General features: G+C 41.2%; 1 protein-coding gene across 5 annotated transcripts; it reads right to left on the reverse strand.

Annotated features, from left to right (window-relative positions):
* Window positions 1–12,334: 12,334 nt before the first annotated feature.
* Window positions 12,335–79,814, reverse strand: plecb (plectin b). Of its 5 annotated transcripts, none has more exons than XM_080040247.1 (35): window positions 79,488–79,814; window positions 76,155–79,340; window positions 52,723–52,784; window positions 49,079–49,168; window positions 47,486–47,563; window positions 47,267–47,371; window positions 45,931–46,097; window positions 42,919–43,034; window positions 42,713–42,807; window positions 41,619–41,738; window positions 40,553–40,648; window positions 40,323–40,450; window positions 39,417–39,510; window positions 38,637–38,791; window positions 38,226–38,484; window positions 38,034–38,111; window positions 37,738–37,899; window positions 37,489–37,593; window positions 37,290–37,385; window positions 37,044–37,169; window positions 36,609–36,761; window positions 36,336–36,490; window positions 35,854–35,980; window positions 35,300–35,483; window positions 34,424–34,581; window positions 33,725–33,903; window positions 33,488–33,626; window positions 32,906–33,262; window positions 32,732–32,815; window positions 32,507–32,611; window positions 32,268–32,366; window positions 27,109–30,462; window positions 13,592–20,624; window positions 13,238–13,354; window positions 12,335–13,068 (listed from the first exon to the last, which is right to left on the reverse strand). In XM_080040247.1, exons 2-33 carry the CDS (start codon window positions 79,303–79,305, stop codon window positions 14,487–14,489), a joined length of 16,515 nt encoding a protein of 5,504 aa, XP_079896373.1. In that variant the 5' UTR covers window positions 79,306–79,340; window positions 79,488–79,814; the 3' UTR covers window positions 12,335–13,068; window positions 13,238–13,354; window positions 13,592–14,486. The 5 variants fall into 5 exon arrangements, with proteins under 5 accessions (XP_079896373.1, XP_079896374.1, XP_079896377.1 ...); XM_080040248.1 differs by having other exon boundaries at window positions 47,279–47,371; window positions 79,488–79,813; XM_080040251.1 differs by lacking the exon at window positions 27,109–30,462 and having other exon boundaries at window positions 79,488–79,813.
* Window positions 79,815–144,179: the final 64,365 nt, after the last annotated feature.

Consider the following 144,179-nt stretch of genomic DNA (forward strand, 5'->3'; position numbering starts at 1 on the left):
TCATTCACACATACTCACATACAAACACACTTTCTAAACACACTCACACATGTTCCTGATAACTCATGCTTTTTCCCGTTGCCCACAGTCACAGGCAAACAATGTCCTCCTCTTCCCCTCACGGTGCACCCCTCCCCTCCCCTCCCCTCACTTCACTTCTCCTCCCACCAGCTCTGCTCCTCTCCCTTTCTTCTTTGTTGTGGGAGCTTGCGATAGAGGAATTCCTTTCCTTGTTAGCGCCGCCGATGGGACAGGACACCCAGATGGAGACAATGTATTCCAACGGCTCAGTTGAACTCCCACAGTTCCCCTAGCCAAGAGCGGTTTTCACATGGAGGTCAGATGGTGCCAGATCCAGTGTAACGACAAGGCGGTGGCATTCTCACCAGTGCACTGCTGCTGCTGGCTGCTCAGGTTGCTTCCCGTACCAGGCAGCTATAGGCGGCAAAGTGCCCCCTTTTTTTTACCTTCCCCAGGCTTTTTTCTCTCTCACTCTCTCCCCCTTCTCATCCAACAAAAGCCCCTCCTCTGGGTCTGGCTGTGGCACAGAAACTCCATGCTGCTTCTGCTTGAGAAATGGGGATGGGTGGGGGGCAAAATAAAGGAAAAAAAGGGACAGTTTTCTAAAGACCCCTGGGCCGCCCTCCGAACATTCACATGTTAAGTGTCAGCTGCTTCAGCCCATTCCCCTCTCTCGATGGCGAGGCAGAGAAGTGCAGGCTACAAAAGAAGGGACCCACACCCACCCTGCTACCCAACCCACTCACACATTCACCCCCAACTCCCCTTGCAGTCCCCCCATTCCCCATTCAGAGTCAGTGCAGCAGTCTCCACAGCAGCAAAGACGACTAATTGCTGTAAAACATCTCAGATTACTTTTCAACTCACTTCCAGCCATTGCAACAAACAGCCCATAGACAAAGGGGCTGGAAGCAAACACACAACCAGGAAGAAATAGAGAGCAATAGGAAGATAATACAGCGTCTTTTCTCTGATTTTGGCATGGGAAAGCAAAGGAAGGACCCCTATGGTGAAATTCAATGATTCACTAGTTCAATAAGTCACAATATTTGGCTTCGAAATGCAGAGCGCCAAGGATACTGTATGCAAACACCATTACGCTCCAGATCGTGTCCTCTTTATTCTGTTCCTTCTGTCTTTGTCTAGTCAACCAAACAAGCAACCAATGGACCGACCTACCAAAGGCATGCATGCGTGTACAGGTGTACAGTTTGCGCACAATCTCTCCTTCAATCTTAACAGTAAACACACATTGAACACGCACACACACACACACACACACACACACACACGCAATCTCACCAGTAAACACATACACACACATATGCATATAACCGCAGTTCAGGCTCCACCTTTATCCACAAGGTTACTTTAAGTGAAATGATTAATTTAGGAGGGAATGCATCTGAAGGAAGACAAGCCTTGTTATTGACCTTTTTTAATAAACACATTTAAGCTTTTTTTTTTTTCTCTCTTTTACCAAAATGATCAAATTAATTTAAAACGTATGATCTCAGAATCCCGAAATGATGATACACTATATCAATACCAAACATGTCATGTGCCTTATTGCTCACATTCCACTGTGCAAGTACATACTATCACCTCATAAAATATCATTTAATCAATACCACTTGTGTCTAGAGTGCCTTCTGTGTAACATGTGAGTGGACATGTCTTGGAACCTGCCAATGCAAACTCAGTTTATTCAGCGTGAGATGTGATTTATTCAGTTTTGGCCGCCACAAGATCATAACGTAACTTAATTTACAAAGATTTGAGTCCAGTCAATTGTATAGGAGCTTCATGTATGTTCATGCCTTGTATATATAGCCACAGAGAAAATGTTTGAGTTTCTACTGTAATATTAGCTAAAACAATAATGTTCACCTTCTTAATGTATGTCTTAGTAGGCATGCTAACGTTGATAATTAGAACAATGTGCTATTGTTTCCAGACAAATCCCATAGGACATTTGTCAGAGTGTCATAAAGGTGGATATGATGAGCCTCAGTTGTGATTAGACAAAGTCAAGTTTTGACAGTTAGTGTACAGAACATGTTCACTCAGTGGTCACACATAACAATGATGATTATTTAAATAAAATGATGCAATCTGTATGAAAACTGGGAGGGGACACCATTTTAGTTGCAGCCTATCTTTGCAACTGATAACATGACTGTATGTAGCAATGTAGCACTGCGCTGTTTTTGTAAAACAGTTTATTATGTTGTCATCCTTGTAACAATAGGCATTCACAATAGCAAAATGTAAAGTATGAGCACTTAAGATGTAGGTGGCAATACAAATAGGCTATTCATTATGCCTGCTGCCCCAAGACTTGATTTATGCAAATGGTGATTAAAAAACCAAGGCGGAGAAAAACTGAAGATGCCTGTTATTGTGGCCAATGAGAGCGAGAGAGTGAATTGAATAGAATGACCCCTGTGGGTTCAAGTTATTTAACCCTTACTACTTACTGCAGTGCAGATGCAAGAGCTCCCAGTCTCTCATTGATTATACCACAAACTATATCCTGTACCTTTCTATTTTTGAAATGTACAGTAATACAAAAATGGGATCAAACATTAGGGATAGCACATATCAAACAAGTATAGCTGTTTTGTTTGGGTCGTCCAGGGAGTCATTGTCTTTAGTTGTTTAATGAGCAAGTACGGCCCTCATTCACTGTCCCCCCTTACTTGATCTGAAAGGAGCTGGCTGTGATGAGTCACCAATTTGCCAGGAAGACATTGTTGTAAAACGGTGACACCTGATCCCAGCTTTCAACATCCTTACAGCCCTCTCTGTACTAATTAAAGGATTTTGCCAAAAATCTCTCCTCTCCATTTCACAGTGGGGTGCACACAGACCTTGCACATAGTTCTTGAAAGGACGGGAGCTGATGTGGTTGAAGAGCAACTGGCACCCTGAGCTATGCAGTGATGCAATAAGCTTGTACTGTTGGCAAGGAAAAAAGCAGGTTTTTCCATAAGCAGTCCTTCATTATCCCTCCCAAATACATGTGATAATGGGGTAGACGGAAGTCGGGAGATAGAATGAAGTGAATTTCCAAATTAATGCGATTTCAAATTAGTGGCCAATGAGAGCTTAAATTTGATCACAGATCCCATGTGCCGAAGGACCCGAGAAGAAAAAAGATTAATTTTACGGGCCTGCTCTCCCCCTCCCCTCGCTATCTCAACCTCTCTGCCGCCTTCAAATTAAATAAGACCTCAATGGCTGCACTACAGAGCATGGTAATTAGGCCTCTTAATGGGACACGGAAAAAAGGAAGGGGTCCCTTTTAAGGGTCAAACCAGAAGCACCATTCAGCATGCACACTGTCATTTATCACCAAAAGAGGTTGCTTCCAAAAAAAGTGGATGAAAGGACGATGGGCTTCCCTACTGGGTTGCCAGGGCGCTGTTGGGCTGCCTGGAAGAGGATTTAGCCACTTGGGGATAGAGGAGTTCAACTCATCAACAGCCCTGCGTTTGATTCAACTGCTCTCAAAATTAGAGAATTTACAGCCACTTTTTCCATTGAACACGGGACAACACTGGAAAGTTGCCCTGATTTGCTGTTAACCCTGATAAAGTATGTGAATTAAAAAGCTCTTATGGGAAATATATCCACAGTGAATAAGATAAAAAATCTAATTGACATGGCAAGTAGGATTAGGAGAAATATAGTCAGATGTAATATTTAAAAGGTAGATTAAGCAATTCTGGAGAACGCTTATTGTCAGAATGACATTTTGTCAAATCAGTGAATATCTCCTCACGCTACGCTGCCTGTACGTGGGTTGGTACGAACTGTGCGTGTGCTGACAACATATCCAGTGTTAATACACAGCCTTGGCTCTGTGAATGGCCATGTTGTAGTTATCTGGTGGGCCTCCTTTGTTTACGTACCATTTGACCGAGACTTTGTGATAACAGCAGATTTTTATTCAACACATAGTAGCGGATCATGAGGAGAAATTCACAGATTTTGACAACAAACATGCTCCAGAATAATCTCTGACTCCACCCTTAATCTCAATTTCGGTCTGTCGAATAAACAAGTGTTACTTCTCCGACATCCGGGCATGCGTCATTACTCATTTGTCTTGAAGTTGATCCACGGTAATGAAAACAAGCCCCCCCTTTTTTTCTTAAAGGTTATAACAGCGCTAGAGAGCAGGGATGCTGTTTGCTTCCTGTCAGAAACAGAGGGGAGAGGATAATAGGCTGTGATCTCTCACCCCTCTTCTGCGGCCTGTTTGTAAGTTGTGTGTACAAGGCTGTGTTATTTGGGATGCAGCATCTGCCACAGGCCCATGGAAACCAGAGACCTTCAAGACACAGAGGGTCTTTATCCAGAAGAGGCTCATCACCAGTCCGAGGGGGGGAAGCAGAGACAATAACTTTTGACCTTAACCTGACTGTCAAAGTGAAGAGATGTCATTTTGATTTTTACATGACATAATGTTTAGAAACGGTGTAAACAGAAAGTTAAAATTACTACTAAAAGTCATTCGTAAATTTCACTTTTTCACGTCTATTGTCTCTCATGACTTGGAAAGGACTGAATGATGTTAGGACTGCCTTTATCTTGGATAAGTGGTGCACAATTTTTGTCTGAACCCGGTAGCCCTGTCAGATAAGTGCTCCTTCATCCATGCCAACCACAATGTTGCAAATGTATTGACTTCACATTAATTTGTAACTTAAAGTAATTTAATAAAATGAATTGTATAAAGAGTATGATCATTTGAATGTATATATGTATAAGCATAAGTTCTATGTTTTCAAATAAACTGCTTGTTAACTTCTGTTGCCCCCATGAGGAACTTTGAGTAATTACAACAACACTGTCGACGTAACCACATGAGGTAAGCCTTCATTGATTGTGCATGGAACCTTCTGGTTGAAGAAGGCAACTGTTGCCAGTTCTCCAGAATAATTTATTTATTCTGCAACAATATTGACCCTGAAATTGGCAATAGTTTCACAATATGTGAATCAATATGAGGCACAGTGATTGATCAGATATTCAACTCACTGGGTTAGCTCTTCCGTCTGAAAGTCCTTTGTCATGCAAGTCTTGCATTCACAACCATAATACAATTGCATGACATCTGCTAAGGAAGACAATATGATACCATTGAAAGCTTCAAAGCAGCTACTTAAGGGACCTTGTGGAAACACTCCTGTGATATCCCATTAAACAAACATCCTTCTAGACATCCATCCATTAGCTGTATCCGCTTATCCTCTGGAGGGTTATGGGGGGCTGGCGCTAATCCCAGCAGACTTCTGGTAAGATGTAGGTTATAATCTTTTTTTTGTACTTGACCTGTACTTATTTATTTCTTAACTATTATCTGGTTTTGAAGTTGTATTCCAAATTAGGCAGGAACTTGTGCCAAACCTACACATTTAATGAACTGATCATTTGCTCTTTGAGTTCTTGGTCTATTATTTATCTTTTTTCATCATCAGGTTTTCCTGATCCTAAGGTACAAATTCACAAATAAGTGGTATTTCCTTTTGAAATATTCATGATTGAAAACCACCAATTTGAGGCCCCTGTGTGTTGCAGTGTTCATGGGAAAAACAGCTTAAGATGCGCCCGTATATGCCTTGTGTTTAGGAGCAGGTGTGTGACTCTCTGCTGTGTATTGAAGATCTGGTCTGTAATATGGGGGGCTGCTGAGGGATGTCCTCATTTATGCTGCTAACTAACAAGTCCCTTAGGCCCAGACCCAAAGCAGCAGTGCGGCAGACTAACAGCATTACCATGACAAAGGTCTGTGGTCGGATGGAGTATGATAAAGGCATGGTAGGGATAAAAAAGAAACCCCCTTTATTTCACAGTCTCTCGTTGGGGGTCAGACTAAGGCTCTCAAAGGCGTTCAAGCTTTCATGACGTGTGAAGACATGCCTTTGCATCTTACACGTCAGTCCCCAGGGAAACGGGGACCAAATAACATGTACATCTATTTTTCTTTATAACAAGAAGAGTATCATTTCTTGAACTTGTTTCTGTAAAAACTCTTCCTAAGAAGGTAATCAGTAATTTCCGTCAAAGGTCACACAGGTTCATACACTGATCATTGTGTTTGTCTCTTGGACCTTTTTAACCATACAATTAATTAGTGGGTCAAACATTCAGGCAGAACAATAGAACAGAGTTACTTCAATGGGACCATATAACTAAATCAACCAAAACCGATTTTAACTATAACCATAAAAACATCAACCACATCCTTTAGTGTTATGGATTCACAGCCCATTGAAGAAGGAGCATTCACCCTTCACTAAGGACATTCCAATAAATTATGACCTCACCACCGTGCTGAACTATGGAGCTGTGTCATGCTATGGTTTGTGCTAGAGTGGCTTTCAGTTCAGTGTTACCGTTTCATTGTATGGTTATACAGTATATACATGTATATCACAACAATCTTGAGTTAGTAACGCAAACAGTTTTCACAGTCAGAGCTACTTTGTAGGTACATGTGATTAGTTGAGATAGACCTGATGGGAGGATCCTAAGCACAACAGGTGTTGTGGCCCATTACACTGACAAAGAAAAAGATATAATGGGAGAAAAGGTATCTGACATTACCAAAGATAGTTGTAAGGTTAGCGTGTTAGCAAACCTGTTCATCTGAGGTGACCACAAATAAATGTAGGCTACATACAGTTTATGTTACTATTTAAATCAAAGGTCTTTCTTTTTCAAAGTTGCCTGCAAATTTCATACCCAAAACAAAACATATGGCTGGTGCTTTAGCCCACACATTGCTGTACAACTATTGGTATGAACGGTTGTGAGACTAAATCTACAGTTGGTGTTCAATCAATGCCTCAATAGTCAGATCAGAGCGCTCTTACCATAAAGATCCTGTTTGTCTTTTTTTCTGCCCCCTTGCCTCTTCCTCCCATCTGATTATAATGTCTTTTCAGTGTGTGCGCTCATGTGTGCAGGGGGCCACCAATGCCAGGCACTTCCCCAGCCTGGCTGTCCAGACCAGGCACAATGGAGTCTGATTCCCCAGCCCCTGTGGCCTAAAGAAGTGTCCCTGCAGGAGTGGAAGAGGACCACCTCAGTATCCGTCTGAGTATGTTGTTCTTTGAAAAATCTCCACAATCCCTTTCCTCTTTTTGGTAATGCTCAATTAACTGAAGTTTCAATATACTGACTAACATGTCTCATTGGTTCATTTGACTCATCATCCTTGTTTTCTTCTTTGCTCTCTTACAAACAGCTTCTCAGATAACCTTTACAGGTGTCAGTGGTACTAATGTTAAAATAAGATCAAATAAATATGCATCGACCATTAAGGGAAAGCAGAATGTTGCATTAGCCAATGCAATAGAATTGTATAAACACAGGATAATTCAAATGGAGTCACCTCATAAGGGGCCAGTGTAATCCTTCTGGGTTTTTGAGCCATGCTAGAGCTGTGGCGCTATGGCAAAAGGACTGTCTGTGTTTTGGTTCACCACTTGGTCCTGACAGGAATAAGGGTGTATTCACACATGCTGTGTTTAGTTCGGTTGAAACGAACTCAGGTGCACTTCCACCTTCGGTGCGCATCTTTCAGACAGGTGTGAATACAGCAATCGCACTCGGGGGCGGACCAAACAAACGCTCCGAGACCCAGCTGAAGAGGTGGTCTCGATGCGCTTCGAAACGCACTCTGCTGCAGTTCGTTTGTGGTGTGAATTTGGCCGGACTCGATCCGACCCAATTGCAGGAAGCACTGCGCCTTTTCTTTCTTTTCTTTTTTAATAAATCGCCATCAGCTTCACATTATGGGAAAGTGTTGTTGTCGCCATTGTTAGGAAGATTAGTTGTGGTTTGACCGGGCGAAAATATTACATTTGATAATGACGCGTGCGGCGTACACATGCTGATATGTTCAGCGATCAGATGGAGAGGAGCGTCTCCCGTAGCCTGCAGTGCCAACAGGTTCACGCTGCGCTTTGCATGAAGTGTGTGTTTTTATTGTTCTTCCCAACGGGACCGTCAATACTGTCCCCGTGTCAGTTTGGTGCTGAACTGCGCCGAACTGACACCCAGCTGATACACAGCTTCATCAGCTGTGTTTCAGTTTGAGCCTATTCTTCACGCGAGCCGCGCGTCCAGCAGCAAAAATACAGTAAAAATTATGTTTCACATCGTAGGCTAGAAGCCACATAACGTGGCATTGTCATAGGGCTACATATTATAACCATATGAAACAACAATAATTTGATGTTTTTCTTCTTTATTTATAGGCTAGATGTAGGCATTTTTATTATTTTTAACCCCATATTATATCAATGATAAATTCGCAGTTTTTACTTCGTTCTTCCTGCTTCTCTCCACCCCAGAATGTCTGTCCAATGAATGAATGACCTCAGATCACGTGTGGTTTTGCTTCGTAATGCTGGTTCACTTGCAAAAGGGGCAATATGAAAGTGGACCACACCAAAAAAAAAAATCCAAATTCTATTTGGTCTGGACCAAAGCAAGTGAACTAACGGACTTTCCATGTGTGAATACACCCTAAGACAACAACTATCAAATAATTTGCCGTTATCCACAGTCCCCAGATAATGACGCCAACTGGTTGTGGTCATCCCCTGACTTTTCGAATAGCACCGCCACCGTGAGGTTGACATTTTCAGTTTTGATTGCCACTTCTCAACAACTATATTGCCAAATCCTTTCAAACACAATAATCAGCCAGTACTGTAATTTGTGTTTGAAAGCTAATAATCAAACGCTAAACTAAGATGGTGAAGATTGTAAACATAACACCCTCTTAGCATCTTCATAGTGGCACCGTCATTTTGAACATTTCACTATCTGCTGCTATTGCTGGTTATAATGGAAATGTTATTGCATTGTTCCCCAGCATGATGAGAACAAGTGAACACATGGAGTTGACCATTTCACAGATAGAGAGAGACTAAAGAACTGAAAGATTGATTTATTTCCATGTTGACTGTTGTCACCCAATGTAGAGAATTGGCTCAAACAAATGTAATGGTGACCTTCTGACAACTTTAACATGATATACTGTACGATGAAACAGAAAACGAGGGACAACTGAAGGCGGATATACAGGACAGCCAACTAACCCTGGGGTCCAGAGGAGGCAGCCTCATCTCCATGCTCTTCAGCCACTCTCTCAGTGCTCGGATCTGAGCCCTAAACTCACACTGCCATTGACTCAAGTCCTCCTCATCCCCCCTAGAATGAAGAGGAGCAACACAAAGAGTAAGTTATATTGACCATATTTTACAACGATTAAAATGTTCAGTCAGGGAGATGGAGCAAATGCACTGGAAACAATTATCTAAATCAAGCTAAACAAATGTTAATAATCACCTCATTATTGTTTTGTCTGTATAGCGATAGCTGCAATTTTTTTTGTTCTGTCTCTCATCTTGGTTTGTTGTGTCATATCATGAGCAGCTTAAAGCTTTGAGTTACTACTCTCATTGCATTCCTAGTGATTGTGGAATAACTGCGTTTTGTATTTTAAATACACCACTCACAAAAAGTTAAGGATTTCAGATGAAATGTATGCTAAATGTTCATGTTACAGTGATATTATATCATGTAAGTAGGGCATATAAATAGAAGCATCAAATAGTGATTTCGTAATCTCAAACTATTTATTGAAACAAAAAGAAAGTTAACAGTGGTGGATATACAGTAGCACAACAAAAAATATCGATGTCTCAATAACTTGTCATGTGTCCTTGAGCATCAACATTCAAGCCTGTCTGTGACTCTTCCAGTCTCTCTGTGTCTCTATTACAACCTGCTGATGACACTCTGTAACACTCTAAGCTCAGTGGCAACTTCCCTCGGAGAACATCCCGTTTGAAGCCTTGCAATGGCTAGGGGTCTTCTTGGTCTCAGTCATGCTGTCAAAATGTGAACAGCATGATGAAGAGGACTGTTTAAAAACATATACTGTCGTTACCCAGAATATTTAGTGGATGATTCATGGGTCAGACACTTGTTGGTTAATCAGCTTGTTAGAGAACAGCTTGTTATACAATAAGTACTGAAACATTGAACAGTTGGACATGTGAATACAAAAGTTAAGAGAAGGTCAAATTGAGTTCACCTGTTCAGGTTGTAGTACATTGTAGGTGCATTCTGAAATTTCATCCAAAAGCTGAATATCCATAACTGTTTGTAAGTAGTGTATATCGAAATTCAGATGATCTCTTACTGTGATGGCAGGAAGCATGACAATTAGGCGAACAGACACAGTAGCAAAGTCATGACCTGAACTACAGCCAGAAGGGCTAAAACAAGACTTTCAAGAATGATCATTCTTATCAAAGGATATAAAGTGGTGCTTAGGAAAATATCTCATTAGGAAGGCAGCTGCTCTGCCTCTCTGCCTGCTGGATTTGAACCTTAGTATTCTTGTCTCAGTAGGTTTCAATATGGATATTTAACATTTTGTGCTCACTTCACAATAACTAGTGTCTTTATGTTGATGGCAAATGCAGACGCATCGGTCTATAAAGTTCATACAATTGACCAACTGTATTCACAGGCATGCTTTTTTTCTTATCTGACTTAAGGTTTTAAATTCAAGATGATTTACATTTGGGGTTAACAATTGGTGCACACATTGGACACAATCCAGAATTCATAATTTTATATTTATTTAGGTTTGAATATTTAAGGTGAGACCCATGTGTTCTTTATAGAAGTATAAATAAAAGGGCTAATATGTACATTTAGGATAGGTGTTTATTTGACTAATCGTTGTGTGTTTGCATCTGTATATTCCTCCTAACCATCTTTAACCAACCATCTCAAAATTAGTTTTCTTTTCCAAACCAAATATCTCAACTTCTAAATAACCTAAATCATTTGGACTTACTCTGAAGGTTATCACAGAAGGACTTTTTCATATAATGATAATTGTCTGACTAATGATACATGTTGTCCCTAAAAACATGCGGACAATGTATTTTCAAGACCTGTACATAGCATTTATGGATTTATACAATGAAAAAAGCTGTATCAAAAATCTTTTCCGTAAAAAACTCACACTAATATGTTCTAAAATACTTTAAACATATTTTAATTCTGTATTTTTCCAAGATCTAGATTTTTGTTTTTTAAAGATATGCGAGTTTAACAGCGTACCCTATTCGCCTTATAGTCAATCAGAAATACACTAGCATACCCATATCTCTGATCCTTTGATGAAGGTGTTGGTAATCCAAACACAGCACTTCCTTTATCCTGCAAAAGACCATTGGGGAAAAAAAGACAAAATACTTGACCCACTCGTTTTGTTTTGCTTTCGTAGCATTTCCTGAGCTCACACTGCTGGTTCAGCCCTTCATTACTGTACACAATACGATGTTTTTTTTTACACTCTCTTTATTGTATTCTTACCTCCCTGCCTTCAGCCTCTGATGTAGGGAGAGCTGGGAGGGAAAGGGTCAGATCAGAGTAGTCAAGGGAGCTGAGAGAGGAATTCTGGGAGGAGAATGCCCTGTTGTTTCTGTCGGCTGTCTCCCCCATCGAACCCAGTGGCTAATGTTGGCACATAGAGCAAAATACATTTACATCTGGTATGAAGTGATATGGTGTAAATCCCGATGCCTCCCAGCAATGTCCAATGGAATGGGGCTTTATAGGGATGACCTAAATGATGTCTGAGGATCTTTCACACCCCGTTTAAAACACATTTTGTTAAGAAAATGGAGTTTGTGCAAGCTAAAACATTGTTGTATATTCATCAGCCACCAGAAACCTTGTCGTACACACATTTATCTGTTAATAACCTCATCATTACAGCATTCAAAGACCTCAGTTGGTTCGTAATAGGACGGAAGGTCTAGGACTAAAAGTTTCAACTGATCCACTGGCTTCCTTGGAGATGAGTGTACGTCTCTCAAACACTGCCCTCATGTGGTCAACTACTGCGTTTCAGAGGAAAGATTAGGAGCACTGAACAGCGACTACATTGACACAGCACTATTATATCAACATCGACCACACAGACAATGTTAAATCAGCTATTTATCCAATTATAATCACTGGTTTTCACTTTCATATGATACCATCTACTTTATTTGCAATTATTGGAAATATAAGTTATTTCTGATCCACTGACTTAACATGAAGGGATGGAAAATAGAAATAATTGGAATATACTGTATGTGCCTTTTTCTATTTTCTAGTGCATATTTGGTTCTCCAATGTAACTTAAGACAGCAGCACTGAAAACCCTATTCCACAAAACTTCAGATGCATTGGTATTGATATGAATGACAAGAAGGCCTCTTCAGAGCATATTTATTTACAACTTAGTGTTATCTTCAAAACATACATCAGAACCCACTCAACATATAAAGAAAAATCTGCCCCATCAGTAAAAACAAACCAGTTAGTTTGTAATTGTCTTGCTGAAATTAAAGCAGTTATTTCTGCAGTTGTCTTAACTTTATACCAACATTTTTCCCAAATATCCTTTGTAGAACATGCAAGGCAAATTCATAATATATCAAAAACTTGATGAAAACAAAATAAAAAGATTTACACTTGAGAGATACATAAGAGAAACACATGCTGTGTAAAAATAACTTTCAGCAAAATAAAATAAAGCAACAACACTCAGTTTGCAAATAAATGTATGGCAAAATGTCAATTGGAATTAGTTAATTTGATATAATACATACAATAATGCAATGTGGTGCTGTATCAAATATGTCAACCCTATTAGCATTTTGGTTGGATTAAATTGAGAGAGAGAATTCCACTACAGTTAATCCCAATTAAAATAGATGAAAGACTAAACACACCGATGTGTGTATGCTTCAGGAGTGTTCTCTAAGAAAAATCTGGATATGATAACATTATATCAATATTAGCATTCAAGTAATACATATGTAAAAGGGTCATTAATGAAAAGTGTTCCTAGAAAGGCATCCCAAGATAACGTCAGGTTGACTCAGCCTCATCTTTCCTCAAATGTGATGAGCAATGGATGAAAGGACATAATCAACAGCGGATCTAGAAAAACCAACAAAAAAAGAAAGAAAATAAGAAGCGAATGAATGGAAAATAAACCAACCATGCAGTGAAAAAAAGTATTAAAATAAATATTGCAAAACATATCTTAGCTTTATTCTTTAAATATGAAATTAAAATTATTCATTTAAAAAACGTGTATATACTTTACCTGTAAGACTGTGGGATGATGGCATTGACTCACAAATCCTGTCAAGTTGAGGGGGTTGTATGCAGAGGCCAAATGAGTATCTGTGCTCTTATTTTGGATTCTCGGGGACTGAGGCAGCTAATGAAAAAAAGAGGATACAGAACTGTCAATAAACAGTAATTAGAATATTTAATATACATAGTTAATTAAATAATTATAAAATATATAACCAAGGATGTACTGTATGTGGGATAATGGTGAAAAAGAGCATACTCTACATACATGGCAGAATTTCGGCTCTGAAATGTTACCGAATTTAACTGAGAAAATGAAATAATAAGAAAAACAGAAACATAAAAAATGATTTCAACTTACAATAACTAAAATAACAGGAGGAAGGTCTGTATGGGAGAGCAGGGTCAAGTCTGACATCATCTTGGGATTTAACAGGAACACTTGATTGATAGTTAATATAAAGAATCCACAACTTGGTGTGTAAAACAATGGTGTAATGAAGTCAAAGGATGCACATGTCCACTGACTAAAAATAGCCAAAAGTACAATTTAACGACAGATGTGAAACTGAGAAAAGATTGCATAGTTTGAATTGTGGCACTTCTTTCAGTGTTGCATTTGTGTAGTGTCTACTTATGCAGTGTCTATATGTATTCTCTCTCTGTATATTATTTAATTAGGAAACATTTAACATAACATGTATCCGCTTATACTCTTTACAAACTTTCAGAAAAGTGAAGGCCTCAATATATTTTTTTATCTGTTAAAAACATTAGAACGTAGATGATATACAATATCTCATTAAGTAGTACTCTGGAAAAAAATAATAAGTACTCTTAAATTTGAAAGGAAACAAGAAATACTGGAAAAAATTGCTGGCATACATACAGTATATATTAGTTTACAGGTGTAAAATGAAAAATATAAAGATTTTTACAAAACAGCGAAAAATTTCTTGCTTTGCTTTGAAAAATATAAAATGACTTGGTAATCATTCTAAAGATAATGACGATCTTATATATCTAGAAATGTTGTTTATGTCTCCATATACAAGACACAAGTTTAGACATCTGTTACATACGGAAAAAAAGAATCGATAGCCCTGGTAATTCTTGATGTTACAATATGCAAAGCAGAATAAATAAATAATATTTCCTAAGTTGATGTAACTATTTTTCCAATCAGGAATTTAAATTTGAAGTGCATTAGTATTGTTGTTTCTAAGTCACAAGGTGTTAGGAGCATAACTAGATAACTAGAATTTGCGGCTGTAGCCAGTTGAAGAGGATGTGAAGGAGGAGGATGAGAAGTTCATGCTGAAGCCAGAGCCAGCATCGATGCTGCCTCTCCTTGAGCCTGTTCGGGATCCAGTCCTTGAGCCAGTCCTAGATCCATAAGCAGATCCAGAGCCACTAGCGTTGTAGGGACTGTAGAGGCCTTTGCTGGACTCTGAGGAGGCCTCTAGAAGCCTTAGGCCAGTTACTTGCTCGACCATGCTTTTGTCCATGGCATCTTTGAAGGAGATTTTCAGTTTGGTTTTTGGACAAGTTAGATATTTAGAATAAGCACTGACATCTCTCAGTTTCTGGGCAGTACGGGCATCGATTGTGCCCTTCCTGATGGAATCATCTAGTGACACTCTGCTTTCAACATCAGGCTCAATAAGTCCACCAGTCAGATATTGGACCTCAAGGAAACGCTGCCCAGCCTCATAATACAACCAGCCCTTCTTTAGAGCCTGGGAGGCAGACATCTTTTCTTTAGTTCTTGGGTCTTCAAATCCATTGAATGCTTTATGAGCCAGGTTGAGGCGATCAACCATGATTTTATCCACAAGGCCTTTTTCTGTAGCATCAGAGACGGAACATCTCTCCCCAGATACGGGGTCGATTATTCCTCCCGTGCAGGCTTGGGCCTCCAACAATCTTTGGCCTGTGATGTTGTCTACCAGTTTTCTGTGGATGGCCTCAGTGACAGACACCTTCTCCAGTGTGTCTATGTCTAGGATTCCAGCAATGGGTCCAGTAACCTCATCTGGATCATTCCATATGACTGCAGGGGGTTTAATGGAAGGTATGGGGCTCATAGAAGAAGAGTAGGTGGAACCAGTGGTTGAACCAAATGAAGATGAGCGAGAGCGGACGCCCCCTATGTTTCCAGAAAGCATGTCAGCAAATTCTGTGATGGCGAGATTACCAGATCGGTATGTATCAAGAGCTTTCTGGTCAATGAGTCCACGTGAAAGAGCATCTTCAACATCATACTGTCTCCCTGACCTCTTGTCAATGATAATGGATTTGACACTACCATCAGAGGATGTCATTGTGATTTCTTCCCATTCACACTCCTGCTCAGAAAGCTCCAGATAGGTTTGGTGATCAATAAGCCCCTTCTTGAAGGCCTCATACACAGTCATTTCTCTTCCTGTCTCTGGGTCTACGATGACAACTCTGCGTTTACGAACTGAGGATTTGGAGGAGGTCTTTCTTTCCCGCTTCTTTTCTTTTAGTAGCAGGAGCACAAGGCCAGTGTCAGGGTCAGTGATGCATCTCTCCATGAGCTGGAGGTAGGTTAGGTTTTCTTCTGTGTTGGGATCAAAGAAACCTTTGGTGTCATCAGATGGATCTGTGAGTATCTCATTCATTTCCTCATCAAAGAAGCCACGTTTATAGGCCATTTCAACTGGCAGACGGTGACTTTCTTCTGGGTCAATGATTCCACCTGTGGCAATCTGGGCTTCAAGGAGACGGATACCATGATCTTGCAGGATGAGCCCCTTTTGCATTGCCTGGAATAGGGAGATAGTTTTGCCTGAATAAGGATCTCTATATCCTGTCACTGCCCGCTCAGCAGAGAGGAGCTTGTCTTTGAATTCGGGTCCTACAATTCCCATTCGCACAGCTTCATTGACAGTCAGTTTGAGATTTTTGATTGGATCAATGACGTACCCAGAGGATGCCTGGGCCTCTAGGAGTTCAAATGCAGTGCCTGGCCTAATCATGTTTTTCTTCATGGCCTGGTAAATTGATAGACGTTCCTTTGATGATTCTAACATTACACCAGCAATACAACTTGTGCCCTCAAGGTACCTTGATAGTCTTTTGCTAACCTCCTCCTTTGAAATAAGTCCTTCAGTCAGATCAGTGACTGTCTGCTGGTCAATAATCTGTGACCGAAGCAACTCCTCTATGGTGATATCCTTCCTCAGACCCTTGAACATTAGCCTTTTCTCTCCCAAGGATAGTAGGTGCAACCCACCTTCAAACTTGCATCTCTTGAGCAGCTGTGCATATGATAGGCTCTCTCCAGTGACAGGGTCAACAAATCCTTTGACATCGCTCAGCTTCTCGTTGGTTTCCTTGTTGATATAACCTCTTTGCGTTGCAATGTCTGCTGGTAGGTGGAACTGGAATTCAGGATCAATAATACCACCAGTGGAAGTCTGTGCCTCTAACATTTTCAGAGCATAGTCCTCTGGAACAAGATCCTTTTTCATGGCCTGGAAAAGAGAGATGATTTTCCCACTGTATGGATCTTTGTATCCTGTCACTGCTCTCTCAGCAGAAAGAAGTTTATCATGGATCTCAGGACCAACAACACCCTTACGGACAGCTTCGTCAACTGTGAGTGTTTCATTTCTTACTGGATCAACGATGAAACCAGTTGCAGCTTGTGCTTCAAGGAGGCTGTGGGCTATCTCTGGTGTAATAAAATCTCTCTTCATTGCTTGGTATATGCTTATCTTGGCACTTTTGTCAGTTGTTACCCCAGCAACACATCCTGTGCCATAGAGATACTGTTTCACACTGGTCATCTCCATTATGTCACGAATGTCCCTCTTTCCTTGTTTAAGGAGATTGTATGTCTCCAACTCAATAATGCGGGCATTGTATAGCTCCTCAATAGTTATCTGTCTCCTTATAGTCTTACATGACAATGGACTTTTATCTATTATGATCTCTCTCTGCTCCATTATCTCAATAATAATGATGATCATCCTCTCTTTGGTGAGGTTACCAGAGCGATATTCATTTATGAGCCTCTGCCTCTCCTGTTCTGGAAGCAAATTTGAATTCATGATATCCCAGAGGTTTTTCGGTTGATCAGCAAGACCCTCGATTGGAATGTCAATTTGGGTGTTGGTCAGATCACTCTGTGTCTGTTCCTCTGTGTAGAGGTATGTCTTCTCCACAACAGTTGGAGACTGAGGCTTAGAGAGTGGGAGGATGTAAAGGCCGGTCTCTGGATCTTTTTGGCACTTGTCTTTAAGCTGTCTGTAGGTTACATTTTCATCCGTTTCTGGATCTGAGAAAACCTTGTTATCATCAGTTGGTTCAGATAGGGCCTTTGCAATTTCTTTACTGAAAATGTTCTTCTGGTATGCAACCTCATTCTGGACATGGTGGCTGTTTACAGGGTCGATGATTCCTCCACTAACCATCTGTGCTTCTAAAAGTGGCATAGCATGCTTTTTCAGGATGAGATCTTTTTGCATTGCAGTAAAAAGGGAGATTGTGTTGCCCGTAAATGGATCTTTATAGCCAGTGACAGCCTTTTCTGCAGAGAGGAGTTTTTCATGTAGCTCTGGACCAACGAGGCCTGACTTTACTGCCTCATCTACTGACAAACACTGGTTCTTCACTGGATCTACAAGGAACCCAGTGGCAGCCTGGGCCTCAAGAAGTAATAGACCTGTGTTGTGTCTGAGGAGCTTTTTCTTCATAGCCTGATAAATGCTTATCTTCTCTTTTGTTGGCTCCAGGTAGATGCCAGCAATGCTATCAGAGCCTTGAAGGTATTTGTTGACATTGGGGTTCTCAGTGACTTGTTTAGGTGTAGTTTTGCCTTGTTGAAGGAGGTCAAAGGTTGGTTTGTCAATTATTTTGGAATCATACAGAGAGCTTGCAGGGACAAGAGCCCTGAGTCCCTTGAAGCTGGACTTATCTTGCTTCTTGATCTCTGTCTCATCTACATATGAGATGATAATCGTGGTTATCCTTTCAATTGTAATTTTTCCTGATCTAAACTGTCTGATCAGGTCAAGCCTTTGTTCTTCTGTGAAATATTCAGAGTTGATGAGTTCCCAAAGTGTCATCTTCTTGCCCTTAAATGGTCCAGAGTCAAGCACCACAGTTGCCTGAGTCATAGCTTGTTTTGACTGGGCATCAGTGTATGTTGGCTCCTCCTTTGCATTGATTGCGTCTTCAGAGAGGGGCAGAAGCTGGAGACCAGTTTTCTTGTCAGTGATGCATCTCTTGAAGAGCTGTGAGTATGTGACATTTTCTTTTGTGTTGGGGTCAGTGAAGCATTTGGTTTCATCAGTGGGACTGCTGAGAATCTGTTTAGTTTCTTCATCAAAATAGCTTCTTTTGCAAGCCACATCATGAGGAACGTGATGGCTCTTTACAGGATCAATAATGCCACCAGTTGTCAATTGGGCATCGAGCAGTCGGATTCCTTGTTCTTTAGGTATGAGATCTTTTTTCATTGCCTGGAACAGAGATACAGTCTTTCCAGTGTAAGGATCTCTGTAACCTGTAACTGCTCGCTCTGCAGACAGGAGTTTTTCATGCAGCTCTGGACCAACAACACCTGCTTTGACAGCTTCATCAACGGTGTACTTCTTATTATTAACAGGATCAACCACGTAGCCTGTTCCTGCTTGGGCTTCAATCATAGTCAAGGCTGGTCCTGCCCTCATCATGTCTTTCTTCATAGCTTGATAGAAGGACATTGTCTCCTTGGATGACTCAATCACTACACCTGCAATGCAGTTTGTACCCTTCAGTGCTTTGTGTACAGCATCCATTTCAGACACCTCTTTGACTGTCTTATTGCCCTTTTGCAATGCGTTGTACAGGTCTTTATCAATGATATTGGATTCCAGGAGCTCTGTGGCAGGTACAGGTGCTCTAAGCCCCTCAAAGGCATTTTCATTCTTCTTCTCTTTCTCCTCTATCACAGTAATCACAATCCTAATTACTTTTTCGATTGTTATTTTGCCTGTCCTATATTGACGGAGGAGGTCCTTTCTCTGGTCTTCTGTAAAGTGCTCAGAATTGATTACTTCCCAAAGGGTAAGAGTCTTTTTCTTTGTTCCAAATGGCACAGTAACATTTGTGCTTCTGAATGTATCTAGGGTCTCTTCCTCTGTGTATAAACTTGAGCACTGCGCAGCTTTGTCCGTGATCGGCAGAAGTAGCATACTGGTATCAGGGTCAGTGGTGCATTTTGCCATTAGCTCAGAATACGTCAAAGTTACCTGAGTGCTGGGGTCAAAGTATCCCTTTGTGTCATCCGAAGGGTTCTCCATAATCTTGTTCATTTCAACGTCATATTGTCCCTGTTTATAGGCTATATCTTTGGGTACACGGTGACTATTGATAGGGTCGACGATGCCACCAGTGGCAAGCTGGGCCTCAAGGACTCTGATGGCATGATCATGTTCTATCAGACCCTTCTTCATAGCTTCAAAGACAGAGATTTTCCCACCAGTGTATGGATCTTTGTAGCCAATAACAGCTCTCTCAGCTGATAGCATTTTGTTGTGCAGTTCCGGGCCAATTAAGCCTTCCTTGACAGCCTCATTAACAGAAAGTTTCTTGTTCTTAACAGGGTCTAACATGTAACCAGTGGCTGCCTGGGCTTCAAGAAGGATCATGGCTGTGCCTCGAGTAATCTTCTTTTCTTTTGATGCTTGATAGATGGATAATGTTTGATTAGATGGTGTTAAAACACCAGCAATGCAGTTCTTTCCTTTAAGAGTTGTTTTTAGATTGTCAATCTCCCCAAGCTTTTGTACAGTGGTTTTGCCCTTTTTCAGCTTGTCAAATTCCTTCTTGGGTAAAAGGCCAAGGTCAAGAAGCCTGCTTGCAGGAACCTTAGCACGGATGCCGTCAAAAGCCAAGAGATCTGGTACATTATCTACCACATCACCAGCATTTTGCCCATTATAAACACTCTTTATTGGTTCAACCGTTGTGGGATTGATGAGCCCTTTGCTTGGATCTTGCTCGAGCTGTTTCAGTTTTTCATGCAATTTCTGGTTCTCCTCAGCAAGAATTTGTTCCCGCTGTAGTCTCTCCCGCTCCAGATCCTGCATTTCTTTTTGCTTATCAAGCATCTCTTTCTCAGCAGCTTTTTGTTTGTTAAGGGCCTCATCCATGGTAGCCTGGAGTTTGCTCCTTTCTTCCTCCATCTGCCGTCTCTGGCGTTCCTGTTCATCTTTGAGAACTTTGGCCTTTTTAACTTCCTCTTCAAACTGGCTCTCCAGCCTCTTTTTCTCGTCTTCAATTTGCTTTTCCTTTTTCAAAAGCATCTCCTTTTCTGACATGAATGTCTGCTGGAGCAGTGTCTTCTCATGCTCGATTTGTTTCTGCTGGGCATCAGCCATCTGATAGAAAGAATGAATAAAAAACATAAGTTACAATGGGTATACAGGTCAGGCATACTGTATATAGTTTTTATATATTTGTTTATGTAAGAATGTTATGGTTTGAACAAAAATAGTTTATAACATTTTAATGGGCACAATATATACAATGCACTCTGCTTATGCAGTTAGATTTAAAAAAAAATCCTAAGTGAAATTCTATGCCTGTATATTTTTAACTGAAGTGTGTGTAAAATGGTTGATTCTTATTTTTTTCAAATAAATAAGGGTGTTGCTTGAAAATCATCAACATTTTAAATTAAGTGAATATCATCCTGCCTAAAATAATTATAACAGTACATTGTCTGCAGGGACACAGTTATTAGTATTTTTAAATTGATAACCATGTCTTTAAAGGTGAAGTAAGCAATTTATTTATGTTAATATAAGTGTTAAATCGCTCTTTATTCATACAGTAATCACATACATAATGTGCGCGTTTCATAAAGCCGATCTCTCAGTCAGCTAATTTGCATGTAATCGGAAAATAAACTTATTGGAGTATCCCGAAATTTTTATCCAATCAGAAGAGAGAGCGCTACAAACCGACACTCGTCTCACTCATACATCTCACTGCCGGTGCACGCCAGAGCAACAGATGGGTGAATGTGTATGCGCCTACAATGGCGGAGCAGGTAAAAATCCTTCCCAATGTCTGTTTTGATGGTTTTTATCATGTTTTATCACACTTGTGGATCTGAGATGATGCTAGATAACTCTCTGCTTGAAGACCGCAATGCATTAATGTGGTGACGTAGGGACGAGCGAGGGGACTGCTAACTGCAGTAACTGACAGGAAGTTAGCTAAAAGAACCATTCCGCTTACAGCACCTTTAATTGATGTGTACGGACACATACTATTTCACCCTTTCTTGAAAAAACATTGATAGAAAAGTAAGATTGATTTAATTATGCTTCAAATATTATACTACTACTATTTGAAGTGGAATGTGTAACCTCCTATACTTTATCAGAAAAAAACGAAGGAAATAGAGTTCAAAATAATACTATGGGTGGAAATGTTACACTCCAGTTGAGAACGATTACTGACATGGTCAATCTGGATTTTGTTTAATTATATTTTGAATCATTTACTTTTTATATAAATGTGAATATAAACTATTATATTGACTGACAATTAAATTATATTACTATATCTTTTGTCAAATTGTGATAACAATAATATAATCCTACTGTAGTGCCCATATAGTGAATGCTGTTATACAAACAGCATCTGTGCTGTCTGTAATTGAACAATTGGGGCTGTCCCAGTCCCTGTCCCAAACTGCATTACTTGAAGTAAGTAGAGCACACTCAGCACGCCTGAGTTAATGCCTTAAATCCTGCCTCCCAATACCGATACTTGGGTGAGGCATACCATGTGAAGGTAATGCATTCAACTTGGCCACATAACTTTCTATTTTAACATTTGGCAGTACAACAAGATCAAAAGATGATAAAGCGTGAATATAGGTAATCATCTGTTAGTAGAGCTTGCCCTCCATTTCATAAAGTGAGTTATTGTTAGGCTTTGGGATTATTAAACATATTTTCCATTGAGACTATCTGTTGTGCTATTTAAATGGTCAGACACCTGCAGTGTTCTGTACAGCAGCCACACTTGCAGTGTTCAGACAACAATATTTGCAAAAAAGAAATTGTGCAACAAATATTGCAGATCATGTTATTTACTGTTTCTCCAACTGTTTGGTATGTAGATTCATCTTATAATAATGTTTGTATTATGTTTATTATGCTTTTGGGTTGTCTGTCCATCCTTACATATTATGTACTGTACATTATGTTATTATCTCTGTCCGGGCTATTCTTGTGAATGCGATATCTCATGACCAATGAGGGAAACTCTTCACACTTTGCACACATGCCTATGCCTCTAGCATGAACTGAATAGATTTTGGAGGTCATAGGTCAAACGTCAATCTCACGTTGACTTCATGCCTCAAAAACGCAATATCGCAAGAAAGATTTCGAGGGACTTTTGTCAATTTTGGCACAATCTCACACTTCAGCAGCCTTTTCACAAAAATGACCAGGAACTTTTGGTTCCAGGAACACCTCTTCAAGGAACTAAAAGGTTATTGTTGCCAAATGCGGCCTCAAGTCCATGGAAGGTTATACAAATCAGGCCGATTACTTATGGAAAAGCAGTGAAATTAAGTGCACTGTATGTCATTTATGATACATTCAATATTTAGTTTCGACAGAAATCAGTGTGCCAAATGTTTATATAATTTATATATTTCTATACTCTCGTGGGAGTTTAACAAAATAAGACAAATGTGAATGTTTCTGGTATTATGTCAATATGATGGTCAACAGATTGTATGTCTGCTCTGATCTGTCAACATGTGTGCTGAAAAAAAGGATAACCCAAGCACAGCAGATGTAGGATGTGTGGCCTGGGTGTTAGCATGGAGGACGTTTAGGTTGTGTTATTACTGATCGCTCTTTATTACATCGCAAATTGATTGAATCTACAAAGAAATGGAGACTTTCCCTGAGTTTTAAACATGACGGGTGAAATAAAGCACTGCAAGTAGGCTACTCGACCAATCAGAATTCTTCCACATTGCAGCCCAACCCCAGAAGTTCCTGTCCCTTGTAAAGTACTACCCCCGAGAAGGGGGTAGTATTTTTTGAGGTTAAATAAATTACCTAGAAACTAGATTAAGATCCTGGTTCCTGCGGACCAAATCCCCCAAATGTTTCCAGTTCCTGGGGGCTTTTGACTCAATTGAACTGATTAGGTTTTGGAGGTCATAGCATAAGTCAAGGTCACTGTGACCTTGCGTATTGTGAGCGCAACATCTCAAGGGCGCTTTGAGGGATTTTCTTTAAAGTTTGCACAAATGTCGACTTTGACTCAAGGATGAACTGAGTAGATTTTGAAATTCATAGGTCATATGTCACTGTGAAAAAATCTTGATACCAATATATTTTATGAAAGCATTGAGGGATTTTGTCAAATTTAGCATAAAGCTAGCCTGGCATTCCCAGACCTGCCACTAGGCGCTGGAAAATTAAATTTGCTGCGCCTGTTGGTCTGGACACTCTCCATTGAAGCTTTTTCAGAACGTCCAGAAATCCAGACTCACGTTTCATTTGGTTCTATCTAATATGGGCGCGCCAGAGCCCTTTGTATGGTTCTCTGGGGCGGACGTAACCGGATGACGACAGTGACGTGCATGCGACGTCGAAGCCGTGATAGTAAACATCAAAGATGGCTGCGGATATGTTGTGTGAGTTTGAGACTGCTTTGGCCTCGACCCTTTACGATTTGGAAGACGGCACTCAAATCTTTCATTAGCAAGTAAGTGGAATGTTCTGTTTTGCCGACCGACCATGGCAAACGTTTAATTTAACAGTTTAACAGCTGTTCGCTAAACGAACGGGGCTTAATATGTCACCTTGTGCATCGCTCTTATTGGTTGTAGTGCTATCCAACTGTGTGCAGTGGCATTTGAAATGCACGAGTAGGAGCCGCTCCTTGAGTTGGAAATTACTATTGATTGTGGCCAGACCCTCTATCGTTCAAGATATCAGGGTCTGGATTTCCAGGCAAGCATAAAGCTACACTTGGACTCGAAGGTGAACTATAGGGCTGTCCGTGAGTAATTATATACCTTATTGAATCTGATTGGTTTACCTATAGTCGACTGATCATTGAATTATGTATTTTTTTTCATAAACTCAGACGGTGGAAGATGTTGACGGACGATGGAGCATGTCACACTACCATCGGACAGCTTAACTCACGAGACAGAGGAGTTCCAGTGATACAGCATTACGATCACCGCAATCACACAAGACGATACGATGTATGTTCCGGTATATACAACATACAGTAGGTTATAAACACCGTTATCTTTAGTGTGACACACAGCTTGGATCCCCCTCAAAGAGCATATAACCGCAAGGGAGTAGTTCTTGTTTTTACTTAACTTTTATTTGACTACTGTAATGCTAAAATATCAGATGTTCAGACATGTACTGCACAAAGTAATTTTTATCTTTTTGTACTGCTTTACGTATAAATAGCTAATTAAATGCTAAGATACATTAAATGCCTTACATTATCATTGTCTGCACCCCATTTGTACAGAAATGGAGAGCACTGCTCCAGCCCTAACTTGTGGAATCTGTGCTCTCCACACTTGAAGCGTTGCAGTTGGTGAACAGGTCCAGTGTAATCCCAGGAGGCATCAGGTTTATACAGTATCTCACAAAAGTGAGTACACCCCTCACATTTCTTCACATTTTTCTTTATATCTTTCCATGGGACAACACTGAATAAATGACACTTTGATACAATGTCAAGTAGTCAGTTTACAGCTTGTATAACAGTGTAAATTTACTGTCCCCTCAAAATAACTCGACACACAGCCATTAATGTCTAAACTGCTGGCAACAAAAGTGAGTACACCCCTTAGAAAAAAATTACAAATTGGGCCCAAAGTGTAAATATTTTGTGTGGCCACGATTATTTTCCAGCACTGCCTTAACCCTCTTGGGCATGTAGTTCACTAGAGCTTCACAGGTTGCAACTGGAACCCTCTTCCACCCATTTATGACAGCATCACAGAGCTGGTGGATATTAAAGACCTTGCGCTCCTCCACCTTCCGTTTGAGGATGCCCCAAAGATGCTCAATAGGGTTTAGGTCTGGAGACATGCTTGGCCAGGCCATAACCTTTACCCTCAGCTTTTTTAGCAAGCCACTGGTCGTCTTGGAGGTGTGTTTGGGGTCGTTGCAATACCACCCTGCGGCCCAGTTTATGAAGGTTGAGTGCACATGGTCAGCGTCGTACACAGAGGTTGGCTTTGGAAAATAGACGTATGAGTGCTGCCAGCATTGCTGAAGGGCTTGAAGGGGTGGGGGGTCAACCTGTCAGTGCTCAGACCATACGCCGCACTCTGCATCATACTGGTCTGCATGGCTGTCATACCAGAAGGAAGCCTATTCTAAAGATGATGCACAAGAAACCCCACAAAAAGTTTGCTGAAGACGAACAGACTACGGACATGGATTACTGCAACCATGTCCTGTGGTCTGATGAGACCAAAATACATTTATTTGGTTCAGATGGTGTTAAGAGTGTGGAGCGGCAACCAGGTGAGGAGTACAAAGACAAGTGTGTCTTGCCTAGAGTCAAGCATGGTGGTTGGAGTGTCATGGTCTGGGGCTGCATGAGTGCTGCCAGCACTGGGGATCTACAGTTCATTGAATTCTAACATGTACTGTGACATACTGAAGTAAGAGCATGATCCCCTCCCTTCGTAAACTGGGCCGCAGGGCAGTACAGCAACATGATAAAGACCCCAAACACACCTCCGAACGACCAGTGGCTTGCTAAAGAAGCTGAGGGTAAAGGTTATGGACTGGCCAAGCATGTCTCCAGTCTTAAACCCTATTGAGCATCTTTGGGGCATCCTAAAACGGGAGATGGAGGAGCGCAAGGACTCTAATATCCACCAGCTCCTTGATGTCGTCATGAATGGGTAGAAGAGGGTTCCAGTTGCAACCTGTGAAGCTCTAGTGAACTCCATGCCCAAGAGGGTTAAGGCAGTGCTAGAAAATAATGATGGCAAAACAAAATATTGACACTTTGGGTCCAATTTGGACATTTTTTCTTAGGGGTGTACTCACTTTTGTTGCCAGCAGTTTAGACATTAATGGCTGTGTGTCGAGTTATTTTGAGGGGACAGTAAATTTACACTGTTATGCAAGCTGTACACTGACTACTTGACATTGTATCAAAGTGTCATTTATTCAGTGTTGTCGCATGGAAAGATATAATGAAATATTTGAAGAAATGTTAGGGGTGTACTCACTTTTGTGAGATACTGTATATATAAGCCCATGTTTAATTATGTGACCACATTAAAACATACCCTCATGTCTATGCTTGTATGATTGGCTGAAATGAGAAGTCTCAGAAAAGACTGTTTTGATGAAGATGAGAAATACCTCTGAACACAATATGAGGCTTCCATCCATGATAAATGCAGTGGGACATATCTTAGGGGTTTTGGTAAATATCTCCAAACTGAAGTTTAACCTTTTTGAATAAATTTCTAATGAAATATAATTTGGACAATTTTAATCTGACTTCCAACAATGCAGTCTTTTGGAGCTAAATTGCAAATGATTTAGGAAATTAAAAGATATATGAAGCATGTATTAAAAATGAAAAAGACATTCCGAGATATGAGAGGGCATTCAGGATATGATCTGCATGAGCACAGTGCACTGTAAAGGATTTAAATTCATATTTAAAGTGTATATTTGTGTTAACATATATGGTTTCATGATTAGTATAATCAAATAAAGGAATAGAGGAAAGTTTAAGAAAGAAGTATGTTAGTTTGAGGACAGAGTTAACAATGACATAAGCTGCTCTGTTATGCCATTTTTGACACAATACCTCTTTAGATTTATTTTGAAGTTCTTCCGCCTCCTTTTTCAGTCTAGCCCTCTCCTTCTCTAGGTCTGCGATTGATTTGAGGTAACCGTCAGCCTCTTTGCTGGTATTTACTCTGGAGAGTTCCATTTTTTTCATTTCCTCCATTTTTTCTTTGGTGGCCTTTTCAGTTTCCTGAAGGCGGGAAGCAATCAAATCAGCTTGTTTCTTGAATTTTTTGGCCTCCTCTTGAGCTTTGGCCTGGTCCTCACTGAGCTGAGAAACCTGAAGTTTGAGTTTTTCAGCCTCAGCGATGATCTCAATTTGCCTTTTCTTTTCTGCTTCAAGTGATTTGTGGTATTCCTCTGTTTCCTCCTCCAGACGCTGCTGCATCAGTTTTTTATCCTCCAGCAGCTTTTGTGCCTGGTCCTGAGCTGCTTCCTTCTGCTTTTGGAGCATCACTGCCTCAGCTCTAAGCTGAGATGCCTCTTGTATGGCCTGCATTTTTTCTTTTAGCATTTTATCTGCAAGAGATCGTTGCTGATTGAGGTCTTCTTCTGCAATATGTCTCAAGCGTGCAGCCTCTTTGGCTTCTACACTTAGTCTAGCAGCATCCTCTGAAAGCTTTTTCATGTTGTCCGCCTCCTTAGCAAGGAACTTCTGGGTGTTATCTTTGTCTTTCTTTGTGAGACGTTGATTTTCCTCCTCCATTTTGAGTTTGAGTTTGAGCAGTTCCTCCATCTGAACCTTGACTTTGAACAGCTCCTCCTCCACCTGGGCCCTCTGTTTGACAGCATCATCAACCTCATCCTTCAAGCGCTGCAGCTCTTCATCCAGGAGAGATTTCTGTTTATCGGTGTCATCAAGCTTAAGTTTAACCTTTGTGAGCTCTTGCTCCACTTGGAATTTCTGTCTCAATGTTTGCTCTGCCAGTTTTTTGTGCTTTGCCATTTCAGCATCGGCTTGTTGCTTCTGCCTGAGTGCTGCAGCTTCTGCTTGAGCCCGTTTTGCAGCTTCAAATTCTGCCTCCTTCCTCAAGCCCTCGGCATCCTCCTGCGCTTTGGCTTGAATTGCAGCTTCTTGCTCAGCAGCAGCTCTTTGTCGTTCTGCCTCCTCTGCTTGTTGACGAAGGAGAGCCGCCTCCCTTTCTGCCTTCTGCTTTGCAGCCTCTGCCTCTTTGGCAAGCTTCTTGGCTTTCTCAAACTCTTCTTTAAGCTTCTTTTGCATGATTGTGTCTTCCTTCTGTTGAGCAAGGACACTTTGGACCTGCTGCTCAGCTGCACTGCATTTCAGGGCTGCTTGTTCGGCTGCAGCGATCTGTTTTTCAGCTTCTTGGTCGGCCTCATCTTTCTGCTTTCTTGCTTCCTCTGATTTCTTTTTCAGACGATCGAGCTCCTCTTGGGCTGCCTTGCGTTGTCTGGCTGCCTCTTCCTCCGCAGCAGTGATCCTTTTAACCTTGTCCTCGGCTTCCTTTCTCCTCCTCTCCTCCTCAAGAACAAGCTTTCTTAGTTTCTCTGCTTCTTCCTCTGCTCTTATTTTGCTCTGCTGAGTTTCGTCTGCAACGTTTTTCAGTTTGTTCAGTTCCAGCTCCAGATCAAGTTTTCCAGATGAAGCTTTTTCAAAGTTGAGTTTAAGAATGCGGATTTCTTCTTCGACGACTCGCCTCTGCTTGAGCGTCTCATCCACAATTGCCTTTTGTCTATCCATTTCAGCCTCAGATGATTGTTTGAGTTGGACTATCTTCTCATCGATCTCTTTCTTGTGCTGGTCAGCCTGGTCTTCAAGAGCTTTTCTCTGGTATGCCTCATCCTCAGCATGCCGCCGGAGTCTTTCATTTTCTGCCTCCTTCTCTTTCAGGGCAATTTCAGCCTCCGTTTTTAAACGAATGGCCTCGCTGATAGTAGCTAGCTTCTCTTTGAGAATCCTTTCAGCCTCTGCTCTCTGACGAGCTGCCTCTTGCTCAGCAACTTGCCTCTGATGCTTGGCCTCCTCTGAAATGGCTCTAAGCTTGCTGGCTTCCTCAGCCAGGTCCCTCATCTTGGCGGCTTCAGCCTCAAGAAGTTGTTTGCTCTTCTCTGTGTTAAACATGGTCTCCTTCTCTGCTTTGTCCTTTAGCTGACTGAGTACATCCATTTCACTCCTCACTTTGGCTAGCTCATCCTCCAGCTGTTTTCTTTCTTGTTGAGCAGCAACAACCTCATTCTTTAGGCGGTATAGTTCATCTTCGAGGAGGCTTCTTTGCTGTTCTGCATTGTCAAAGTCAGACCTAAGTCGAATCAGCTCCTGTTCTGCATTGAGCTTCTGCTGAGCTGTGCTCTCAGCGACCTTTCTCTGCCTCTCGAGTTCTTTCTCGGCCATATCTTTCTGCTTCAGGGCTGAGTCTTCAGCCTTGGCTCTCTTTTTAGCCTCACGCTCAGCTTCCTCCTTTTGTTTTTCGGCATCTTCCTGAGCGAGGCTCTTCTTGTGAGCCTCTTCTTCAGCCTGGAGTCTCAGACGGAGGGCCTCGTTGGCCTTTTGCCTCCATTTCTCAAGCTCTCTTTCTGCCTCTTCTCTGGCATTTTCTGCATCTTCTTGTTGTTTCTTGAGATTTTCGGCCTCGTGTTGCAGCTGAAGGACGGTACCATGCTCTTGTTTGAGTGATTCTTCCAACTTGGAGGTCTTTTCCTGGTAAGAGGCATGTTTGCTCTGGAGGTCAGCCGCAGCACTTTTCGTGGCTGCCACTTGAGCAACCTTGATTTGTCGTTCCTTTTCGATCTCTGCTTGCTTCACTTGCCTCTCAGCCTCCTCTGCCTGCCTCTTGAGGTTTTCGAGGTCTTCCAGAGCTTTTTGCTTTTGCCTAGCAGCTTCCTTCTCTGCCTCTGATTTGCGCTCTAGTTCCTCTTCTGCCATGCATTTTTTCTGTGCCTCCTCTTTGACTTGTTTACGGAGCTTCTCAGCTTCTTCTTGGGCAGCCTTCCTTAGTTTCTCAGTTTCAGCTGCTTTTTCACGAAGTTGCTTGACCTCAGATTCTGCTGTTGACTTTTGTCTTAATGTTGTCTCAAGTGTGACCCTGATGGTGTGGATTTCCTCCTCAATCTTGACCCTGCTTTGAAGAGCATCATCCACCAGTTGACCTTTGTCTTTGATCTGCTGCTCTGAGAGGGTTGTGAGCTCTTGCAGTTGCAGCTGAATGTTGTTCTTTTGCTTTTCTGCATCTATGGCAGCGTTTTCTCTCTTCTTTACTTCTTCCTGCATTCTGAGCTTCAGCTCTTGAGCCTCTTTCTCAGCTTTGGCAATGGCCTCTGCATGAGCTTGAGCTAACTGCTTTTGTTTGTCTAACTCAGCCTGCATCTGGGACATTTTTTTCTGCTCTTCTGCTTTGAGTTTCTTTGCAGCTTTCTGCATTAGTGGAAGCAAATGGTAAAGAAAGAATTATAATCAAGCATGGTATGTTAAAGGTAGCACTTTACATTAACTTGCTCCAAACAGTGTGGATTACATTTGTCATTAATGTAGGAATCAACGCCAAATCACACTGTATTACGAGCAAGGTAATGTACTGTATTACCAAGGCAATGTTAATGTTAAGTTAGCTCAAAGGTCAAGTGAAGGATCAATCAGTAGATGCAAATTAGATGCACATTCAGTGATGTTAAACACACGATGCAGTCAAAACAATTCATGACAAGACAATCCAGGGAAAATGATGATGGGAATGTATCAATTGATGTATGGAAACAAAATATCACTCCACAACACGGCAAGAAAACAATATGGCATGCAACTGTAGCTCTAGCACTGACATTCAAAACTTTTAATTGTGTTTCCAATATAAAATTATAGTCTATTAGACTTTGTCTAATTTAGCAAATGATTAATAGAAATGTTTAACTAAATATCTACTGCGTACGTGGCCAGATATTCCCATTTCCCTGTATGCAAGTATCCCCAAATGTTGATATGCTTAATGTAAATGTGTTTAATACAGTAGAAAGTAATTTACAGTGTGTTTCTGTTAAACTGTTTCGTAAAAAGGTTTTATATTCTGTCGCTACATAGTTTGCTTGTATTGAATCTGTGGGAACATTTATTTGTTTAAATAAAGACTCAATTATTGGTTTAAGAGCATGTCGAACCATTTACTTAGGGTTCTTTAAATCACTTTTTGCCAAAGAATGGAATGGAAAAGAAAGACAAACTCAAAGACTTCAATAAAAGGTAAGATGCACTGTAAAGAAGGTTAAAAATAATACAGTGCATAGTGTAAGTGAAGATGATAGAGATTCGAAAACAGTGTGGATAGTTACTGTAATTCTGTAAAAGGCTACAGTAAAAGCAAGAAAGAAAATATGCCATTGAAAGAAAAAATACAGTTTGAGGCATACACAGATGTTAGGACGACAGAGGGAAATGGGATTATGCAGTACAGTTGGTACCTGATATACTGTAAATAATTTACCTCTTTAATGCTCAAACAAGTTAAGCATTCATCATGGCAAAACACTGGCAAGCAGTTAAGAGAAGCAAACAAACAAACAAAACATTAGGGGGAGAAAAGAATGCAAGTCTTTAAATAGTTTTAATTTGGAAAAAAAGGAGAGCTGAAGACTATGATAACCTCAACCATAGAGTCTTAACTTTGGATTTTAACCTCAGACAAATGTGTCCAGGTAAGAAAGGAAAGGAAAGGAAAGGTAAGGAAAGGAAAATCGCAGTGAAAGAAAGAACCCCTGCTTTTAAATCTACAATGGCACAATAGGCACAATGAATGGAGATGGAGTAGCTAATATAAACAGTGTTCTGTATCCACTGACTCTTTAGACAAATATTGAGAATTTAACCCTCAAGTATCATATTTATTTGCAATTTATTGTTTTGATAAATGTTTTTTTCCACCATTTTACTAAGCTTCTGTCTTGATATGATCACCAATGAAAGCACCATATGCTCTAAACAACCTCCCCCCCCCCGTGATGTCATAGATCAGCTACAGCATGCCATTGTTTTATGCGTAATTGGTGCAAAGGAACTATTTGTCTTCCGCACATTAATGTAATGACGCTATTTGTTTGTGTGTGTGTATGGGACACACGGGGAAAAGTGGGGACATGCATATATCTGTTGGTTGGTTGATTATTTGGTTTGTTGGTTAGGTTAATGTTAGAATTTAGTTTGTTTGGGATCCTCAGCCAGTTGTCACGCACCTCGTCGTCCTCCAAGCGTCGCTGTGTGTCAATGATGAACTTGATGTACTGACTATTTAGTGTCATCAGTTCACTGTACCTGGTCCTCAGTGTTACATACTGATACAGGGAGAGAGAAAAAACAAATTTCACTTAGCAATGGGAAATTGTCAGTTTCATTTATATGTATTTCACATTGTTCTTTAAGTCAGCCTTTTATCGGAGGTTTTCCTGGAAACGGTCCGTTCTAAGAAACAAACCTCCTGAATGATGTCGTCAGAAGCAGAATCCAGTTTGGATTTTTTCATGGGTGAAGTCTGAGGCTCCACATGAGCTTTATAGGCGACCAATTGGAGTTCATAGTCCTATTCGGAAAAAAAAGACATTCTCCATACATCAGCTATGTCATAAATACTGCACTTCCAAGAAATGCTCCAATTCAAAATATTAACAATAGTCACTGTAAACTTGTTATTAATGCTCACCTTGATGGTATCAATGTATGCCTTAGCATATTGTTGACAGTCTTCAACCTTGTCTTTGTTCTGCTCAATCTCCAACAGAAGTTTCTATGGTGGAAAGGGGTTTGAAAAAGAGGTGACCTCACAAGTTTCATGTTAAAAGAGTGCGTTCAATATAAAGCATTACACTTTCTATACCTTCTCCTGGTCCAGTTGCTCTTTCAGAGTTTTGATGTCATCGATGACCACAGACTGGATTTTGTCCTGCCTCTGCTTGGCGTCTGCGATCCAACTGATCAGCAGATCGTAGTTCTCACGGTAGTAGCCCAGCTGGCGGCCGAGCTGCTCCAGCTCTCTCTGGCGAAGGTCCATCTGTTGGAACACGGCCTTCCAGCGATCCTGGAGGCTAGAGTGGAGCTGGAGGTAGTGGTCCAGCTCTGTGTCACGCTCGCTGTGCACGTGGGACATCTTGTCACTCACTTTAGAGGCCTTCTTCAGCTCTTCTTCCAGAGAATCAAACACAGGCTGTTCCCCCTCAGCCTCAGCTCGCATTTTCTGCACATTTCACACAGAGAAAGGGAAGGCCGGTCAGGAGTGAGCAAACAATGTCAATGTCATCATTGCATGTAGGTTGAGCTTATGAAACTACAACCGAGTTTTAGTTAGCTGAGAGAATGATTTTTTTTTTATTTTGTAGTCAAATATACTGTCCCTTGAGAAAGTTCTCCTCTGGAAAATGTCCCTTGCTGTACCAGACACGTAGTAAAATAAGCTGTTTACCTTAAGCTTTGCTCTGTTAGCCTCAACTGCTTTGACGTCACTAGGCACAGTGTTGACCTCGCACAGATAGTCCTCATACTGCTTGAGAACTCCCTCAGCACCCTTTGAGTTACGGATGACCATTTCTACAGTCTTCAGTCTGGGGCAAAATACATTAAGTAAGGATTAGGCAAAGTGGCATTATGAAAAAAGTTGCATTTTCTATTATTTCTCAAGAGAAGGTGGCTGGGGACTCACTTGTCCAGATAGACAGTGGAGAGGATGTTGGCATGATCAAACTTCTGCACAGTAATTTCAAGCTCTGAGCGCAGGACAGGAGCTGAGGCAGACTGCTGGGGAGATGCCAGAACCTCTTTTGTCTTCACAGAGACCTTGTCAAGGTCCTTCTTGAGGGACTCAAGCTGCACCTGGACTCCCTGCACAACACAAGAAGACAACAAGAGTCAACAACATGTAAAGACGCTAAATCTGACTGAGGTTTAAAAAAAAAATTAATTAAAAAAGAAATCTCAGATAAAATATGCTATAAGGCACCTTTAAAAATGTAAATTAACCTGTACTGCATGTCTCTGTGCAAATGCATTTATCTGCTGTATATTCAAACCAACACAGCTCTCACTTACATTTTACATTACACCCAGTGGATTACGAAAGGGAGCAGAGACAGCATGACATTTTAATTTGTTTTACTTCTTTCCACCAATTTAACTCGATCCTGCCAATGGCTTAGTTTATCTTAGTCTCCGTCACACCGCATGGATTCAGAAATAATATTGAGACTATACCAATATTGAGGCTGTTAGTATCAGTCGCCTAAAGGTCTGCTTTTATCTCATTAGTATATTGATGTAGTGTAATCAATACGGTAGTGTATTGTTTATATTGATGGTGGCACTGCGGATTCAACACATGACAGACATCATTTGAGTGCAGTACCTTCTGCTCCGTTGTCTTCTGAACACATTCTTTCAGAGGTTCCTTGTCCATAGGTTTGCGTATGCGAGCCACGGTCCCGTCTTCACATTTCTCGATACGCAGACGCAGGTCCTTGATCTCAGAGATGTAGTTCTTACACAGGGACTCATCCTGTTGACCTGTGTGGCAACATTTGACAGATTAGCATGGCAGTATCAAATAAAACTGTTTGTGTTAGTCAAAAGGTGAGTATCACACAGCTTAGGTGAGAGTGTCGTGTACATGGCAGAGTATGGCATGCCATGTTTAAGATGTGTATTGTTGCTGGTGTGTTACTACAACAGGATGTGTCCACATGTTTCTAAGCATTTTACAATCTCCCAAACCACTTTTCTTGCAATGTCTACCATATATTTGCAGTTGTATTTATAGTGTGACACATGCAGTGCTTCGTGACTCATTGACATACACAGATCCATACGCACTACAGTCACTATACAGTGCATAGAAAGTATAGTTGATACGTTTATGGCTGCATGACAAAAAAAACAATCAGGTAGTGTACAGCTTAATTTACAAATGGTTTCTACTTAGTGTGCAAACACTGGGGAACAACACACCATGCAGTCACTCTACTATTATAATTGTGCTGGTTATTTTGGAGCATCTCATTCAAGGCTTAAAAAGCTTGTACACACACTAGCTTGGTGAGCTGCAGCTTTGACTGGCTTAGCATGACTCACCTTTGAGCCTAACCATTTGTCCTGAAAGGTGAATGACAATCATATACTGAAAAGGTTGCTTTACACTTATTCTTGATTCCTTTTATATACAGTATATATATCGATGAATGACCGAGAGTTCATTTGTCATTTAGGAAAATAACTAACACATTACCTTTCTCCATGGAGCTAATCAGGATGTTGAAATGCTTGGTTGACTTGGTGTAGTCCTCCTCCACCTGCAAACGGTCATCTGGGCCAAACAGCTGAGACTCCTGGCTTTCACGCATGTAGTCCTGGTAGTGAAGCTCCAGGTTCCTCATGATCAGCCTATATTCCTCTGGTTTCATGGTCTTTAACTGTACAGGATGGGGGAGATGGATGCAGGATTAGGAGGCAGGACTTGCTTTTGTTATTTGATTAAATTAAATAGTTCTAGCTTGGAGTCTGATTGGTTTCATTGACTGAAATATAAACAATCATCAAAGCACAAGCAAACCAGTTGACCTGTTAATGTTTGCAAGGCTAGTGGAGAGTCTTTCCATTGCTTGAATATTATCCTGCCCTAACTACATTTCATTCAGAAACCTAAACACAATAAAACCCGTCTATCAGGTATTGTTCTTTCATCTTGTGTGTGCAGGCCGCTTCATGATGAAAACTTCCCTTTCACCTATCCCATAATATAGCCCCAACTTTTCATGTTTGCATCAAAGTGGTAATACTCACCATGGTGATGTTCCAGGAGCGTATCTGTGTGAAGTCTTTCATCAGGTACTGCCATGACAGCAAGCTCCTCATGTTTATATGGAGTATCTGCCACATAGTCACTATCTGCTGATGACTTCCATCCAGGCTAGATTACGAGAGGATACATACACATAGTGAAATCGTTAATTAACAAAAATGACTTCCGACTTGCCATTAAAACAGTGTTTTTTAACCCATTGTGTGTTTGGTGTAATGTGTAAGAGATGAGATTTGCTGAGAGAAAATAGTGTCGGAAACTTACTGTATCTATCAATCGGTTTCAAGTTAAACACTTTTTTTATTTACGAAACTGCAGGTTTATGAAAAATGGTGGATAGATGTACCACTGGAAATAGCAACTGTAAACTATTTGTCACATAGATCAAGGTTACTGTTGGCATCACAATGGTGTTTCTATACACAAAGGTGACCCACGGTGTTTAGTGTTACTGTCTTCTCACCTGGCCACGCTGTCCACGGCCTCCTTGTTGACTGGAGGCACCATGAAGCAAACAGAGGGCACCACCGCCTCGGCTCCGGAGTTGTTCAGGACCTGCCATTCGTATGGGTGAGAGTTGTTGAGGAGCGCACACTCATCTCCTTTGTGGACAGTGATCTAAAAAAAAAAAAGAACAGATATTTAGGGAGGCATTTTAAGATTCTGCAACAGGTAAGACCACTACGGCCTGTAAATGACTACACATTACTATGGGCTGGAAAGCAGGTGTTCTAACCTCCTGCTGCTTAAAGTCACAGACGGCCTGGATAGGCAGTTTGACTTTGTTGGAGGTGGTGGGGTTGCGTGGTTTCAGCTGGATGATGGTCTTGGCTCTCTTGTTCAGACCGGTCACAAGTGTCTTGTATTCATTGAGCTGTTCTTTCTCCTCCTGGTGAAAGAATAAACAAGATTAGAATTAAATAATTCAGTGATCCAATGGTTTATTTTAAATTGAAGTAGTGGACAGTATAAGAGGAAAAAACGTAGAAGCACATCAGTATATCATACTGTGGAACATTTTATGTAATGTAGTGTAATATATAAATCATAAATGTAGTTTTACATGTACTAAAATATATTAAATGAATCAGCCAAACAGATGGATCATTAAGCAGTGATCATGCTCATCATTTTCACTTAGATATTTCAATAGTAAGCCGACATCACTCACCACAGCATCCTGCAGCAGATCCTCAATGCGTGTGGCTGTGGTGGTGCGATCGCAGCTGTATTTCTTTTTCATGTTCTCCTGCATTTTCCTCATCTTGTCCTGAGCCTCTTTCACATCGGCAAAGAACTGCAAAGAAAGGACAGCACCGGGGGGTTGGACAGAGCATTTGACTTACATGGATGCTTATGGTAGGGTCATTGGAATTCCACAGATTCATTTCCAATCATTGATATCACTGTTCCATACCTGGTAGTAGGCTGTGTTTTCCTTTAGATGAGCCTCGGTGCAGCAGCACAGCTGTAGGATCCAGCTCCACTGGGTCTGCAGGGCGGCAGTGAAGTCCTGGTAGAGACAAAGGAGACATGATGGCAGGGCGTTAGTGGAGGCCTCACTCACTAGCTTTATATTGTGTGTGGCATAACGCTGGTTTTACTAGTGTAATTACCTCAACGGTTTTCTTGCCAGGATGTCCATCCTTGATAAGTTTGTCTCCCATGACCTGGATATCGCTGACCTTCTTCTCCCTCAGCTCCAGCTCTCGCATGAGACCCTGAACAAGAGTTAAGAAACGGTTAATAGGAATCTTTGGCAGAAGATTGCGTGCGTTAATTAAATTAAGTTGTCTTAACATCTCTTGCAAAATCTAAATGGATTGAATCCTTTACTAAGGCCTTGCTCTAGTTCTCAAACACACCGAGTAGTTGTCTTTCTTGGCTGTCATGTTGGTGTTCCTGTCACTCCAGTCAAAGTTGACCTCCTCCTCTTCCTTATCATTCAACCACATCATTTCCTTGGTGGCAGCGTTGATGAAGGCGTGCAGTGAATCCAGGTTCCTCAGGCGGAACTTGGAAGAGTTCTGAAAGGAAGAGATGCATACAAGAATCAGCACTCAAATATCTACGACCACAACTTAAAGCCTTTACATTCATAGCCTAGAGCCAAAAACAGCCGACGGTAAAACAAATAATAATTGAAATATGAAGCACATACCAGTAGTTTGCCATACTGAAGGTCCAGTTTACCCAGGTATTCTCTGTAGGTGCCCTTGCTGGCAGGAGACAACTGGTTCTGAAGAATAAGAAAAATGCAACAGAGGTTACTTTTAACAATCAACAACACAACATCAGACAATATGTAACCTTTCGGGGGGGGGGGGGGGGGGGTTCTGATAAGGTATGCTACCTCGTCCGCCTTGGCCCGTTCAATCTTGGATCGGAAGTCCTGCACGGTTTGGTGCAGGCCTCTGTGGCTGCCCAGCTGGGACTCCAGAGTGTGCAGGTCAGAGCCCCACTCAGCCTTATCAAGGCGGAGCTGGTTCTCCTCCACCCAGGCCAGGAGGTCTTTGACGTATTTAAGGGTCACATCAGTCTCTGGAGTAGGCTTCAGCTGAAGGTTGTAATCACTGCGCACGTTCACCAGACGCTCATGAATGAGGAACACCCTGAAAAGATTAGAAACACAGCTATATGTTAGTATATTCTATACTCTAAACAACTGTTTTATTATTAAGATATACGTATGTCCTTGAACAGTTTTACTTACAGGGTGTTTTAAGTTAAAAGTGCACTTGAATGCAGTGAATGTAGCACTCACCTGCGGTATATCTGTTCAGCCTGAGGGTGGCGCCCATCCTTGAGTATCTGCACATCATTGAAGAGCATGCGAATCTTCTCGTCAGCGAAGTCCAGCTCTCTTTTTATTTCAGCTGAGTGCTGAGCTGGTTTCCCTGCATTCAGCAGACGAATGTCCTGGATGGTTGAAAAGGTCATACAACATTTCAGTTCACAACTTATTTTCTAATCCCACCAACACCCAACTCAGAAATAAGAAAACAAAGGCTTTTGACATAAACATCAGCCTTTCTCTGCCTGAAGGGTACTTTTCTGTATCTTTGCACTACATATGTAATAAATTAAAGGGTGTAAACACATTAGTCTGTTCTTTGGACTGAATATACAACTGCTCCCTATGCTGATGCCAACAGCAATATCCTGCTCCAGACTGCTGCTTCTGTGCTTGAAATCTTAAAGATCAATTTAGTATTTAAAAAAAGGGTTTGAGGGGTGCCCTTAGCTCAGTTGGTAGGGCGTCCCCCCCCATGGGCCTCGGCCAGCAGCGTCCCGGGTTCGATTCCAGCCCGCGGTCATTCTCTGCATGTCACTCCCCTCTCTGCCCCATTTCAACTATGTCTCTACACTATCAATAAAGCATAGAAATGCCAAGAAAAAAGGGTTTGCGGGAAAAGCTTTGTGTCTTTGGTCATAATGAAATCAACAACAGTCACATTTTACCATCTTAAAATTGTATTTAGATTCTATATGGCGCTATATCTTTATAGTATTTCCAATGTTAGACCTGAATAGGAGGACTCACCGTCTGCATCAGGTTCTCCAGGTGTGTGACTTTCTCTGTAGACATCTTCGACTCCTGCTGGATCTTAGTGAAAATCCTCTGAAGTCTCTCGAGCCTAGATGAGATTAGCAAACAAAGATAAGTAAAACAAAATAAAAATGCGAAAATCCCTGTCCCACGACTTCAAAAGTATCAAATCAAATCCCCTCTTGACATTTATCTGAAAAGAACCTAGTGCGTTTTATACCCACATTGCATTTTGAGCACAAGAAGCTAAAGCTTGCGACTTACGGCCATCTGCGTTGCAGCAAAAACTCCAATTTATAAGGATCACTCACAAATGCCATTCCTCAACACTTGTTTAAAAATTACAGTTCCAGACACGATAACAACGGGTCTTCCCAGACTCCCATTATGTCCCAGGAAAAATAGTCTGCCCCGTAGCAGCGCAGAGTGAGACCCAAACTGCTCAGTTTTCTGACAATGACATCCAGTCTGCTCATTCAGTCATTCCACATCTCATAATGGTAAACAAGGCCGTCAGACTGCAAGATTACCGAACTATCTCGTGACACAAAATCATCCCATTTTCCAGGCATGACTAAACACTAAAGACTCCAAAAAAATGAGAAAAGGCACAATGTCTCACCCTATTTCATCCTACCTCATTTTGTGTCATTTTAAGAGGAACACATCTGTCCCATTTTGATATGGGCAAACCTACAACTTGAAAAACTATTATTTTTTTTACAAAAATGTTATAGCCACTTTCAACCAGAGCATGAAAACGATGCAATTAACAACCTGCTTATAATGCTCTATAAATGTAAAATAATCATAATGACAAATAATAATGAGTATTAGTTTGTGCTCCTAGGCTAGCGTGTGTTTGTCCTGCATTCATTTGAATAATGTAACTGTCCTAACCTCTCAAACTCTATCCTGAGCAGCCGCTCTCTTTCAAGGATGGCCACATGAAGACGGCCCCATTCTTTCTCCACATCAATGGGATGGTAGCCTGGAGGGACCTTCACCTGACCAGCTTGCACAGCACCCTGTTGGCAGACGGAGGTGGAAAGGGTTAGGCCATCACTCAATACAACAGAAGACAATAACATTAAAAAATTAAAAACAGTAGGAAATAAGTGTTTGCTTGCATCGAAAGACTGATAGACTTGGGAGGTCCGGATCTTGTCAGCCTCTTTCGCTGGCAGCTCTGTCTCTTTGAACCTCATGAACTGTCGCCAAAGAATCTATAGACAACACACAGAAAGAACATTTGTGTTTTCTTTATTTTATCCATTATTCCATTAGCTAATGGATACATACATTTGTATTGTTGCAAAAACAAAACAGTTGTGACTTTGATCATAGGTGATGATTGAACACACATGGACAATTGTACGCAGTATTTTTGTTTCAAGACATTTGAAAACCAAATGACTGAATACATTGTTAAACCTTATTTTTAATTGCGTGAGACTCTGTATTCAACATTTCAGGGAAACGTAATTTAATAGGATCAGTTAAATGAATTCAAACCCCTAATTTCCTAAATAAGATAAGTGCATAAGTTAAGCACATCACGCTACTGTTCCAACAGTCTGCATACAATGAGTTGCTAAGCTCTATAGTTTCACACGTTCATCTGGTGTAAATCAATGAATTCCATTGTCATTATACTACTGTTGAAAAATGTATATTCACCCTCTGACCAGTCTTAACCGATTTAAAGAAACACATCCACTCTGTTTGTTGATGATGTGCCACTGATAATTTGACTTCAAAGATATCTGAGGAAAATACTAAAGTCACGCTGCACTTTTGTCCTGCAGCACTGACAGGGAGTGGCACGGCGGCGATTCATCTGAGGATTTGGTTTAACATTTTCAATCAGTCCTTTGGATGTTTTTTATTCTCCTCAACACTGCCCCACCTACAGTGCAACAATACAGTTGCTTGTATTACATTATGTAAGCATGTTCTTTGATCATCCAATGGATGGCCGCCAAATAATAATTTTTAACAATGTTATTATAAAGACATCCACCTGTTCTATTTGGCCTTTTTAAACTAACATAATTATACTTTTTTTTGGTAGAGAGCATTACAGGAAAGTCTTTATTTTTATATATTGGTTTTCTGTGTTGCTATACTACAAACAAACAGATAACAAGGACACATCTCTAGCTTAGACACATAGTGTCAGCATAATCATCTCACCTCTATCTCCTCATAACTGCCAGGGAACTTCCTCTCCTCGAAGATCACGACATGGTGGCGGATCCACTGGAGAATAATAGTCACAAGCTCGTAGTACTCCTGCCAGCGCAGCTCCAGCTCCTACAGCCAACACAGCAGAAAAGATAGTTAGGATTGCTCAGTCACTCACACGCCCCAAACTAAACTCAATTAAGTACAGACATTCCAGGTCTTGTGTGAGTTGCACAGGGAGTCAGAGTGTGGGGTAAGGGTTGATGGAGGGGGCAGTGGTGGGAGGGGGAGAAGGAAAGTAATGGTTTGAGACACACAAGACACATACAGTATTTGTTTATCTGCTTACATATCCAATTTGTGGAGTTTTTAAGGTTGTTTATTTAAAAAAAAAATCAGGATATTAACTGCCCCAGCGTGGCATTAGTACGTTTAATCAGCGAGTTTGTGTAAACTAATATAGAGTTTGATTAATGTGAACAAATGATGGGTGAAAATAGCTATGAGACCATCCCTCTGTCTTTCGCTGTGTTCACACCACAAGTTGCTCATTTCTGGCGATACTTGGTTTCACAAGACCTTTAATTATTGTTTGGAGGCATTCGGAAAACACTTCTACAAAAAAAGCTCATTTACAGCAAAAAACAGTCATAGGCCTGTTAGGGTTTGATTTTAATTTGATCAAAAATGAATTCAGATCAAATTAGAGAGAACATTTGTGTATTTGTGCACATTTATTTATAGCATTGCTAAAATAGTTTAAAGTTATGCATCATCCGAAAGGTATGTTCGACAGCACAAATTAGGCAGATTGGAATCAGACCATGGTGTTACAAATAAAGGAGAAAGCTCAACTGTCACTACTTTGATCTATCGTATTGCCATTTGTTTTTAACTTATCATATTATTATCGTTTTATTTAATGATTTTGTTATTTTTACTATACAGTACATATCCATATATGTAAGGAATCATTATAATTATTATTTTACTACATGCTGGCTTTAATTAAAGCTTATCCTTATTGTTATTTTTTTTCTGTATGTGTTTTTTCTACAGCAATAGGAATTTAAGTGACAAAAAAAGAAAGATATTCTGCTCACGTTAGTCATGACAGTTTCAACCCGAGGCATGGCGTCGTACAGGGAGGACACGTAAGTGATGATGGATTTCTCATCAGGGTGCGGGACATCCACATCTGAAAGCATAAGGAAATAAATGTATCAGATGCCATTGAAAAACTTGACTATTATCAGTCTTAATGAAAAGGACGGTGTTTCAAATGTAGTGGATTTTGCGCCTGTCTTACCCTCAGCGTCCAGTAGGCGTGTCACTCCCAGATCTCTCTCTGCCACACCGAAGGCTTGTTCCAGGTTCTCCTGGTTGGTCTGTCTGTACACTTTTCCCATGTCGATAAGCCTGGGACTGGGGGAATACAAACATTTAAATTGTGTTAGTTAATTAAGCCAAAAGTGTCCAGGTTAGAGGTGTTCATCTTCAATGTAAGGACATAACTTTTGACTTTTCCATAAAATGTCCCCATTTCAACCCTGACATTATAAATATGATAGCGACGTATGAGTGGGAACTTGGCTCTTTGACAGGGCAATTGTAAAGCTACAAGTGTAGTGACGTGTGTTTTTATCCTCAAATCAAAATCATAACTTGAGGAATGAGATGGACTGGAGGGCTGAATGTCATTGACATCACTTGATATACATTAATTAATAATGCAGCCTGCATGTGCACATCTGCTCACATTAATGGTACATAAAACATGACAGCACCAGTGGCTGTGCTTCTTCAGACCTTTGCCAATGGCTATATGCTGAAACTCCACCTCTTGACTCTCTGTACTAGCACCTGCCTTTCTTGTCCCCTGGGTGTTTGAATCTCGCTGGCAGATGTCAGAGCATCTATAGGTGGAATGTAATCTATAAAGCAGTGAACATAAGTAATGCTGACTCATTTTAAATTGACACCTGCCCACAAACTGAAGACTAGAAACGACAACAAATCACCATCTATCTTTGTGTATCTATGTATATCTATGCATACACAATGTACTAGTACAACATATTTAATCATAAGATCATAAACTAACGAGCAGTTTTAACGCATTACCCAATCCAGAAATTAAACTGTGCAATGGGCAACTCTGCAGTACTGAGTCTGATATTTAGCAAGCACACATAGTTTTAGTTTGTGCACAAAGGCAAAAAAACGGAACAGATTCATACTCTCTCATGCGTGGAGTGGAACGGCCCACATTGTGTACGTAAACAGGAGACGACTGCATGTGGCGGACTTCACGAACAGAGTACTGCTTCGTAGGCGGGGAAGAGGAGCTTCTCATGCTCCGTCCCTCTCTCCCGTGAAAGCTGCGGGACTTCCATCCGTGGCCAAGCTCCTCGGTGCTGGAGCGGGCCCCTGAGCTATAGGAACCCCGCCCTGAGTCCACGGAGGATCCCTCTGAGGGGATATCCTCACACACCATGACCACCCGGTCCTTCTCATTGCTGACAGATCCTGACCGACGACTTGTGAAGCTCAGAAATCGTTTCCTCGGCTTCTTTTTTACACTGAGCATCTCAAAACCTGACAGAAGCGCCTCCTCCACGGCTTCATTCACTCATGCAAACAAATCTCTTTATCACGGCTGGAGGGTTGCGTGTAAATCCATCCTATGCAAACTCTCAGGTGTCCATCAGTATTTGCAGATCCTTCTGAATCCCTCTCCACGGTTGCTCAAATGAAAACAAAGCCTCCTGGTGGCACAGCCAAGTCACTGCTACACTGTCAAGCTTTTCCACACAAAACTTAAATCCATCTGTTGCTCTTTAAATTAAATGTGTACACTCTGGACATGCTGTGCTCTGGATGAACGCAATCCGCAATGGGATGCCCTGAATTATGCCTAGGCAAGAAGTAACACCACACTTTTCATGTGGCAGCCTCACATAGTGCTGTAGTAACGCCCATACACCACACCCCTGACCTTTATAAACGGCAACACTAAATCAGGTATTAAAAAAAGAGAAAAATGAAGGTAGACGCTCAAGTTTAAGGAAACTTGTCCCTGCAGGTATATCTTTCTTTGAATATGTAATGCTGTCTTGTTCTGCAAAGAACTCTCTCCGCTGTTACCTCTCTGGACGCATGAAATTCATCCCTTTGTGAAAATATCTAAAAGGAAACCGACCAGTGACAAAATTGTTTTGACAAATCTTCCTGAGAAACAAATGGGCATTCATTTCCCAGGAAGCTACCACACAAAGCAACCCTTAAGCACTAATTCCACCATAAAGACTCACAACAGCTTTAGGAGAATTAGCATATTTAGGGTAGAAACAGCAATTACTTCAGATCTTTACTTTTTATGACTAGGTTGTATAAGCTACTCATATCTAAATAGAGGGATCGTCATCTTAAAGATGGTACACTTTTCATGGCCAACACCTGCCAGTGGTATTACTAGCCTAAAGGCCTGAAATGTTCATGGAGAAGCTTTGATATATATCTTAATACATCAGCATCTAACCAGTAATGGCAGGTGCAGTAACTTGGAATTAGGTCAATAGAACAGTTATTATTGGTAAAGTAAAGCAGAACTATCTTATTTTAAACCTGAACCAAGTTCAAGAGTGTATCAATCCGAGCACTGCAAATGCCACTATATGGAGCACTCTATCAATTTCATATTACACTGCTAATTGCCTTTGCTTTCAAATAAATCAAATCATAATACCATAAATATACAAAATGGCGATCGAATCGTGTCTCTAATTATTTCAGGAATAGATACATCTTGTCATCTTGTCATATGGGGGCGGGACCTGATAAGCCTTTGGCTTCTTCCGTCTCCCTTCGGACAACACAAAGTATGATGTATGAATATTTGCAAGAGAAAATTGTGTATTGTGTGGAATTGTCCGAAAGAATAATAAATAAATAAATAAATACTGAGACCATGATCTAATTACAGAGCAGCTTTAAAGAGGCATTACGTAGTGCAATTAGACGTCACGGAGAGAAGAGAGCAAAGGTCCCACTGTCGCTCCAGTGCAGTCCATATTTAATCATATTGATGGATGGGGATGTGTCATCATGACAAGACCCAGCATCACTGGACTTATTGCAGAATTCAAAACTAAAACTGTTGATATTGGACATTGGATGGTAGATATTGAGTATGTATTACAGCACAATGTGTGTCTGTATGCACTATGCAGTATGACATAGTGTGGGGGCACTCTTAGAACTGTTTGATGTCCTGTTATAATTTTTTCAACAATCAATCAACAATGAATCCACCACTCACTAGTGTTTGTGTATGACAGCGTTGAAGAGTTTGCCGTCCCTCCAGCTGGTGGAGAAGTTATCACAGCGGAGGTTCTGGTAGCCGTCCGTCATCCTCTGGGACCAGAGCAGCAGCTTCTCCTTGGCCGACATGTCCTCCGACTGGCCTCCGATCTGAATATCTGAGATCTGAGACGGTATGTATATACAAAATAAAATGTGAGTAAGGCAGAAAAAAGTGCAGTATTTGTTAAGAGGCATTCACAGGAGATGTGGAGGAAATGAGTGAGTCCTTAGTGGAAACCAAAAGATGCAATCTTAAAGCACCGGACACCCATAATTATTTTTTTTAGGGAATGTTGATTTCACCGTGTCCCAGATTGATTAACACCTTCATGGTTACTTGATTTCATATCTTGATTCATTGAGCAACCCATTAGCACTTTATTTATTTGGATATCAGGAGATATTGCTTCTTAACTTTTAATTTGTTTCTTATAATGTGTGTTCCATTCGAATTTTAACTTTTATTCAAATGAGGAAAAATTCATCCCTTCCGCTCCAATAAAAAAAACATAGATTCAACATCTGGATGTTTTGATTATGTCGGCGCTAGAGTAGCTATTTTATGAAAATATTATTAATTCAGGATTATCACATTGGAGTGGGGTTCAACACCACATTACATCTTGCGAGAGGAATTTTGCTCTCCCTGATTTTAATCTCCATGACTCACCAGTAACCACCACCCAGCTACTCTCCACTCTATTCAATACAAGCACAAAGACCCTGTGAACGCTGCCTGCACAATGGCACCTTCACCAAATCACCTCACCAAATAACCCCTCCTCGTCACCACCAATGAATGTCTCCTATCAATTCCCATTCTGAGCTTCGGCTTCTTGCAACCCAAACCTCAATCATTTGATATTAAAAGGTGTGGCCGCGCCTACTGGGCTAATACCCAGGGATTTCTGCCTGACAGCTCTTGGCACACACAAGAAAAGCGGCAAAAGGCCTGGGTGCATGGGAGTGTAGCATGACATCAAGTTGTACACTTGGCCTGAGCTGACACACCCTACTCTTCAAGCAAGTGACTCATACTAACACACCCTGATGGTGTTTTTTCTTCCTTTAAACTGTCTCATAAATTAGCTACTGCAAACTTAATACTTGGTGTTTCTAGTACTATGGTAAGAAGTATCTGTTTTGATGTATTTATTTTTTGATTTTGGGAGGAAGAGTAGAATCCCATTTGATTGGTTCCCATGGGGAAACAGGAAACAGCAGCTGGATAGGTGCAGATCCCAGGGACAGATGTTTCCCAGAGCGATAATACAATAAAACACAACACTGACAGAGGAGGAGACCTGGAAGTGCAGGATGATGGTCCATATTAACCCCAGGGTCAGCTTGGGGTTCCCGTCTGAGATGTCATCGTTCCTGATGTTAACCAGCTTGACCTGAGAAAACAAAACATAGCGACAGTAATGTGTGTTACTTATATAAAACTAAAGGCAGAAGAAAGAGATAGTACAATAGAAAGGTTTTCAAAGTGTCAAAGTGTAATTTCATACCTGCCGGTGTTTGAGGAAGTCCAGTGCTATCTGTACATTCTGCAGTTTGTGGAAACGCATGCGGCCTTTCTCCCTGGGCTGAGGAGGAGAGGAAAAATATGATGAGGAATTTAGCTACATTATAGGCAAGAGACAATCCTTTCGGCGTACTAATGGTAAAGGAGAACAGAAAGCATTCATTTAAAATGGAGAAATCAATGGGAAGTTAAACTAGAAATCAGATGACAAAAACAATATTAAACAGAAAGGCTAATATTGGAGAATTTGGCGGATCTGAGATATTATTCAACAACGGATTCATTCTGGAACTTAGTATTGATTTATAGTCAGCCCAGAGCTTTATCCAAAATGTTAATGCTTTACTTGGCTCAGACCTTTGAATAGGGAAATAAAAAAGGAACGTACTTGGAATAACATTTTAAGAAACACTTGCAGCAGGAGATGTGCACTGGCTAGCCAGTAACCAAGCATTAGAGTACTCAAGTCCTCTGACAGCTCATGTTGCATAATCCTTAGTAAAACAATATTATGCCCAGGAGGTTATCCTGAACAAATAAATATATATTCCTAAACAACTACAGATTTTCCAAAAGCTCACACTGCAATGCAACACAGAATATTGCTGGTGACATTTGCAACAGCACCCACTGAGAGCTGAATATGTTTGTTTTCCCCTCAGCTTCATGCTATAAGCAAGCCTTTCAATGATGTCAAAGTAAAACAAGGCAAGATACATGCAAAAAATACCATGCATAACTAAACAGTTCGGAAAAGGACCGGATGAATAATAATAATAAAAAAGAAGGAATAGGATTTTTACTATAAGATTTTCCACCCACTCACCAACCGAGCGCTGCAGACCATGTGCCTCTCCCTCGGCTAGCCCCAGCAACAAGAGCAGTGCAAAGAGAAAAGGGTGTAAAGCCAGACGGCAAAGATCAGCACACACAGAGGAAGGTTAAAGGAAGAGAAGGAAGAGGAGGTGGAGAACCGTAGATCGGATAGGAGAATAGTTCACACACAGGCCAAAGTGGAGTTAATGTGTTACGGCTATGAAGGCATTCAGAAGACGAGGATGAGCAGAGCAGGAGCAATGAACTGCAGCAGCAGACAAGCTTCTCAACCCCAGGGTCTATATGTACATTACAGTATTCTCCTTGAGGCTGGCTTGAAAAGGAGTCTGGTGCACTAGCTTTAACATTTAGCTATAGACATATAAAAACTAAAAAGGTGTATGAGGGATCACTTTCCAATAGAGTACAATTTAGGAAAACAAAAAAAAAGAGGGGCTAGTTAGATAGCCGAAATAAAGAGATAGGGATCACAGACACAAGAGCTGCCCGAGTCAGTCGGTGAGTGTTTGTTTGGCAAAGTTCAGCTTTGGTTAATCCTTTGACGGAGAACTTGAATGCGATTGGTTAAAAATATGCTTCCCCAGGGATGACATTACGGGTTAATTACAAATAATCCTTGAATGATTAGTATGTATTAAGGCTTTGTTTGGAGGATGGTTAAGGGAAAGGATGCAGAGGCTTGGGCATAGTTGCCGCTCCCAGACACGGTCAAGAATCACACTTCAAGGCAATAACTCACCAGCTTTTCCCCGGAGAGGACCTCCAACAGAGAGATCAGGTTATGTCCATCTCGAAGGTCTTCATACAGGTCGGTCACGTGGCGCTGTGACTGTCGGAACAAAGGAGAAGCATGTGTTACAGGGGGACATCAAGATGCAAGTTCCATGAATTACAAAAACAACCCATCTTGAGTAGACATGCAAATGTGCCAGTGACTAATTATCTGTTCTGGTGAAACGGAACACAAAGTCAGCTCAATTGCAACACAACAACACCATAGAGACACCTTTAACATAGTGAGGTGTGACATATGATGGTGCAAATGAACCAAATTTATACTAAAACGTCTATACAATAAACTAAAGCTGTAACCCAGCTGTGTTATATAAGTTTTCCAAAGTGCCTGATGAGCGTGCTCTGGTACAATTCTACACAGGTCAGGAATGTATTGCCGTGAGCAGCCAAGCCTGACTCCTATACTCCAAATGTCAAATGGCAGCTGGCATTGGCAAGTGATTGACGGGAACGAAAAACAGATCACTGGGTGAAAAGGTGGTGAGGGGTGTTCGTGACCATGAAATCAACTAGTGACACAAAACATAGCACAGAACCTATTTCATGAAACATTTGGATTTCAATTAACAGTGATAACATGCATTCACGGCTTATACGGTGTAGCTGCGGTGTCGTGCGGGAAGATGCTGAGATTGTGCAAGAAAACAGAAAGGATACAGGGAAAATGAAGTGAGGAGAAGAAGTGTGGAAAAACCAGCGGGGGTCGAAGGGACTCCATGCCTAGTCTTCACAGCAAGATATACATATAGTTTAGCTCTGTACCTACCTCTACCCTCTGATGCTGGATGAAGAAGGATCAAAGATGGAGGAATGAGCAAAAAACGGTTGAGTAATGGAGAGACGGAAAGCATGGAAACAAAGGACAGAGAAGAGGACACAACAAGCATGAATAAATTGACATGAAAAGAAGAGAACAGATTGCAATGAGATTTGGATGATTTGAAGAAAAAGAAGAAACGCAGAATAATGAATTAAACTGGTAAATTATTTGTCGTGTTTAAATGACAAAGTTCAGTATAGGTGCTTTTCCGTGGGTATCAAAGTATGTCTTTGGTTATGTGATTAAGGAGGCCTCAGCCCTAAGATGGAATGAGAGAAAAATTTCCCTTGCAAGTTACAACAGTCGCTCATTTACATTGGCAAGAATTCCAACACAGGTATCCGACCTTAGATATTCTCTTTCCTGCCTGTGCGGATCTGAGCAACCAAACCATGCTACCACCACTAGAGTTCACTGTCTACACACGCAACACATTCTTCACATAAGATCCTTTTCCTTTGTTCAAACCATCGCCTATTGTGCTTATCTATAGCAGCCGATCTCCTGAGTGTGTACTCAAGAGCTGTCTGTCAGCGCCACTCAATTACATTGTACTGGAGAGGCCGTGGTGCCAGGGGGCTCAGCTGGGCCACACTGTCGCATGATGAAAGGTGGGTGTTAACGCTACAAATTGCCCTCTTCGAGTCAAAAAGAGAGTTGCTCTGTAAACTTTTTTCAAGGTGAAAATCATTAGCACTAATGGTTTTCAGCCCCTCTTCTCCTCCTTCCTGGTCCCTCCGTATGATTGTGACATGCCGGCTGGAAACAAAACACTTAACATGCCTCTGGTTTTACACAATGTCTGCGGCATCTTGCGCAAGTCCTCTCAACGGCAACAACTGTACTTTTGAATCTGATCAAATATAGTTTTGTAAGAGTCAGCTAGACAAGATTTATTTTTTTTGCAGCTGGTTGTACATTCCACTCTGTCTTACATAGTAAAACACAAGATTTACTGAGCAAAGCAAATCACTCAATGGCCCTTTAAAGCATTCCATGGCTGCACCCAACCTAGAGTCATGCCCTTCTCAAGCCAACCGTTAAGCCATTAAACCAGGTTGACATTAGTACAACCTTAGGGGAGAAGTCTTGCACGTTCAGCCACAGAGTTTACACTTTCACCTCCCCTGTCAGTGAGATTTGCAATTGTTGACTGTGGGTGGAGTTAGCAATTTTTTCTTACTTGATCTTCATACTTTTTTGTCATAAGGATATTGTTAAGTTGCATTTAAAGGACTGTCCACTTCCTCCTAAATATTTTTTTTAAGTTTTAGTGACTGCTGCAAAGCCCTCTGTGCACTTAAGACAATTAATTATAAAAATAAGTGTCTGCTTCGCTTTAGATGATTTTCGGACAATAAATGAAAGATTTTCAGAGAACAAAAGTACTCCTATTTGTTATTCTCGTACAGTGTAACGCCAACTATTGTGATAACGTATGCAACATCCCACGCTTCAAGGCATGCCTTTCAGTGTAGGCTCAGCATGAACGCAGGTTACCCCACCCCCAGACCCAGGAGTTTGTGCAGCACATGTGCTACCGTCGGCCTGAACCACCGTGGGCTCTGGGCCGAGACCAGAATTTGCTTTTTCAGAAGGGAACTAAGTGAGTCCAGATGTCAGTGACTCACCCTTTCAAAATTCACAGTGAACACTTATGAGAAACAAGGGGTATGTATTCATACTGTGGTAGCAGAATACGTTGGAGCTGCATATTCATGGAAAGTAAAACACTGTCTTTGTGCTTATTTTCCCCCTCTTGTTCCATCAGAAAAAAAAATGAATGGCCTTGTGTCTGAGGAGTGAATATACAAATCATCAGGCTGTGAATGCACTGCTTCCAATGGGAGTTTCCTGGTAGAATATTTTTACTTTTTTGTGGGAGGGGAATTGTGTTACAGGAGGCACATTTGTCATTCCTAATGAGGAACTCCAGAGTGAGGAGTTTGCCTTTACGCCCCCCACCCCACCCCACCCCAAACCAATTCTGACCTGTTCACCTCCCTTAATGTGTGATGCATTGTGGGGCTTTCAGGCCGCTAGTTTGAGAACAGAGAGCATGAGGTAGGTGAGAGTGGACAAGTGCAGATGGATGGATTACACAGTCTCTCAGCTGATGACAGACTGGACTTCTGGTAAGCGTGTTAGAAGCCGGGCGTGGGGCTTTAAATGACTAGTGTCTATGTGAGTGTGTGTGGGAAAGAGGGGGACATTCATTTCCAGAGTCTCTAACAAGGCACAGGTGAGGGATGGATACATTTAAGACAATGATGGCCCATCAAATAATTTCACAACATAACATTGCATTCTGGAAAATCTGATGACACATTGGACTCTGGTGTCGTAAAAGCAGTTGTAGCTGCAGCAGCTTGCCTTCATAAAATCCATGCTGTTCTGTTTACACTGTCATTATCTCATATCCTGAAGCCCAAACATTATGTTCCTTATATAGACATTGTCCTCCATGATTATTGACTAGAAAACCCATCATTATGCAGAGTGCAAAACGCTAACAATAAATGAATGTTCTTGCCAATGCAAATTTAAACAAAGCCGGAAAAAAATGGGAATTTTACCCTTTGCAATCCACTGTTGTTGTAAACCGTCAACCACATGTCCATGAGGTTCAGAGAAAGTGAAACAAAAGTGTACTTTGTTTGTGAAATTGAATATGGATTAATATGTGGCATGTGAGGGCAAGATCCTGAGCATTAGTGTGAAATTGGAGTACAATACCAAATAGTGAATGTCAAGGACATGTCATTTACCTTTATCAAGTGCTTGTTCACCCATTTTGTGAAGGTCTTTTTCTGTACACGATCCCGTTCATCTGCAACAAAAAAGATAGAGGAACCACAGTTAAACAATGGACAGGTATGTAATCATTGAAAAACCAGTGCTTAAGATCACAGTCGAAAAATAACAGAACGTGAGTGATGTATTAGCAACTGGAAGTTTTTTTTTTTACATAAAAGCAAGAAATAAAAGAGGAAACCACCCCAAACAATACCAGACTTGTTTGATTATTGTAGGACAAACATATTCATCACTTGGTGGAAACAGGCGTCTTGACTGAGCACGCCTGCATCTGAGTCAGACCGCATCAGCGCACATTCATTGTCGGCAGATGCATCCCCATTGTCTACAAGACATTGTATTTGCGAGGTCATGTCTCATGAAACATTCAAAAGGATTCCATCGCGGAAGCCAAAATGGTCTGCACAATTACCACAAGACATGGCACACAACTATTAAAGAGCGCAATTTTCAAACAAGAAGCAACACGATCTTGGCAATGAACACACCCACTAAGGCAACAAACCTGCACACTCCCACCAAGTGTTATGTTCCTGTTGGAGATCAAGCGAAAAACACAAGGTGTGTCACTGAAACATATAACGGGCACAGTGGATGGATTGGCCTCGGTTCGCTTCAATGATGTGGACCCAAGTGACCTAAAGGTTGTGTGTCAAAGGACAGCTTGAATTTCACACGATGACAAGTGTCAATATGACTTTATAATAATAACACAATATAACTGAAGAAGGCAGCAATCGGGCAGGTTTAGAAGCTTCTCAACTGTGTGTCATGTTGTGTCATTTTACTCATGAACCCTCATTCATTGACCAAGACAACAAACAAGTCCATTCACATGATGCCAAACTGTGGATAACTAGGGAAACCAAGTCAAAGTCCTCCGTCTTATCAGCGTTAAGGTAAGGAAGTGATCTAACCGTCTATTGACACACCCTACAATGAAAAGCAAAGGGCTGTGATTCAGCGCTTGGAAAAAAATAGGCGCCCAGAGGCTACAGTTGTTTTTTCTCAGAAGGGTGTCAGCACAGCAGTGACTATGGCAAATGTGTTGGGAAACTGTGTATCCATGGAAACCTCATACAGACACCATAGGCCTTTAACCTCCTCATTTATCATTCAACCCAATGGGGGACTAAGTTTTACTAAGTGACCTCTGAGGTACTTCCTGCCAAGAGGGAAAGAATGTCAATGTGATTGTAAGACCCAGATGATGATTGGTGACCCAAATAAAGGATTTCCCACAAGAGAGGCACCACAACCTGTAGGCTCTCTGCATTCTTTTCACACCACATTACCTAATCCTGTTTAACCACAGCAACTTTTTGTGGACACATTGCTCTGTGAAAGGTGCATGTGAGTCCATAGGGGCCAAGGGAACCTGCAGTATCAAATGTCACCAGACACAAACAGGATTCAGTGAGGTGTGGAGTTAATAGACCAAAACAAAACAAAAGTCTAACAGCAGTAATGGAAGGTACTCCTCCACTGTGTGTGAAACAAGAGAAAAGCAATCACACAATCGCAATGGAATATTCAATGTGTGTTGTTGAAGTCAACTCACTACATAGAAAAGCAGTGCTTTTACTCAAAAATCAATTCATGTTTTTTTCTAAGATTTAATTTGAAGACTTGGGGGGAAAAGAGGAACAAAGTAAAATGAGGAAATTGTGAAACATGATTCATCCTGGCTACAGTACTAACGGCGAACAGTCTGTAGCTACAGTAACTCACCATGCCAAAAGACATGCATGCCACACACACAACATAAATTGTGAATGGGCTTTGCTGACCAATACACAGTGTGGAAGCTGCTGATGCATTAGGAAAGGGGGAGTTTCCTCCTTTTAGTCACAGTGGGGGACACACTGGACAGTGCAGTCCAATCAAAATAACTATGTCTTGTCATTTGAAATAGAGTAAATATAATGTTAGATTGCTGCAGTATTGCACTGAACATACTGATGTACCACTGTCTTCCTTTGGAATCTCATTGATGAGCTTAATGAACACAACGTCTTTCACTTTAGAACATGGCAACTTTTTTCAAATGTACAAAGAGAAAGACTACAACTTGAACATTGTCCAATACTGAAATAACATTACATTACATTATTATCCTATCACGTCTTCCGGGAAAACACTTAATTCCTGATTCCAGCGGCATCTTAAACACACATGGGAACAAATAGACCAAGGCTTGAAATAATGCCGTTTTCAATTAACCGGTACCTTTCCTGCCGTCCATTGCCTTCAGCATCCCCTGGTAATGGCCATCGTCTGAGGGCATCCTCTCCCTCCCATTGCTTTCACCGGAGGAGAAATTCCTGTACCTCTGCTGCTGTTGCTGTTGCTGAGTGTTCATTGTAACGGTGTGTCAGCACACAGATTAATGATCCTAATGATAAAATATCCTTGGCGGGTCCCCCTCCCCCCTCGATGGTAACAGTACTGCTTTAAATTATTCTTCTATCTTTGCCTCTGGTCCTTGGTCCGTCCCAGAGTGTGCTGTCCTTGTGTCAAAAATCCACTCAGCACTTCACAAACCTATGATTTCTTTCCCCCTCCTTTGCCTCTCAACCTCCTCACTCCGTTATTGGGTTGAGGCTCTGCCCTTCTTGTGTTTTTTTTTCTTCTCTCTCCCTCTTTTCTTTTTTCTACCCGCTCACTTTCTTCCTTTCATAGCAAATGATGCCTGTGGGCTACGCAGTCTGGGCCTGTCCTTGTGTGTGTGTGGGTGTGTGTGTGTGATGTGCCAGTGTGTACTTAGTGGCGTTTGGTGTTTGAAGGACATAGTGGGCAGGGCTCTAGACACACCCCTTCCTCTTGCAGTGTGTGTGTGTGTGTGTGTGTGTGTGTGTGTGTGTGTGTGTGTGTGTGTGTGCGTGTGCGTGTGCGTGTGTGTGTGTGTGTGTTTCACTGAAGCAGGGGAGGCGGGATATGGACGAGGTGTGGTAACCTGCATGCGCTATCACCTAATTGCTTCGTTTCGCAAGACACACGAGCTGAGTCACCAGGTGGGCAGTAAAGAGAAATCATACACATCTGTGCTGATAATGTTAGGTGTTATATTGCACTGATTAGGAATTTAACAAAGTGGAATACAATGTACACACAATAAAAAAAGATGTCCAATAGCCTTAAAAAGGTCAGTTTCCTAAGTCACACGCTCACGTAGGCTACACATCCACACTGACGCTTATCTCATGGTTAATCATTACTTATTCACAGCATTCCACAGACTTTTCACATCAGCAGTTATTCACTGTGACGAAAGAAAGTGAGGAGATGGGGGTTGAGATAGTTTTGGGAAGGGCTGCTATGGATTCCAAAAAACATATAAATGACCACACCCTGAACATCACTGGTTTATGGAGAAATATAGTGGCTCCTAAACCCAATGTTTGAGTATATAGATATGCTTTTTACTTGATGAAGTTAGTGTGTGTAGCTGGAGCTCCATTTAATCCCACTCACCACTGTTTCACAGCCAACCACACGTTTCCTGCCCTGTGGTATTTAGTCCAAACAAATTAGGGAATACCCAACCCAACACTTCCTGTTAACTTCCTGAATGTGCCAGGGAGGTGCAAATAGACGAATAGAAGATAACATGTAATAAAAACAAGCATTCACTAAAAAAAAAACGTTTCGGACCAAGCGCAATGATATATCCATAGAAATGGTACTCTGGGTTCTGTTTTAACAATCACATCTTTGTTACAGGTTACTTTCCATGATAGATTAATGTGCAGGAAAAAAGAAAAGAAAAACAACTTTAGACTATTAAATCAGTCAATAAATCCAGATGACAAGTAGGAATGTATGGCACTTTTGTCAGCCAAAGTTCTGTTTAGGCAATCCCATGCACCTTTTTGGCTAAACAGTGGCATCTGTGGCAACATGTTTCAGTTAATGCATAATGATAAATGATAAAATGAAACTTATCAGTAGCTCAAATAGAAAAGAGACAAGAATAATTGACATTACTGAGCCACTGAGTGCAGCGGCTCAGTAATGTCATTTACACAGTAAAATAGCCTTGAAATTCTACTAATCTTAGCTCAAATCGCCTACTGGTCATACCAGACCAAGATGAGCTGCTGCGGCAAAACCACTGAGTGTGTTTAATTGAACAAGGGGTATGTTATCGCTCATGCACCTTTTCTTTTACCATTCCTTTACCTTTTATCCAGCAACAGTGCGTCCCAAGTCCTGTATTTATTCAGCATTTATCAAAAGAGTTTGGGGATTATTTACACAAACCATAATTGGCCCCTACATGGCAAGTATGCGCTGACAGCAAAGCTGGAGGGCAGGGTGTGTTCTACCTCTGCTTAATCCTGCCCCATTTAGCCCTGAGGCGAGTATATATCCAATGTACCCTCCCTGTTTGACATCACCTTATCAGGCATTGAAAAACACTTTTCCATCTCTTGCACTGGCTGAAGAGGACCTGTATGAACATGAAAATGTAATTAATGTGTGAGTGTGTCTGTGAGATAGTGTGTGTGTGTGTGTGTGTGTGTGTGTGTGTGTGTGTGTGTGTGTGTGTTCGTTGAGTCATTTGGAGCCACGTTAGCACATTTGGAGACACACCTTTGTAACTCTATACAATGTCTAGGCAAGCTGAGGAATTAAGGTGTGGTATGTGGGTAGGCAATTAAATATTAAAAAAATAAGGAAAGGAATCATGTCGAATACAGAATTTACAATGAAAGGAATGACAAAATGATCTTATTCATACAGTCTGAAATGCACATGTAGTCTTTTGACTCACATTGGAGCATACCATTAATGAGGACAGCAACACTTTTTCATTAATGGTATACAGCATCAGCATAGAATATAATGTAATTGAAATAGAATAGACTGCTAAAGGTTTTCCAGATTGTCTGAGGTGCAGAGGCAACACCAGACGGTAACTGAGTGCTCTGTGAAATTCTGGCAGTGGAAGGTTGTATCGACAACTCATTGATGATCTCTTATCCCCATGGGAAACACTAACAGGGGACCCCAAAGGACACGGGTGAGGATGCGAGAAGTGTGGAACATTTTAGTCATGAGATCTTTCCACCAAAGAAGAAGACATATCATTAAGGTCTCAACATGCTTATTAGACCGATCCTTCATCTGGCTCCATCAAAACCAGATGGGACAATCTTGGCTTTTTATATGAACAGTGAGAAGAGAGAGAGAGAGAGAGAGAGAGAGAGAGAGAGAGAGAGAGAGAGAGAGAGAGAGACTTTCTAGATGTTTGATAACTTTTTTAATACTGTATATTGGAAGTGATTATACCGGAAATGAGTCTTCCCACTCTGATCTTGCATTGCCCAGTATACATTTTGATTCTCCTCTAATGGAGAGCATTAGCTGATCTGATGTGCAGTAATTTGTTTTTATGCTGAATGCATGCTGACGGTTGATATTAATTTGTCTGATTCTTTGGTTAAGTGTGTGCGAAACTAAAGCCATTCCCATCAGCCTCAGGTGTACTCTGTTTACCGATAACTAGCAATTGTTAGCATGTCAAACAAAGATGATCAACATGATAAATGGTGTACGTGTTCAACATCAGCATGTAAGCAGTGTCACTGTGAGCATGTTAGCATCCATGATTTAGCATTTAGCTCAAACTGCCTGGATGCAGTTTCGAAGAGGCGCTAGCATAGCTGAAGACTATCATTTTTGCTACTAAACTCTAAACTGTATCATTGTGAAATGGTTTGGTATAATTACCGTCAACAAATCTGACCGCCAACGTTATGGGCTTGTGGTTCTAAAAAAACACATTTCCCATAATTCATTTTGCTGTCCTTATATAAATAGGCTACTTTTCTTTCTTGATTCTATGCCAAAAATAAATCACTGTTTTAGGAGATCATACATCTGACTCCCATGTGTTGGACCAACTGTGACACTTCATCTTCTTCTCCTCTTCTTGTTCCTATCTGTGACGTGATTTCCATAAACTTTGTTACAGACAGAGAAGATGGACCTGGCAGTAACAACAGCTAAAATCCATGAGCTTTAACTCTATCCTTTGGAATTAATCTGTTTGAATCAAACTGCATTTGCATAAAGCTGAGTAGGTCACTATGCTGCTTATAATAGATTCTGACAAACACATGGCTGAGCTTGCGGCCATTTACAGCTACACCAACCTGTGTTTATGCACTTTGGGAGTCTACTCCCAAACGAAGCAAACACATAAGTGGACAAAGGAATTCGAACAATGGGCCATTATGGTTTTTGAAAGTGCTGAACTGAGATCAAATTTATGGAAGCTGCAGGAAAGAGTTTTCTCTCCTCCTTAATTTCCCTCTCACATTTTTCTCTCATCCCTCCATTAAACCTCCCTGTCTCAAGTTTTCAATGCAGGAGAAAGTGTAAGCATGTACTGGAATACCTGGCTGGCGACCACACCCTGCATGAAAAAGAATGTTGATAAAACTAGGACTAGCCTAAACACACCCCGGATCACCTCAGTTGTTCTGTGTGGAGAAGGACTGGGAGGAGTTAGAAGAGGAGAGTGTGTCTAATAACCCCACACCATGTATTGGGACATCCCTTGAAACGCAACCGTCCCTTTTGAAGCTAAAGATTCATGAAGATCCAAACTGGTGTTATACCGATCAGTGACACTCATTACTTAAGTCAGATAGTCTGGCATGTGGCACACAAGAATTCAAACATGTTTGAGCCTTTTTTTTTTTTAAATGGATGAGTGATTCCATTGAATACACAAGTGCAAAAAAATCTCAAAAAACAAAGAAGAACACTATCAAGGGCAGCAATGTTTGCAGTCAAGCAAAGCTGATGGGAGCACTGAGGCTGTGTTTATTCTGTTAAATTAGCCGTTCACTATGTTGATGAATCAGGTAAGGTGAACTTATTTCTAGTCTTGTACAGTGAAGGAAAAAAATAAATAAAAATAAGACCTCGTCTTGACATTGTGATAATTCTAGGGGTTTTAAACGTTAATGTATATTGACATCATGTCAGCTGTTAATATGGTCATCCAGCTGACACAAAACAGTATCTAAATATTGATCCTAATCAAAAGTGTGTGTGCCACAACTGTATCATGTTGCACTGTCCACTTATTATCCACAGGGTTCTCCAACCTGACAGCAGACTCCCTGGTATTGTTGTCAGACTAAAGATGAAGTTGAAAACCCAATTTCAACTGGGACTCAACAATCCTCCGGATTAGCCACGGCAGCTGAGTGTTAAATTAGCTCTGTGCGGAGCTTTACAAAGCCCTCTGTGGAACCCACCCACCCCCGCATCTGAGAATGTGTCACTTGCTTAAATTTGGTGCATTTCAAAAGCAACAGGGACATTGGGAGACTAGCTGAGGTAGCTGCAGTTTGTTTAGGACAGAGGACAGCATGTAAAACAGAGTGTGTCTCCCTCTGCAGGTGAGAGCAACGAAAGGTGCTACTTCAGTTAAGGTGCAGTTACTTGGCTGCTAACATAGCCGTGATAATAAGTCAGTTTTGTTTGCCTTGCTTGAAGGAGTCATTTTTGTGGCAGTTCACAACATGAAATGCATATATAAGCAAATATGCTGGGCTGTGTTAGCACCAAACTGGTCCACACAGTGTTTCTCCTGTTCTTAACACATAATATATGATGGTGTTTGGAACAGGAGAATTTCAATTAAGATTTTTTGTTCCATTATTGATCAATTTACTGATCCATTTCTCTAACCCATACATACTTTGCCTTTTAAATGCCCATAACAAACTGCTTGCCTAACACTTAAAACCCCATATTCACTCCACATTCAAACACATTACAACTTAATAAGGAGGCAGTGATGTTCAGCATGGCGGCTAAATCATATTCAATACATTGACAAAAGCATAAACAACAATACGCGTTTGTCCAACTTGTATTACTGACTCTCATGTTCTTCTAACAATCTATAAGGAACCTCAGCTGTTATTCCTTAACCTAAAGCAGGTATTGTACGTTCCCCATTTCCCCAGCGTTCTATTTATCCATCATTATGCCATGTGGTATTTCCATGTGCTAGCTTACCCGTGACAGACACCAAACACCAATGTAAATGTGGAAAAAGGGGAACCTCAGCGATGTTTCTATGACAACAGCTACAAACACACAGAACCATGTGCAGAGGAAGCCGTGACTGGTTCTTACTCACAGCTGTATTTTTAGACGTATGGAGTAGTCTCCTATTACCATCACTGACGTGGAAAGGAAAACCCAGTCCTACGCTCGACACACTGCTCTATTCCACTGGCAGAAAGCAGTGAAACAGTCTCACCGCTAGATAGCGCCAGAACATAACCACGCCCAACTGCTACCTAGATAGAGTCTGCAACTATGATGATGATGCCATGAACTATGGACAACATGTTTTAATAAAAAGTAGAGAAAATGATCTCAGCAAAAATCATAAGCATGCTATGCATATTTGAAATCAAATTACAGTGCCTTTCCTTAGGGATTTAAGGAGTATATTACAGGGACTAACAATTAAAACATGCCATGAGAATGTAGGAATGGTATTTGAAAATAATTAACTACTTTGACATCCTGGTCAATAGATGATCCTCTTCAGAAAAATAATCATCAACTATAAACACATTTCCTTACTCTAGTCAATGATACAATGTTAATTTGCATATGGTGACAAACATACTCATGTAGTCAAATTGTACTCAGGTTTGGTCGTCAGTCCCGATACATTACCACTGCTATTCAGGACGGCAGTCATTTATTTAGGAACATTAGGGCAAAGTGATTGATACTTTTATACATGTTCTTTACAAGTGTTAAAAGAGAGCAAGATTGTTTGAACTCTAATCTATCTAAAGGACAATGCCTATTTTATTTGACGTGTATTTACTGACTTTCTGAAAAACAGGTGCCTCCCTCATCACAAGACAGGTGTTCCAAAATGCCTTTTGATGTCCATAAGGCATACATTGCATGAAATACTCATGTTACATGTCATTCTTTCTTCAGCAGCAGCAGCCAAATGTCCATGCATCTCACAAAATGTTACAACAGGAGAAGTTATGTGGCTGCAATTGATACTTTCGACACAGCTTCTAACAAAAGAGAGTACGGTTGTCCACTTAATTTGAAACATTTGCATGTTGTTGCTGTGCATATTCAGAAAACTGAATTTAAGCGATTGTTTGAACTCTGTGCACTAAGAAGCCAGCATCAGAATGTGTGTTTATGTGTGTGTTTGCAAATGCTAACGCTTTCTGCCTGATGAGTATGTTCCGCAACATTCAACAATGACATCCATGATAACTCAAAAACACATGTACACCCACACCAGGTCACTAGGGCTGACTCCTGTTGATGCATTATTATTATTGTATTGTTGTTGCATATTTGAAATAAATCATTCATTCATTCACACCTGCCTATTTACCTAATTCATTCATTTCTCTTTCTAAAACCATGCTATCAATGTACACATATGAATATTTGTTTTACAATTGTACTTACCCTAACTCAAACCCCAGATATAAGGAATACATGCATTAAATACAGGACATACCATTGAGTATTATTGTTATGTATCATCATAAAATTATAAAATGTGTGAATTGAACATTCTGAAATGTATAACGTCTATTCACTTCATACTATATTTAATAAATACATTGTATACGATTAAGTAGATCAACTCTGAACCTCTGTCCAGTCTCCCTGTGAATGGCTCAGATGTTAACAGTCATGTGGTTTCACCCTGTTGGAAACACAACAGCCAACAACAAACTTACTCCTCCCCACCTAGTCCACAACATATGTCATGGCTGTCCACTCACCGAAACAACACATCTTAGTGTACAAATATCTGATTCTCTCTCCATATGAACCCAGCTCATGCAGATTATTCCAATGTTCATGATTCTTTGAAGCTTCCATGATGAGCCTGAGGCAACATCCCCCCGGTAGCCCTCTGTGTCACTGTCCCACTGTGCCAGCAGGTGCGAGCAGACTTAAAAGAGAAACTGGCTTTAACAGATGAAAGACGGATAGTTAGCCCTGCCCATGCCACCGACTGGTTTTATAGTCATTGGGAAAGATAACAGGCTAATCAACATTACATTTCATGTCCTCTTAGCTCATGGTGTTCGTCCTTTGTAACGCTCACATGGGTGTGTGTGTTGCATATATTCTTATTTATTTTCAGCAGTTCCATTTTTTCCAACTAGGCTGTGGATTAAGCAATGGCATACTAGTCATTCATTGATGTCTGTACCTGTTCAACATTAACTATTCTATGATGCAATAACAGATTCCTTTTTTGTACTGTATAACTTCAGCTAAGAAAAAGTTCTTTGGAATGCATTGCTGTCATATAATCTATTATCAGCCTATCTGTGTCTAACATTTGACCAGTGTGAGTGTTTTATATTCCTGTTTATGCACCCATAGGCAATATAAAGTGTGGAATAAAGTGAGTTTAAGAGCCTCTGTGTGTTTGTCTGGTGACTTTTGTCAAGTTTGCAGTTTTTATAAAGCCAACAGAGACATAGACAAATACGTTACAATATTAGAACTGTTTCTACAAGCATAACATCTGCTAAACTCCATGACTTGCATGAGTAATGTAATGTTTGAATTCAACAAAATGACAAACAATAAATCCTGACGAGTTAAGATCACCAAGTAATGAGTTCACGACTGGTCAAAGGAGCAGTGTGCAACGGCTGACTTGCGCAGCTACTTCGCCAGTCAACTTCAGAATGTGACAATTTATGGCATGGCACAGCTGAGCTGTTCCTTAGGTCACATTTAAAAGGGAAAGTGACCTAAATATGCTGCGTTCTCTTCTTACAGCACACTGGTCTCTGAACTACGATGCCCATTGATCTCCTCATGTTGAACGTTGCAAAATCATTCACAGAGCAGCATATTTCTTACAGCAAACGTAACTCTTATTGACACCAAGGTAACATAAATAAGTTGTTGACAACAGGACCTTAATGCAATATGCAATATATTAAGATTCCAGAATGCCAAATGTAAGACTAAGCGAGACCGTATCTGTTCATCCAACATAGGTTCAAAGCTGGTGCGAGCTACATATGGAACCAATTTACTCCATAAACCTTCAAAATTCCACATACGTATCAGAAAATAGGCTTATTCGATTTCTTGCAGAGACCCATAATATTGACACCACTCAAATATGTCCGTTCAATTCAGAGCTATTGCCAGTAGTCAATTAGCTTAGCTTGGAATAAAGACAGAGGGAAACAGCTAGCCTAGTACTGTCCAAAGTCAACAGAATCCACCTACCAGCATCTGTAAAGCTCAACAATTGCTATGTTACTTTTTTTTAAATTAATCTAAAAATGTATCAAGGTCGTCAAGTCTTAAATTGACAAAATCAACAATGGTTTTACATTGGGTCATGTTGAGGACTATTTATTGGTCGGGCCGCTGGGACTCCCTCTAGAGCGTCTCCGCTGGTTGCAACCTCAAGGTGACGAAACTGAAGAAAATCCATGTGTCTCGCCAAGATTTTGTTTCTTTCGGACAGAGTCGGGCCAGTTGTTTCACCCTGTCTCCAGTCTTTATACTTAGCTAAGCTGACTGGATGTAGCTTCTGGACATACAGTAGTTTCTCCTATACCTCTCAGCAACAAAGTGATAAGCCTGCACTGACTGCACTAACTGAAGAGAACCAACAAACTAATTCTGCTCTGTTCAGTGAGTGAATCGAAAGAAAAAAAGGTCAAACAAAAAATTGAATTGATTCACAGTGTGATACCCTTTACCCACTGACGCAAAACCGGGGCTGGTTCGGAGCTTGCGCCCAGTCAAGAACCAGTTATTTGGTTCCCCGCCAGAGACCCGGTTGAAAAACTGGTTCCAGAGCGGCTCCTGTTTTGAGCTGGTCTGGAACCTGGGAATCTGGGCCGGCGGTAGCCAGGGGCAAGGGTAGGCACAGCCCACCCAAATGTGGGCTGTGCCCACCCAATCAAAATTGAGGATTTTTATTTAAATTTTTTAGGTGGAAGTCCAGACCCACTATCGGAAGGACCTTTTCGTTCGCTGTCCAAAAAAATGTCAAATAAAATTCAGATACCATTACCATGCATTGCTTCTAATTGTATTATTGGGTGGGCAGGACAGCGGTCCGAGGCATAAGCAAAATAGGCGGTTGCTTAGGGTCCTTTTTTTAGTTATTTTTTTTAGTTTGTGTGTTTGATATCAACATCATATAATTTAAATGTAAATTATCATACAAAAAAAGGAATACAATGTTTTGGTAGATAGTTAATAGCTTAATAATTGAATCAGTTCATCTGGGAGGTAATCCAAGGTTAACGTTCACGTCCATGGCATGCACAGTGTGTATTGAGTTTATTTAAAAATATTTGAAAATGGGGCTGCCCTCAGTTGCCCATGCACTGTGTAGTCTATAGCCTATTTCAGCCTTGTCTGTGGAAAAAAAGATAACTGGACAACAAATGTCTTCTGCTAAGTTCCTCTCATTGCATTTAAATGAATTCATTATATTACAGAAAAAAATGTCCCGTAAAAGAAAAAGAGCACCAAGCCCATCCCAGAGGACCCTGGATAATATTTTATTTAAAATTTATATTTTTATGGAAAATCCATGTCTTTCTTCAATAGCTTCTAATTCATCCGACCCAGTGTCTCCAAATGATTTGTTCACACAAAATTCCTCAGATTTAGCCTCTTAATTTTCTTCTCAAAGTGCACCAGATTCATAGCCTGGAAATCCTGACCCTGATATCTTGAACGATAGAGGGTCTGGCGACGATCAATAGTAATTTCCAACTCTAGGGGCGGCTCCTACTCGTGCATTTGAAATGCCACTGCACGCAGTTGGATAGCACTACAACCAATCAGAGCGATGCACAAGTGACGTAAGCCCCGTTCGTTTAGCGAACAGCTGTTAAACTGTTCAATTAAACGTTTGCCGTTGTCGGTCGGCAAAACAGAACATTCCACTTACTTGCTAGTGAAAGCTATGAGTCCCGTCTTCCAATTCGTTAAGGGTCGAGGCCAAAGCAGTCTCAAACTCACACAACATATCCGCAGCCATCTTTGATGTTTACTATCACAGCTTCGACGTCGCATGCACGTCACTGTCGTCATCCGGTTACGTCCTCCCCAGAGCACCATATAAAGGGCTCTGGCACGCCCATATTAGATAGAACCAATTGAAACGTTATACCAGATTTCTGGTATTCTTGATAAGCTTCAACGGAGGGTGTCCAGACCAACACGCGCAGCAAATTTAATTTGCCTGCGCCTAGTGGCAGGTCTGGGAATGCCAGGCTACCAGATTCATGCATTTCACTTTAACAAGGTAAAGAAAATCTCCCGGGGGGGCATACCCCCACACCACCCTAGCAGGGTTGTGACCTCGGCTGGCTACTATTTTCACCCAGATGGACATCGGAGGCAATAGTGGAAAGCTGCATGGTAACCCCCCCCCCGCTCCCCATACAGCAGCGATGTGTCTAAAAGCTTACATAAATGCGCCAAAAAGCAGGCATGGAGATCTTGCAAGGGCAAAAGATATTTGCTTGTGCGCTCGAGCATCACGGTTTTCTCTGCCCACCTTCTATTTCTATCTGCCCACCCTAATCTTACTGCCTAGAACTGGCCCCGTCTGGTACTACGAACTGCTTACGCCTGGGGCCGAGGGAGGGTTTATCCTGACCAACCAGATCAACTCAAACTTCATGCCCGGCCCGCTATATTTAGAAAACGGTGAAACTGGTCGATTTGAACCGGCCCCAGCATCAGCTAGGAAATGGAAGTTGTTTCCCGTTGGTGGGAAAAAAAAGAATGAACTAAGTCATGAAAAATTACTCAAGAAAAGTTTAACATGTAGCCGAAATCAGATTTAGTGTATTTGACTAGAAACTGAAGTTTTCTGCAGTTCATCAATTACTATGACTGCACACAAAAGCCATAGTCATGAAGTCACTCTAGCACAAGATACATTAGCATGTATAGGTAAACCGCTGATGTCACTGTATACTATATGGACCAAGGAGTGCTGAGAAATCCCTAATGGAGGTCAGGAGGAAAATAAACTCCCAGCACAGGACCGGATGTGTTTCCATGGTCCCTGTGCCACTCATAAATACAATCAGCTCTAAATGATTGTCCCATGGGTGATCTATGTGTCTTTCTGTCTCATCAGCGTTCATTCACTATTCCCAGAGGAGAAAATAACTGCAGTTAAAGCCCCTTTTGGGTTTCAACAAACCCCAGAGACAGAAGTTCACTGTTTGCGTTATGACTCATGCCCTCCAGTTCACCAGCGCCAGTTACAGTGGTGTGGGCCATCTAGGCTGTTTGATATACACGCATGAGTCCTGGAAAAAACCCTTCACACACACTCAATGATGTACAGTGAGTGGTAGACGGACTGCTCCATAGAGTAGAGGTTGTGGCTGTTTCCAGGAAGAATGCTGGCTTTTCCAAAGACCAGGCCAATGCAAGAGCCAGAACTCGACCGGTGTGGCCCACACAGCTCTGTGTCACACATTCATCTCTAAAAAGAACGTGTGTTAGGCAGTGTGTGCGTGATTAAACAGCACTTCGCACAGCAAACAGGATGTTATGCTTTTCTAGCATTGTTAAAAAATGGCTTGAGACATTCTCAACGCTCCCGTATAAGAGAGATGGAGTGTGAGCTTACTTGAGCTATAAGAGCCACCTGTTCAGCCAGTTGTGCTTGAGGCTACCGGCTATGAAAATTCTTCACAGACCAATAATGCAAAGTAATTTAAGGTCCCGTTTACGCTCTGAAGCCCAAATTCTAAGACTTGACTCCTTCCATAGTGAAGTAGAGTCAGGTATATTGTCGCAGAAACACCCGAATTGACCAGTGGGAGTTTGCAGTCAAGATAATCTGCTTTAGGCCCCTGGGTCTTAGAAAGGGAAAACAAACATGGATGAAGGGTCAGACAGTTCAGGAAGAGAATGCCAATGCATGCAATTTGTGTTTCTAGTCACGTCCCCCTTCCTTGTGACCTTTCAGCAGACCTCATTCCGTCAACTTCTAAGGGGTACGTATGCATGTATGAATGTATGTAACCACGTTCCCACCTTCGCACGCACAGCACAAATAAGTGCATCCATCTAGGAGCTGAAGCAACACACTGCTTTAACAACTGATAGCTTTTAGGCTGATGCGTGAGTGAGTTGAGGACAGCGTTGTCATCATGAGGGAATGGATACCAGTGAAAAGGGGACAGCTAAGACCCAAAAAGCCCCATGACACTCAGGCCTGGGCCGAAGAGCACAGATCATCATGGACAGCAGCTGCACGTAACTCTTCGTATTACAGATGATAATATGTTAGCAGATAGAACTTTATAATGTCACGGTCAGCTAATGTCAAATATTAGTCAGCACATATAAGAGTAATGTGCCACCTCAGTTTTGACATTTCAGGGAAAACAAATGTGTGTTTGTGTGCAAAATAGCAAATGGCACAATGTACATTTTATTTAAAACTTCCCAAATCGGAAACTCAGTTCATCCTATGAGCATATGAGTGCAGCATAAAATTGGCTTTACCACTTTGACACAGACTCCCAAAGGTCAGTTTGCTCATCAACATCCTCTTTGGCTTATGCTACCACCACATCGATTAATAAAGTTTTGTATCTGAGTTAGACATTAGGTATAGCTCAGCCCAGTTTTCTTCGTAACCATCTTCTACAACGTCTTGGATTAGGTAAGACCAACACTTGCTCAAACAAATGTGAAGTCATCGGATAAAACGGCTTATTGTTTATCTGCAGTATTAGCAGGAAAAGTCTGTTGGGAGGGCTTTACTAACAAATTGAATATTTATCCAGGGTAATTCCAAGGCATCAAGCCTTCCCAATAAACGGACAAGTGGATTCACATCCTTTGTAAGGTGGTATGCCTGTTCAAAGGATGGATGCCCGTGTGAGGACTGGCAATGCCTCCAACCTGGCAGGTGCACTGAACCAGGGCTAATTGAGAAAGCCATTGATCATACTGAAGATACACTGGAATTTACACACACACACACACACACACACACACACACACACACACACACACACACACACACACACACACACACACACACACACACACACACACACACACACACACACACACACACACACACACACACACACACACACACACACACACACACACACACACACACACACACACACACACACACACAAACGGTTTGATCCATAACAAAACTTGACTAGACAGGTTTGGGAGGGACCTGGTAAGGCATTGTTACAACAGCACTCATCAGGAACACAGCCAAGTTCACCTAGGTGGAGCCAGAACAGTTTTTTATCTCTACACCACGGCATGCCATGACTGTAAGTGTTGGGGCCGCAGCAACATGAGCCAAAGAGAAGGTGTCCTGCGTTGTCTGAGCCTAATGAGGGCTAATCCCTTTGCAGCTGCAAGTAAGAACAGATACTGTGTTAAAGTGGCACAGAAAAGCCTGGGGTCACTTTTGGCCGCTCACAGTGCTCATAACGGCTGACAGGTGTCAAGGTTATACATGATGGTGACTAATGCACAGGGTAAACATACCACATGTGAAGTGAACTGTATAGATACGTGACACTATTAAAGACAAAAGCCTAATAAAACCGACAAAAGTAAAATTATAAATATGCAAAAACGTGCCCTATACCTAGAACTACTAAAACAAAATAAGCATTTACTGTAGCAAGTTAAACGATACAGATGATGAAACAAACACTCCTCTATATTATCCAGAGGTGTTGAGACTGATTATACTCTCATTGCTTTTGTAACCATTTCTCAACCGCCTTGTTTCAATATCCAGAAAACTGTATCTTTCCTACCTTGCCTCTTGTGTTCTCAAGCGCCAGAATAAAATCAGGGTGATTAAGTGACTCAACACCAGAAGGGCAGGGAGAGCGGGTCCTTGGGGCCTTGCAGGCATTTGTTAATACAGATAAAGATGAGACAGAGGGGATGAGGGGACGAGCCCAGGGCGTTGGTGACAGGTGGGTCTTCACTGGAAGGGGTGGGGGAGATAGGGGAGTGGTGCAGGGTGGATGAGGCACAAGCATTTAAAAAAGGAAGCCTGTAGAAGGAATTCCTGCTGTTTTCCCCACCCTGAAGCTCTTACTGAAATTCTTCTTGTGGTTGGCCTCTCCTGATGGTTCAGCTGTTTTCAGACACAATTTCTAAAATATTCTGCATAAGGAACTCTTTTTTTTAAATGTGTCACATTAGGAAATATTTGCCAATGAACAATACTAAAAGAGCAGAATGTCATGTAGTTTATTTGTTTTCATTATCCAAGTTTAGCAATTGTTCGTGTTTTAGATAAATATATCTATTATGATTAGCATCATTCCGTGTCAATTTTTACAATCAATCGTGTGGAAAAATAACTTTATTTTCTTTAGTTTTGTTTTGTTTTGTTCCTTATCTGAAGCACATAAGTGACCCATTTCATCGTATTTCAACAGCTACTGTTCTTCAAAGTACAATAGAAGATGGGCTTGCTATCTGCATTCTTGGCTGCAGAACTAATTTCTGTAGAAAATGGGTGACGCAATGAATCATTGATATCCTTAAGAGAATCCAGCTGGTTTAGCTTAGTTTTTACAGTCTATCTAAAATGAAAATACTTTGTGATTACTATAACAAACTCCACAAGTAGTTATATTGAGTAGCAGTAAATTATTATTTTATTTTATTTATGTATGTCATAAAAAATGCAACTACACACGAGACACATTTAAAAAGCCCTGAATTTACTTCTAACACAACAATAACAAACGCACTTCAGCAGATGCGCTGTTCAATAGCAGGTGGTCAGGGTTTTCAGCAATCTGAAATAGACCAGACACACACCCACACACACAAACAGCAGTCTATCTTTCACACACACAGACTACATTTAAATAAAGTACACTCTTTGTGAGTCCCCCTGCTTGTTGAAATCCATCAGATGTCAGAATGAAATGATAGAAACATCCTGAAGAGAGGAAGCGGGGCAGGTGGCATTGCCCTCCTCAACTCCTGCCCTCAACCACTTCTATTTACATACCATCAAATAAAGGCAAATACAATAGGCTGCCAACCCCACTCATAAGTCAAGTGTGTCACACTGTGGACAGGTTTAAATATGGAATACAATCCGTGATCTGGTAGCTGAAGGTTGCTCCTCGGTGTATGTGCACCGATCGGGAACACAACAAGACCTCACACGGTGCGTTTGCCAGACAGTCTGCGGCCACACATACACACACAAGCACAGTCGGACACAGGCAGACACGCAACAGCAACACCACTCTGTGAACCTACCAGGTATGATCTTCATCTAAGAGACGGCACAGAGAGGAAGAGGAGGGCGAGGGCAGATATAAAGAAAAGCTGGACTGACGGGGGAAAGAAGACGAGAGGAGAAATGCTCCCGATTGTTTGCGCTGAACTGCCTTGTTTCCCCCCTTGTGTTGAATTTTGACAGACTGTGCCTGCTGTCTGGATCTGTCAGCCTGCTCTCCCATGGACGAGGGGTAGGAGGGACGACACGTCAAGTCTGGGAAAAGGGGGGCGAGGGGCTCGGAGGGGGGAGAGGGCTGAAGCCAACGGAGGGTTATAAATATCCACCAGAGCCAGCTGATCACACAGTGTCGTAGTTGGAAACTGATGGAAGAGCTGTGGCTGGACACTTGGCTACACTCGCCCCCCAGAGACACCCCACCTCTCTCTGCCTATTTCTCTCTTTGATGATGACGGATCTGGCAGGTTTATTCAGTCTTAATGAGTCACAGCTCTCAGTCAGAAAACAGGTATCATATGAAAGGCCTATGAGATGCCACAACATTAACATAAACTGACTTAATATAACACAAACATATAACAAACGTAATAGCGTTAGCATATCTGGAAACCAGACTCATTGCTGATAGAGCACTATCAAATATTAGATGTAATGTGGTACATTCATAGAAAACACAACTCCAATATTGACTTTGGAACTGATGTTCACACTTCTAATATTAAATGATCCAACCATTTCAGTTGATTTTACTGTCCCTCACATGATGCACCACTTATAGTAAGAGCGTTAACGCAATATTTGGCATTTAAACTGTAAATAATATGGGTTGAACAGTTATGTGTCATGGTGGGGGAAAAGCCCTGTCAGTAACATTAACAGGGCATAAATAGCAACAAAGCTATTAAATATGAAAACTGAGAGCTAAAACCGAAATATTTTAACAGAATCAGGAGTTTATTGAAGGACAGATTGTTAGAGAATCCAGCATAGCCGTAGCTCTCAAAGTTCATCCCCTATTGCTTCAGGGATCCCAGAAATGCACAACATTCTCTATATATAGTAGGTTCAACTAAATGCATATGGCTTTGTCAATTGTTGTGTTGACAACTGGCTCCATTTATCCGTAACACTCCACCCACCCAGTGTCTGGAGAGCAGAGCTGGGTTTGTCTTCTCTCACGAAACATGGACACTATAGATGGGGTGCCCTGGGTGAAATCAGGGTAGCTATACTGAGATAACCATGTGAAGGCTTTATTGCAGGGAATTCCTCCATGAATGTCCTTATGTGATTTCAAGGACTCCTGAAATTAACATGACGCCTCTGAGCCTCATGCACATATTCTTTAGGTTAGGACAAACATCTCAAAGCTACTCTAAGCTTGTGTCCCAAGGGAAATATATTTTGTCTCAATCTACAGCCATATAGCGCAGGAACACCATTATGTAAACATTGTCTACTTAAACATTTAATCTCGAGTAAGCAGGTGGAGAGGTCTCCCCAGAGGAAATACTGTTACATGGTCGAACCATACACGTCAAACAGTTTGGAGAAATTAAAAATAAGGCTAAAAACACCCAACAACAGAATGTGGCACATGTGAAGACTTTAGAGGAGGACTCACACACTGTGACTATTCCTCCAACTCCCCTCATAAATATGAAGTTGTGTTAGTCAGACTGTGTAATAAGGCCCAACACAAGACCCTGGGAAATGACTAACAGCATAGAAATCTTGACCAAACCCACAATATATTCCACATGTTATCGATATCTCCATTTCCGGGGTTTAACCCACTGAGCTAACTTTTATATTGCTATAACATATTTCTGAGTCTGCCTCACCGTCCAGGCTCGAGTTATGTCGCAAAAGATTGCTATTTAATTTGATGTCAAATGCTCGCCAATGCACCACTTCAAACCGGGAACCTTTTAGAGATCATGTATTGGTTGCTTATTACACTGCACAGTCATGATCCCAAAATGTACATTATTTGATTGTCCCTGCATAGGAGAAACTTCACAGCTTCGAAACGATGTGACAACTGTATTGCTAAGTGATTCAAATCATTTTACAGAATGAAAAAGAAAAAGCACCGTTGTTGGAGCACTATAGTCAGCTTCCAGAACTGACACAGGCCGTTGTATCAACTGTTGTCAAAATGTTTGCCTGGTGTTCTAGTGAGTTAATACATAGAAGGTAGTTTGAGATATTTTGACACTTACGATGAATCCAATAAAAGTTTAGAACTTATTTCACAGGTGGAGTCAGCAGTATAAGATAGGCATGGCAGCTAAGCAGCTAAGGTCACTTGCTTTGTTTTGATCAAAACATTACTGGTGGCCAACAGCAAAAGCAGCAACAGCAGATTCTACATAAGCTTCCAACTCACAACACAGTAAGTATTGAAAGATAGCACGAGATTGAACTTCCATTATGTCCGAGATTTTTCCTTTCTCTACTCAAAAGGTCAGGCTCATAATTCTGGCTCTTAGGTTTGAGAATGGTCTGGGTGAGTCATAACACTGCAATGATGTGCCACCATAATTAAAGGCACACAGCTGCAGCATACAGTAGCTCTCAATTTAGCCAATCACCCAAGTATGCATCAGGCACCATTTCAGAGATGAAAACATGGACAACCTCAGGGACATGTCTGAGATGTGATTTAGTCTAATTTTCCATGGTGCCATGCAAGGGCAGAGGTTAAAACAGCCTCTTAAGCATGTCCATTTCATAGAAACAACCTTACTGCATAGCTTCTATCTAAACGAGTGCCACACACAATGTCTAAGTGTTTCCTTGAAATCTAAGCCAGTGCGAGGAGTCCTTATTTTGTAACTAGCATTTTTGTGGCACGAGTCAGTTTTCAAATACTTTCCTTCTTCCTGGTTTCCACATTACACTGATGCAATAAAAAAAAATCATCATAAATGATAGCAGGTCAAAAGTAGACATAGCTAAGTGTCTGCAACAATATCAGGGTCTAGCAGAGTCTTCTGGCAGCTATTTATTTGCCAGCATGCCTATCGTACCAAACTCAAAGGATCACAGCACTAAAAGTATATCTCTGTTAACCAATGCCCTATCTAACACTACTATTCATATCTGAGGGACATTCAAAATAGCATGGCGTTGGCAACAGCTCACAATCTGTCTTGATGCAATGCTTGATAACCAAAAAAGAAAGGTGTATCCATTGTATATTATTTGGAGTTTTTAAAAAACACGTTTGACTGTACTGTGTGGCCGGTACTGTGTGTTCTTAATGGACAGCAGATGTCAGCAGTGTGTCACCGTACACTGTGGCCATCTGATGGTCCTGTGCTACTCTGTCCATGTCTGATAACACTAGATATAACTCCACAGATAAAAGCACAATTAAAATGAAGTTAACACATTTCTCCTTTTTACAATGCATTTACAATTGTAATGTAATTTATATAAAATTATTTAGTTCTCTGTAATAAATTCAATTATGTTCATACTGAGTGTAATAGACGGTTAATTGTACTGCATATGGAAATCAAAAATATAGTTATATAAAACTGCAAAAGGGACAAAATCCTCCTGAATAGTTGAATAAAGGAACCCACATGCTAATTGAATCCAGATCTGCTGTCACGTGTGGAACCAAACAAACACACCCATAAAGTTGTGAGCAAGCTATTCCAACTTCCTGACTCTCTGTCTGTTGCTCACACCCACAACAGACAACGCCCATGTGGAGTCCCTGCTTTACACCCTCTTTGGGATACCAAAAAGCACACATTAGCCAAAATAACATAATATTTGACTTGTGAAAGTTGCAAAATATTAGACATCATCCAACAATCTGGAGTCACATGAAAAGGCTTTAGCATCCTGATTTCACATGAGCACTGTGAATGTCACTTCAGCAGAACTAACCACAACATCAAATGGCAATTTCTTCTACACTATTTGGAACTATTATTCATAATCATTTATAAAACAGTTTCCAGATCAAGCAAAGGAGGTCAACATATGCCTCTGTTATCACATTGTCTGCATAGCTCACATATCCTACAGATAGCATTACATAATGGTATGCATGGGGGAGATGCTTATCTCCTTCACAAGACAGGCTGACGGGATAACCTTAAAAACATCCACAGAACATACAGTGCCAAGAACACAGTCTTACTGGAGCAGAGATGAGAAAATGCTTCCAAAAGCACCACACCTCCTTGTCATAGTCAGTCAAGCTTTTGCTCACACAAAACTATCTCTTCAGGGAAAAGGCGAGGCTGGATGTTAGCATACAACCCCACCTTGTTGGACTGACTGCAGGTCTGCATAATCTCTTTTGGCAGACACTCCGAGATGGCTCCAGAGATTCCTGTTTTCACTGAGACAATTTATTACCAGACATGACTGGAATTTAACCACCCAGAGAAAGTGGGATTTTGGGGTTCAAGTTCATATATACTTGCCCTGGTCTGCATGTTAACAGTGTGGTACATTGCATATTTTAGACTTACTTGCATGCTAAAGTGTGGCTTTTTAATCACCTTTTAAGCATATTTTCAACCAGTGATGGAAAAGGAACCCAAGTCATAATGCCTGTGTGGAATCTGACACTGTCTCAAAAACACTTCAGAGTGTGCTATGACAGTGTTACTGATGCTTTCTCTATTTTAACACACACAATATTAAATCACAGTCACATCTCAATGCATTCTTCGCACCATCTTACTGAAACTATTCCTAAAGAGATACTGACTCTAATCACAGCGTATAGAGGCTGGGCTCTGCAATATGCGACTTCAAGCCCAAAACTGTAATCAAATCACTCCAAATAATACTTTGGAAGTGCAGGGAGAGATGGACAATTACAGCATGGGAATGTCCTTCAGAGTATGAAATACTTTAAGTACATGACAATGCCGAGAAGCAACAATAGAGCTGTCATCAAAGGCCATACCCAAGACCTCCCAGAATTTAAAGAAAGATGGGAAACTTAATGCACAGGCAATTACATCACCCAGACAGAGAGGAGGTGGAAGTAGATTAAAAGGAATGCATTCAAACCTTCAACGAAATGAGGCCATGTCTTCTCCTCTGGTTCCGCCAGTGAGTGGTCCCATTCTTCATCAGGTGAGGCTCCATGCACCCTGGACCCCGCCCCCCCGGACAAAAGTGCCCGCTCTATGGCAATTGATTCCAGAACATCCAGGTCCAGTTCTTCTTCCTCCTGTTGTTCAGGTTGCACAGGTGGCGGAGGAGGTGACTGCTCCCCAGTTTCATCTGGACTGCGAAGCTGTTTCACCTCAACCCACTCTTCGACCACTACAATTTTCCTTTTCATGGCGGCCTCGTCTAGATCAGAGCTCACAGAGTCACAGGTGTCCCCCAGGTGAGGCTGGGCAGCTGCGGGTGTGGCAGTGGCAGAGGGTGTGGCCTCCTTGGGGTTCCTCTTCTTCTCTTCCTCCTGCTTTAAGGCCTCAGACACAGAGAGCCCTTTCGCTGTGCTGCGCTCTGCTGCCTGACTGGATAAATGTTGTGCAACTCTGGGAGGCTCCTCTTGTTTGGTGAGGGGGCTGGCCTGCGCCTGGGCTACAGCTGCCTCTGCCGTTACCACTGGTGCCGCTGACGATACTTCTCTGGCTGCGTGTGCTTCCCTTGCAGTGGAGGATGTTTTTGCTTTCGGAACCTCCCGCTTGATTTTTTCTGCTGGCTCCACCTCCCCTTTGTCTGCCGGGGCCTCACAGAGCACAGCTGCTGGCCGCCTGGTTTCCTCACTGCACATTCTTTCAGGAGTCATCTTTGGAGAAAGATTCACTTCTCTCAGTTCAGAGGCCGTGACAAGGCAGCCTTTAAATGGGGCCTTGGACAATGATGTAACGTTAGTGGACAGCAATGCTTCTGCTTCAGGTGAAAACACAGGCTTTGTGTCTGATACTGGTGCTTGAGCCTGCTTCTTCCCTTTACCTTTCTTCTTACCCTTTGAAGATTCCTCTGCAGCTTGCACTGAGCTTGTAAGGGATTTTGTCTCAAATGTGGTTATATGAGATTCAGATAGTGGGGCAGGGCTTTTTTCTTCAGGTTTAGGGCTCTCTTGCATTAGCTCCACTTGAGTTATTTTCTGAACTGTCACTGTTTGCACTTTAGTGACAGTCAGCTTCTCAGATTTCACCAGCTCTGTGTTAGTGTTTTCCTTGGAGCATGTAGTTTTACTGACACTGCTTCCCTCAACTTTTCCTTCTCCATGTGCAACATGTGGAAGCTCCACTGGGGGCACTGCTGGGATCTGATCTAATTGTAGTGATACTACTTCATATATACTCTTGTCCTCAGTTTGTCTAGGGACTTCTATTGTTTGCTTCACGTTGGTTTGTTTAGAGACTCCCTTAACTATGATATTTTTTTCTGTATCTACTTTAGTCTTTTTTTCCTCTACAGCTGATGTTCCCTCAGTCTTTATGCTGGTACACACTGTTGATGGCTCTGATTTAATCACTGGTGTGACTAGCGGGGTATTTTCAGCCATCTCCTCAGGGGGTGTATCTATAGAGGTTTTTTCCTTCTCCAACTTTGAGTCGGATGATCCCTCTGCATTAATACTCTTAGGTGTCTCACCTGGGGATTTATTTTTCTTCTTTTTTGATTGAATGCTCCCCTCAACCACTTTTTTGGTTTCTATAACTACCTCTGTGGTGGCAGTATTTTGGGCTGATAGGAGACCCTGTGCTGAGAGTTTAAGTGTGTCTTCTTGCTTGACAAGAGGAATCTCTTTTACATCAGCTTTTTTCCGTTCTGTGACTGTAGCTTTCCCCTTGATCGGTTTTGTGTTTTCAGCACAGAACGTAGTTCCTGAGAAACTTGTTGAACTAATGGTAGTTTTAACTTCATACATTGAAGACTCAGTCACCACAGTGGTTTTCTGGGGAACTTTGACAGCTTCTCTCTTAAACTTCTCCTCATTGACATCTTTATTGTAAGATTTTGTAGAGACAGGGGTAGCAGTGGCAGTGGTGGAAAAGGATGTAGAGGTATCCTGAGCAGCAGCCATTGTAATAACTACCTGGGGCTTTACTTCATTAGTAGCTGTTTCAGATGTAGCCGTCACCTTTTCAAATTTAAATGGATCCATATTCAAATTTTTTGGCTTATCTTCTTTGACATCCTTAATGACATGCTGTGTAATGACAGGGGTGTCGGTAGTGTCTCGGTCCACAATTACCTTTCTTGTTTTCTCTTCTTTGACCTCTGTAACAACAGGTTTAGCTGACTTGCATGTTACCATCTCACTTGGCTGCATGGAATCTTCTTCAGCAGCAATTTTAGGATTATCTGTATTTGTTTTGGGATTAGAGTGTTGAGCTGGACTCTGTGATGTTGCAGCACCTGTAGCCTTAGTGACTGCAGCCACAGTTTTGGAGTGCACTGATGTCAGAGTGGTCTGTGACACATCCTGTTTCAAAGGTCCCTTCTGAACCAGGACAGACATCGGTGCTTTCTCCTTTTGGACCTCCAACACTCTTTTCTCCTGATATGTTGTCACTGGTTTATCACTGCCCACATCAGGCTGCTGACGAGAGACTCTTCTTACCCTGCTCTCCTCCATAGTAGCTGCCTCACTCATGAAGCTGGTACCCTTTCTAACCAGACGCTGAGGCTGGTCCTCCACTTCCCATGATGATTTTGGCCTGACTGGTTCTGCCGCCAGTGGACGACCCCTAAACCTGGGGGTCCTGTCAGAGTAGCTCTCTCTTTCTCCGGGACCCATCATCTTATGGCGGTAGCCTTGACGTTCAGCCAGACCCTCTTGGCTCTCTGCTTCAACCCTGCGTCCTGGCTTAGGAACATAAGATGTTGGACCTTCCACAGTTTGGACCTGTGCAGCCCGATGGGCAAGGGCCAGGGTGGCAGTTGGTTTCCTAACCCTCTGAAGGGAGGCAGGAACAATCTCAGAGGGCAGGCGGAGGTAGTCACGCAGGTAAACAATGCCCTCATTGGTCAAATACCAGTAGAAATGTCTCCATGCAAATGTCTCCTTCACATATCCCCTAGACTTAAGAGACACCATGGCACGCATTACTTGTAGGTTGCTCACACCTTCTATCTCAGGGTGGTTGGTTTGGGGCCTCTTGTCCTTTTTGGCCACCATGACACCATCTCGAAACAGCACCTCATAGATGGCCCTCAGGTCCCTCAGGGGCATCAGCATTCCAGCAACCATTGTGCTTTATATCAGTAAACTCTCCCAACGTGAAACTGAAAATAACAACATGAAAGGAATATAATAAGAGAATAGAACGTCTAATTGTGCGAAAGAATCCAGTGGCAAAACCGGCTGTCACGTGCTTCTCAATTCAATTAGAAAAAAATGAAAGAAGAAATCCTTGTAATCTTTTCTCTTACTGTATTTTCCTCTCGTTCTTGGCGGATCCTTTGGATATCGTGAAGAAAAAAGATAATCCTCTGTGAAATCTGACTTACACAAAGTCAAAAGTGTGCTGTCCCCTCTAAATGCAGCGTGGCTGGAAATGAACAGTCTCCGTTCTGCCCGAGATGGCAATGACAGAATGGAAGAGAGGCAGCGTGTGTGAGAGAGAGAGAGTGAAGCACACTTCTCTGTCTGGCCCCTCCTACCTTCTCTCTCTATTTCTTAGGAAAAACAACTTGCATGGAAAGTATCACTAAAGTAAATACTAAAGCGAGAAGTAGGAAGCAAAGAAATAAAACATATAAAGTAATTAAAGCAAAGTCAAATGAATGGAGCAACACACCTATGAAGTGTGTCCGAGCACATGTTCTGTAGCTCTGTGACTTTTACGGAGACGCCCACCCGCAAAGCACACGCCTCCTACATAATGTATACACACACACCTATAAACACACATTGCGACTGGCTGACACATACCCTTTGGCAGATCGCCAACAAGTGGGTTGTTCAAAAAGGGAGATTAGTTTAGAAGAGATAAGACAAGTTCAGCAACATCTATCCAGCCATGGAGTGACTTGCTTGGCATGTAGGATATCTAGCACACGATCTCTAGTTTTACATAGTTCCTGATCAGGTATTACTGGGGAGCTTATACTCTACACAGTGAAAGTGATTTCACTCAGTAGACAGAAACATTTCGAAAATAATTGATAGACATGACATGAAAAATTAAATCTGAAAAGACAAAAGCAACAGAACGTACACTTAAGTTAAAATCTATTTTTAATTGTATTTGTTTGGAGGGTTACCAAGTAACCAAGTAAAGGAAACTACATAGAGTATACAGTATTTCCCGTTGCAGCTCATTAAAGTGATGCAACTGGCTGTAAAGCATCACAGTGCATTTGTGTTGCTACTTCAGGCAGCTAACATTAGGGCTTCAAGACTTGATTTAGCAGGGACCTAAAAAAATATGTCTATAAAAAGGACTGCACATTATAGCTAACCTTCTCTGCACTCAAAGGAACATGATATCAGATTTCTTTTCCCAGATCACTTCTCTCTTCTGTACATCTGTCTGCCGTCCGTCTATCTGTGTCAGTGAGTGTCCTTGCATGGCCTGTCTAGTGAATAGCCAAACTGTAGGGAAAACTGGCCATTGTGGGGTACAGAAGAGTAGTACATGTTTACTCACCTCATTGAAAAAAAAGGATATACTGAAGAGTGGAGTAAGCAAACAGTACTATGTTGGAACACAGTGAACTGGCTGCAAAGTTATAGAGGCAATGAAACGATGGTTTTCCACTGCTTTTTGAAACCACACACACTATTACGCATACAAACACTGACATATACTGTTGTGTTTTTATTTGCCATGGCAACAGAAAAATGAGTAAGCCACAAATCCACGTTCAGGGCTGTAGTGGAGCAGTCATAAATCTAGTGTCCTGGACAGCTGGACCACACTGTCATTTATCAGACCACTATTAGCAGGGACACTGATGTGTTGTGAAACAAACCATTAGTACAATGGAGAGCTTTCTTTTGCAATCAAAAACATCTAAAATGATCTGAGGTTGTCTTACATAAAGTAGGCATATGTTTAAAACTAAAATAAGGTAAGATAAGATAGGATAAGATAAGATAAAATATGATATGATATGATGTGATAAGATAGTACTTATTCCTTCCACAGCAGGGACATTCATTGTTAATATAAGTCACTACAGATAAGTAACTACAGACACACATTAAATATAGACACATACTACAGCGATAATACATTTAACAAGTCCTTTGGTTTTTGGCATTACTGTAGTGAACTTAATAATGAAGCCAGCCACATGACAGCTCTTTAACATGTATCTAGTTAGACTAGGAGGTGATGCAGCAGGTATGTATGTACTCCAGCTATCACAGATAAGTAGGCTACTAAAACTCTCTCACGATGATAATCACCTGTAGTGGTGCTTGCAAAGGTAATTATCCAAACTGAAAGCTGGGCGGAGATTTCCGTGGAAGAACAAAGGCATACTCAGGTAATTTGTGATAGAAAAATATTACGAAACAAATCTTATCAGTGACAAGCTGCAGTTTGCCTGACATTGAAGAAGTGGCGGCAGTGACAGCAGCTTGTGAATGATGGCTGTGTCTGTGCATGTGCAAATCTGCAGGCTCATATAAAGTTGGTTCTGAAACCTTCTATTATTTTAGCCATTCGTTATTGTGTGTTAAACTTCCCAGTTGGCAGTTAATACATATTGTAAAACAGCACAAAATATATATACGTACAGAGCTGTTAAGAATCACTGCTTGACATGGGAATTAGCTGTTCGATAAATTTTTTTTCCTGAACAAGTTAGCTGCTCGCTTGCTAACTTTTTTTTAATGTGTATAAACTGTATACAATAACAATAGGAGCAACACAACTCTCTACAGCCGTTGCTAACATGCAAGCCATTCATTTGCATTCATTAGCTGAATAAAAAGTAGTTTTAGGTAGGAATAACCGTAGCTCGACTTAAATGTGCATTAACTATACTGAGTGTGATTGCATGCACTCTATAGGCGCAAAATGTACAGTGAACTTTAAACTTCCAACAGTGACCTATACTTTAGCTTAAAGCCCTGGCTCTTCAGTCATCCACCCATTGGATATACCCACTACAAATATTCCTGTACCATGGGCCATACAAACCCTGTCAGTGAGAAGTATGTGCCTCTTATGCGGCTTTTCAAAGTGAGTTGTTGGTTACTATTGTGGTTTGCAGGTTTAAGGTTGCATTGGGAACATGATAACATATCAGAAATAGACTATCAGAAGGGAGTGGTAAGTAAGCCCACCATAGCTATAACCACTTTTATGCAGTCTATAAACAGATATCACCGCTGCAGACAGCCGCAAATGGATGCGCAATGTGATTGAGTGAAACAGATAAAGGAGTAAGAAGACTTTGGGGAAGAGAAAAGTCTGAAAAGTGCCCTGGTAAGGAGTTTCCTACAAGTCCTAGAATAGACTTGTCACCACCAACTGATGGTAGCTGGCGACTGGCCCAGTGAAAAAGCTTGCTTCTATTGGGCCTGCACACGTGCCCTCAATTCTGATATCAGATCTGAGCCACTCCAGCCACTTCCAGGGAAAGCAAAGGTCAACAGAGCCTTTCATACCCACTAATGTATGTGCTTATATTACAAGATGGCGAAGTGTGAAGTCAACAATATTGAAACTAAAGAACAAATGTGTGAATATGTTGAATGATGGCTCCTCCTAACGAATGACACATATTATTATTTGTTACAGGTTAGCTCCATAAATGACTGTCAATTATTATAAGTTATATTGGATATTGTAGTAGTTTTTAAAGCAGAGGACAAATACAATAGGTCTCTGCCATCAGTCAGCTACTGACATGACAAAAACTGGAACCAGTTATTGCATCTGTTGAAGCACTACAAGTCACAATGCTGCCCTGTAAATGCATTTTAAAAAGTAAGCCAAGTATTGTAAAATAATATGAGGTAGATAACACACAGACAGTAGGCCCTTAAGGGGTTTTCAACATATTTGTAGTCATTACTAATCATTCTGTAACGCACAATGACTTGTTTTGTATCTGGACGATAGGCCCTTTCTCAATTGAGGGTCTTGTCTCCTGGCTAGGTAGTGCGTATATATGACGAGTGACCCCACTGTCAGGGACAGCTGTCCCCCCCTTACAGACTTGACATATTTAGCTTTTTACGGGGGTTGGGTTTGTCACCAGTAATAATTGACTTTGTTAAGCCTAATCATTTAATTCTCCTCAATTGCCACCATGGGGTTGACATTTTTGGTTTTAAGTGAAATGTCTCATTAGGCATTGCATGGATTGCCATTCAATTTGTATCACTGTGCCTCCTGTGCGTACAGTTGGAAAAGGCAAAGTCATTTTATTTTATTTTATTTAGTTGTCCAGGGCCCATAGGGTGTCCTGTATTGCACTGTAGATATGTCTGGTACAAATGGGTGGTGTTGGGCTATATATAAACCTGACTTGTTGATTTGACAATTGTAGGATGCTGACTTACTACATGTGAGGCCTCAATCCCAACCTCATACAAAACCTCAGATAACTCTGATTGATATCTATATGTGTCAGCATAAACAACATGTCAATTAGAGCTTGCCTTTGAAATGAAGAAGGATGATGATTATTCAAGGATTAACACCTGACAATGGCTGGTCACTCTTGATGTATTTCTGGAGGATCATGTGAGGTAAAATATTGTTGACTTTAAGTGGACTGTATGTCCCATTCATAGCCAAAGGGACTAGAGATAGGCCTGGGCTGTAGCCAGTAAATATAATGCATGTGTGTATATATATAAATTGTACCAGCAAACATAAACCCACAGGAGTGGGTGAAACCACAAAATGGCTGCATACAAAGAAGTACTGTGTGTTAGGAGCTGGAAAGCATGGAAAGAGACAGAGGTGTTTTTGGCATTCCTCAAACTGCTGAAAATATAAATAATCAACTGTTCTTAGACAACTCTGGTAAAATCAAGGGGCCAATTACAGTAGAAAGAGAACAATTATTTGCTTTTTCTGTAACTGAGGCACAAGAAACAATATACAAAGTAATGTTCTGAGATGAATCAACATACTTAAGGTTTGCAAATCAACAAGTCTCACCTTTTCTTAATCCAGAAATATCTTGGGAGTTACATAAGGCTTGTTAAAAGGAAACTGTGGAGTTAGACATCTTTATAAACTTAAGTCTCTGTAACCGTGTATAAGTGAAAGAAAATATCAGCAAAGAATAATTGTTGGGGAAAATCTAGGCTAAGTAATTTAAAACCGTGCTGACGTCACAAGCACAATAGCCTTCTGTGCGAGAAGAGGGAAAAAAGCCCACTCTTGGCTTTTGTTTCACCAACATACACACAAATGCACATGGAAAATCCATAAAGTGATTTGTGCTTGAGGTGAAAATGACAGGCCCCCACTTGTGTTCTCAACTCCACGAGTCACAGATCACACTGACTTCTCCTTTTCCAGAGTGGAAAGAAATGAAGTCACAGATTATGCCTATCTTCACCCTCCTTACTGACCAAAAATAAGCAGGAGCACCCAAAAATACCCATTCTTTCTTACTCTCTCTCCAACCAGCTGTCTGTCATGCGTTAGTGGTGTCCAACTTCACAACACCCCCCACAGCCTCTCAGAATTGGACAGTAGCCCACCCATGCAAGGGTAGACTGCAGAAAGTAGGAGTAGTAATGTGTCTTAAACAATAGGAACTGCAGTGGCCTTGGATGAAAATGGAAAATGTTTCATATTATAGATGCACAGGATGCCAAAGTATTTCTCACCTCAACATTTTAAATGTTCATCTACAGTATAACTTAGCACTTGGAAGAGAAAAAATATACATTCCTCTTGTAGTCTCAAAAAGCACAATATGTTTTTGTCTCTCCAAATCCAGTAATAGGAATCAGATTTTGGTAGTAAATTCTGCAGACAGCCAGGGAATACAAAAACGCTTTGTGTGTTGTAAACAAGTTCCAGCAGTGAGATCTGGACAGAAAATTTAAACCAGCCCTCAACTCTCTTGTTCTTTCTCCTGTGAGAGCCGTGTGCCAGCCCCGCTCAAAGTCCGCCAGGGATCCGAATCAGCATGCAAAAGATGTGTTAAACCATTTAAGAGCTAGAAAATGTTTAACTATTGGTGCAGTATCCAGATATATGATATGCTCAACTCCCTGTCTATGGTGAGACACTTTAGGTCTATTGTGTACATTTCTTATCATGAACCTGCCAGTTGATTACTTACATTGAACAAAAATCTTTTGTATTACAATGTCTTCAGAAATATGCAAATGTGCCAATATCTGATTACAATTTGCATCTTTAAAAAAACAAAACGATCTTGATTACATTTTTTACAACATATACAGTAAGTGTTCACCTTTTTTATTTTCAACAGATTTTGGGACGGCCTTTTTCATTCTATAAATTACAAAAATACAACATAAGAACAAAATGTACCAAACATAAAACAATTAAGAGCATACCAACAAACCATTCTTTAATAACCTTTGAATAGTGCTTAGAATGATTGTGGAAAGTGCTTTAGAAGTTGAGAGTTTTATAAAGACTCACATGTTTAGATAAAGACCGTTAACGATGGTTGTAAATGAGAAACAGACAGACACAAATACACAAGGTTGAGTAAAATAAACATCTAAATGTACAATTTGGTCATTTATGTATATTGGTACGAAAGAAGCCATGTTCTGGAAGAACAAAATAGTCACAAGGCTCAAAATTAACCAGTGCTTGAAAAAAGTATATTTCTGCCTGCCGTGTCTCTCCTTAACTCCCCAGATCCCCCCAAAAGGAAAAATTAGTATGTGTCTCTATGAGGCCACACCTCTTCCATGACATAAACTTTCATCCGACCAATGGTGACAATTATTCACTATCTGCATCCTGCCTCCTTTTCCAGTATTGCTTTATAAAAAAAATGTAGGTTTGCCACTCACCTTTCTTTGGGCTGAGCCAGAACCGATCTCCAAGAAGATCTCCTACGTCCATGCTCCTTAGATTAGACATATCATCCAAAGGGCCTCAACCAAATACAACACCGTATCTCTCAGATTTCCCCAATAACTCAAAAGAACACTGCTTCCCCTCCTTTTCACCCTTCTGAGACCCCACTGCCCATCCAGTGAGAACAACATGGCATGTAAGATGGGTCTAAAAGTGCGACGGAATGGGAGTGTGTGTGGGGGGGGGGGTACACTCAGGGTAGGGAGGGTGTTTGTGAGAATAGAACAAGGGAATCTTTTCATCTCTGGCCCATAAATGCAGAGGAACATCAAGACCATAAATCGGAGGCCCTTGCCAGGATGGACACATCCCCTCTGCTGCCCTGGATACCCTGTCCAATGCCCCATACATCTGAGGGCGCCCACACTTTAGTCCAGCGACAGCTAACTGCGAGGTACACACAGGAAGCCTTGTTCGACAAACCTAACAAATTAAAGCCCAAGAGATCATGATGAACGGTGGACACAGGCGAAATAAAAGGACAAAGAAACTAGTTAAGATAAAGACAGAAAAAAACAAAGAACTCAGTCTGAAAATGTAATCTAGAATATATCCAACAAAACCTCTGGCTTGGTCTCTTGCATCTACTTATGTCTTGCTTTATGGGGAGCAATTAAGCTTTTTGTGAGTCACCAAAGAATGGCAAGTTAATCTTAGAACTGGTGAAAGTGTAGCAAGCCAACACAGAAACAGCCCCAGCATGCAAAGCTCAAATGCAAAGTTCCTTTCAAAAGCAAGACCATGTTTTTGTAAGAGATTTACAAATACAGGTAATATCAGTCACGGTTAAATGCTTATCAGTTCTGGCTTGTATCCACCAATCGTTTCCACTGCAGTTGAGCATGAAGGGTATGACGAAGCCAAGAATAAACTTAACTGGCATCAGGTTGTTCAAACTAATCCGTGGGTTGCTGTCAAAATATTATCTACCATTCACTACATTCTGATGGGTGTGTCAGAATTAAACTGTTGCACCTTCCTTGATCCCAGACTAAATTCTTCACATACCAGATAAACAAGGAAGGGTTTTACAGACATAATAGTCACATCATCAGAGTTCAACCACCAATGTCTTAAAGGAAAAGTTCACATGTTTTCATCAAGCCTTTCTTAAAGAGGACCTATGATACTTTTTGACTTGTATGACCTATACACGTTGTTATAATGATTTATAGTCATGTTTAACCATACTAGCGTATCAAATAATGACGTACATGCATGTTGACGTATTCCCTGCTGACCGTCTGGGGTGGCTGTGCAGAGCACTAAACACTTGGGCAGCCGGTCGAGAAATCACGTGTTCAAATCTGTTCAGAATTTCCGGATATTCTTGTCGTCACGAAAGCGGATGTTTCCATGTATGGTAATGCTGCTCAGGCATGCTCCGGCCATGCCCCCACCTTCCTGCTCTCAAATATCCCCGCACGCTGCTGAAAATGTTCCGGAAGGAAGGTAACCAATCACAACGGAGTGGGGTTTGCAGCAGGGGGGGAGGGGGCGGAGAAGCACAAAGCCGAGGTGTGGAGCAGACTGCTGTGCTCGCTCAGATGAGAGGAAGAGTGTCCCGAAAATCTACATGGTTTTTTGTGATGTGATTCGTGACTTGCTCTACAGCAGTTTTTAACAAGAAATTAAGACCAGTAGTATAATAGGAGATCTTTAATACAAAATGTAGGTCCCCATATGTAGATTTTAAGTTGTCAGTTGCTGTATTCAATCCTTGTGCCCATGTTGGCAAGGAAGAGATAGCTTTTTAAGATGTACCAGCTCTGTGCAAACATGCATGTTCAAGCTAATATGCTAATACTCTGCAGTATGCGTTAGACAAGTCAATTGGTTTTCTCTACAGTCTTTTTAGTGCTAAATTCCCTCTTTATGTTACCGCAACACTGAGCTTTAGGAAATAAACTCCTCTCTGAAAAACTGAAAAAAAAATGTATACACTACTTTAACTTTAACTAACTCAGACGCGGGCGAGCTTTGAGCTTTGTCCCACAATCAGGACAGGAGATATTCTCCTCCTCTGTATTGTTTTTTTTTTGTTTTATGGCCACAAAATATGACAGCGACCAGTAAACTCTTTCAATGTACAATCCGGCCATGAGTTTTTTACGAAGAGAAGGAAAAGAAATGCTTATTCTATACCAGTCAAATCCGGTTTACGGAAATTGGCCCTAACAAAATGGAGCTGCAGTGTGGTTGGTGAAGAGGGTATAAAATGGCTGTAGGGAGCGAACAGGTCTGGCACTGCCAACAGGGACACGTGCCAATGGCATGCGTGGGCGAGCTAAGTCATTCTTCCTTTAAAACCTGAAGGAAAAAGCAGCAATTGAGGAAGCATCTGAGTGAATATGAAAACCTAGCCCAGACAATATAACAGAGTCACATTTGAGCAGTAAAAGACGGATATCATTGAATATCTGCACGGTGAGTCAGCGTCTGCTAAACCACACATGGGTGTGGCCATGTCGGGTATGTTGCCCTAGCGACGCAGCCCACAGGTTAGGCAAATACAACGTGCTGCTGTAAACGGCCAAGGTCGCGGGAAACTACTACTACTACTGCTGCTGCTGTTTCTGTTACTGTTGTCAGGGGCAACCAGCTACCAAACAACCAAAACCTGAAACAGGATACAGACTCTGGCTTTTCTGACTGGCTGCCATCATGTGTGGATTTGCATTGTAACCTGAAGAGGCTTAGCTTTTATTTTTAGATAGTCATCTGGTTGATCAGCCTCTAACAAAACTACAGGTGCCTCTTCTCACACACACACCCACACACAAACTCTTTCACACACACAGAGAAACACAAATGGGTGATTTATGATCCTCCCTCCCATAAAACTCCTACATCTAGAGAGAGTGAGTCAGTAGCATTCTTTCTCTCCTCAGAGCGGAGAGAAGAAAAAGAAAAACTACTACACACGCTGTAGTGCTGCTCCCTTTCACAAAAGACAGACTTGCAGTTAACTTCATTAGTGTGTTTGTGGCCGAGGCAAAGAAAAGGCCCATTCTCCCACAGCTTTCAGATGAGTTTCAGACAGCGGTGACTCATTCTCATTATTATCTCTGTAACTTTCATACACTGGCTTTCACTGTGCCCAACCACCCACAAGAGGGCTCCTGCAAGGCTGTCATGTCAGAATGAATCACAACAGCTTCGGCAGTTAGGGACAATGTAACATTTTAAAATGCTCTTTTGAATTTAGCTCTGTTAGATGATGGAATGTAGTTGCAAAATGTGTGTGGACTCAATAGAGTCTATGATGTGTTTTATCTGAGACTGAAAAGAAACTTTCACTTCCTGAAATATTTTCATTCCAGCGGCGAGAGGTGACGACTGACAAACAGGTGAAGACAGGCAAACTGCCTTAGAAGCATGACAGACAGGTATGAAGTCAAATACACCCTATAGAGGAGTCTATAGAGAGAAAACACAATACTCACTATAAATCTGCAGAACTACTTTAAAGTGACACATTCCCTGTACAACAATTTTTTTTTAAGTGTGTGTACTCCATGAACTTCAGGAATGTTCTGGAAGTCTGGATCACAGCCCTTCTGCAGTAAAGTACAATGACTGATGGAGAAAAAGACACAAAAATCTACCCAACATGTCCTTTCCTGCCATAACATGACAAAAAAACTCACAGCACTGGCACCAGTGCCTCAAAAAGAAACTTACATCATACAAAGTCTTTGCTTGTGACTCAACCCCAATTACAAAGACAGATGAAGAGATAATTACCCAGGTACAGTGGGCGGAGTGAGAAATGATTGATTGCTTTGAAGTAATCCCCTAAATGAAATTTCAGCTATGCCCATGAGGCCATTGTTATTTCACACAGTATTGTCTATGTGAGACTGCAAAGCGTCCTAGATGTGAACGCTGGGAAATATTACACCACACCCACAGCTGCTCTTCTGTGGGGATTAATAAAATATTAGGTGTTAACCGTTAAGGTTCCTATCAAAACACAATACACTGCAAACCATAAAAAAACAACGCTTGGCTGCATCTTTGAGTTTCCTTTTGCCTTGGCGTCATCTCATTTAATATAGGCCATTCAGGGGGCTGGGTCATAGGCCACCACCACTCAATTCAAGTGTCCTCAATGCTGCAGGGGATGGCATTTCGGTTTCCCCTTTGCTTTGCTCTTATCAGCACAGCAGGACTGGCTCCATATCCTGTTTTTTTTTCTTTCCACAGCGACACCTACAACCTTAAAAATACTCCTGCCTTAAAAGAGAGTCCAAACAGTCCAAACAATGGGCAGCTTCCCTTTCCAAAACTGTAATGAAAACCAGCGCACAGGCTCCGCTCCAACACCGAACAATACAGAGGAGTCATGTACCACTACTGGCACAATAACAGCCAATAGGGACGCCTATCTGAGGAGTCCAGAGATGTTAGAGTTAGACTATATTAACAGATTGTCCTTGAGGACTTGTGGCCCCTGTGGGGACACAAACAGCATAGTGACTACAGCCAACAGCCTATCAGATTACCTCCCTTGCGACTCTGAAACTTACTTTGAGTTTTTCAACCTCCTCTCGTGGCCTCAAAAAAAAAGAAACAGAACTTTTAAGGAGTGTAATGGTATGAATCCATCAGTGAATATGCTCATGAAAGCCAGTTGTGCTACTCCCCCACACACACACAGTTGCATAGCAGAGCATTTTGCAAACAGTAGACTCTTATGGTAAAACTACAGCTTGCTAGTTAATGTGTCGCTGAAGCCTATGGAGCGTGGAGAGGGGATTAGTTATAATACTGTGTCAAAAGAAGTGAATAGCAGCCTGTCCTCTGAAGGGAATAGGAAACCAGACGGATCAGCTTCAACAAAGATCTACCTGGCTTTGTACTGCTGCCAGAGCCACCCAAAGGGAGGTGTGAGCGGGTCACGGCGTGAGTAATTGCTCGCCCTCAGGTGATGAAATGTGAACCAGTGTGTACGCCGGAGCTCACGCAAAGCCAGGTCAGAGAGATATCTGTGCTATCACATGGCACAAACACTTGTTCAAACACCTACAGTGAGAAGTTGTGATGTGTGGAAAACACAAGTTTGCAACTGTATTGCGATAGGACGACCACACGCAGGCCCACAAACACACATTCTTAGCATTTTTTTTTTATTCCAGAGTAACTGAACTAGCATTGTTTGACCCCACCCCAACCATAAATCACACACCCACAGGTTTATTTCAGAAACAAGTGATGGTATTTCACCTCTTCTTCAACCTAGTTCACTATACATTGACTGTATAGTAGTCCCAAGGATTAAGAAAAACATAGTGATTCACTAAATTAGCCAGAGTCAGGTCATCTTCTCCCTGACACAGCTTGAGTTAGCACTACACATAAAGCAAGGGAGTGAATTAACCTGCCCTGTTATGGGGGCCAGGCTACACCCAGGTGTGAAACCCCTCCTCCCCCCCAGCGTGTCATACTTGTGTAAAACTGGTGTAAAACATTCCAGATGCACTTCAAAGAGGTAAATTATGGCCTCTAAGGACAGGTCTTGACCCCGGCTGTTTGGACTCATAAAAACTATGGTGCAATAAAGACAGAATTAAAGCCCTGACATGAGTGTGTGTGTGTGTGTGTGTGTGTGTGTGTGTGTGTGTGTGTGTGTGTGTGTGTGTGTGTGTGTCAAGTGTGTTATGCATAATATCTATGAGTGAAGTCTGTCCACCTATTCTCTACTAGTCCCATGAGACATCCGTCCATCCGCAAGTGAGCCAAGTAGCAAACATTGCGTGTCTCCCAATTGGCCATTATGAACAAAACTATTAATCAGAGTACTTATTGGTTCAGATGTGTCCGGACCCTCCTCCCACAACTATGGAACGATAGAAGAAGAGGCACTCACCTGAAAAACAAACAGAGACATGTAGAGCATTAGTGTAATCGAGCAACGGCCGATAAACATATAAGTAAGATACATTATGTAAGACTCATAATAGTGGGTTAAGATGGCTAAAGTTAATGTAAATTGACACACACGTTCAGAGGAGATCAATGAGAGAAAAGAAAGTGGTCTTAAAAGTGTGTTGCATTAGCAGAGCACAGCGAGAATGCATATGGCCCTTTGACACTTGCAAAGACGTCAGTCAAATGTGTGTATTTTTCTCAACATGCTGGGATGCTCTGGTTGCAGAAGCTGACCAACCAACAGATGTACATTCATTATCACTCTTAAACCCTTCAGATAAGGTTTATCTAGGCTAAAGTTATTCCCTTTTGAACAAAACAAAGAGGAAGTCATCATCATAATCTTGCAAATCCCCGTGCACGGAGTATTGAGCAAGAACAATCACTGGATATGAACAGCATGTCAAGGAGGAATGCTCAAGCTGACTGGATGACATCACCACCTACTGGACAAAAACAACTACAGCAGGTTCAGTGTTGATAAGCCTGTTGTAATGGCAAGTTAGTGAGAATTATTACTGGGAAGGTTATCGGTTTTCATATTCTGAACTATTCCAAATGTCTTGCCAACAAATATTCCACACTCATTAATGACAAATAATTCATGGAAACAAACTGAGACAATCACTTCTAACATATGAGACCTTTAGATTTGGTCAGTGTTTAAATGTATCAAGCACAGGCAGCTACATTTGCAAAGGGAGCTTTTCAATACCGTAATTAACATTGACATGATAAACACATTTAACAATTCTAAGAAAATAACTCATAACTCCAAGCCCTAAAAAAAACAGTAAACTAGAAACAAAAAAAACAGGGTGTTGGTCTTTAAAATGTTCCAAACCTCCTTAGACAGTGAGGAAACTATTTCAGACTAAAGGCCACAACTTTACAGCTGTCCTTCACACCGGGGTCATTCCAGTCTGCTCCCCCGGCACTTACCACCCACAGTGCCCCACTACTGTAGGTTAAAGCTCACATGAGCAACAGAATATTATACTGTGTGCATGTGATATACACATGAATACCGGATACAAACCCCCCTCTAGTGTTTCTGAAGTGTGAACACCACTGTGTTAAATCATGGCCTTATGACATCTACGGTCCGGGAAATATTCCGCTCTAAAAAAAGGACATGTCTTACGTTTGGTATGATTTTCAACAGCTGTCACTGCCTAAGTGTTTATGGGGAATATAATACATAGTATGAATTATGGTGAGGATGATAACCTTTAAGCCGGCAGGTTTGTAGCTTGTATGGATTTAAAAAAAATGCCTGAGCCTTCGTGGTTCCTTTCAAATGGTTATGTCTTCTACAGGGCTTTACACTCCCAATACATATGAATTCCAATACCATACTGATTCATTGCAGACATACTTTACGATTAAAAATAGTTTTAAAAATAAAACCAACTTAATGTAGGGGGGAAAAATAAATAGTATAGGGTACGAAAATAGATCTTTAAAACTACACTAAACCCATTTTCAAATACTCAGTTATTTCATCAGATTCTCAATTCATACAGTTGGCAAAAATATCGAGAGATGCTAAAAAAATCGTATCTTTTTTTTTCCAGAGCCCTGACATGGATAGATTACTTGATACCAGCATTTTTTTTTATATATACATTTTTTGGCATGTTTCATGCTTTATTGATAGAGACAGAGGTGAATGACATGCAGAGAACGACCGCGGGCGGGAATCGAACCCGGGTCTGCTGCTGGGCCTGGCCCGGGGGGGGGGGAGACGCCCTACCAACTGAGCTAAGCCCCCCCCCGAATACCAGCATTTTAAATAAAAATACATGAACAATTAATAATAAAAAATAGTCTTAAAATATTTTAAATTATTCTAATCAGTGTTTATGGGAGGCACAGGAAGGGGCAAGTCAAAAGGTCCCAAACAGCCTTGAGAAAGGCAACAACAGGATACTAACAACAGCTTTTTAGCATCTTTAAATGTACTACAGAGCTTCGACAAATCCAAAATAGTTTCTGACATCATATAACATCATTTCTTAGTAACAAGGTTACAGAAGTTTACTTGAATACTTCCCTGCCATCGGTTATAAATAAAGTATCAAGTTTCCCTGTGTAGCTCCACTTAAAACTGACATGCGAAAACAACTATAGCCCGGATCACATGTCCTGTTGTCAGCTTGTTAAGCCATCAAATAAATATGAAACACTCAACAACGGGATGTGAGGGGAAAGAGCAATCAGCCGTCACTCTGGAACATCCCATGGTCACATTTTCCGGACAGACAGTATGCTCCCAGATAGGGACTGAAAATATCTTTATCAAGTGCAACATTGTGGCAAAAGAAAGCATCGCCTTATTAAAAAGAAGACCCGTCTCCAAGCCATTTCATGTATTATTATGAATGCAGTAGCATTATGAATGCTGTAACATTCATACAGTTTTGTTTGGCTAACCTAGAGGCCTGATTTAATCCAGTATGATTGTCAGACTGCTTGTGCCTACTGCCTCATTTGACCATGGACCGTGTAATTCTTAACAATTAACTTGGTTACTACAACAACAAAAATGCAATCGAAGAGTTCCTATTGTATTAAGTATCTATTTAAATTAAAAACAAGACCTAAATCAAGCATTTTTTTTACTTGACCTGGGAAACTGGAGTTTGACAAATTCATGGTTCACTTTCTATATTTAAGATAATACAAATACATCTTGTGGTCTTTCTGAGCTGATTCAGTTTGACTAGTCTGTTTCTTCACTGAGCATCATCTGCTGATGAAGACTATGAGATGTGGTTGAACGCTTTGGAATAAGATGGATAATTGGACCATGTGCTTAAGGGGTACCCCAGCAAATTAGTAGCTACTGTTCTACAAAAAAAAAAAAATAATCCTAGAGTCAGAAACCCACAATTCATAAAACTGCAACTCAGTAGTGTATGTCAAATGATATTCTATTGACAGTTAATACCCACATTCAAATTTATATTGCTGTGTTCACATTGACATCAGTGGTCAAGTGAAGGCAATGATTGAATGATGTGGTAAAGTGTAATTTTTAGTAAATTATTATAGCGAGAAGATGCAGTGATGGGTACCCTTGGGGGAGATAGATAGCTCATCTTTGGTACCACTGCAATATGTTATGTTGCCCACTAGGTGGTGGAGACTGCATTCTACTGCCCAAGAACGACCTCACACACAGTCATTCCCACCAGTGAATGCTGCCTCAGAAATCTGCACTTACTGTATCTTTTCCTCAGTGTTCTGTGTAAGGAACACTGGTCACTACCTCCACCAGACAGAGACACACAGTACCCTCAATTCTTCTCACTGGGTGGTAGGTCCTTTGAGTGGTGCTGCGGGCCTGATGGAAGCTCAGTGGGAACATTTCCCTCTGTAATCCCAGAGAGTGTGACGGCAGCCAGGCCTTAGAGGGAGAGAGAAATCCCCTCTCCTATGGGGCTCTGGACTCTGGAGAGTCAGCAGCACACCAACGTCACACTCAGCAGAGCACAGAGAGGTTAATATATACTGCTCAGGCTGTTCAAGCAGGTACATACACCGGCAAATTAGGAGAGCCGTCAGTGAAAAGAAGACAATAAGTGCCTGTCTGAATCTATGGCCACAGTCAGCATCCATTCACTACTGAGTAAGACACCTCAAAAGGCTTGATTCATCTTTGATGCAGCATTACCAGATCAGAAGTTAATCCTGAACCATCTCTGGCAGAACATTGGAACACAAGTGGTAGTGCATCATTCACAAGTGCTTATGTCTGTGCTAGTACTGTGCATACAGAGGACCACTTATCAGACAAACAGAGGAAAGCACAATGACATCATTTTGTACTGAGACTGTTTCGATGTCTTTATAGCCTCTTCATAAAGCCTAGGAATGTACAATTGTGTTGTGTGGAATTGTCAAGCCGTAAATTGTGCTAATTAGCTTCAACAATCTTAATGGATGAGTGCATATGCATGAGTTTTGTGTACTGTTAAAATAACAATACATCCATTTGTGTAAACACACATTTAAGATTGGATTTGTGGACAAAGAGTGTTTAGAACTATACGTGGCAAAGCTTTTATTAAATCATAATACAGCAGGTTGAGTAACAATCTCTGCTACCATATGTGGCAGAAGAATAAAATATTTGTAAGAAAACCTACATTGTTACTGTGAGTTTGGTTGATGTGCAATGTCACCTATTCTCGAAAAGAGTAAAACAAACCAAACCCAAACAAACCTGGGAAAGAAACACGATATGGTATGAGAACAATAAAGCTTTAGTCCCCTATACAATGGTACACACTATCATTAGCAGCTTAACAGCATGTTGTCCTGTGTTCCCCACAAACACAGGCAAGAAAAGCACACAGGCCAACAATATGAATGGATGGGACATGATCCAATGTCAAACATGGAAAACATGGAGTAAAATGTGCTTCGGGTGAAAAAGAATATGGTTCATCAAGCTTCAGCATCACTTTCAAGAAGACACTTGGAAGCAATATCTCTGCTGTTCCATTGTACAACTACATCTTACTGTAATTAAGGACCCAGAACCATCACCCTCCACAATATGTTAAGACAACTCTTTTGTATCAGTGCGCTCTGCAGATGGTATTTTCTCCATCAGGGGTATGTTTTGTCACTGTTTTTGATTGACTGGTACCTCATACTCACGTTAAGTTAAGCAGCATTTACATGTTTTTGTTTATTGAAATTCCATTTTATTTAGGGTTGCAACCATCAACATAAATTTAGTTTAATAATATGTTTCATTAAAGCCACTACGAGTAACATTGCATGTTGGCGGCCCCTTAGGACAAAAGAGGTAGTATTTTTACGACGCCAGCTGTCGTGAAGCTGTTTTCTAGCTTGTGCCGGGCGTGCAAGATTCAAATGATCAGGAAGCAATATAGTGCATGTCCGTGTGTTGAAAGTGTGAGGGCACCGGACTCTTTTCGAAAATCGGACTGGGTGTGCGACCAGACCAAAAGCAGTAATAAAAACTATATAAAAACGTCTTTCTTTGCACCGATGGTCTCGTTTGCTGTTAAAGGTAATTTATGATTATGTGACAAAACATGAGGCTGTTTAAAAGATATTTAAATGTTACTCGGAGCTGCTTTAATAAATAAATTAACGAGTCAAGAAAATAGTAAAATACAAATGCCCATAACTAGTTCTCAGTAAATCATCACATTTGATAAGCTGGAATCAGCAAATATATTTTATTAATTATTGTTGAGGATGATCAACACTTAACTTTGTGTTGTACTCAATTGAACAATTTATGTTTTCAGTGTTTCTCTGTTACACTAGACCGAACCACAGAACACTCATGTGCAACTCCTTAGGTTCGAGTAATCAGCTGTATAATAATGTATTCACTGTTGCATATTGTTGCTGGATGATCCACTGTAAAGGTATCGAATTCCAACGTACTCTCAACTAATGATGTCCCCATCCGACAAAAAATAAACACCAGAGTATTCACTTAAGTGATTATTAATGCTGAAATTCCCCTCCCATGTTTATTCCATCACAGGCACCATGCATATGATCATAATGCTGTAAATATTGTTAATCCAGTTGTTAATCCAGATGCAGTACATTTTCCAGAAATTCAATGAAGAAATCACATGCAAGTGTAATGACCAGTCAGGATAATTCAGTAATGCAAAGCAAATGGCAATTTAATGTACAGCACTATGGTGATTAAATAAATGCTGCCGTACAGCAGTCCCGCTCACTTATTTGCAACATTACCGGTTTGAATATAAGCAGAAACCCTTGAGGGATCACTTTCCATCAGTGGTATAGCAAAATCTCACCATTGACACATTTCCGCCACTTCACCACCTACAGTATGTGCTGCTGCTGTATAGCCTGACCCATGTGCAGTCCCACCCACAACCCAGACATTCTCTCTCTCTGTCTGCTCTGCACCTGTATCACTTTACCAACTGGCTCCACTATACCTGTCTCCTTTCTCTCCTTTCAAGTGCAATTCTGTTCACTCCCGGTATACACACAACAGCGTGGCTTACCTTTGAGCGACCAGAAGGCCTCCATGCTGAGCATTTTTTAGGGTAAAGTCCAAAAGAACTTGAGAAAGTTGCTGCAGACCCTTTGCCTGCGGACAACTTTCCTTCACAGCTAACTCACTCTCTTCGTTTTTTTGATCTCTGCGTGTCACCCCGGATCTTTGACTTTCTCTCCCAATCTGTGTTCCTTCTCCGCTCTCGCTTTCAAACACGTCACACTGTGTAGATCAACAGAATGGGTTGATCCCCCCCCCCCCCCCCTCCGCCACCACCACTCCTCCTCCTTCACAGGTCAGAGCCGCCCTCCATAATAATACCTTTGTGTTAATGTGTGTGTGCGCCAGCGTGTGTGTGTGTGTGTGTGTGTGTGTGTAGCCCTCCAAGTGTTTGAAAAAGAGCTAACATTTCAGAGCAGCAACAAAAGGCAAACAAGGGCGTTAAGTTGAAAGGGAACAAAAGAAAAAAATATGTGAAAGGATACAATTAAATCTGGCATAAGCACTCATTGTGACTCCCATGAGACACTCAATTCAATAGTAAGTGCCAGAATTAGCGGAAGCCTTAATGCAGGGTTTCCATGCAGCTGTTTTTGGGACAAAAGGCCATTTTCGCCATCCAATGCTTTGGAATAGTGTCAAAAGTCTCTGTCTGACAGCGACAGAAGTCCATTCTGATTAAAGAGACAACAGAAGTACAGATCATGCAGACATGAGTGAGGGGGCTGCACTGTTTAAATGCAATGGACCATTGCCACTGTAGCCTCAGCGACAGGGCTGTGTGCCAACACTTCTGGAGCCAAATAGGGACGAGCATTGTCTAATACTGTAAAGAGAGGATGGGTATATCAACGAGGTGAAATAGTGTCAAAGTTATATTTAGTATATGTAAGCAATCAGGCCAACTAACTAAGTCTATTCATTAGGTTTACACAGTTAACACTGGTGCAACATGCTGCATTAAAGCCACTTAATGTCTAATATGGACAATAATGCAGTTTAAATAGCAGCATATGTCAGATTGGTACAACAGCTTTCTAGTTGAGCAGGTGTATTGCTGAGTGTGTTCAGTGCACAAGGTTAATGATTTACGCTTATTCATAAATTGCAGCATAGCACCACACACATTAACCCAACCTGGAGATATCAGGTGAACCCAGGAGAGAGAGAGAGAGAGCTGTGAATGAAGCCCACACATAAAGCCTCAGTTACTTATAGTGACTAACATGGCTTTTTGCCGTAATGTTAGTGTTTTAACTCTTTCTGTGGGCATATCAATGACACCAATGTTCCATCTCTATTTGAATAGTAGACTTAGTTTGCGTTAACTAGACATAATGGTTAAGTCCTAAGATAGGCCATTTCTTCTCTGAGTCTGATCAGATACTAATACTCTTCCATAGTTTGCTAATGATACTTCAGTTATTTGTTGACAGTTTGTTGTGCTGCCCCCAAGTGGCCAAACAATGAATTAGTATAGGTTTTAAAAATAATGTCCTGATAACAATACCACTACACAACATTCCTTAGCTATAGCACTCACTGGTACTATCAACTACCACACCACCCACTTTCTTATTTGTGCTTCTACTGGCATCTCCCACTCAGGACCCAAAGCTACCATCTCTGACACAGTTTTCCACCCTGGGGTTTTAAACAGTCAATATGAGAAGGTGAATACTGCAGGCAGTACTCTATAGGGAGACACTAAGTTGAGTCACAGCTGTGGATCAGACGCATTACACTGTCAGGTCTTTCCCCAGGGTCCCTCTATCACCAGGAATAGCTCAACAACAGAGAGGGGAAACCCATGATGCATTTCCTTGCAGGGACGCAGAGATAATTATGTCACAGGAATGTCCTGAATTGTGTACTAAACTGCTTAAGGGACTGTGGATGATAGTTTGAAACCAGATGTGTATGGGCCCCTGTAGTAAACAGTGCTGATGTGACAGGTCACAGAGGTGAGAATAACAATGCATATGATAATAATATGTCAGCATGTACCATATATAGCGCTTGGCAGGAGAGCACTGTTATGTCTCAGCTGTAACGTGCTAGAGAAAGCCTGACACACAATCCACAGCCTAGGAATTTAGTGCAATTCCCATGAGGTGGACTGCGAGTAAATCTAGGAGGAAAAGATGGAAGAGCTATATGCCACAAGTCAAACAATAACACAATCCATTGTCCTCCTGTCTCATTCACCACAGAGACCAAACCACACAGAAGCCAACTGACCTCTATAGTTTGATGCAATCAATCTTTAATCCCTCCTCTGTCCTGAATGTGGTACTCGCACTGAAGATTTGAGAAAATCGACAAGGTCAGATGACTGTTGAGCTCTGAGAGTAAAAGAGAATTATAAGTGGCAGCAGTTCAGAGAAGTTAGAACTGCAGTCCTTCAGCTCATCTGCATTACTTTAGCGTGTTTTTTTAGTGTCTGGTTGGATTCGAGATGTTGGTAGTTTCAGTCAATCCAATTTAATTGTAGAAAATGTTTTGTATTACACCTTATAACCTCAAATGAGCAATTTTGTAAAAGGATTTCTCACAATTTATTATAGTGAATGTTGGGCAAATTGGGTAAATCTATAAACGTCATAAGAACAAAATAAAAGAGTGCCAATGAATACGACTAGTAACTACGTATCACAGGACTACAGGAGGGTGAAAGTGGTTGCTGTTAAAGCGATTCAATCAAATGAACACATATATATTAATTGGTCAGTGAGTCACTATCCTGTATGAACTAAAATCCAGATTAAGGAGCTGCTGTTTAGTCCTCAGTCTGCTACCAGCAAACTGTGGGAAAATCAAACAGTGGAATGGATGCAGAGCACACTCCCGACCTTTATGATGACTTATCTTCACACTCCAAGCTCAAGGGGCAAGCTGCCGACCATTCGTTTAAGTTCCCAGGCCAGAGGCGGTAAATCTGTGCCAAACTGTAAAAAAATGGCACTCTTTTCAAACTGTTATCTTATCCTCATCCAAGCTGAAATAAACCTGATTTCCATTCCATTCCTATGACAGGGCAGCTGTATTCAAACTGTCTGTTGCCTTTGTTGGCAGCCGACTGTCTCTGATCAAAGGCTAACTGTTTGTGGCCAGACTACCATGATGTCTTACTAATAGAACTGCAGCCAAGTTAGGGTTGCATTGATGTTATCCAGGCTACTCTAATACTGAGCGAGCAAAAATATCCATTTCAACATAAATGAGCAGAGGCAAGTACTGAACTTTAGGATTTTCAGGTGCGTCCTTTACTTAGGTATTTCCACTTGTTGGTATTTCATATTTATGCTTATGTATACCTTTACTAATATTGTACTTTTAACTCCACTATATTTATTTTAAAGATGTATTGACTTTGCATATTCTGATTATTAATCCAAAATTTCAATCAATGTTGATGTATCGTAGATCAAAGTACATGGCAGTTTATAACAGACTTACAATAAGCCACACTTTCACCAGCTGCAATATGTACAGTAAGTGATGCAAACATCATAATAATATAATATAATAAACGTTATTCTTAAATGGGTTATTCTGCACAAGCAGTACTTCCGGTACTTTAAATATTGCTAATAGCTTTGCACGTTTACTTGTAAGAGAGTATTTGTGTTCACTGTGGTATTGCTACTCATACCTAATCCTATGATCTGACTCGTAGTACTTATTTTACCACTGCAGGAATATATTATATAAAGCAGCACAGCAACACATAAGAGAAGGGCAAGTCAGCATTAAAGCAGCTACAACTTCCTGAGTCTTCAAAAGCCTCTTGAGAACTTTTCCTTCCGTTCTTTGTGCTCCCTGTTTCAAAAGCAAGATCCAAGAAGTGAGACATGGATCCAACATAGCAGCACTTTCACAATGAACAATTGCTAGTAAAGAAAGTAAGCCCAACAACACATTCAGAAACATTTGTTAGCCAATTCTGGAAGCATACAATCCTCTGTGTGACGAGTTTACATTTGGCAGATAGCTGAACAACACAAAACAGGAAGAGGGCACTGTTCTGCCAACATCTATGAAGTTGAATGACAGTTGATGATATGGAAAGAGTGAAAGTCCAGGCAGAACTCTGAAGTCAAGCATGCATTCACTGATTAGCATCAGCTGCCTCATTTATGATTCACTGGTTTCTTGGCTATACCAGCTGACTAGTAATGTCCAAATCATATCCATGCAGGTGCACAGCATCCATTTAGACTAGCTGAACCAGAATCATTGCCGCTTTTGTTGAATTGCTGTAGTCGGAATTCCTCTGGATTAATTGTCCAAAGGATGGCAATGTTGTTCCGAAAGTCTGTCAGTCAGTTGGTCGCAAAGTCCATTCACCACTGAATAAAAATATCTCAGCAACTATTGGATGGATTACCATGACATTTGGGAAATACTTTAATGGCATCTAGGGTATAAAATCACTGACGCTTCTCTAGTGCTAGCATACGTTTGTATTTGTAATTTGTAGTTTTGAGCAAAATGTATCAACAACTATAATGGACTACAATTTGCTACATATATCAGTATTCCCCCTCAGGATGAATTATAAAAACTTTAGTGATCCTTTAATTTAAATCCAGAATCCCCTAAAAGGAGCCTCACAGAGCCATAGATCTTTAGTCTTGTTAACTGTTGATCAGACAAAGTCAGTAAAATAATTGTGAGCGTAAGCAACAATAAACATGATTTTTAATATTTCGTCTCAAATTGTATAAAATAAACAATCATTAATCTATGTAAAAAAACATAATGTATACTATATGCTGTGTAATAATACAAAAGACTGTTGCAATCTCATGGGATCTTAACCTAAACAATTGCCACAGTGCAAGGTAAACACACAGAGGTGCCGTTATACATCTCACTCTGCTGTCAAATGAGCATTCATTCATCATTATTTCATGCTGTGGCGCCTCCTCCTGTCTGACAGCATTGTAATCGCAGGCCTCAAGCTGTCCTGCATGCAAACACTGTTCTCTGTAATCAGCAAACTGGTGATAATGTGAGCAGCCGGCATGTAACTGGCACTGCTCAAAGAATGGGCACGCAGGCTTGTAAATGCTGACAACACGTAATTATGGGAAAATAATATCCTTAAAAGAACATTGATAACACCATGTATAACCACAACTATAACAATCCAGAAGGCATCTCTCAGAGCTTTGAGATAAACAACCAGAGGGAGGCTGGACATATTTTCCAAATGAAATGTCATCATCTTCACATGAGACACGACGACAGTCCAAAAATCCTTGCCACAGATTGTTTCGCTCAGGAAACAAGAGGTGAATAGTATGACAGAAAGGAAACAAAGTATACGTAAGTGTGCTCTACAAGAGGGAACTGGGGATACAGCCAGTCAGACAGGTCAGACGCTGGAATTATTTTGCCCTGGCACAGAAACATGGGGAAAGGAGACGGGAAGGGAGGCAGGGGTGTGTGTGAGCAGTAACTCCCCAACATTCCTACAAGCAGGTCAGGGAATTCCCTCTGACCCTGATTAACGTGTGTACTTTACTAAGCATGCTGAATGAATGTGTGTGTTGGTGTGTGTGGTATACATAAGGAAAAGGGGATGGGGATCTTTGATACCTCCTCCAAGTTCTCATGATGTTCTATCAGTCCCGTAAGGCAGCAGTGTAGTACATATTAAGACATAAGTGATGAGCTTACATTGCAGTGATTTAGCAGGCTGATGTGAAAATATTCAAATAGGCTTGTGTTTTCTTAGGTTTTTGTCAAACATCCTGGAATGCAATGCAAACACATTTACAACACTAAGAGCATGTCCTGTCTAATAAAAGTTAAAATGTTTTCCTTTTCACAATAGTGGAGAGGGGGGCCTCGGCCTGTTCCTCCCTTTACTGCACCACACTACTCAAGGGGCTAATGGGCAGTAAATATACTGTACTCAGGTTTTTAACCTTGACTTTGCCCCTGACCTCTTATTCTTCATTGAACTATATGTTACTGTTTTTCAGACATTGAGTATAGATGGGTATTGTTTTATTTTTCCTGTCCATTTAAATACATTGTTAAACATTTAAATTCAAATATATAGCCGTTTGCATTATTTGGCACTGCTACAATGAAAAAGTAGTACAGGCGATTCCGTTGAGAAGCACATGCACAATTGCACATGCACAGTTATATATAAAAACAGTATTAGTATTTATTATCTATTATTATTAGAATACTTAACTATTAAAAGGTGCCACATTTGAAAACCTCCAGCAGCAGCAGTACTTGGAGTACTAATTGAGGTGAACAGCAGAGTTGGCGTGGATACCTAATGTAGGTTTTGATACATTGGATTCAGTTCAGGACTTTTGACCAAATAATTGTTGTGTGGTACGTGATTAGGCTGTGTAATGAAATGGCATTAGATATGTTCTCTGTTTAAATTATTTTATCTCACTTTGTGATACTGCGCAACACTGGGCTGTGCACGTGCTTAAGACAACTGGAGTTAAATTCAACTAGCTTCTATGTCTAACTCATTAGTGAATAAAAAGTAAAACAGAAAAATACAGCGAATCAACACAACTCTGGCAACTTTTGTTGAAAACTTGCTCCTTTGCCAAGTTAGGATTATACTATATAGGTTGGTTCCTTAAGCACACAGTTTACTTTTGACTTTAGAGGTTGTGCAATCACATGTGTTATGGAATGCAGGTTATCACCTAAATGGACTCAACTTACTGTATATAGCGATTTTCATTGATTTTCTCAGACTTAAAGCGCTTTACATTATTTTGCCTCCCTCATCCATTCCCACAAACACACACTAATAGACCGATAGTAGCAGCTACCTCGCAAGGTGCAAGCTAACCATCGGGAGCAATTTGGGGTTCACTGTGTTGCCCAGGAACATTTCAACGTGTGGCAGGAAGCGGTTTAGCCAAAGCCATCTGACAGGATGACAGGAAAGAAGGACTGTAGATGAATACAGAAGTGCTGAAATGGTTCCTTCCCCCTACAAAGGCCAGCTGCTAAACGATTGGATACAGGGTGACAGCAGGATGCTTTAGCTCCCGTCCCAATGCATGCAGTAACTGTCTGTTTGAAAATCTATGAGGTAAAAAAGAGAAAGGGCCACAGGGATTTTCTACAGTATATCTCCCCTCAGGAAGTGAAATTGATCCAAGGATGAAACAGACTGAAGACTACTGGAGAGATCACATTAATTTTAGACACTGCACACGTGGCTGCTTCCTGGAATCATACTCCTCTCTCTGCTGTTGCCCTCTGTGCATTATCCAATGGTACTACACATGGGCTTATCTGTGCTATGCGTATGTATATGACACAATGTTCAAAATGTAGTGAGGCAGTGAAAAAAAAGACCTGATGTATGAGCATCATCAGACACTGAGGTGTTCCCCGAAATATGTAACTTGAAGTCCTTGTCCAACTTTTGCACCCAGGTGAGATCCAATTAACATTTCCTATTAGTTTGACCCTGCGAAGAGTCACACAGAGCTAGAAAGAACCAACGTGTCAGACTGCGGTAATTACCAATGCTTGAATGCTGAGTAGCCTGAGAAGCACGCATTCCGATGTAATCATTTCCTATTCTAATTGTCGGGTAAGGAATTAGTTTTTTAACAAACTAAATCACGCAGCACATTCTTGGTGAAAACATGTGTGTGGGTAGTGCTTGGGGTCTGTGTGTTAAGTCAGTGTGTCAGCATGAATTTATTAAAAGGAAAATCAATACAACCAACTCTGTCTTCCAACCATTATTTCTCCCTGACAGCTAGCATCACCACCCACTTCACACCCAAGCCCTAAGAGTTCGGAATGGCATTATGAAATCATCACATTACTGTTTGTCTCGTGTTAGACCTATTATAATACATATTAAATGTATTAAACTTTATTTCAATTGATTGCACTGTTACAGCTCCTGCCTTGTGTTCCTTTTCCCTCCTTTACTCTCTCTCTCCCAGGTGTCCTGATTGGGGGGGCAGGCACTCCTGCGTGGCCTGTACCGGTGGCTGGGTCTCACTCACCACGGACTGCTCGTGGATGCTGACGCGCAGTTATTTCTTTGTTGTGTTGAGTTTTATGGTTTAGTTAATGGAGGGCTGTTAGTTTAGTGTTCCTTTTGTTTTGATCATAGTTTAGAGGGGCCGGGGTATAGTTTAGTGGGAGGAAGTCCTGGGCAATAACGCAGTCCAACTGTGGCTGCCCCAGGCTTCCTCCAGTTTTGCTTTTCTTTTACAGCCCTCCGGTTGACGTGAGTGTTTAGGGATTGATTTAATAAACTTACACTATTGTTAAAGCGTTAACCTTGGTTTTTGTCTGGTTTATTTAATGGTTACTGGCCGATAAACGAGTCTGGTATGGTCGGCCATAACATGCACTAGTATTGGGCTAAGTTCATAATGGGTGGTTGCATCTTGTACTTTGTATGAATGCTACCGATTTTTGGGCATCTTTTGTCACTTGCCTTTCTGCCACCCACTGCTATTATTGCACAACCGGCTGTCCAAGAATGTGTTTTCTGTTTATATTGCCTCGACTGAGGTTCTACTTTTGCCTCATATATCAAGGGGGTTTTGAGAAATATATATATATATATATATATAGTTTTTACATTGGGAACTGTCACTGCGAAGCATTTTGATTCATTATGCTGTACAACGCAAATAAACACAACAATCTATGCAATACGCCTAAGAGTAGTAAACACAAATGCATGTCACATCTGTCAATTAACACTAACCTTAATTATCAACAATTTTTTATCTCTTTGGTGATCAGATTCCACCTCATAGTTGTCATCAGAGCATGAGGCCACTCACAGCTTACAGCAGTGATCTAATTCTTTACATTCTCCTGTTAGAGAACAGAAGATTCTACACATGCGCAACACTTGATGGGAGAGGTACAAACCTGACAGGTACACATGTCAAAAGGAACGTGCAGAGTGATGAAAAAAGGAATACAAAGGAGTACTTTGATGCAACTGATGCAAAAAAGAATAATGTTTGTTGACACAAAGTACAAACATATTTGCTGTCAGCCCTTCCTTCCATTCCTTGGTTTATGAGATTATCATATATCTTGTGCTACATCTCTCCTATCCTTCTACACACACGTTAGTAAGGTGAGTAATGGCAGAGCTGCCCATTTATTCAGCGCAATTTCACTGCTAATTTTAGCTAAGGTGAGAGGGTTTGAACATCAACTTTGCATGGTGGTTTTGCATTGTAAATAAGAGTCAATATATGCTGGCATGCTTTACTCCTTGAGTATTTTTCTGTTTACACAGCCAGGGGATACAGTGACACACTTTTCTTTGTCAACAGCACAAGTACATAAAAGCAGACCAGTCTAAAAAGACGATCCTGCGCCGCTGTCCACCCAAATTTTATTTTTCAGTTTAAAATGTTGACAGTTAAAGCTGAGTTGGAAGTGTCTGATCTTGGGGGGATATTCCAAGCTTCCGTTGCTTTCCAAACAATGCCTGTGTCAGACACCCCTCCCAGTCTGCCTTCCTATAGAGACACCACAACACAATAAAATGTCCGCTTCATTCTTTGCTGTTCGGCCTGTCCGTTTCATGAAAATCTCCCTCCATTACACACAGTCACAGAACCCAAATCGTTGATTCTTAAACATCCAAACCACAATATGGAAATACCTTTGAGAGTAAGGATCTCATTTTGGATAGACCTGGGGTTGTCCTTGGTCATCGTCTGGCCTCCTTGCGATGAATAATGCCAGGTAATGTTGTAAATGTTGATTTAGCCCCTTCAATAGCTTTGCCTCCTTCCAGATGAAAAAAAAAGTTGCTGATTTGTCTAGGCAGAATCCTGTGTCCGAGTCTTTAGTCTTTTCTATCTCTCTTTGGTCACTTTCCTCCTCTCTGTCTGCGACTACAGGTCTGCTGCCCGGGACGCTGCTCTGTTTTGGTTCCTGTGATACACCATGTGGACACACACACACACACACACACTTCCAGTCGCGAACACCCACACAAACATTTTGTGTGTGCAGGCATCTGCACAGTGCAAAGCTCCTCCCTTGTCCCCTCCCCTCCTAAAACTGGCTTTTCAATCAGTCAATGCAGCTCAAACACAGCTAGTCATTAAGTTAAACAGCTACCTGCTTTGCCATAAACCAGCCAATCAGGACCCAGGCCAGATTATCACACTACTCTATGAGGACGACTTTAGGAAGCAATCTGTGGAGGATACAGAAAATGCTGTTCATTCGCTGAGCAAAATACAATATATGTGTGTGTGTGTGTGTGTGTGTGTGTGTGTGTGTGTGTGTGTGTGTGTGTGTGTGTGTGTGTGTGTGTGTGTGTGTGTGTGTGTGTGTGTGTGTGTGTGTGTGTGTGTGTGTGTGTGTGTGTGTGTGTGTGTGTGTGTGTCAGTGTTTCCCCTAGAATTGTTTTTAGGCCCGGTGGTAAAAGCTGATAAAGAGTATGCGCGCGGCGTGCGTACCAAATTTGTAGTAGAAATTGACCAAAACTAACTGTATTATGGATGAGCCTCTTTTGACAGCCCGCTACAAATCAGGGCATAGGGTTATGCCTTCACATTCGGTACGTTTGTACATTTTGTGTTTCCCTCAGGATTTTTTGAGACTGCTGGGGGAGAATGGACCTTCTAGTGGGGTCTTGGGGCATGCCCCTGCGGAAGAAAACCTTTACCTTTTTAAAGTTAAATGCATCAAACTGGTGCACTTTGAGAAGCTAAATCTGATTTTTTTTTTTTGCTCTGTAAACAGCTGTCATATGTCCTGCCTAAAACAATTTTATGGAATAATTTGGAGACACAAGCCATATAAACTATTGAAGAAAAATACATAGATATGAAAATAAAATACAATAAACACGAAGACCTAATATAGACAGGTATATCCTGTCTAGTATTACTTTCTGGAATAATCTGGATCATGAAACATTTTCTTTAATTTATCAAATATTCATTTAAAATAAATGAATTAACCTAGGCTACACATCATGATTAGCCTATCAATCAAAATGTGTGCAAAATAAGCAACATTTTGTATTCCGACCCATTATATTTCATGTAGCCTAGTTCTCAATTTAAAACATAAAAATAAAGTAGCATTGAAAATACCAAAAAATAAAGCTTGTAGGGCTACTATAGCCTGCTGTTTTCAAGATAACTTGCTGCGCTGTCTCAGCTGTTGATACATATTGGTTGCCATGGCGACGTAGCGACTTTAACTTTCTAAGTTTTGCTCATCACTTTTTCCTGTTCAACTCCCTGTTACTGAGTCCTAAATATCTCCAGTGTAGCCTATGCCATAGACCTATAAAGGAAGGTTCTTTCTCGTCAGTTTCCCTGTTTGACATGTGTGCTCCGAATGCACACGTGCATCGCGCGGCGTAGCGCAGACAAAATAATAATAAAAAAAAAAGATTATTTTTTATTTATTTTTTTTTACTTTTTTTTTTTTTTTTTTGGGCAGCTGTTGGTCTGGCGGGGGGTCCCGTTGGCCTGGCGGGCCCGCCAGGCCTGTATAATGGTAGGGGAAACACTGTGTGTGTGTGTGTGTGTGTTCATGCAGAGGAACAGAATCACATTGCCACACCCAGGTCCCTCCCAGGATGAGCCTGCAGCTTACAAAGATCTACCACAAGCACATAGGGAGGGATATATAACATCTCTCTCGCTCCAATTCCTAAATTATTAACCAAACTAGCTTAGCACGAATTGATTACACATCTAACACATCTACAACATTAAGAAACACAATTTTTTGTGTCAGTTGTCAACAAAAACATGTTAGCAAGTCGTTGCATGAGAAATACTGTATGTTTCAAAGTTATGGCCCATGGTTTACGATGGATTGATTTGGGCACAGAGGACAGTAAGCACAATGTATAAAAAAAGATAATGAAATATTAATCTATCAATGTCAATGTTCAATGAAACATGTGGGCACATTTCATGGTAAATGCTTAAACTGTTTCTATTCATTAGTTAGAAAGCCGATTCCCTTTTAAAGATGCATTAACTGATTCAATACTTTCATTTTGTACTAAAGTGCAAGCCCACCTCATCCAGGTCCTTCGAACCAGTTATTTATTTAAGTTAACATAGGCTAACCATTTGCAAAATAATGGGAAATCAAACGTTGCAAATACAACTAGCCTATGAAAAGGCATCAGCCAGATCAGCAGCTTGGTTCCCATTTTAAACATGCCTATTAAATTAAGAACTAATACAGATCTAACGTATCACATAGATATCAACACTGTGGTTTGTTTTACTGTGTTGTTTTATTGCCATACAAACCTGGACCTGATATCCGCTGGTATTCTAAAAATGTACTAAATAATACAGTGCTTCCTCCACCTCAGGTACCACTATGCTCCTTGAATCAGTCACAACAAAAAAGTTATGTTGTTCAAACCAGATGTTAATTCTTGGAATGTTTTGCCAATTTATTGCACTCATTGAGAACATTGTTAATAAAAGTCTCCTAAGAGGAGGGACAACATGATTGTTATCTTTGGGGTGATTGCCGAATCACTGCTTCTGCTACTGCGGTTATTAGATCCCTGATGTAATTAAAAATGTCCTCAAGTCTGCTGCTCAAATCAAGATTTTGATGCAAGTATAAAACTCCAACGGGAAACAAACTTGGCTCAGTCAACGATCTGTGCATTATTTGAATAAAATACAAGTCAAAAGACCACTTCCCTTGTGCTGACAGGTTGGCAGACTTCCATTCAATCATCAGACTCAAACGCTACCCTCTCCTAGGATGAGCAAAGTGAAAAGGTTGAAATATGACAATTGGTATTCTCTGAAGTAAGGAGTAGCGGCCGTCCTTGCTTGTTGATGAGTATAGCTGTTGGGACGGGGCTTCTCTATTGTGTATGGATTCACATTGAAATTTGAGCCCCACTACTGCATGGATTAACCCCCAAAAGAAAAAATAAGCCACTGCTACTAGAACCCAGGAGGATAGGCTGCAGTGAGAGCTACAGGAAATGTTTAAGTACAAAACATTGTAAATGATGGCAAATCAATCCATCCTCCTATATCAGGTTGGTCTCTCGTTTCAGCTCAGACAGCAGGCGGCCTTACAGCGGAGCTATTATGTGATTGAGCTCTAGAACGGCCTCTGGTAGCCTACATAACTGTAATAAAGGATGTCTGGAGGAAATGACACATTTTTGGCAGCAGGGAAAATGGAAGTCTAGCTGTTCTGCGGAGTCAAGCAGAATGCAATCATGTCTATGTGTGTGTGTGTGTGTGTGTGTGTGTGTGTGTGTGTGTGTGTGTGTGTGTGTGTGTGTGTGTGTGTGTGTGTGTGTGTGTGTGTGTGTGTGTGTGTGTTTCAGAGTGTGTTTTGAAGTGTTCTGCTTGGTTGTGGCAGTGAGTTTCTGTGACTTCTTGAGAATTTAGTTTTTCTAAGAGACTTATTCCTGAGAATGGCAAGCACACAGGCACAGACAGACAATCAACTTAAGGCCAGGACACACCGGTCCGACTACCCGAAAATGGAGACTGCCGATTCAGGCAGCTCCAGTCTTCCCGTCGCGGCCAAAAAAGTGCCAAGAACACACCGAGCCGACTGCTGACTTTCCGTACGCTCTGCACTTGCGCGGGACGTAATGTCTCCATAACAGCAGGCGGCGCTAATCTGTATTGCGGCCCAAAAAAATACGGAAGCCGGAAATTATGGGAAAGCGCTCTAGACCATAAACATAGATAGAAATACGTATTTATATTTATGGACCATAAAGAGCACCATTTTTAGCAGAGAGTGCCGAGCATGGTGTCGAGCAGTCAACAAGGGTTGATGCATGTGAGTACTCGCTGAATGAAACAAACAAACACATTAAAACAATGGCTAACTGTTGTTAGCTGTTTGTGCTACCCGCCTCACTTCCGGGCTTCACTGATTCGCTAGCCCTCCACCAAATTGCTCCAACTGAAAGACTGCCCACCGCCGATTGAACATGTTCAATCGGCTCAAAAGAAGCCCGACGACATCTACGACGACCAATTTCACGGCACACACCAAACAGATTTGTGTCCCCGGTTGGCTGCTTGCTCTGGCCGATCAGTACCCCTGTGGACTGGTGCCCGTCTTTCTCTTTCCAAGCCTGACTCTTGTCACTGTGACATGTTCCATAAGAGACAATGTGACCAAGGAAGTGTATACCCAATTAATTTAAAAAAAATAGACAATAGACAGACCAAGTGGCCTACTTTGAAATACACATACCATGGTATTCATGGTCAAATATTTGTTTTCTCAACTAAGCAGATTACTACATTACTAAATTAGAAACAAAAGCTATGACCACAATTACACTGTTTTAATGCATTCTTACTCAATGTTAGGCCTATGTCATTAGTGTATACTATTATTGCACTGTGGATAAAATGTTTGCTTAACTTTCATTTGAGTATATTTTTTCCTTGTGTTGGATGATACATTTTTACCCATCGCGGAACAGCAGATTCATTCTTCACTCATTCTTAGCTATAACACCCAGACCCCCCACTTTCGCTTGGGAATAAAATCCCCATTTTCTAGGTTTCTAAAGGCAAGCAAGTAAAGTGTAAAATGTTTTTGCCTTTATTGCAACTACTGCATAATATACAACAAAACCTGGTTTGTTAACTAACCAGTGTAAGCCATATGTTTAGAAATGTGTACAAAATGCTATGCTTCATTTTCAATATAAGGAGAAAATGACTATCTTGTGGAATCAGGAAATTAGCAATATGCGTTTATGAGCTTCATTTGCCGAAACGAAGAGTCCTGTTTATTTGTTTAATGATTGTGTGGGCCATAGCAGATTTGTCAACAACATACGCATTATAACATGACTTGCAACTGGATAATTAATCCCAGATAACGCCTGTAATTGAAGGAGTATTTTCTTCTGTTAGAGGGAAGAATGTTGAAATCATAGTGGGACTTAATTGAAACTGAATTGAAAAATTCTGGTGTTAATAAACAGCCTAAGTTCTGTAAACTGGTATGTTTACAAACAAACTGGGCACGCTTTGTTTGGCACCAGTGCACAGTACACACAGTATGGACAGGAAGCAGATTGTGAGGAGATATTCACTGATTTTGACAAAAAGTGATTTGTCAACAAACCTTCTACATAATTGCTTACCCCACCTTTAAATGATGTGTACAAGGCCTGAAGAATAAATATTGGTACTATCTAAAGGCATACCTCATTGTGGCTGTATAAAGTATGTTTCTTTAATCCCTATGTCACTTTGCTTGACAACTGGATTGTACAGACGCCGTCCATTGTTATCCTGTTATTCAAATGTTTTGAAGAGAAGTAAAACAAAACCATTGGCCTGCAGATTCTCATTTGGTTACATAGTGCAACAAACACAGCTTACAATGTCAAACACTAACTCCTCCGCTGCTCAAGGTTACAGGGGGCGAATCTCTTTCAGCCACTTGCAGCGTTTCATAACTGCAGTCTTCTTGGGAGGAACCGCAGTCAAGAGGCACAGGGCTTTTGTCCTGCTAGCCCTGGCTAAGCTGCAGTTATTAGCCTCTGTGCAGTCTGTAAGTCCAGCGCAGACTTACTGCCAATCTACACAAGAGTTTATAAGCAGCCGGGCGGGCAGCCTGTAAAGTTGCTGAGCTCTATTTGTTAAGGCCAGCTATGGGAATTTTCTCTCATCCACTTGCGAACAGTCAGAGCCGGCTAGATTAATTCTCCTGCTACAATCCTCACTGTCCTTCACTTCATTACCTTTTCCAGCAGTGTCAGAGAAACAGAGCTGTGTGTGTGTGTGTGTGTGCGGGATTTTCAGTTATTTGACATTAGGTGCTATATTTACCCACCATCAATCATATTACAAGAACATATACTGGGCTCACATTCCGCCAATTCACCAAAACGTGAAAATGTACAGAAAACCTAAGGTGATATGCAATGTTCCATACTGTTCATGAACTCTGTGTTTTAGTCCACTTAAATAACTAATGGATAGTATAACTTGGACACACACCCATGCGTGTGCATGCTTGTTACGTGTAACATATCCCTGCTGACGGATTCACACTTTTCCACTGATCAACATTGGGTGGTGGTAAGGTGCCAATAAATTAAATGTGCCATCAAAGGCAGAGAAGAAGAAGAACACCAGCAAACAAACAAACAGCGCTCCGACCAATCTAGTTGTACAATTCTTACAAAGATCTGCTCTGCAATGCATTTAGTTGAGAAACAGCAAATATAGTTGTGTGGGCAAAGTGGAATAGGGACAAGATGATTCTTAACAATGTTTTCCAAACATTTGAACAAAAAGCACTATACTATCAGGCTCACTAGCCTCGTTTGCTACCGTTTACCAGTGGAGAATTCACAGCTGATCGGTGTAAACAAATATGTGCATGCCTTGTGCTTCTTGGCAACAAAGGCTGTAGAGTGCATGTGAAAGCATACACACTGGCACAAAAAGGTGGCATGCAAAAGTGTTGATGACATTTCCAATGATACAATTTTGTCAGCTTCAACGTCAACACCAACCCTACTTTTCGATACTCTTCACCTCAGAGTTTTTCATAGCGCTGCTGGCTCTCTCAAGCCCTCTGGTCTATCTAGATCAGACCGGTAGCCCTGCTGTGGCCATCCAGACAAAACATTCCTTCTGTCTGAGGTCACCCAGCCACTCAAATCTCCGGCCCAATGTACCGGCTTAGAGGCCTGTGCAGCAGTCAGCAGGAGAGCAGCATCCCCACTGACAAAGACCGTCTGCACGTGTTAGCCAGTGATAAAATAGTTAAGCCAATCGATTGAATACAACAGATCACGGCCTGTCAGTCAGGGTTGTGGTGATCAGTGGGGGGAGGATCACTCTGGGGAAATAAAATAAAATTGTATTATTATGTTAGACAAGCCGAGTTCACGCTGTGGTGTCAGCTTGTATTTAATTTACTTAAAGACTCTGGAAACCTGGTCTTAAATAGTAAAAATCTACTGTATAGGCTATATGATATCAAAGCTGTGTGCTTCATTAAGCTTTTACAAAAATATGATTAAAAATAAATATTCACAAATATAAACTTAGTTCAAAATACCTATTTTTTGGCAGGACTGTGGGCATTTTTATTAAACCGCAGAGACCTGCCTTGATTGATTCAAAACGCTTGAATAATCAGAAGGATTTGTAGATTTGGGTTTACAGGGGCATTAAAAGATCCTTATTGTTCATGAAATGATCATTGTTCTTAAGGATTTCACATTTCCATGTGTAAACAAAACTGAAAATGAATATGTGCATGTCCTCAGGCAAACATAATGCAGCTGCTAAAGCCTCAAGAGAGGTAGATTACTTTTCTTTCCATGCTTATACTGTATACGCAAGACTGGCGAGGAATTCTGGGAATTGAGATGGAGAGAGGACTCGCAGCAAATGACCCCTGCAGCTTTCCTCCCATGCTCCACCCTCCTTGCAGACCCTAACAACAGGTCCCAGGGGTGTCTTCAAGTTGCGTAGGGTTGCTCCCCATAAAAAGAGCCTGCCGTTTTGCTATCGGAATAAATCACGACAGAGGGACTGACACTGGAAGGTTACGCTCCAAGTGATATCCTACTTGCAGAAGGGATATAAAGAGAGGGCCACTCAAAGTTTTTAGCAGTGGACAAGGAGCACCAAGGGTCAACCACCCCCACGCTCTGACTCATCGGCTTTGACTCACAATCAGATGTATTGGAGCTGGACCGAGACCATGACAGGAGAGATGCAGTCATTTCAGCTTTATTTAGCTACTGGGATGAGGCTAATTCCCGCTTTCATTAATAGATGATCTAAGAAAATTCCCAAAACTGCGATAAAACTGTCCTCAAAAGGCACCTGCTATGAGATAGAATACCAACAAGATTTTTTTTTATGCCTCCACTCCTGATGTCCTGGAAATAACTTCAAAGCTCTTCATCCCCCCCCTGAGGTTTTCCTTTTAAGTCCATTCCTGTGCTTTCCTGATTTATTTTTAATGTTTGATGTTATGGTGACAGTAGTCCACTAGGGGCAGTGCTTACCCTGGGCAAAGGCAAAGCCCCAAATAAGATCAAGCAGCAGAATGAGAAGTAGCAATCAAAATAGTATGGTCCGTTTGGTAAGAAGTGGAAAAAAATCATGAACAATTTATGAAAAACTACATGCTTGATAATGTCTTAGATACTCTGAGTGCAATTTCTGCACTCAGAGTAGTTGAACACACACAAAGGAAAATTAATCAATTATGGATAGTGCATACAGTACCATACGTACAGTATGCATATGTAATAAATGGAGCACACTTCTAAGTCAGTTGTGCTTCTACAGGGAGGAGCAGCAGCCTTCAGGGACCTGTGGGCGGGATGCTCACGCAAGGCTGGAAACACTATTTGCCAAGCAATGCCTCCCATGGGCCTTGAGGGGAAACATTACAAGGAGTTGGCAGTGTGTGTGTGTGTGTGTGTGTGTGCGTGCGTGACCCAACAGCTGGATGGAAAATTGAAACACTGCCACATGCTCTCATCACCATTCAAACTAGTCAGATTGTAAAGTTGTCACGATTAGCTAAGAGGCAGACACTGCAACTTGTCATCTTGTTTCTGGGTAGAGAACAGTTTGAAAGGTGCCTCATCAGCATAAATATACTGCAGTGTGCGATTTGTTCCCTTCCTCTTTCTATCGTCCACATGCGTAATGCCTTAAAAGTGAAAGTGAGTCGAATGATGGATAAGGAGTTTTTTATATAAATTTTATCTTATAATATATTCTTGCATCATTATACTTTTATGATATATTTGATTATTAGTAAATCTTTAAACTTTCATATGAAATTATTGAGTATTGCAAAATACATTGGCTAAGTTATAGTATATGAGTTGAACCAAAACTAGAGCTGCAATTATTAATTCATTTATTATCAAACTTTTTTTCTCGATTCATTTCAGTAAAACGCTAAAAGCCAAAGTTTTCTGTTTCAAATGTCTTATTTTGTCTTTGCAATATTATATATTATTATATTATATCAGTACTCAAAGGAATTCCGGTTAGAGCTGCAACCATCAGTCAGGAACTCAATTTCTCTGATTTAAAACACAATGAAAATATTATCTATTTGCCATTTTAATAATACAAATAATTGTATAGTCATCATTATTTCAACCAAAAATGCTCATAATGTGCTAGTTTCAGCTTCCTAAATGTGAGGATTTGCTTGTGAATCTTAAAGCTGAAGTAAATATATTCTGTATTGTTTTAGACAGTATGAGTCTGATTAATACTAGGTATAGGTATTGTGTCATTGACTTGATAGTTTTGAAAGCCAAATGTAAAACCCCAGGACTCTTGAGGCCAACCTTGACAACAGGCCTCCCATCTGTCCCTTTGTCTAAAACAAAGCGCCGCTGAGCATGAAGTCATTGACATACCTAATCAATGCTAAGGACTAAGACACACACACACACACACACACACACACACACACACACACACACACACACACACACACACACACACACACTTCCCTTAGTCATGCTCTGCTTTTTACATTCTGCTTATTATTTCTCTCAGTCTCATTGTAACCTTCTGTCTCCCCCCGCCCCTCTCTTCTCACCTCATCATCTGTTTCTGTCTCAGCTGAACGCGTGACAGGGAGTTTCTGTTAGAGGCGCCTCTCTGGCTCCTGCCTGCTATGCACAGCTCCCAGGACGGGTGGTGGGATTTGTCCAAGACGTCACCTTTTGGATTTCCTTAAATTTAATTGAAACCAATGTGTCTCTATTCTATAGCACCACTGAGTGCTTCAGTCATACAAAATAGTTAGCTCACCAACTACATTCCTCCTTTTGATTGCTGTATTACAGTCCAGACTCGTAAATGGAGAGCATAGTGATGGCACTTTCCATTGTCCCTCAGTAGTAAGGCACATAAAAAGATCATCAGACTGTGCTTTGTAGTGGAGTAGAGTAGAGGTGCATGTTATTCTAACCCAACCCCCAGGGATAACAGAGGGATGTGTGGCGATTTTGACATACTGCTCAAACTCGGTATTGCAACAATCACATGACACACATTTCCCCGATACACCATGCAGTGGTTGTAAAACAGTGAGCATCACAAACAATTAATGTATCCATGTCATGTGTGTGGAGAGCCAGCAAGGCCAACAAGGGCACCATCACAATGGTCCCAACCATTTTCCGGTCCAAACTGGAACCGTGCTGGAGCTTCAGAAACAATCAATCAAAAAAGCCTTTAAAAATCCAAAATGAATACAACTGAAACAAAAGAAAATGTGTATGTCCTGTTACCGATCAGTAAATCAAAGTACTAGTAATATTAAGGAAATAGCCATGGATGTACGCTTTCTGGATTTGCTTCATCAGTGCGCTTCCTTAATACTTCAACATGCTGTGTATTTCTTCATTCTCATTTGTCTACTCTGGGTTATCAGAAATTGCTATCTGCTTAAATATGATATAATGTTGGAAGACATTGTAGTAGTTCAGTGGTGTGGCCCTTGACGCAACTGTAAGTACAATGTACAAGTGCAATGTCAACTCGCCTTCACCTGTGAATTCATGGTATGAATTGTTAAGTACAAGGATGAATGGTGTATAACGCGGGTCATGGCATTCCAGCCCCCCCACCATCTACCAATGTAAGCTTCCAAGGTTCTGCTACACATCAAGTGTGTGTGTGTGTGTCCCTTAACTGTGCTACAGCTGTAAAAGCATTGTGAGAGAAAGGTAAAATATTACACTCTGGTTTCACTCCACACAAATGCGCTTTACAAACATTTCAAACACAACCTTGACCAGATGAAAGATTGCGGGGGAGCAACTAGAGCCCCGACATGCTTTTATTTTCCCCCTCACAACTGTGGCAAAGTGCAGCTACAGGAAAGCCAGAATTAGCACATATTTGAACTTTGTGATAAGAAAACAAACACCAGGCAATTTTTCTTTCCAGGGTTTGTCGTTTGACCTGTCGTCGGAGCGAGAAAGGGCCACACCTCTAGGGGACCCGGCGGTCAACAGACACACAAACGTGCGATAGGCCCTGTTTAGTTTTACAGCAACCCATCCTCTTGGTTGCGGCTTTATCTATGAAGTTAACCATGCCTTGTGTAACGCCAGTTTGCTTGGGGAACCGTTGGAGCCAAACACACCATTTAGGGTAGTTTTAAAACAAACTGCCTCTTCTCTCAAAGACAGAGAGAATATGTCTGTGAAAGGTATTTGGAGCTGCTAACAAGCTTTACTCCTCCATCGTCTTTACCTCTCACCAAAAGAGACCAAGTGATCTGCTAACAGAGGAGAATGTAACAAGTTGTGCCTTGAGGCATGTTTGTAGTCCCCAAGGGTGAGTGTGTGTTCATGTGGAAAGAGTGGCGAGAGACCTTATGTAGAAATGTGTGTGTGTGTGTGTGTGTGTGTGTGTGTGGGGGGGGGGGGGGGGGACTACATTCCCCCCGCTGTCAGCTGTGCGGGGTGACCTCCTGTGACATTCCTGGCCCGTGTGGTGACTGTCACACCGGCCGGCACCGCTTGCCCTGAATACCACTGACCAGCAATAAACCCAATGCCTGTCACTGTCAGGATATGACACGGCTGACCAATAAAAATCATTTTTATGCATTGATGCTCGCAATCATCATTACCTGGTAATACACATTACAATGTGTGAGATCATGTGTGAAAGAAGGGGTGTTTCCATTATTACTCACTTTGAATGTAATAACCCTAAAGTCTATTTTAAGTCCCACTGGCAAGGAAGCAAAAAGATGTTTCTAGAATCTGGAGAGCATTCAATTTTAATAAAATTACTCCAGCTTTCTAAACGTTAGAGTTAAATTACTGTTTAAATATTTCACACAGCTTATATACTTATTAGCTTTCACACAAGTGTGTCCTTAATTGTCCAGTTTATTTCAAGTTCAAGGTCAATTTTAAAACTTTTCAATAAGAAAAAGATGGCATAGCAGCTTTTGTTTCAGATCAAACTTGCCAAACCCTAACCCTTTTCAATCCCTAAAATCCTTAACTCTCTACAGAGGCAGTGTCAGGGAAAGGGCCAATTCTTAAATATAGAAATGCGGATCTTTTTTACACCTGGAGAACACTTGTGTGAACTCACCACTAGCTAACAGTTGAAAATGTTTGACTCTTTTTGTGCACATCATTTGGTGCCCCTACAAAGTAACTGAATATAATGTACCTATTGACTTTCTATAAATTCTAATTTTTGTGAAAAATAAACCACAAAAGCATTTATTTGAATTTGTAGTTGACACATACACATCTCTCTTCATCCCCGTATCTATCCTGGTTTCTCTCACAAATAAATGCAAAATTGTGTTCATGCACAAGCGCTCAGAAGCTTCCGTTTTAAAAAACATTTGAGACGGGAGCGTTGGGAAATGAGGGGGAGGGAATGCTGTACGAGCTTCGAGAGGTGATGACTGCTCTGCTTTTTAGAAGACCTTTCCATCTACAGTAGTATGTCCCAGCAATGGTATGTGTGTGTGTGTGTGTGTGTGTGTGTGTGTGCGTGCGTGCGTGCGTGCCTGCCTGCCTGCCTGCCTGCCTGTCTTTGTGTCTTTGTGTATGCAACTCTGTGTCTGCGTGTAAGTGTGGGTGTAGTTGTAGTTCATCAGGATGTTTTTGTTTTCCTCATTAACTTTTCATAGCTCATTGGAGCCTTGCAGCTACAATCCCAGACTACTACTTGACTTAATAAAGCAACACAGCCCTACCCCTATAATACAAAGCAGAGGAAACACAGTGAGTCTTTTGTGTCAGGCACAGCCCAGGTGTTAGAACCTCAGTATTTTCCACACAAGTGTGTTTTCCACACTCCTTCTTCTTCTTCTCCTCCTCTCTCTCTCAAGCCACAAAGCCATGTGTTTCAGCCCTTGTAAAAAATCAGGGAGTAACTCTAAACGCTTAAATACCACAGGGCTCCTGGCTAGAGTGAAGAGAGCGGAGGCATAAAGGCACTAGTCCAAAGATGGCAAGCTGCAAACCGAAAGGTGTATTGCTCCATTTTTAATACGCAAAGGTGTTATGAAGTGACAGCTGCCACTCAATCTGCCAGATAAGCATTTTATTTTGTAGTTTAAAAAAGCAAGTAAGATGTCAGATTAAATAGGATCACTGGTACAGTTAGCAGACATCATCATATACAGGATTGCATCGCAGCATCAGGCGGTGAGTCTGACTCAGCAATGTCACATACATATAGTCAGACAGGAGAATGACTTTGAAAAGTGACGACTGAGTTTAATTGGGTTTAAACATATGCGTGTGAGGTCTTCATACGTTTGCATCATATTAGTTTGTGAAGGGTGAAGTTGAAGGTGAAAGGGAGTTGGCCAGAATTTGAATGGCTACTTGAGCTCTCAAAATGAGCAATTGATACAAGATTTGCACCAATAACGTATTTGCTTTGTCAGGTCTTCCTTTTTCCTTTTCCCCTTCCAAGAAACAAAAGTATCCCCGATGATCACACAGGTTGAAAGAAAGCCGATAGTTCAGCAATATTATCTTGACCACTTTATATGGTTATGAACCGACCCAAAACGTTTGGCAATAAACCCTCATTGCACATCCGTCAAACTACAGCCAGTACAACAGGTCAAAGTTGACTGGGATAAATGCAATAGACTTAAATCTGTATAGTTGCCTTGCTTGCCCCACCTCACTTCTTTCAAGGGATGTTGCTGCATTCTCAGATCTCAGCAACTAAATCGATGTGTGAAATGTTAATAATATCCAGAAGGATGAATATAATAATATTACCAATTTGGTAATATTATTATTATTACCAAAGTTGTATAAGCTATAGTGCGTAACTTTTTTATATAAAGGAATGTTGGTTACATTCAAGCCATCGTCACATGAGTTACAAAACGTTAATTAAGCCTATCAACTCCACACAACTCTCTGTATTTCTCAGTATGGAAGCATGTACAAGCTGGTGTTGCCCCATGACAATGGCGCAGGACCTCAGGAAAATATGGTATAAATAACATAAGGTATCAAATCCATGCGCAATCACCGAAGGCATATGCAACGACAATGTTGATGTAATTACACATACTTCCTCATGGGGCATCAGAAGTTATGCACTATAGCTTTAAATGGGAATTGCCTTTTTAATTTATTAATTACTTTCAATCTACAGAAACACAAAGTCCAAATTTCACCAACAACCAAATGTCTTCTTGCGAAACATTGATATTACCCATATAAAAACCAGGTTTAGTGATAAGGCAGCTCTGTACATATTGTTTTATGTAGGTATTTATCATAGTGCACAACTTTGCGACCAACGTATCTGCCTGTCTCTTCTAACCATGCTTTCCTTTTTATCCACCTCCTTGCTGGCTCTTTCTCACATTCCCTCACTTGCACACGAACAGTCATAAAGCACCAGAGATTCAGGCATAAAAGAACAGCAGCTTCTGTTCCGCTAAGTTGTGGAGCGTTTGACAGGAAGGCAGATAGATTAAGGGAGCATCCCTCCGGAGCTTCACTGTCTTTCTCTCCCATAAAAGGCTTTAAAGGAATCCTAGCATAGTCAAGCTTATCAAGCCCTGCCCCAGGGTAACCTCTGGCCTGAGCTGTGTGTCCGTGCTGATCTATCCCAGCTAACAGGATGCTGACTCACATGAAAAACAAAATATAATGACCCCAAAAAAAGGAACGCACAGAAATCTGACCATTCTCACAGCAAAGCAACACGGCTTAAGGCACAAAGCTAAGCACTTTCTGACCCCCAACACACACACACACACACACACACACACACACACACACACACACACACACACACACAGAGACACACCCTGCATGAGTTTTAATGTGGCACTTCATTTCTGTTGGTGTATTAAGCAAAAATAGCCTACAGTACGAGAAAAAAGGTTCCATGACAGAGATTTTCCTGTTTGGTTTGCATGGTGGGCAAGCTTGCAGCTCTGGCTCTAAAAGGGGAACCGTTTGGCTGCACTGTAGTTAGTGGAAATGTCCTAATACGTCATGCAACTGTATACGGACATACACAAGTGCCAAATCCACAGACTTTCTACCAACGGCCTACTTTCCATGAGGGTTTCACCTGGCATTGAATGGCTGACCCCGATGTGAATTCAGCACTTTGTGTTTGTAGTAGTAGTGGCCAGAGTGTGGGCCAAGGCAAATCAAATGCACACATTTAACCCATTTTACTGGCAGTAATGCAGACCATGACTAACAGTTGTCACATTTTTTTTTCTTTGAATTGAGTCATGTGTGTTTAGTTTAGTTTTTAGCCAAACTAGCAGCAAAACTGCAATGTCCATCTGTTGGTCAGAACAGTTTTTTTTTTAAATAGCGATAACTTTTTGTTAATAAGTGCCTTTTATGGCACTATCATCAGGCCCAAATGTTGCAAATGTTTCAAATACTTTGGTTTATGACAAAATACCTGCAAAGCTAATGGAATTCGACTTATTGTATGTGATATGTGTTACTAGATACATGGAGCATGCTATACTGAAATAAGATTATGATCATTAAACCTGCTAAACGTATTAGCATTGTCATTGTAGCAAGTTAGCAAGAGCACGTAGCTGTAGAATATGTTTTGTTTAGCTTCTTCTGGCTTAAAAAAAGTCACTGTTCATCATATGGAGGGCACCTCTGACTGTAACTCTTACATCTCTCATTCTTTCTTTTTGTTAAGGTCTTATTGTGATTACAAATGAGTCTCCCTGTCATGTCAAGTGTCATGTGACGTGTGTGCCTTTTTGCTATGTTAAGTGAAATAAAAGATGATCATAATGCAGTTAATCTAGATAATGGCATGATGTGTAACCGTACAGTGTATTTTACATTGTACTGAAAAAAAAAACTAAATAATAAAATACATTTATCCCCACCAATGCATCTCAATTTGTAAGTATAACTAATATGTATTTGCCTCACAACAAAAGCACTGAACCTGCAGCATGTAGTTGTTGCAGGTTAACTGCATTTCTCAAGGGTCCTCCTTACCAATTGTTCTCTCTGACCTTTTTTAATAACACTTCTCGACCCTTTGGCAGGCAGCCAACATGAGACTGAACATCATCCACAATTCTTAGATTATGTGTCACCGCTGAGCAGGCTCACACCATTTTTCTAATTGATATCATTTTTCAAAGCAGCAGGGAAGGAAATGAAAAGACCTTAGAAGTTCTGACGAGTCACAAGTGTGATTGGAAAACCCTACCTACACTCAGCAGCTTTAAAGTGAAACACACACACGACAGTAGGTTTTAAAATATACATCAGGCATGCAAACATACACCCGTTCATTCATTCACAAATATGGGTGACAAACCACTTCCCACGCCACTTCTCACCTCACGCAGAGTCACCCACATTAAATATAATCCACTGCAGTCATTCATAAAGATAGCCATGAAGTTTGTCTATATTGGGCTAAAAGGTTTGGTGATGATAGACGCCTTCAAAATCATGTGGTAAAAATAACAATTCCCACTGTAGGCAATACACTGCAGTTTATTCAATGCACTTAGGCTACTTCAAAGCCAGACTCGGCTTAATAATTTACAAATGTGTGATGGATGTTTTTTCTGGCTAGAAGAACTTGGAATTTAAATTGCCCTTAGCAGACAATCAAACCCGCCAAAAATAACTGTTTAATTGGCCGGCTGAACATGGCCACGTCTATATTTAGGGGTTATTTTAAGCCCTGGAGGGCACAGGACAGGGCCGTCGCAGGACACACACTGGGGCGAAATGTGGAGGCCAGTCGAGTCTGTGCACCCTCAGCAGTCCACCCGACGGAACAGGGCAATCCCCCACACAGACCGCCCAGTGACTTCGCCATCAGCTGCTAGCACAAATTGTATTAGAGGACAGCGGGAAGACTGCCAGGCATTTACCGTCAAGCCGGCTACAATTCAAAGCAGGGAATGACACAGCAGTAAGTCACATTAGAAAGAGCAGACTGTCTTTAATAGTAGTTTAACCAATATGGAAAAGTACTAATGTTATTAGCGAGCATAGAGTTGACCTAGTTAACCAATCGTGCCTAAATGTGAGCAATCAACATTTTCCAATTAGCATTGAAAACTAAATAGTTCAGGGGAATGTGACTCTGCAAAAGTCTGTAGACAAATAGAAATGTATACCTGAAGAATGCGCTAGATGAAAAGTAAAGGGGTCACCAAAATGATTACAGTTGATTCGGGGGGGTGGGGGGGATTCAGATATTTTCTAAATTTCATGGCAATCCATCCAATAGTTGTCGAGACATTTCACTAGTCTGAACCTGAGATTTCAAGCTCATGGTGGCGCTAAAGAAATAGTCAAGGTATCATCAAGTTAATGGCAATCAATCCAATAATGTATTATAAATTCACGAGTTGTTTAAGTCTGAACTAAATAAGTGGACTGATAGACCTAACGGTCCTACATCGCTTCTTTTCCTACAAATGGCAGAAAACACTATATGTAGAGATGTACAGAGGAATGGCGCACATGTAGTAGCTTCCTCTTTGCTACAGTTCAACATTTGTACTTTGAGAGAGAAGAAACACCAGTTATGCCAATGAGGGGACAGTCACCTAGCCTGATACTGTCCTGATAGGCAAACACCCAGGGAAAGTCCTGCAGGTTGGGTGATGTATCTAGAAGGCATCAGTGATTACATAGACAAATTATTGATTTGCATTGCAGCAAGTTGGAGATACCATAAGACAGTTTAACAGTTTTACATAATATCAACTTTTAGCTGTATCTTGTCTAGAGGGTGTAGACACCCAAACCTTAAAGCACCGGTTATTACAGTGTTTATTTAAAAATAAGGTAAGTCCGATCGTCTCAGGGCAGGAAATATCCAACCTCACATCTTAATCCAGGATATTGGTTGTGGGAGACATCTCTTGAAAAACTAATGATGTTAGCTGGGTAAAATAATGAACTTGTCGGCCTCGGCCCTTCTTTCTTCCAAGATAAAACCAGGACAGTATGTGGGAAATATGGACAAGGACAAGTATTTAGGACAGTGTTGTTACATTCTGCTAAGATAGAGATGAGTATCTGTGTGACACATCAAACAGTTGTACCACTGGGGACCTTGAGAATGTTTATGCACCAAATACTTTCCACTATCAAGCATCAGTAGGTACATCTACACACACACACACATAATCTATACAACGATCCATGAAGCCTATTTTGATGTATTCCTTCAGAGTATCAAGAGTATAAACAAGGTGCATAAGTGTACAAGTCCTCCTACAATGTCCCATGTTATGGCGAGTCTGTGATTTAGTGGGACTCTGCTGTGTGTTAGCAAAGACACATAACCATTAACCAGAGACATATTTTTCTTAAATGAGAAGGACAATGACACAAACTCAGACGTCCCTCTCATTGGCCGTGTCATCAGTGTGCCTTAATAAGGAGAGCAGGACCTCGGAGGAGCACAGACACTGTTGAGGAAGGAACACAGGAACACAGAGGAACGTCTGTAACATAAACACCTGCCACAGAGCAAGCTCCTGCTTCCCATAACCTCCTAATACTGAAACAGCACCACACACACACACACACACACACACACACACACACACACACACACACACACACACACACACACACACACACACACACACACACACACACACACACACACACACACACACACACACACACACACACACACACACACACACACACACACACACACACACACACACACACACACACACGCATAACCATGCATACATCTAGCAAGTGCATTCTAATCTTGTTTTTGTTTTAAAATGTAATGTGATACTATTGTTGAGTTGACCATTTTTGCCCTACCATCATCTGGCATTTCACAACACTTCTGCACACATGTTAGAGGTCCATCTTTCTTAGAAAAAAAAACCCTGAAACTTTGAACTGTATTTGGTGTTGATAACGGCACCTTCCTCCTGCTTTGTGTCACAAAACTATCTACCCTTTGTCCTGTGAGCTTCCAAATCTAACCCAATGCCACACAACGTAGACTCCTGAACAAGCGACAGCTATTTGGCAATGGTGTTGTTTGTTTACAGTGATTAAACTGAGGTCTAAAATCCATGTACTGACAATACAGAAGTAAAAAAGTGCAACGCAGAGGGGTTGTCTACTTAAATAGAGCCACTTGCGGGGAAAAACATGCAAACGTGCTGATACACAGAAAGTAAGATACAGAGATACAGCACAAGCCCAGATTCTCAGAGAGTAAAAAAAGAGAAAGAGAGAGAGAGAGAGAAAATGTGAAAACTGGGGCAATATTTATAGAGGAGCTCTCCCTCTTCCTGAAGATATGTTGGAACTGGACAAATGAAAGACGCAGTTCGGCAAAAGTGAAAGTAACATGTGCGATATGGGAATTAAACCTAAACAAAAGTTTGAAATTAAAGAGCCTGGAGGATGCTGCTCACATCCTGTTACAGGAAGTGAACAAAAAGAAAAGAAAGTGGACTTGCTTTCACCTGTGTGATCTTTCTCTGATTATTTTCCACACCAGTACAGCGTGAACCCCAATAAATGGCGCTCTTGTTCAGGGTAACGTACCAACATATTGGTGCGTATTTCTTACTTTTTGCCATGCATTAGCCATATCAACAAAGGCTTTTTCTCAACAGGATTGCCTCGGTATTGACACTGTTCTGTTGCGATTGGATAACCCCTGCACCAAAAAGCGCCTAGTTAGATATATCTTTTCCACACACCGCCCAAAAAGAAGCGCTCCTTTTCTTCAATTCTGCACCAGTCGAAGATGCCCAAAAAAAGTAAACTATGTAAGATAAGCCAGGGCAAAGGCACACTGAGCGACACAATGCTTTGGATGGAGGAGATTTAAAGGGATCAAATGAGATTTAGATTTTTGAGAAGAAAAAACATGAGAGGCGTACTAATGAATTTCACTGTTGCTCGGGCAGCACCTGTTAAGGTCTTCTGTCTGTTGTGACTGGACACAGGATAACAATCACCAGAGCCCCTCAGACTTAGGCTAAACCCCTCTCTATGCCTCAACGTGGTCAGAGGTCACCTGGGTGGGTTTGCTGCTAGGTTGCACATCAAAGCGTAGCGCTCCTGTAAATCCTCTGGACTCTGGCATCAGCACACACCAGTGTTGAGGAGTGACAGACAGCCAACATGTGCGCCGATCAATAACACACTCGCCAGTCCAGAGATGCAGCGTGCCTGTCTGCCTCTCTCTTACACACACTCACACACGCATACAAAGATGCCGGCCGGCAAAAGATGCATATGCAAAGAGTCACATGTTTGCACCTGTGCAGAGTCCATAATAGCCTACCAACAACAGACACAAACCTACTAAGACACCTACACATTTTAATTCATTTCATCAGCTTATAGTGCGATAGCTGTCATCACTGTAATGTGTAAGGCTCCCACCTTTGTACTTCTCTCTGACGTTTTCATAAGCCTGGATGAAGTCTTGCTCCTCGGCGTCCGGAGGCAGGTAGGAGGGCTCATAGTACATGGCCATGCCGGCGCTCTCAACCTCTTCTTCTTCTTCTTCTTCTCCTCCTCCTCCTCTTTCTCCTCTATGTCTTCTCTGTTTCACCCTCTTCCTTTTAGGTCAGCGTCTCCCTGCCGGTCTCGGTGCCTTTGGGATGTGTGTAAGTGTGTGTGTGTGTGTGTGTGTGTGAGGCAGCCCGTGTGCTGTCCTCTGTATGCTCTCTCTTCTCAGCTGTGTGCGAACCCTCCACAGCTCCACAGCAAACTTCATTCCACAGCCTCCCATAGCCCCTGCTGCAGACATACTAATATAAATGTCAAGCCCCTCCTCTTAAAGACACACAGACTGGACCGGCAGACACACACCCCCACACAGATACAGACAGACAGAGATACACACACACACACACACACACTCGCAAGCCTGCCGTTCGCCAAGCAACAGCACAGCAGCAAGGAGAGCAGGGTAGCAGCAGCATAAGGCTCTCTATTGACACTTTAGCTGAATTAGACTGTGATGAATTAAATGGTGTGTCAAGCAATATTGTTGATCACCGAAGGATAGATTCACTTTTCTCAAGCACGCAACAAATAATCAAATTATGCTACAACCTATGTGACATGCTCAAGAGGGAAATGAAATGTGTTGCACTTTGCGTTTGTTATGCCAAGCTATGATCATAAATCCACGCAGAAACATGGAAGTCACGCACTGATAGCAGCTCAGTATCCACACACAGGTTTATGTCTGAGTGTCATTTCATTTCCACATGTATCGGTGTGATTATCATTGTTGCTCTTATACGTTTTGCGTATAAAGAAATCACATAACAAATAAGATAGTGGATATTTAAGTGCAAAAAAGACTGGTGGGGAAGAAATGCCTGCCAAAGGAAAATTCTAAATGTTATGCTGTTTTTTGGAACATTAATCATGATCTATGAGCTATGCTTTGTAATAATAAGAGTAATCAATCAGATATGACCATAGTTTGTTGTGTGTTTTCCCTGCATGGCATTCATCTAAAATTAGATTGTGCAACGTCACAGCGTGATCCGACATTGATATAATGTGCGAAAACAGCAGGGTTCAAACACATGTTAAAGTAACTAATAACCAAAATGATGTGGTGTCTGTGCTCTTAACCTTTTCAAACAAAGAAGAAGGCATGTCACATAGCCTATGTTAAAGTTAACTTTTTCATGCTAGTGCTACTTGTGCGAGGATTTATGTGCTTCTTAGGCTTACTGGCTGCCCCTTTTTCACTGGAATAGTGTCACATTAGATGGCTGCAGCAGACACATCCATATGTGGCACCTTTCTAAAAACCCTCAGATTGTTTCTGTCAAAATGATCAGGGTGAATACTTGGTCTTCATGAGTTATTATTCTATAATGGCTTCATTTAATCACATTTGAAAAGGAAGCAGCCAGTCGCTACAGGACATAATCTCATAACAAAGTAAATGTCCACCCTGCCGATGCCACAGTAACACAATCCGGCTGGCAGCTGTTATGTTTGGGCCGGACACTCAGAACACTGATGCCTGCAGTGCGATGAATGCATGCAAAACTAGTTGCAGTGCAGATTTGCCCTTGAGATCCACCTGTAACATTCACTGTTGGGGTGGATGCTTAATATTCAACAGAAGCCCCGACCATCCAAACTGGAACTGGTGACAGAGCAAAATAAGTTATGGGTAAGATAACAAATATTCACATTTCAAAACGTTAGCTTGATTGTTGTGCCATTACATGATACATTCACAAGGTGCTTTGATTAATATTAATGCAGGTTGTGGCATTCATTTTGATTAATAACAGGGATCTTGGCAAAGATAGGACAATGTCAACTGAAAGATATATTTTGCATATGTTAATGCTTGAAGCCAGCTACACTATGTCGGACTCTAAAACCAATGTCTTGTTGTTGAGGAGTTTTACGATGGCAGGTCTCATAAAAATGACGAGGAAAATAAATGCGATATCACCCGGCACTATTTCCGAGCCGTTTGGCGTAGGAGTCTCTTGCAGAACAATAACATAGATCTAATGTAGGAAAAAGGAAAATCCCAACAGCACAGCCCGACTATCAGACGTTTTCGTTGGCGAAGACCATGCTGACACGGGCCAGGACACTTTCCTGAGAGGAAACATGATAAGTCCACTCCAAGCTCCCTGTTGTGTTGCTGCCACTGCTGTGTGTCCACAGCTTTACACTCACTCCTACAGGGAGTTTTACAAGCCAAGTACAAGGCTCAGAAACAATTTCATTTTCATCATTAGATAGGGTACATATTACATTACATATCAGATGTATTGAAGATTTTACAGAATATAGACTTTAAGCTTTAGTGTATAGCGTATGCCGCCCCAATGAGGAATTCTGAGTAATTACAACAACATTGTCACATTACTCTGTGCAGAAACATAGTATATATTAATATGCACTCAATGACGCAGGAGTACACAGCTATAAATGCTTCAATAGGAAATAGGGAGAGGCGGGAGAGACTGATGACATCAGCATGTTGACTCTGGCTTGTGACAGATAAAACTACACAGAACTATAAAGAGAGACCCGTCGTAGACAAGAGGAATGGACTCTCCATCACTCATGCCCTGTAACCATACAGTAACACTGCGCTGTCTAGGTTGATGTACTGTTCCAGTGCGGAGTGAGATGTCTTTGTCAAAATCTATTCACATCAGCCTATAGTCATATTCCTGAGGTACATCTTACTGTGACATCAGTAATACACAGCTGGCTTGCACTGTATACATTTGCAGCTAAGCGCAGATATTTAAAACTGAACGTTTAGCACCTCTTACACTATTAACACCCACTAACACTGGATCTCAATGCGTCATTTTCCTAGACACATGTAGTGATGACACTCAAGAGAGACTTACATTTCTTACAGGTTAGCCTATTGACTGGATAATTCTAGCTCAGGGTCCACTCCAAAATAGCTGGACAACAAATTCTGCCTCCAGGACAGCTGTTTATTTGGTTAAGCTACAACTTTAAAGGGACGATAATGTAGTGTTGTGAAAGAGTAGGTGAAAACATGTGCGTGTGTTTGTGTATGTGTGAGGGTGTGTTTCCCCAACTCTCATTCAACACTACTCAACAGGTGCATGCAGCAGGGGCTGGAGACATATTCTTTAGATCAGAGTGTGTGGGTGTATGTTCCTTAGTATGAAGCCCCTAACATGTGGTTATGTGCACTCTTGACATGTTGTGCATACATGTAGTCACGTGTAGTGTGTGTACTTAATTTGATACTTTTTCCCATGGGATGAATGGCGCACAGTATAAAAAAAGCTGTGAAATTTAAGATTTCCTCTGCATCGTGTATAACATACAGTGATGGGTTGTAACTTAGTACATATTAGTATATATTTTATAGATTTGAGGTACTTTTAATTAACATGATTATTTTTATTTTATGCAACAATATATTAAAACCCCATTACATCTCAGAGGCTAATCGTTCACTTTTAATCCACTACATTTGTCTGACAGCTTTAGTGACTTGTTACTTTTCAGAGTAAATTCCTGTCCACATATATCCCTAGTTGGTGATTTTGAATGTTTCTGATAAACTGAGGGATTAACTGTTCCTACTTCACCCTAAAACGTACCAAATTTCTAGAAGAAATTGGCCAAAACGAAACCCCATTTGACAGCCCGTTAAAAATGAGGGCATAGGGTTATGCTTTCACATTCAGTACGTTTGTACTGTACATGTGGTGTTTCTCACAGGATTTTTAGATCCTGCTGGGTGAGAATGGACCTTCTAGTGGGGGGCCTAGGGGCAGAAGAGAACCTTATCCTTTTTAAAGTTAAATGCATCAATCTGGTGCACTAATTCTGTGCTCTGTAAACAACTGTCATATGTCCTGCCTATAACAATTTTCTGTAATAATTTGGAGACACAAGCTATGCAAACTATTGAAGAAAAACACATGGATTTCAATAAAAAAACCAATAAACACTAAGATCTAATATAGACAGGTCCTGTCTAGTAGGCCTACTCATTTATGGAATAATCTGAATCACCTCAACTTGAAGCTAGCCTATTGAAACATTTTATTTTTTATTTTTTTAATGCAAATAGCCTTGTTGAAAATAAATGAATTAACATAGGCTACACATCATGATTAGCCTATCAACATGTGTGCTACATAAGGCAAATTCCCTATTCCGACCATTATATTTCATCTATCCTATTCCTCAATTTAAAACATAACAATAAAGTAGCATTGAAAATACAAAGAAATAAAGCTTGTAGGCCTACAATAGCCTGCTGTTTTCAAGATAACTTAACAGTTAAAACAATAAATTAATATATCCCTTGAAAATAAATGAATGCTTTTCTGAGAATGCCAAAGGCAGTAGCAGTGTGGCACTTCTGTAAACTTACATGAAACGAGTGCATGCCGTTTTTTTCAGCGCCGTCTCTGCTGTTGATACAGATTGGTTGTGTTGCCACGGCAACGTAGCGATTTTAACTTTCTAAGTTTTGCTCAGCACTTTTTCCTGTACAACGTCCCTGTTACTGAGTCCTTACTATCTCCATAGAGCAGGCGCTGGTTTTATTTTTGCCATTAGTTCAGCGTTTGCTTGCTAGTCATGCTCCTGCCATGGACATATAAAGAAAGGCTCCTGCTCATTGGCTTCCGTGTTTAACAAGTGCGCACCGAATGCACACGCGCATCGCGCCCGCCGTGCGCAGACTACACACACACAAGCAGACACACAGATCATCTGATGGGATGATCAAACGAGAGGTTGTAAAGACAGGCGCACACGAGGGGTAGACCGACAGTGCCGCGCAGACGTGCGCAAACCAAGCCGCTGGCTCAGATGTCCCTACTACACCATGTCCTCCAACTTCGGGCCTGTGGCAGCGGGGCTGTGTTTGATGACGGCAAGGCTCCTCTGCGATGTCTCTACTGACCAGCCCCGCCCGATGGTGCACGTGGGTTGGGGGCGCCTATTTATATACCTGATCAATGGTTTATGCAATCTGGGTGTTAAGGCGTCTACGAAGCTGGTGGGTGTTACATTTGTCTGGCCCCGCCTCAGGAGGGATGTAAAGACCTGGGCTAGCTTCAGTTTGGCCTATCAGCGTGTTTAAAGTACACATAATACCAAAGCCCCCTTGGTGCCGATTCTGGTCCCAGAGAGGCATTTCGCCCAGGTCAAAAAGGTCCGGGTGGGCCCCCTGCCTTCCTCCCGTAGGTTCACTGACCTCCTCAACCTGGTGGACAGCACCACCAGGGTGAGGAAGCCATTCCTCTGTATTCGCTGAAGTGGACTGGGCGTTCATCTGGTTGTGGGTGGCCAGTTTTGGTATGCCGGCTGACCTCACCTTATACAGGGGCCCACAGTTCACATCCGAGCTGCATGGCTAAGGGGTCGCAACTGGGTTGACTGCCTCCCATGGTTAATGTTTGGCCTGCTCTCTGCCCCTAAGGAGGACCTGCAGTTTTCATCTGCTGAATTGGTTTACAGACAGCCACTGGTGGTCCTGGGAAAGTTCCTTCAGGACGCTGCGGTTCTGTGGACGGGCGCGTCACATCAGACTTTTGCTCTGGGCAACTCCAGCCCCTTCACTCTGGTCCCCCTGAAGCCTCCCCTACGATGGGCCCTTCTGTGTCCTGTAGGCGGGGCCCAAGAACTTTGTGGTGGACATGGGGGATAAGCAAGAGCGGGTCACTATTGACCGTCTCAAGCCTGCCCATCTGGATGTGGCTGATCCAGTTTGATGAAACTAGATTGGTAAAACTGAATAAAATGTACTTAAAAAGTAGTATTTGTAATTTAAATGGACAAGGAAAACAACAATTTATAATATTATAATAATTTATAATTCATGCTGTATATACAGTGGAGGAAATAAGTATTTGATCCCTCACCGATTTTGTAAGTTTGTCCACAGTTTGTCCAAAGAAATGAGCGGTCTATAATTTTAAAGCTAGGTTTATTTTAACTGATAGATAGAATATCAAAAAGAAAATCCAGAAAATCACATTATGTTGCATTTCATTGAGTGAAATAAGTATTTGATCCCCTACCAACCGCAAAGAATTCTGGCTCCCACAGATTAGCCCTTGTGCTTTAAAAAAGTATTCCTAATCTCAACTAGTTTCCTGTATAAAACACACCTGTCTCAACTTGTTACCTGTATAAAATACACCTGTCCACAGAGTCAATAAATCAAACTCCAACATCTCCATCATGGGCAAGACCAAAGAGCTGTCTAAGGACATCAGGGACAAGATTGTAGACCTGCACAAGGCCGGAATAGACTACAAGACCATTGGCGAGAAGCTGGGTGAGAAGGAGACAACTGTTGCGATTATTCGAAAATGAAAGAAACACAAAATTACCATCAATCTCCCTCGGTCTGGGGCTCCATGCAAGATCTCACCTTGTGGGGTTTCAATGATCATGAAAAAGGTGAGGGATCAGCCCAGATATACACAGGAGGAGCTTGTTTATGATCCCAAGGCAGCTGGGACCACAGTCAACAAGAAAACCATTGGTAACACACTATGCCGTAATGGACTGAAATCCTGTAGTGCCCGTAAGGTCCCCCTGCTCAAGAAGGGACATGTACAGAACCGTCTGAAGTTTGCCAATGAACACCTGAACGACTCAGAGAATGCTTGGGAGAAGGTTATGTGGTCAGATTAGGACAAAATCAAGTTCCTTGGTATCATAGTCACTCGCCATGCTTGGAGGAAGAGGAATTCTGACTATGACCCCAATAACACCATCCCCACAGTCAAGCATGGAGGTTGAATCATTATGCTCTGGGGGTGTTTCTCTTTTAAGGGGATCGGTGGACTTCACTGCATCGAGGGAACTATACATGGGGCCATGTACCATGAAATACTGGTTGACAACCTCTTTCTCTCAGCCAGGTCCGTAAAAATGGGTCGTGGATGGGTCTTTCAGCACGCCAATGACCCTAAAAATACAGCAAAGGCAACAAAGGAGTGGCTCAAGAAGAAGCACATTAAGGTCATGGAGTGGCCTAGCCAGTCTCTGGACCTTAATCCAATAGATCTGTGGAGGGAACTGAAGCTCAAGTAACAGCCTCGAAACCTTAAAGATTAGGAGAGGATCTGCAAAGAGGAGTGGTCCAAATATCCTCCTGAGATGTGTGCAAACCTGGTCATCAACTACAAGACACGTCTGACCTTTGTACTTGCCAACAAGGGTTTCTCCACCAAGTACTAAGCAATGTTTTGATAGGGGATCAAATACTTATTTCACTCAATGAAATGCAAAATAATTTCTATATTTTTTATGTGATTTTCTGGATGTTCCTTTTGATATTCTGTCTATCACTGTTAAAATAAACCTAGCATTCAAATTATAGACCGTTCATTTCATTGTAAGTGGGCAAACCTACAAAATCAGTGAGGGATAAAATACTTATTTCCTCCACTGTATTTGTAAAAAAATAAAAACACTAATAGATTTTTACTGCAGAACTTGTACTTTAACATTTGATACTTTTACTATTGTGCTGATAATACAGACTCTTACTTGAGAAAGATTTTGAATGCAAGACTTTCACTTGTGTGGTATTTTCACAGCGTGGTGATCTTCAATTTAAGTTAATTATCTGCATATTTCGTCCAGCCACTGTAATGAGGTTGACATTGTATTATCCTTGTATTAAAGTCAATCCTGTCTCTATGTATACCTATAAGAATCATGCAAACCCCTCAACCTTTTATCGTATCTCACAGGTGCATTACTTCTTTCCAATTTCTCTTGAATTTGTCACTCAATTTGTCCCCAATAACTTCATATAATTGTTTTCTGATTCCATTTTCATTAGCACTTTTAAAAAATACAAATGTATCGGGGTCAATAATGTCTTCTTAAATAACTTAAAACAAAATGAAATTAGATTAAAACAAAGGTAAAAAAAAGTTCTAATGTGGATTATACAAGGGATAAAAGCTGCAATTTGCATTAAAGTGCATATCCATCAAATACAATATGCTAATTAAATGTCTCCTAAAATAAAAAATGTACTGTTTTTCTTAGACTCAGTTTACATTTATTACATAGCTAACAAAAAAAGTGGTTTTCCTGCTTTATGCCAGGGGTCAAAATTACCCCAGTCAGTAGTCCATGTATGTCAATAAGTTGTTAAGATAAGGGTTAAGTAATTTAGTAATTTAACATTGATTTTGTAGCAACTTTTTTCTTTATAACTGTAATAAAGTACAACAAGAGTACAGAGCTTGCAAGTAAATAGCATCTCTGTTTTTCCAAGGTATGTTTTTCTCTGTTTGAAATTCTGGTAGGGCAGGGGCAGACAATACAAGGGAAGTTATTAACATCAATAAAGTGTTTTTTTCCCCCATCACTCTATTGAATGAGATGCAATGTCTTTACAAATCATATCTTTTATACTGGAGCGTTGAGGGGGGATTACTGACGCGCAGCTCACTGCTGGTGGAAATAGCCATGGGGGAAACAAACAAATCCTTGTGCATGTACATACACACACACACACATACCCAAGCACAAGAGTTTAATCCAGGACAACAGTTAGACTGATGGTTTGGCTTTGGAGGATGACAAAACACTTGACATTAGTGTGATGGCTGTTTTTAATGGGAGAATAAGTGAAACGGGACGTATCCTCTTGCCGGATACTGATTAAATGGAAATTATTTTGTCAGTGGGAGACGTGGTTTGAGAGTAAAATGGATTTTGCCCTTCTGTGTATATTCTCTTTGATACAATTTATCTGAATCAAATCAAATCCAATCTCTGCCATTGTCAGTAGCAGACCTATAATGTGACTGGTTGCACTATGAAGGCCTTCTTTCTCCTCACTTTGTCACTGTGTCAACTGATCATCAGTTTGACGGCTTGACACATGTTTCTGTCTATTAGCGTGGGCTGAGGCAGATCTGGTGCTAACAGTGCAATACTGTTGCAAAGTTGCTGAAACAACACTAAAATAACAAACATACAGACTGGACTCTGAAAATCAGTGTGTAGCTGGAACACACTGATGCACTGTAGTGGAGGATTGATTGTCTGTTATTTCCTCTCTTGCCTGGATTGGTCCATTTCGTTACGGTTCAATTTCAAACTGATGGTGGGGTTGTATTCAACATTCCTCCCCTGACGCGTGTAATGGGAAAGGCATAAAGGTCATATCTGTTAAAAAAAAGGAAAAAAATTGAGAAATAAAGTTGTTCTGTCTGATAGGCTCCTTTAGTGACTATACAAGTTACAGTCCACTGAAATGGGCCAGAGTTCTGTATCGCAAAAGGACACAAGGATTACACTATGTAGTAGGCAATGCTATTTGAGGCGGGTGTGGGATATGAGACACATTTTTCCAGAAGCTGGGATGACTTCAGGAAGAACACTTGCAGGCGGACAGGCCCCTTTAATAGAAAGTGCCATCTTGTGGACAAAAAGGGGGATTGCTGTCTAAAGGGGCTGTGTTCACTTACCAGCACTTAGCTTGATATATAAGATGACATTTAATAAGCTTCGTAATGCTTCTTGCAACTGAGATTCAAGATGAGGAAGAGGGCAGCATTTAGTTTACAGAAGAGATGTTTTAAAGCTGATGAATATGATTAAATACAAAGAAAGAGGCATGATAAAATGCCATTGTAGTTAGCTGTTATGCCTTTATGTGATTTGTTTTATTGTGTATGGAGTACCTATTGTAGTGCAATCTCTACATTTTTTTGTCTGCATATTTACACTTTTGAAGATAACAAGAGGAAAACAAAGTGGATGATTCAATTAATTGTCCTTACATCTTGAAATAGATGAGCTAAATGGCAATGATCCGATTTTTGGGTTCATTTAAAGGAATGCACAGTAAATCTCAACCGCTAAGGTGTGCTTGCACGAGTGTGTGTGTGTGTGTGTGTGAGAGAGCCTCTGTCTATGTGGAGTCATCTCAGTATCATATCATAGCCTCCCCACCATGAATAATTGAGGAGTGCTCTGCAGGGATGTTAAGTACAGCTTGGAGTCGTCACGGCCGATACTGGAGCACAACACAGCATGACTGTTCAGGGTGGTCAACATTCGGCAAGTAAAGGGTTCAATTAGGGTCAACAAACCTGTTCTATTTAAATAGTTACAATAAATAACCAAAAACATCTCAAGGCCACATTAGCAGCTGCTAGCAGTATGTATGTGCCCTTTAAAAATAAATGTAAACTAACTAACTAAATATAAGCCACCACAGAGTTTCCTATTCATCTACAAACCTACGTTTAACAACATAACTGATTTCTTGTCTCCAACACCATTACAGACAAGAAAGACATTATACGCTAGTTTAATGAGTATCAGACTCATACACTAAACTTGTTTTTGCCTGCAGTAGCTGCTAAGATATACCGTACACAAGCCCTACATTGTGCACTTGAAATGCTGGCTTTTTGATAAAGGCTAAAAACATTTATCCTTTGTGTATATGACTTGAAATTAAAGACAAGGGAAGCTATTTGTATGGGTTGAGAGTAATTGACATTGTCATAACATTTTGACTGGTATGTTGCTGTTTGATACTTGCGTTAATTCACTAATAGCATTCACTGTTATTCAAGAGGCTGATGTGAATGCTTTTTACCAACTATCTACAAATTCCCAAGACACAAGACTTGATCGCTTTAGGAGGTACCCTTTTCAATGACCCCATGCCATTTATAATAATGTCACCACAAAGCACACAAGCAACAGTCAGTCAGAAATTTGATACCGAAGGCAGGCAGTTGTCTTCATAGTGTGAGTGTTGAAAGAATGTGTTGAAAAGAGAACTTAATCGCTATGGAAAAGTAAGAACATAGTAATGAAATATTAAGCCATATGTGTTTTTGGCAACTAGTGGCATTCCTTGTGATGCCATAATCTCAATTGTATGTTGGTGGCAACAAAAGCATCAGTGGTGGTAAGTAAACACAACTGAAAATAGTTAGATGACTAACTAGCTAAATTGGGTTCCTTTTTGTAAAATGGGTGAACAGCCTCTTTTTTGTCCCATTCCTTTAACCGTACCCCCTTGAATGAAGGTCATACAGTTAACCACAAGATGGCAGGGTGGAGTGTCTGACCTCATGCATGCACTAAAAACTGTAAATGTAAATCCTCCATGCAACCAGTCTGACACCTGACTGACAAAAGAGCCTTCAACTCAGTCATTCACTGCTTAGTGAATGAGTCAGTGTGTTAACATGCAGACTCATAATCGGGTAAATAAATGAATAAGACTTCAACAGGACTTGTAAAATGCATGTAAACACCTTTATCCGATCTACTTCGCACTCAAATTGGCACATTAACGGACAAGAGAAGTCGGATAAGAACACCTAGATAACTCGTTCATTGTCAGCCTTCTATCTGCATGTATACAGGATCGCATTTCGCACATCGGAGTTTGCGTACTGCGCTTGCTCTGAATTTCACGCTTGCGGATTTCACAAGGAAGTGGAAGGAGAAGACGTAATAAATAGTAGGGTTGTTGCCGGAAAGGAAATGGACGTGGCGCTATAATCACTTGTTGAAAGGGCTAGAGCACCACCTAGCGTAGCGGAGTCAGCCTTGCTCCGGCCATTTTTTCGATTCTCTGAAAGGCCATGTATACTCAGACAAGTGCCACGGTCCGTTTGAGTGGCAAAATCGGTATATGGCTTAATCCAATGTAGTTGCCCTAACTGAACACCAAGTCTGAAACAGCTCTCAATCAAATTTCTTAAGGACCATTCAGGAGCTAAGAAACATGTTCTAGCTTGTCTGATGGGTAAAGATACATTTAATTTAGAGATAAGCAGGTTAAGAGCAGTCATGTACTTCGGAGACGGCTGAAGAGACACAATAACGGACACTTAAAGCCTAAACTCAAGGGGATATAAGTAAGGTTGCTACTGTTCTAGACTAGACACTGTAGTGTCTGGAAGGTGCATCCTGTGAAAACACTTCAAAAGCAAATCATACATTTTTGCTTCTAGTTTCAGTTTCACTGCAGTGGCTGCTTATGGTTACATATAACAATGCCAATTGGCCTTAAAGGAATTGTTTGACACTGAAGGAAATAAGCTTCATCATTATCTGTGCCACAGTGCACAATCCGAGGTTTAAATAGACCTTTTTATGGGGGACTATTGTGTTGCCATGAGCAGTGTCTTCCTTGAGTCTCTGGGCTGGTTTCCTGGCAATATCTGGGTGATGAGACAAGATTCCAGGAAGTCACTATGCCAGGACAGGAAATAGTCCAGCACAGAACTCCCCTTGAAAACCACATATTTAATTGTTTTTACGTTTCAGTTTTGCACAGATTTAACAAATGAGATGAGCTTTGAAGATGCCAGTAGATGGATGTTGTTACCTTTGTTCTAAATGAGCCAGATTTCCCCTGTTTATAGTCTTTATAGTAAGTTTACCAGCTGCAGGAAGACCTTCATATTGAATGGGCAGATGGTCGAGTGATATTCAACGTCATCTAACTCTTGGCAAGAGAGTAAAATAGTGTTTTCCCCACACCATTTCACCTTAAAATTTGGAGTCCAAGAGCATTTTCAAAAGTCTTATTCTACATAGACTTTAAAAGCATAGCCATCAGCGTTTCAGTCCACTGCTTATGCAATGTGTTCCCGCCGCATTTCTTCAATGAGCAAGAATAAAGAAAAAATATGCTTTGACCTTGATGTCCATGCATTTCAGCCATAAAAAAGTATAGGGTCCACAAGCAAGAACTGAGCATAGTGTGGTAGCACATGCTAATCAATATACAGTGAGGGATTCTGCCGCAGAGAGTTAGTCCGTCAGCAGAGCCCATAACAAAAGCTCAGCCTCACCCACGGGTGCTGACACAGCCTGGCCTGGCCTTGTGATGGATAGAGGAAGAGCGGTACAGGATGTGGATGCAGACCCATTGTAGGTGCTAAAGTTATCCAAACTTCCTCTTAGCCCGGCAGGAGCACGGCATTCCCAAAAACAAACTCCATCAAAGACTCATTGTGCTATAATTGGCACATTGAAGATTGGCACGCAATAACATAAAGGGGGAGTACTGCACATTTCATCACAAAATAGTGATGAAGAAGTCATACTATTTCACATGTTTTACACTAAGTCTTAATGACTAATGATGGCCAGTATGATCATCATTACATTCAACTTATTATGTCCCTAGTGTGTGGGGGTGACAGTTGAGTCATATGTAATGTGTAACATATGTAATGTCCAATGCACTGTGCTAGGGGCAGCAGTGCACTGTGATGAGGTATTTTAAATTAATAGGTCAAATTATGACATTATATTACTGATACCAGTCATACCATGTTATATACAGTAGAGCTGGCCTGGCACTCATAATTCCGATAGATCGATGGACAGACAGACAGACAGATGGTCTTCTCTGACGCTGACCTGTGTAAATGTACCGAACACTTGGCCCCGGGCAATCAACACATAACAACAATGGCACTGCTAAACCCCAGTGTAAATAAATAATGTGTTTCAATCATCCCTGCAAGTTAAATTGGACAGGATCCCAGCCTATTGTTTGAGCAAGGAGAACCACACCTCACACATTCTGAAAAGTCTCCTCCTACGTTACTCACTTCGACGTATGAAGTGTGTATCCTGTTCAGCCGGGGAAACCCATTATTACTCTTCAGGGGGAATAAATACCTATATATGTACGTGGTTTGGTTTCCCTTTTGCTTACAGCATCACTTACTGCACATGGTCAATTGTTCCTAAGAGAAAAGGCCTTTAAAACTGCACTGGTGAGGTCAAGGCAGCTTCAAACACATTGTAGGCGGTTCTGTGCCATAGTACCAACTAATGTCATGTCGTCTGACAAGTTCCACCCAGAATGCAAACAGATTATGACAATGGCCCTGACGTGATTATTAAATGAGGTTTCAATTGTGTTTCTTCTCTATTCATGATGGTTGATTTCCAAAGGGGTGAAACAGTATAGTTTCCACTACAGGTGGGTGACACACAACCCCGCTACTTAACAATTTTAAAATACACTTCACAGTTTTGCTGGAAAGTCACTCGTTGCTGTTTTTTTCAAAAGACACTTCCTCAAATGTCCCGACTGTAATGTGTGTATCCACATTTTGTTGAACTTATTCAGTACAAGCCCCTAGAGGCCCGGTCACACCAGCGTGTATAAACTGAAACGTTGATGCAAAAATTCATTTAAATCAATTGTTTTTGGTGAAAACACAGATCCACACCATAGATTAACCAGTCGCATTGACTGTGCTAACCTTTGTAGAAGGTTCTATTTTTTACTATTGGATACAGCCAGCGAGTACATGTAGACGCGTGTGTGAGAGCAACACAGCAGTTGTATTCGTCATCCTACCTGCAATGCGAATGACAGCCCTCTCTGCTGGATCCAGGACCTCGCCTGAGGATGACTTGGAGCGTTTGACCCTCTGGAGTTTGGACAGGTTCCAGGGCAGGGTGTCCCCGGGAGAGGGGACACTGCTGCTCTCTCCATAGCTGTCCTCCAGCGGGGTCCCATCCCTGCGCCTGTCTTTACGGCTCGCCATTACCTTTCTTCCAGAGAAATGAAAACAGATAGTTGAAGATTGTTCACACACACACAAACACATACAAATCTGGTGCCAATACCCAGCCTAGGCTCTGTAAACTGGTATGTTAACAAAGGGGCCCACTGAAGCTATAGCGACATACCTGTTGATGGAGCCTAGGCTTTGTATTAACACTGGATTTTCTTTCAGCACACACAGTATAGACATTTAGCGAATTGTGAGGAGATATAGTATCCACTGATTTTGACAAAGAAACTCCACATTTAACACCTGTAGTATGATATGATACAACTGAGTAAATGCTTACTTGCACACAGTTCAGTCTATTTAAAAAGGTAAAGACATGCATTATTAAAGATGAAAGCAGTAACTGCCATGTTTATTTGCTCATAAGGTGTCTAAGGCTTGTAAATGTAGGAAGGCACTCAAGAACTTTAAATGCTCAACCCAAATATGAGGCTAATCATTAAACCACTGACTCTTCAATCATATAGCCAATGAACAAGGTTTAAAAGAGAAACACCCAAGGTTTACTAGAGCAGTGGCTGGCTGTTGTGTCAGGCTTTCTCCTGCGTGCTGTCACCTCACTCTCCGAATGTTTAACTGCCATTGAAATGCATGTCGAGATAAAAGTCAAAACGCTTATGTCAGAGCACCATAAAATGCAAAAATGCAGGGCTAGACACAGAACGTACTTTGTTCATTATGACCAGTGGTCTGTGAGATGCCTGCGGGGAGAGGCTCCATGACCATGATAACAGCACATTTGGACATTCACATGTCCACATGCAATTGAAGATGTCACATAACACCATCGCTGTGGCTTATTTTGCTCTTCTCATGGGGCCTGCATTACCCACAATGCAACTTTCCCACCAACACCACAGTTGGAGATTTAGGCTCAAGGCTATACATTAGATTCCACATGCAGTAGAACTCAGTGGGGGAGTTCCCATATGAGTCAACACTGCAGTTAATGAAGAC

This window comes from Ammodytes marinus, assembly GCF_949987685.1.
Source record: "Ammodytes marinus genome assembly, chromosome: 13".
Taxonomy (NCBI): Eukaryota; Metazoa; Chordata; class Actinopteri; order Uranoscopiformes; family Ammodytidae; genus Ammodytes; species Ammodytes marinus.

Coding starts and splice junctions, on each gene's coding strand:
- plecb (XM_080040247.1), bottom strand. CDS start 79,305: ATGGTTGCTGGAATGCTGATGCCCCTGAGGGACCTGAGGGCCATCTAT. Junction 42,808..42,918: donor ACGCCTACTGGACGCTGAGG/GTAAGACAGGCG, acceptor TTATGCTTTCAG/ATGTGGATGTCCCGCACCCT. Junction 37,900..38,033: donor TTCAGTATGGCAAACTACTG/GTATGTGCTTCA, acceptor TCTTCCTTTCAG/AACTCTTCCAAGTTCCGCCT.